Source organism: Engystomops pustulosus, chromosome 3 (assembly GCF_040894005.1).
Source record: "Engystomops pustulosus chromosome 3, aEngPut4.maternal, whole genome shotgun sequence".
Classification (NCBI taxonomy): Eukaryota; Metazoa; Chordata; class Amphibia; order Anura; family Leptodactylidae; genus Engystomops; species Engystomops pustulosus.
This window is the reverse complement of record NC_092413.1, coordinates 182,832,573-182,976,751: the sequence shown is the minus strand read 5'-3', so window position 1 is coordinate 182,976,751 and position 144,179 is coordinate 182,832,573. Positions and strand designations below refer to the sequence as shown.

Below are 144,179 nucleotides of genomic sequence, written 5' to 3'. Positions count from 1 at the left end.
CTCTAATGATGCAAAGAAATATACTTGGTGATTCATTTAGTGCAGTTTACGTCACAGGCTCCCAATGCAAAATCTAGAACAGGTTTTCTACAGTTGCTATATCCCATTTATATGTTTGGACCTCATAAGGCAGTGATTGGGAACATTTTAGACAGCGAGTGCCCAAATTACAAAATCTCACTTGTTTAATTTAAAGTGCCAACATGGCAATTTTAGCAATAATTTATTGCTCCCTGCTTTTTCAAGGCTTTCAATCGCATTGGCATCCTGAGGACATCAATACAGTAGAAAGGGGAAAAAATCAGATTATTATTGTAGCTACTCTCCATGTTCCCCTGTACTGGAAGAATTGCAGGTTCCATGGCAGGAGCCCAATTTATAATCCAGCCTTGCCCACATCTTTAAAACTTTAAAACAGTACACAATGTCCTGTGTGGCCTGGGCCTGCAGGAGGAGGCCAAGGGTCCTGTCTTATGAACTCTATGCTGAGGACCTTAGTGCCCACAGAGAGGGCTCTGAGTGCCACGTCTGGCACTCGTGCCATAGGTTCGCCACCACTGCTGCCCCCTACTGAAGTAGCATACGTGCTGTATATTAGCCATAAATAACAATATACACTCATAGGTAAAAAAAAAAAAACCTCCAGATAGAAGTGTCAGAAGGCTCTAAAAGTTTTTTGGGGGTAGTGTACCTTTGGGTGCAATATTGTTGACTGTTAGAACTGCCTCTAAAATATAAAATACTTCCCCTTGCAGTTGTGTTTTTGGGATCATTGATTTAGGTTGAGGGAGGGAGCCTGCCAGGTCATACTAGACTGTCCTCTGACAGTTCTTGACCCTCCAAACAATTTTGTTCCCATCTATTTAATCATTAAATCACAGGAAATCATTAGAACACAAGAAGGCTATTAATAAAGTATTATTAAAAGCTATTATTAAAAATTGAATTTTAATATAAAAAGGACAGCACTTACAAAGGGGTTATCATAAAAAGGTAATATACATACATACAGACATGTACATACAATACAAAAATCACAGCTTGGTAAAATACAAGGGATAAAAAAAGAACTTTGTACATTACATGAAAATTGATAAAGTGAACCTTTCACCAGGAATGTAATTTTTAGGTGGTGACAGGTTACAATAGGGAGAAACTTACACTATCATCCTCTCCCTCCATTTTTTTGAACATACCACCTGCTGAAGACCTGCCAGGCTATATATGAGGCCTCGGCTCCTGATATCCCGTGATCATCACCGTGCGCTGGGCCTCACTATCCAGCCACTCTAATATTCAGGATCCCGGCTTCCTCCAGCCACCAAAATAGTTCTGGCCCCGTTGGGGGATGTTGCACTTGCAGTAGTCATTCACCTCTAGCAGAGATACACTGGACACTAACATGTTAGCAATATGTGCAGGACATCCTACGGCCAAATGTGTTAATTCTCATGGAAGGACTTCAAGATTCCCAGGAATATCTCTTCTAGATTCCAACACTTCCTCAACCTGTCAGATCACCAGATTTATCACTAATTGAAAATTTTATTTGTTATAAGTGCTGCTCCCATCCCACACACATGTACACACAGAACCATGTATACAAATATAAATCAAACATATAAATCAAACGTATAAATGTACAAATATACCTACACCCAATGATAAATGCTGCCAAATATTTCCCAACAATGAAAATACCAAACACATAAATATATACCAGCTAATAATGAGCTGCACATCACTGTATAGTGGCAAAAAAGGTACTAACACCAGGGCTGCAATTAGAGATAGACATCACTTATCTGCCTTATCTCCCGATATGCTGGCCTGTTCTTCATCCTGGTGGAGTCCTCACTGGTGACAATTCTTCTTCATCTTGTACAGAACATCATGATAACTTCTCTCAGCCATGACATATCACTGCAGTCACTTACAGTATAATGACACCTGGATAGAAACAATGAACCACAGCAACATTAATGTAAAGCACAATCACCAGCTCATCAATTTCAAGCAGCACAAGTACCCTTTCACTAATATTTAGTACAGTACAGCACTTCCCCCATTGATTAATATTTAGCACAGAAACCCCCATTAATTAAAAAAGCAGAGCAGCCCCCATCTTAATTCATATACTTTACAGTAGCCCTGCCTTATTTATTAAAATACAGTTCATCAAAGTTAATTAATAAGGAAGGGGGTTCAGAACTCTGTATTAATAAGGAGGGCTGCTATAATCTAGATCAGGGTTCCCCAAACTACGGCCCGCGGGCCACATGCGTCCGGACAGGAAGCTCCTGCCCATCACTGTATAGTGCTCGATGCAGCCGCAAACGGCCACTCAAGCACTATTACTGGAGCGATGTGGCCGGAAGACAACCCGGCGCACATCGCTCCATGAACTAGAATGCGCGGCCGCGTGATGACATCATCACGCGTCCGCGCACCATTTCCTGGCCGGACGCGGCAAGAAGATAGAAGACGCGCCGTGGGAGACTTAGGTGAGTACAGGATTTTTATTTTTTATTATAAAAGGGCAGTAAAAAGATTGTGGTGGCCGGGGGCCAATAGTTAGTTATGAGGGGCAGTATAGGAAATAATTAATTATGAGGGGCAGCATAGGAAATAATTAATTATATGGGGCAGCATAGGAAATAATTAATTATGAGGGGCAGCATAAGAAATAATTAATTATGAGGGGCAGCATAGGAAATAATTAATTATGAGGGGCAGTTTAGGAAATAATTAATTATGAGGGGCAGCATAGGAAATAATTAATTATATGGGGCAGCATAGGAAATAATTAATGGTGGGGGGTAGCACAGGAAATAATTAATGGTGAGGGGCAGCATAGGAAATAATTAATTATGAGGGGCAGCATAGGAAATAATTAATTATGAGGGGCAGCATAGGAAATAATTAATTATGAGGGGCAGCATAGGAAATAATTAATGGTGAAGGGGCAGCATAGGAAATAATTAATGGTGGAGGGGCAGCATAGGAAATAATTAATGGTGGGGGTATAGGAAATAATTAATTATGAGAGGCAGTCTAGTAATTAATGGGACGAGGCATATTCAATAATTAATGGAGAGGGGTCCCAGTATATTTAATAATTAATTGGCCCAATTAATTCATTAATTTGGCCAATATATAAAATAGTTCACAAGGGGGTGCAGTTTATTAAATAATTAATTGAGGGGGGTATCAGTGTATTATGGATGCGGTCACATGTACCGCTATTTTTAAACTTTAGTCCGGCCCTCCAACGGTCTGAGAGGGACAGTGTATTAATTTAAATAATATTGAGTAATGTCCTGTCCAGTAGCCCCCATATTAAAATTCTGTCCAGCCGGTCTCCATATTAAGATACTGTCCAGCAACTAGACCCCAATATTAAGATACTGTCCAGCAGCAGCCCCCCATATTTATATACTGTCCAGCAGCCAGACCCTTTTTATGAAGGTGCTACCCAGCAGCCTTCCCTTACTTAATACTGCCCAGCACCCCCCCTTATTAAATTTATGTGCTGCAGTAGCCCCCCTTAATTAATTGATGTCCTGCAGCCGTCCCTCCTATTCATTAATAAAACAGGGCCCCTTGCCATATTAAAAAAACCTCAGGACTCCTCTCTTGACAATCCTGCGCCTCTTTCTCCTCCGCCTGGGTGCAGGTGTGATGACTTTACACCCCGCCTGGTCATAGAGTGTGCACATGGAGAGTGCACAGATGCACCTCTTCCAGAGTAGCTTTCATAAGCAATTGGATAAGCATCTTAAAGAGGCACATGCAATTCATTTGCTTCCCTTTGCATGCACCAGCAGTCTTCTGGCTGGCAGGTGTGGACCCCCTCCATTCCCGCGAGCGCACCCTCTGCCACTGCAATAGTTACGCCCTGGTACCAAGGGATATGTATCTGTAAGCTTCCATGCCTCTTTCACATTGTATCCAGGTTAGAAGTGCCTGACAGGGTACTAACCAGAGTCTCTATTGCACAATTTTCCCCGAAATACATACTATTTAGCTCTGATATTATAGTCACTATTGTAAAATATCATAGTATTCACACATAAAGTTGGGCTTGATTCCAACAACTCCACCCTGGTCCATTATTTGGTCTTGTCAGTAAATGTATTTGTGCCTCATAAGAGTGTTTGTGATCTGTTTGTGATCTGTTTGTGAGGAGCGATGGTTGCAGGCAGTAATTAGCTATTGGTTTGACTATTTCCTGTAAACCCTCCTGGGGCCTGAAGAATTCTTACAATTATTATATTTCTGAGGGACCAGGAGAAATCTTTGAATAATAGATCAAGCTTTTAACTGCTGAGAAAATGATGCCTAATTTCCTCAATTTAATGCAAACATTACATATTCCATCCCTTGGTCATTGTATCATGGAAAATGACTCTCTAGTATTAAAGTGGACGTGTCATTTGCGACACAACGGGGCACATTTACTTACACTTTCCCGCGATATCCCGCGAGGTCCGTCGGAGTTCACCTTCTTCTTCTTGGTGCATGTAAGTGCAATGTCTTGCGACACAATTTGAATATTAAATCCCGCACTCGGTCCTAATCAGTTGGAATGTCCGAAGGCACACCTCCCCCCTTAATTTCTGTCGCATGAAAGCTAGCGCAGCCGCACCACAATCCGATCACGTGTGACACAATCCCAGCGCATACCCCTGTTAAATACCTGTCAAATCTGCGCAAATCCCGTAAAACCGTGAACAGTCCGACGAAAATGTGATCTGCGACCCTTAGTAAATAAGCCCCAACATGTCTTTGTGTATCAGCATAATACGGCTGCCTTAAAGGGATTGTCCACTTTCAGCAAATAATTGATATGGTTTGTGTACATAAAAGTTATACAATTTTCCAATATACTTTCTGTATTAATTCCTCACTGTTTTCAAGATCTCTGCTTGCTGTGATGCTATAGAAAACTTCTGTGTTAACTTACAGTGGATAGAAATCTGTCCATGGTCATGTGATGGACACACAGGTGCATGATCACAGATTGTAATCAGAGCTGTGTGATAATAACGGCTCGTGCACCTGCACGTCCATCACACACCATGGGTAGACTTCTATCCACTGTAATTAAACATGGAAGCTTTCTATAGAAATATAGCAAGCAGAGATCTTGGCAATGGTGAGGAATTGATACAGAAAGTATATTGGAAAATTGCACATCTTTTCCTCAGACAAAACATATCAATTATTTGTTAAAAGTGGACAACCCCTTTAATATGACCTATTGTGCATGTGCAGGAGTGTTCTTCTTGGACTCCTTGAACAACTCAAGGGTAGTAGCAGACCCAGGTAATTATAAGTGGGTTTCTTTGTTTGTTGACCCAACCACAGATCATTTAGGACAATAAACCAAAGGTTTGTTGGGTTGTTTGGTGTTTAGTGTCCCAAATCGTCCTGACAGGTCCCTGAGTGGTCATTGTGGACATACTACATATAATACGCTAAGAAATACTGTAGATACAGGTGACAAATAATTGATGCCAATGTTACTTTTAAGTAAAGTAAGGTCTTGTTCTTGAATATCAGGGATTATTAATGAGTTAGGGCCTGAATTCTCAGGTTGGTCAACAATGAGAAGTGACCATTTAAGGGTACATTTAGATGGCTGTCTGATAGAGCCTGCTCTAACCTTCCCCGTGTGTGCGGGTGGTCACGTCCTTCTCCTCTCCAGTGCACAGCGGTATGCCTGCCCGACTTGCAGTTTTGTAAGCTACGCAGTTCAGTATTGCTACAATGGTTTTCACTTGTTCTGTATAAAGGTGTTAAAGGGGTTGGTCCTCATGTATTTTTGTAATGTGTATGTAAGTGTGGGGGCAGGATATTGAGTAATTTACCTAATACACTCCTATTAATAATTTTGTTCTGCTTTCTTGATATGTAAAGTGGATCCTCCTGTCTTTTACCTCATCAGCCAGAGATTCCTGTCCATAAAATGGCCTCAGATGGAGGGTCATGCGATCTCTATCTGTCCATGAACAAATCGCCCTGCCAGGACCTTGATTTTATATGCATGAATATTCTCATAAGGTCCTGGCAGGGCGATTGTTCATGGACAGATAGTGATCACATGACCCTCCATCTGCGGCCATTTTATGGACAGGAATGTCTGACTGAGGGGGTAAAAGACAGGAGGCTTCACTTCACATATCAAGAAAGTGGACACTGACCAGCCCTGCTCTTCACTGCGTCCCTTTTATTAAATGTCCTCTATGGTATTCTTTACTGTCTCACCTCTTGCTCCTCTCATCTTCTTTTATCCAATTGTGGGGGCATACACATGTAACATTTGCACAAGGCTTCTATTGTTATCTGCTGTGTGGTTCTGAATTTTTGAAAAAATAATGACAGAAAATTTAGTACAAAACAAAGAACAAAACAGCGGAAATCATTTGTAAAAATGTCCCAGACAAGTGCTGGTAAGAACTAAGCTTACGATTATGTTATGTACACTAGATCCTGTTAAAAGCTCAGCAATAGGTAAAACACATGGCAAGAGATTACACAGCACTGTATTGTGTATGCCAGCAGTATGTAACATCTTAAAAAAAGAACACTGCCTATTTTTGCCACCAGGAGGCAGTAAGAGACTAAATCCCGCACAATATTATCGCTATAAAATAAATGGGGCTTTATGTCAGCTGTAGATTATTAATATTATGGAGATTTCATGTCACTTCTGTAACTCTTGCTTTTGTTCTTTAACCTTAAGGACGTAGCCAGTTTATAGCTTAAAGCTCAGCCCCATTTTTTTGTAATCTGACATGTATCGCTTTATATGGTTATAACAAGACTGTAATGGACCCCATTTACCAAAACATTGAGGTCAGCATCTAACACATTAAACTTGAGAATATACTATATATACACGTTACATATGCATACACTTAAATATGTACCTGTAATGAATACAAATATACCAGAAATTAACCCCTTAACGCTCTGCGCCGTAGCTCTATGGCGCAGAGGTATAAGGGATGTATGAAGAGGGCTCACGGGTTGAGTCCTCTTCATACAGAGGTGGGGGTTGTTGCATATCGCCACTGGCAAAGTCGCCGGCGGCGTTTAAAAGACGGCGGTGCGCGAGCGCGCCATCTTTATTGCGATCGCCGCGCCCCCGAACGTCATCGGGGAGGCGGCGATCGGTTGCCATGGTAGCCTCGGGTCTTCGTTTGACCCGAGACTATCTGGCATCTGCAGATTCGTTACAATGAGCCAGTGGCTCATTGTAATGAATGTGCTGCAAAAATGCCATATATTGCAGTACAGAAGTATTGCAGTATATGGTAGGAGCGATCTGACTATCTAGGGTTAATGTACCCTAGATGGTCTAAAAAATAGTGAAAGAAAAAAAAAAATAAAAAAAAATAAGAAAAATTAATAAAATATTAAAAATTCAAATCACCCCCCTTTCCCTAGAACAGATACAAAACATAATAAACAGTAAAAATCACAAACATATTAGGTATCGCCGCGTCCCAAAATGCCCGATCTATCAAAATATAAAAACGGTTACGGGCGGCGGTGACCTCCGAGGCGGGAAATGGCGCCCAAATGTCCGAAATGCGACTTTTACATCTTTTTACATAACATAAAAATGATCAAAATGTCGCACAGACCTCAAAATGGTAGCAATGAAAACGTTGCCTAATTTCGCAAAAAAAATGACCCCTCACACATCTCCGTGCGCCAAAGTATGAAAAAGTTATTAGCGTCAGAAGATGGCAAAAAAAATTTTTTCAGCTTCGCAGTACACGGCATGTTAAAATAAATAACATTACGGGAAAGTAAAATTTGTTACGCACAAAATAAGCCGTCACACAGGTCTGTACACGTAAAAATGAAAAAGTTATCGATTTTTGAAGTTGGAGAGCGAGAAATGAGCCGAAAAACCCTGCGTCCTTAAGGGGTTAATGTACTGCACACATTACATCTTTTTACATAACATAAAAAATGAAATAAAAATGATCAAAATGTCGCACAGACCTCAAAATGGTAGCAATGAAAACGTTGCCTAATTTCGCAAAAAAAATGACCCCTCACACATCTCCGTGCGCCAAAGTATGAAAAAGTTATTAGCGTCAGAAGATGGCAAAAAATGTTTTTTCTTTTTTGTACACATTCGTTTAATTTTTGAAAATGTATTAAAACACAATAAAACCTATATAAATTTGGTATCACCGCGATCGCACCAAACCAAAGAATAAAGTAGGCGTGTTATTTGGAGCGAAGAGTGAAAGTGACGCACGTGCTTTTTTTTTTTCAATTTTTCCACATTTGGAATTTTTTTTCAGCTTCGCAGTACACGGCATGTTAAAATAAATAACATCACGGGAAAGTAAAATTTGTTACGCACAAAATAAGCCATCACACAGGTCTGTACACGTAAAAATGAAAAAGTTATCGATTTTTGAAGTTGGAGAGCGAGAAATGAGCCGAAAAACCCTGCGTCCTTAAGGGGTTAATGTACTGCACACATTATATATATATATACCAGAATATAATATGCTGTGTATAAAAATATAGCGGCAGTGAATGTACTACACAAAAAGGCTGAGAGCAGAGATAGACATCACTTATGGATTAAATCAGTCACAGTTGCTGCCTTCTCCCTCTGTGTTGGCCTGGTCCATCCTAGTCCATATTTTGGTGGGATCCTCACAGCTGAAAATTCTCCTTACAACCTCACAATGACTTTTCCCATCTGTCTCTGCAGGATTTGCCAGACAGTTCCTTGCCACACATCTCCACACTGTGCCACTAAAGGTATATCACAATTATTACAGTATAGTATCCCCTGGATAACTACTATGTCGCACACCCTACTGCTAAATAACACTCCATACAACTGAGCCACCTATAGATACTAAATAATACACAGGGAGCCCCAGTCATATATAAAATTAATAACAACCCTCACCATGTCCTATAAAATTTATAACAGCCCCTCCCCATGTGATATAAAATACATAATAGCCCCCCAGACATCAGAAATTCCCAATAGACCCCCATGTCATCTAAAATTCATAACAGCCTCCAGTGGCGTAACTTGAAGCTGATGGGCCCAGGGCAAAGTCTGTGCAAAGCCCCTGACTATAATGTATGGTTTATAGTACTAGTCTTATCATATAGGAAAGTGACACCTTATGGGCCCCCTATACCTCTTGGGCCTAGTTGCGACCGCACCCTTCGGCACCCCCTAAAGTTACGCCCCTGACAGCCCCCCCCCCATTCAGAACAGCCCCCGTCATATAAAATTCATAATCCCCGAATCAGTACCAAAAAAATAATTAAATCAGTACTTACCTAGCTGCTTCCTCTTCTCATCCCGCTGCTCCTCTTCTTCCACAGGTATTTGCATGGCATCAAGCACACCTGGATCATGGAGCTCTCTACTGGCGGCCTCTGTAAGATGGAGGCCTTTTTTGAGGCGGCCGGTACAGTTCGGATGATGACGCTGACATCGGCACCACTGCCTCCCTTAGTGCTGGAGAGGACCCACACCTACTTCAGGCAGATGCCCAGCACTCTGCCTCCTTGATCGTTATGTCCCTGGTTATAACTTTTGAACACTTTAAATAACCAAAGCAATTTTGATTGTTTTTTAAATTTTTTTACTTGTCCCACTTTGGTTTACTTGTTTATTATAATGTGAGTTTGCCCACACACGAAAATGCTAAGTTGTATGCAGTTGCTTTCATTTTTAGTACATATTTGGGCACATTTACTTACCTGTCCGGAGGAGTCCCCGAAAGTGCATTGTCCGACGATAAAGCACTGTGGAGTTCACCTTCTTCTTCCTGGTGTATGTATTTTAAAGTCAAATCCTGCGCTCAGTCAGATTGTCCGACGACCCGCACCCCGATTTGGGTCACATGAAAGCTGCGCCAAAATCCGATCGCGTGCGACACAATCCCTTTCTAAATAGCTGTCCCAGCTGTGCAAAGCCCCAAAAACGTTGGAATATCTGACGAAAGTGCGGTCCGTGGACCCTTAGTAAATGAGCCCCATTATGTTCTATATACATGAAAGCACATCATGGCCCTTGTATAGCAGCCACCATGATGCACCATATTATCCACTAGAGCCATAATGGTTCAGCTGTTATGTGAAATCTTACCCAGTTCTATATTATATTAAGAACTGCTCCTATTTCAGACAATGGGGCAGATTTATCAAGCTGTCTGAAAGTCAGAATATTCCTAGTTGCTTATGGCAACCAATCACAGCTCAGCTTTCATTTTACCAGTGCTCATGAATATTTTAAAGGGGAGCTGTGATTGGTTGCCATGAGCAACTAGGAATATTCTGACTTTCAGACAGCTTGATAAATCTGCCCCAATGTATTTAACTACCTGCATCTCCGGTTTGGTAGCTCACAAAACCACAAGCCTGATGTGATCTGAAAGATGAAATTCTTATCTGTAATATGACACCAAAAGGGTTCTGAAAGTTTAATGGGGTGAGATCTGGTGACAGGTTCCCTTTAAAGCTTTTTTCTCCCCAATAATGGTACAAACATTGTTATTGGGCCCTGCATCTGGCGCTGCCACACATGTTATCTGAGCAGTGGATGGTACTCTTGGATTCACATAGCTGGCACCGCATTGAATAGGTTCATCATTAGGCTGACAGTTTGGAGCAATGTGTTCTAGCTGTCAGCACACACTCCAGCAAAGGTTCACAGTTCTCATGATTACATACAAAACCTTATTTCATTAACTCTACCATCTCTTTGTACCCTTTAATAGGATTTCACAATTCTGTCCTAGCTGTATAACTCTAGCCCTCACTGTTCCTAAGTAAAGGTATTTTTGTTAATAAGGTAGTCAAGTGGGCGGTCCTGCATTGGTAGACAGAGTAGCTAAAAGCTGAGAGCTTAATAATTAGCATATTGTGGGATTGTCCTTTTTTCTATATATTGTCAAAAAGAAATCTACATGACCATAAGTATACAGTCTAGAGGCTGAGCTATAATTTTGTACATTGTAACTGTATGACAGGAGTAATTGTAATAACTTCCAGAAAATGTGGTGACTGAGATGGTGCCTCAACCTCAAGAACGTTTCTCTCATCTGACCCTTACTTAGCCTGGAGTCTACAAAATCACTAGTCTATGCCTTCATCATCTCCTACTTGGACTACTGCAATATTCTTCTCTGTGGTCTCCAACCTAACTCTCTAATGCCCCTCCACTCCATTCTCTCCTCTCTGCCAGTGCCCCCTCTGATTGCCCATTGCACAGCAAATTCAGTTTAAAATACTAACCATGACTTACAAAGCCATCCATAACCTGTCCCCTCCGTATATCTGTGATCTTATCAGCCAATACCGTCCCACACATAATTTCCGTTCTTCACAGGTCCTTCAGCTTCACACTATTACCATCCACTCTTCTCCAGAACTTCTCCTATGCATCCCCCATACTCTGGAACACTCTACCAAAATGTATCAGACCAGTGGTGATACTAGACGCTGATGGGCCCCAGTGCAAAGTCTGTGCCGGGTCCCGACTATAATGTATGGTTTATAGTAATAGTCTTTTCATATGGGAAAGTGACACCTTCAGGGCCCCCTAAACCTCTTGGGCCCTGGCGCGACTGCAACCTCTGCACCCCCTCAAGTTGCGCCCCTGTATCAGACTGTTTCCTGCCTTTCAACCCTTCAAATGTAACCTGAAAACCCACTGTCAGCACCCGTCCAGCAAATGCACAACCACAACCAGACTTGGCGCTAGCTGTCAGACTAGGTAAGTGGTGGCGAACTCACCCTGCGACGTCCCTGTGGGCTAAGGCCCTGCCTAAAGCAGATAAACCGCCCTGATAAGGGCGAACCCACTATCAGGAACCTAACTGATGGTCCCTGAGTGACCCTACAACAGGACATGGGACACTTACTTCGTCTGGCAGCTGCTGGATGGTGGAGCGGACAGGTAACGGAAATACAGGTATAGACCAGTGTTCACACTGGCGCACAGAAACCAACACAAGACTGAACAGGTAACTGGAATGCAGGAATAGACCAGTGTTCACACTGGTGCACAGAATACAAACACAGGACTGAGACAGAGACAAAACAACAGATATACATACCTCCCAACCGTCCCGCTTTCAGCGTGACAGTCCCATTTTTTGGGCTCTGTCACGCTGCCACGGAAGGGGGAGAGAATGTCCCGGGCCCCGCCCACTTTCCCGCTTTGACCCGCCTCCTCCAGCCCCCGTAGTTTAGAGCTGCAGAGCAGCCAAGGCATGGGGGCCGGGAGGAGGCGGGACCAGACCCTGCTACCTCCTCACATGATGTCTGCACCAATCATGTGAGGCCCCCTCTGCGAGTCAGTCGGACTCCAGGGGAGAAGATGGAATGACAGCAGGTAAGAGACTGAGGGGACAGGGGGGACACAGGGAGAGGAGCCAGTAGGAGGATGGAGGCTACAGAAAGGACAGGGGGGGCTGGGGCACAGGAGCAGGACAGGGGGGGGGGTGCTGGAGGCTAAAGGGGGGGCTGGAGGCTACTGGAGGAGGAAAGGGGGCTGGGGCACAGGAAGAGGACAGGTGGGGGGGAGGCTGGAGGCTACTGGAGGAGGAAAGGGGGTCTGGGGCACAGGAAGAGGACAGGGGGGTGCTGGAGGCTACAGGGGGGGCTGGAGGCTACTGGAGGAGGAAAGGGGGGGTTGGGGCACAGGAAGAGGACAGGGGGGTGCTGGAAGCTACAGTGGGGGCTGGGGCACAGGAGGAGGACAAGGGGTGCTGGAAGCTACAGGAGGACAGGGGGGCTGGAGGCTACTGGAGGAGGAAAGGGGGGGCTGGGGCACAGAAAGAGGACAGGGGGGGGTGCTGGAAGCTACAGTGGGGGCTGGGGCACAGGAGGAGGACAGGGGGGCTGGAGGCTGCTGGTGGGCAGGAGGAGGCTGCTGGTGGGCAGGAGGAGGCTGCTGGGGGACAGGAGGAGGCTGCTGGGGAACAGGAGGAGGCTGCTGCGGGACAGGAGGAGGCTGGGGGCAGGAGGAGGCTGCAGGGGGACAGGAGGAGGCTGCTGGGGGACAGGAGGAGGCTGCAGGGGGACAGGAGGAGGCTGCTGGGGAACAGGAGGAGGCTGCTGGGGAACAGGAGGAGGCTGCTGCGGGACAGGTGAAGGCTGGGGACAGGAGGAGGATGCTGGAGGACAGGAGGAGGAGGCTGGGAACAGGAGGAAGCTGGAGGACAGGTGGAGGCTGGGGACAGGAGGAGGATGCTGGAGGACAGCTGCATTTGCGCCATTTTCTTGTGGGCTTGGATATTACGTCTTTCACTGAGCGCCCCAAATGACATGTCTACGTTATTCTTTGGGTCGGTACGATTACGTGGATACCAAATTTGTATAGGTTTTATAATATTTTCATACATTTACAAAAATGAAAACCTCCTGTACAAAAATTATTTTTTTTATTTTTCCAACTTCTGGCACTAATAACTTTTTTATACTTTGGTGTACGGAGCTGTGGGTGGTGTCATTTTTTGCGAAATTTGTCATTTGTCATTTTTGACTTTGGGCGCTATTTTCCGTTACGGGTTAAACGCATTGAAAAACCGTTAACATATTTTGATAGATCAGGCATTTTCGGACGCGTCGATACCTGATGTGTTTATGATTTTTACTGTTTATTTATATGTATGTCAGTTCTAGGGAAAGGGGTTGATTTGAAATTTTAGGTTTTTTTATTATAACTTTTTTTTATTTTTATTTATACTATTTTTCAGACTCCCTAGGGTACTTTAACCCTAGGTTGTCTGATCGATCCTATCATATACTGCCATACTACAGTATGGCAGTATATGGGGATTTTCCTCCTCATTCATTACAATGTGCCGAGGCTACCATGGAGACGGATCGCCGCCCCTGATGACGTCACGGGGAGCGGCGATCCCAGGTAAGATGGCGATTTTTCTGTCTTCAAAAGTCGTCTTATACGCCGGAATGTACGGTATATAGCTCCATCAAATTCCGTAGCTCTTTACAAATCATTCAATACCATGAAATTAAAGGTGCTCTATAAATAATAATAATAATGGTAGCCCCATGATGCAACAGATAGTATGGGTTTTCATAATGGGAAATCACCAGTGAATTACATGATCCAATTGAAGAAGAGGAGAATGTTTGCATAGCAACAAATTAAACAAAGTAATAATGGCTGAATCTTATATACAGGCAGTCCCCGGGTTATGTACAAGATCGGTTCCATAGGTTTGTTCTTAAGTTGAATTTGTATGTAAGTTGAAACTGTATATTTTATAATTGTAGATCCAAGAAAAAAAAAATTTTTTGCCCCAGTGACCATTGGAGTTTCAAATTTTTTTGCTGCAATGGGACCAAGGATTATCAATAAACTTCATTACAGACACTTTACAACTGATTATTGCAGTCTGGGACTATAGTAACATCCAGAGAGCTTCACCAGAGGTCACAGTGGCCAGAGGGGTCTGTCTGTAACTAGGAGTCGTCTGTAAGTTGGGTGTCCTTAAGTAGGGGACCGCCTGTACAAGGATATATAGGATATAATGGGGCAGGTTTATCTAGCTGTCTGAAAGTCAGAATATTCTTAGTTGCCCATGGCAACCAATTACAGCTCAGCTGTTTTACCAGTGCTCATGAATATTTTAAAGGGGAGCTGTGATTGATTACCATGGGCAACTAAGAATACTCTGACTTTTAGACAGCTTGATAAATCTGCCCCAATGGGTTAAAGGAACATAATGAACAATACCAGAGTGCTTATTTTGAAGGGTTTGTACCAAGCTCAAGCTGTTATTCTCTGTCCACAGGATTTGGGATAACAATATAAATTTTGTGGATCTGACTGTTGGGGCTCCCACCAATCACAAAAAAACCCCACTGCCGAACACGAGGAGAGGAGTACCAGGCTCACTAATCCATTCAATACTATGGGAGAGTCGGAAGTTGCAGAGCACAGCACTGAGTGATATGCTCCACAATTTGTGATGCTCCCATAGTACCGCTCTTATTCACTAAGTGAGAATGGTACCCCCCTCTAATGATTGGTGGGGATCTGATCTCAAGACCAGTGTTTTCCCAGAATCTGGATGCTGAGGACAGGGGATAACAATTGAACTTGGTACAATGGGGCAGATTTACTTACCCGGTCCATTCGCGATCCAGCAGCGAGTTCTGTGCGGTGGATTCCGGTCTTCCGGCAATTCACTATGCTGCGCTGAAGTTCCCCTAGGTCCGCCGGAATGCACCATCCTATACCTGGTGAAGGTAAGCGACACTTTTTTTTTTTTAAATGCGGCGGTTTTTCCGAATCCATCGGGTTATCGTTAGGCCACGCCCCCGATTTCCGTCGCGTGCATGCCAGCGCCGATGCGCCACAATCCGATCACGTGCGCCAAAAACCCGGGGCAATACAGGGAAAATCAACGCAAATCGGAAATATTAGGGTAACACGTCGGGAAAACGCGAATCGGGCCCTTAGTAAATGACCCCCAATATCTTTAACAGGGGTTTACTTTAGGACATAATCCCCATAATGGCTATACGCTTTATTATGCTGCTGACGCACCACAGCCTGAAACAAAGACTCGGCTACATTTTCAATTTTCTGAAAATCTTCTTTTTCAGTACATCCTTTATGTCCAATACAGCTGCAGAAATAAAGTGTGGACAATATGTTCCCAGGAAATTGGAGAAGCAATTTCATAGCTGTGCACATACCTTCCATTGTAGAATACTATATGTGATCTAAGAATAGAAACTATTGGTGTTAAATAAACAGACAGATTACACTGACAGATGTGTCAGCGCTTGTGTTTATACAGAGCACCTTACTGGCAGCGATCCCGCTGTGTCTGAATGGTGACTTACCTGGGCCCCTATGGACGATAATGTCATGTGCTAAAATATGAGCATCTTTATCCTTACAAAATTGACCTTTACATGTCCAGATGAGAACCTCTGTTTAATGTCCGCTATAGGAAACTGGAACACAGCGTATGATATATGCAGAGAGACACAAAGGACCTTATAAGGGGAATACAACACAGACTGGCATTGGCATAGCACTGAGTAAGGCTGGTGGTACGTGATTCTATTTACTATATTGGGGCACATTTACTTACCCCGTCCCGCGGAGTTCATGAAAGTGCATTGTCCGGCGATAATGCACTGTGCCGTGATTCACTAAGATCGTGCGCCTGATATCCTTCGTGTGTCGCTTCCCCACTCAGGTCCGCCGGAGTTCACCTTCTTCTTCCTGGTGCATGTAAGTGCATTGTCTTGCAACACAATTTGAATCTTAAGTCCCGCACTCACCCAATTCCTGTCGCATGGAAGCCAGCGCAGCCAAGCCAAAATCAGATTGCGCGTGACACAATCCCAGCGCAAACCCCGGTTATATACCTGTCAAAGCTGTGCAAAACCCGAAAACCGTGAAAGTGGCGAAAATGCGATTCGTAACCCTCAGTAAATAAGCCCCATTATGTTGCAAAACTAATGTCACGATTGTTCAAAACGGAGGTGGCTAAATAAAAATGGCAGCTGTGCTAAAATCAATAGAGCAGAGCCTAATAAAGGATACCAGAAATTTTGTTGGCGAAAATGTAAATAAAATATTAAAAAACTGTAAAAATTTGGCACATCACTTTTATTGGCGCATCCGTAAAGACCTGAGCTTAACAATTGTTGTGGTATTTACCCTGCACAGTGAACACTGTAATAAAAACTCAATGCCAGAATTACTGTTTTATTTCCATCCTAGAAATAATATATTAAACACAATCAAAAAGCCATGCCATATGCATCGTAAAATGGCACCACTAAAAACGACAGGTCTTCCCAAACAAAGTTTTTTACCTAAATAAAGGTCTTTATCATGAAAAGTAGTAGAACATACATTTACTAATTGCTGTAATTGTCTAAACAGAAATAATGTATTTATTATGTTACATGTCATATGGTAAGTCATTACATATTCATAGCAAAAAATAAAGTCGGAATGCAGAAACTCGGGTGCACGAGCTACGTGAATCGCGCTGGACTTCATCTTCGTCGGACCGCCCAAATCGGGGATCCCAACAGGACCAGGTAAGTAAATTTGCCCCGATGTGTCAGTGTGTCACCGCAACATCACCGAGACGGGCGGCTGCCAGTCTGCCTATGAATGAGGAGGGATGAAGAGCGCTCACCCCTCCCTCCTCCTCCTCCCTGCCTGAATCCTGGGCTAGCTAAATGAGCCCTAAAGGCTGTAAAAGATGCAGCAATGGCCATGATGTCAATGTGGTGCCCCTGTATACAAATCGAGAGCGGTGGTTAAAGGTGAATATAAGTTCTTTCTCATTTTTACATGTGTACAGCATTGCAGACTACAGGCAGTCCCCGACTTACGGCGAGTTACGGACAACCCGTAGATACGAACGGGGCACTCGGAACGCCGCGCATGCGCAGTCCACTTCCTGGTTTCTTAGCGCTGCTTGACATACTGCGCGTCCTCATTGGGTGGGCGGGTCCACCTCCTGGTTTCATAGCGCTGCTTGACGTGCTGCGCGTCCTCATTGGGGGGGGGGCTGATGACGGGGTTCCTTGGGCGGAGCTAAAGACTGGCGCCGCCATGGAGGTGACGGGGAGCACAAGGAGGTGACAGGGATCCGCTGCCGATGTATACAGTAAGTAATTGCCGGCAGTATCGCGGGGTACAGGTAACTAAGGAAGCATTAGCTGGTGCGATCTCATGCTTCCTTAGTTACCAGCCAGTGCACTAAAAGAACTGAAAGCCGGAGATTGCAGGTAACTAAGGAAGCGTGAGATTGCACCAGCTAATGCTTCCTTAGTTACCAGCCATCCGTGGGCTGTACTAAATTGTCAGGAGTTAGTGTACATCTACAAAACATACCAGTTCCGACTTACATACAAATTCAACTTAAGTACAACCCTCCAGTCCCTATCTTGTACGTAACCCGGGGACTGCCTGTACTATTATTTGGGATTGTGCACATAACACTGAATGACAGTTGTCTCACAGCTGCCATAGAGGTCTATTGTGCACGGTCATGGTGTTGTTTGCACACGGTGTCTCACCACATTCTGACCAAGCCGGACAACAGAGCAGCAAAAAATAGAGGAAGTCCTATTCCTGGCCTTCTTTATGGCCACCGGCTACTTATGGAGATGGGACGGGTGAGAAGCACTCAACCCCCATCTCCACCCAGCCAAAAACGGTTGCATACCTGACGTTCGTGTGCATGTGGACTTAAAAGCGGAGACCCCTGACAACCTGGGAGTGAGTGTTATCTGGAAAGCGCCAGGTAAGCAAACAGCTCAATCGGCCAAAATGATGCCCAATGTATAAGGGTACATTCACACGCGGTATGCCCGCCGTGCGGGCATACCGCCGTGTGCTGGAGGTGAGGAGGGGGTGACCCCTCCTCCCTCCATAGGAAATAGCGGCACACGGCCGCACATCCGCCGAAAGATAGAGCTTGCTCTATCTTTTTGCGGTGTGCGGCCCGGATCGGTGCCACACATGTGTGGCACCGGATCCCCGCCGTGCCGCTATTGCCGTCTATGGGGACGTACATGCGGCCGCAAATTTGCGGCCGCATGTACGGCCCCGCAGACGGCAGTGTGAATGAGCCCTAAGAGACAGACATCCACATCAGCAATTGTTCCTCTATTCTGCTATAGCCGGTAAAAACGCCCTTAAAAGTGGTGGATATGAGCAATTGTCAGCCAACGTTAACGATACTTGTCCATGTAATGGACCATTAGAAATAGACCATTATACAGTGAAAGTAGAAATTCCTGAATAATGATGCTGTTGTTCCAGTGCCACAAATCCTTCTATGAGTAACAGAAATGAGAATTCCATTTTATTTCTATAAATATGGAAAAAATGAAGTTATTTGTAAAAAAAAACTCCGTCCGGTGCAAAATGAAGCTGACGTCCGGTCTCAATCATTGTACTTGGATGAAATGTGTATAATATACAGACAGTCTAACCTTAACAATATGTATTTTTCATAAATATAGACCTAAAAATACTCTGGAATATTAGGGCCAGAAGTACACAGTTTAAATGCAGTATAAAACGCTGGAAGCCTGAATCATTCCCCATATAAATATTGTGATGTTGTAGATGGGATTTTTGTAGACTATCTAAACTAATGTCTGGCTCATTCCTTTTTTTATTTTCAAGTTAGCCGTTTTTAGCTCTTTTTCACATAGCAAAGGAAAGAGGCTGACATCTCACTAGATCACACTACATAGTGAGGTAAAGGGTTGTAGTGAAATACTTTATAGTCTAGTAACTTGAGTATCCCTTGTTTTGCTTTAGGACTCAGCGTAACTACAGTGGTAGCAGCCATAGTAGCTGCTATAGGGCCCACAAAGTCAGGGGCCCCATCATCTGACCTGACAAACTAAAAAGTGGAGGATGTTCACTATTATATACATATTATGCTGCACATTGTACATATATGTGATGTATATATGCTGTATGTGTATGTATACAATGTATGGTGTGTAAGTCACACAAGTGAGTATAGGAATAAGTATATTTTTGAAGTGGGAAGGGGGGCCCCATTCAGAAGCCTGCTATGGGGCCCTGCCTCTCCTAGTTACGCCACTGTCCTGAACCCTAATAGGGACACCATTGTTATACTTACTGTACCCTGATATGATTTACCATTCACTACCAGGAGCACGAGGTCATTTGACCATGTTCGTGTCCTGCTGACTTCTGCTGGATGGAGGACGCTGTGCAGTCATTACCGAAGAAGCTATTAGGTCCTAATACAAATTTATTAAGGGGACCTCACTTATTATTTGCCATTTATATTAGTGGGAAATTCTCATGTTGCAGAGTAGCCTTTGGACCTCCTAATGCCTTAGGGCCAGTAAGTGACTGCTACCTCTGCACCTCCTATAGCTACCCCCCTGCAACTTCACAAGCAAAAACTATATAAATAGGTAGATCAATGTATAGCCTATGACTGTGAGGCTTTATCAGTGCCTTAGAAACTAACTTCCTGTGTGAAATTCCAATTGTGAGACATTTTGAAGACAGAAAACTAACATAACAGCAATGATACATCAACCCCTGAAGAATACAATTATTTAGGGTACAACCAGCCTGGTGGGAAACTTTGCACATAGTCCATGATTATCCATTATGGACACTGAATGAAAAAGTGATCAATGTATTGTTTGTATCCATCCATGTTCAGTATATTGAAACCGTGCTGTGACATGTTGTGCACCACCCCGTCCATATATAATGTAGTGTATATTGTAACACTGTAATGTCATAAAGGTAGTGTAGATCCCAGATGCAAAGATACATAAACTACATAAGGGCGAAGTGACTGTAATATTTGGCTGTTGAAGTTAATGGTCCATAGTCATGGTAGGTTCTGTAGGTTTGTTCTTAAATTGAATTTGTATGTAAGTCGGGACTGTATATTTTAGAATTGTAACCCCAGTCAAAAAAATGTTTGGTCTCAATAGGATTTTAATAATATTGGATTGTCATAAGAACCAGGGTTAACAATAAAGCTTAATTACAGACACATGTGATAACTGTTATAGCTGATTATTGTTACCTAAGGCTAAAGTACAGTAAATTATCAACATCCAGAGGTCCATTTTTAACTAGGGGTTGTCTATAAGTAGGGTGTTTTTAAGTAGGGGACCCCCAGTATACCGTTTCGGACTGTGGTTCCCTGGACCCAACAAATAAAATTATTTTGATTCCCATCACCCCTACCAACCTCCAAATTAGGTTGTCTTCTATGTCTTCATAGGTTGTCTTCTGCTGTATCTATGGGGTTAGGAATTTGGTTAGAGCTCACGCCCACTAGAGCAGTGGTCCCCATCCACTGGGCCATGGTCCAGGACCGGGACCGGGCCGTGGCCAAAACAATTTATAAAGAAAAACTGACTTACCTCTGATGCTTCTCTTCTCCCTGTGGCTCCAGGTTCTTCTTCACCTCTCGTGGCTTTCCAGCAGACAGGCAGAGGCGCTTCTATGTATAGTGTGTGCGTACTGGCAGTGCACATAGAAGTGCCTCTGCCCATCTGCCGGGAAGCAACGGGGCAAAAAAGAAACTGGAGCCGCGGGCGGATGAGGAGCGTCGAAGGTGAGTATGCAGGTTTTTATTTTTAAGGGGGCATGGCTATTGGGGGCTGTGCATGGGACTTTTGGGGGCTGCGCAGGGGACATTAATATGGGTGTTGGCCAGGGTACATTACTATGGGGGTGTGCTTTTGTGAGGGGGAAATTTTATCAATGAGAGAAGGCTGCTGGACATTTCGTTAATGAGTAGCGGCTGCATTTCCCACACTAGGCTTATACTCAAGCCAATAAGTTTCCCAGTTTATTTTGTGGTAATAATAGGTGCCTTGGCTTATACTCGTCTATATGTGATATACTATATGTAGTATAAAAAGGGGGCTACAGAAAAAGGAGCACTATCAGGGGGGGCTACATAAAAGGGGGTACTATAAAAGGGAGATACATAAAAGGGAGACGCTACAGAAAGGGGCACTATAAAGGGACTAGAGTAAGGGGAGGGGGTTGCATAAAAGAAAGCACTTTAAAGGGGAACTACAGAAAAGGGGGCGTTTTAGATTGGGGCTACAGATAATTAAATTTTTTATGTGTTGGGGTTACATATGGGGTATTTGATGGGTACGCTATTTCTTTCCAGGGACCATAGTTCCAGTCCCTGGAAAAAAAATTTTGTGTGCAGCCAGTCCCAGAATACAAAAAGGTTGGGGACCACTGCACTAGAGGATAATCTGGTACTTTGATGGCTCACATCAACACTGGAGCTTGCCCCAGTGATACCTAATTCAGTATTATACACAATCCCTCTATCCCATTAATAGAGTGCACTCAAAATAGAGAAAAATATAAATTGATTCACTTCAACCATTCAGCGACAAATGTAATCTGTCCCAAACTCTAGTGACCTCCAACCTTTGCCTGTCAAAAAACCAAGCTGCCTCACAGTAACCTTTTCGTTGCTATACCCCTTGCGGCTAGCAGCGTTCCCTCGTAGATGCTCTCTGCTATGTCTATTTATTTTGCTTTGTAAAGGCTGGAAAATGTTACTCAATCCAGAGGTCGGTAATAATGTGTATAGTTCAAAGCCCACACACTCACAATTGTTCACTTAGTTCAAACTCATTTGTTCCCACAGTTTGGAAACAACATTTGCTTTTGCTCTTTTTTTCTGAAACTGTTTTTAATTCAAATTTTTACTAGTTATTTAATATTTGTACAAGATACCAGAATTCTGACATTGGCATTTTCGGCTACAGTCACTCCATATTTATTGTACATGCTCAGTGTATACGTCAGCATAGCTCCAGACTTATGCACTAATCGTATCTATAGACATGGTGGCCTCCTTTTTGCCTCTGTCTGCCCAGTATATGTTGTATTTTGGATGAGAAAGACATATACGCTGAGCGGAGGCTTTTGGAGCCTAAGGGAGAGAGGAGCAATGTATTGGATCCAGTCAGTGTCGAACTGGATTTCCTTAGGCCCACCAGAGAAAATCAATCCAGGGGCCTACTCTTCATTATCCCCCAGGAAATATACTCTAGCAACCTTCAAATTGTGTTGTTTTCTGATGGACCTCTGGGGTTCTGTATTGGGTTGAGGTGGGTTGAGGCACCCACGGAGGATCCAGGTGGGCCAGTCTGACACTGGATACAGCCCCTGGCCATCTTTGTGTCCCCAGTGATTTTAGTAGAGGATAGTGACATAAATGTGGGCAGGCTAAAAGATCCATGGCCCGGGCCCCAGATCTTTTGGCCAGAGCCCTGAATGTCCCGGGTGAGCAGGACAGTCGTCCCACTGCATGGACATCTCTCCCACTTTCATCACTATCTGCATCCTCAGGGTGTAGAAGGGGATGAGTACTTTAGTGGAGAACTAAGCCGTCAGCACTGTTCTCCACTACAGAGAGAAGGAGACACCGACATAAACTCACACCATCTCCTGCCACAAGTAGCGACGACAGTGCCCGGAGCAGGAGACGCGAGGTGATGACAATGAAAGAAATTTAAAAAAGGGAACAGAGAGGTGAGTAGATGTGTTTTTTCTAATTATGCAGTGTGAAGGGAAAGCACATTGAGGGGGCTGTGGGGAAATTACCGGAGGCTGTAGGCACATTACTGTAAGGTGTGGGGGATATTACTGGGGACTATGGGCACAATACCGGGGCGATGTGGGGAAATTACCGGGTGCTATAGGCACATTACTGGGGCTGTGGTAACAAAAAATACATACTAGTAATAGATACTTAGTAATTTGTGCTACTAGAAGAAAGCAGAACTATAGTAATAGAGTCAGGAATGCTTTATATGGTTCCAAATGATCCATCTAAGGCCATTTATCCTAAAGGGACTACCACAGATAACACCTTTGTTCTGGTTCCTGAGACCCCAGTAAGAGGTGGTTTCACCCAGAAGACGCTGTGACCAGACCACTGTCAGCACCACACGGGCCCTGTAGTGTTACATGGTGGTCATTCAGATTATGCGAGTCCGGTACAGCAGAAGCCACCCTAACAGACCTCTACAGATGAAGTAAATGGGTGGAATTCATCCATCCAGCACTTTAATCCTTGCATTAATTGTCTTCCCCCTGATCTACATCCTGTTAGGAGAGAAGGGACTCGATTTATTCCTGCAGAGAGAAGTTGTGTTCCAGTACATACAATGTGTGACAAGTAGAGATCTGTGCTTTCTGACCTTGGCTCCTTTCTATTTAAGGACTCTATTACGGTTACATTGACACCCATTGAAGTTTTAGAAGCACTCCTGGAATTTCTTCTGGACTTACAATGCTAACCCATCAGCAGGATTCTAGCTGCCTAACCTATTACAAGCAGGAGGCTCCTACAGATATTCTCCAGTGTATACAAGTGGACAAGGCTAAGACCCCGCACTGTGATTTAGGGACCAACAGTTCTATGCGCCTGGTCTTTCATGACCTCCATCTCTATCAATACACAAAGGCAAGGACAGGGGCATGTTAGATCATTGCTTAGACATGTGTCTAAACCCTACTATTTTTAGGATAGGTTGTAACTTGTAACATTTCGGCTGTCACCCTTTTCTCCTTAGAGTTATTGTTTATTATATTGGAATTTATACTCATTTTTACATAAGGCTACATTCACATCCATTCAGAGGCTTCCTTTATTCTCCTCCTGTATCTCGATATAGCTTGCAAGGTTATCGATAACAGGCACCACTAGCGCCACAAAAACTATTTACTACAATGCGTCCAGCGGAGTTTACGTTGTTTTATTTGACAAAATTCTCCTGAATGCAGAGGTTTTTCTGGTTTAATAAGATTTATTTATGAAGCTTGTAACAACATAAACAGGCATAACAATGGCATGATAAGTATTGAGAATAAGGAAGACATAAGAGGCTCGAGAATAGAAGCCATTGGTTAACATGTCTTACGTTTCATTTAAATAGTTAAGTAGAGAAATTGAGAAAACAGCCCAGCAACAGGGGAGCATAAACAATTGTACATCAAATATTTAAATCATAGTACAGACAGTACTGTTCTTAGTAAATGTGCCCCATTAAGGCCATTCGCCGCAATATATAATCAAAGTGAAAACACCACTAAAATCGGGCATCAAAACACAACACCTAGCGCCAAAAATAATGAATGCCCACCACAGACTCACCACACATGGGGGGTGAATCGGGCCCTTAGTAAATGACCCCCAATGTCCTAAAAAAAATCTGGAGAGTGTAATGTAGATTTCAGGCAAGATTCAGGCTTTTACCGATCTATTTAAACAGTTTTTAAAGTTTCTTGTAATTTTTCATTCTGAAAGATTAGCTAAAAAGTTGCTGATCACTGTCACGGGGACTCCCGTGACCCACCTCTTGGGCCCTGGCTCACTCGTGCCCCTCTCCGTGCTCCAGCACTCCCATGGCACCACTTACCTGTCCCTGTTCTTGTTCCAGTGTTCGTGTTCATGCACACCGTTGATTGGTGCTGGCCATTCCCAGAATCCCTTATAACCCAGCCTCTTCCTGCACACCCCACTGGATCTTTGTGCCTTTGAGAAAGCTTTGTTCCTGATGCCTTGTGCTCGTGTTCTGAATTGTGACCCGATTCTGTCCCTGACTAGGCTCCTTTGCTGCATGTCTTGACCTTTCACTCTATCCCTGACTCCGATCCTGTGCTGCCTGTCCTGGCCTCCTGCCTGTCCCCGAGGTGCCTGACAATCATCTGAGACAAAATTGTCACAGTACAAGAAAAACTGTTCTGTGTTGTAACGTCTCTGCTTGTATTTTACTCATACTAAGATATAACAGTATGCATTACCTCTTTACTGTGTTCCAATGGGAGTTTTTCAAAATATACTATCTATCTATTTATTTATCCATCTATCGATCTATCTAATAAATTTGAAAAAAATCAGCACAGTCCTTCAGATATAAAGTGAAAAAGGGTGCTATCCAGTATACTCTTACCCACAGAGTACGGTAAATAATGGTAGATAAACGGCAGCAGTCCAAAATTTGTGAAGAAACGGGGTGTTTATTCCATCTCTAGCAACGTTTCAGCTGTAAACCAGCCTTGGTCAAGCCTTAGTTTTTTTAAAATTTTTAGAATGATCTAACTTTCTATCTAGTTATCTGTCTATCACTATCATCTATAAATATCTATCTACCATATACCTATCATCCATCTTTATGCCTCATGACTCTATTTACAGATTAGACAAGTCACTCTATGATTATTTAATACAATATGATAATGTTGTTTTTCAGCGACATTCTTGGCTGATACAAGTACATTTTCTTTGTTTTTCTTTCTTGAAGCCTTAGGAATCTGATCTTTCTATGATTTATCACAAAGCCATTTTTTCGGCTTTGCTGTCAATGTTGTCCACTCACTGGAAGTATAAACTCCAAAAACACTTCACATGTTATGGAAAATAGAATTTTCCATATTCTGTTTTATATAAAGTTAATACGGTTTTCCAATCCCTAGCACATGTATCATAGTTTTTCGGCTGCAACTTTTTCAAGTTTCCTAAAGTTGGGCTACTTAATCATTCTGATAAATGTGATGACTGCCTGTTTTGTCTCACTTTTGAGACTTTTTGTGATGTGCGACAGTTTAGTCCCAAATAGTAGTTTACCAAAAGTAAGTCTGGGTCTAGCATGCTCTGTTTTGGGACTTATTAGGTGCAAATATGGGGCAATTCCAAGCCCAAAAGTCGCACAAGTTGAACAAACATCTGGGCTACAAAGATAAATACGGCCGCTTCATTACATCCTGGAGGCAGCTAACTTTGGTGCGGTGCTTGATTCTGCACCTAAAAAGTCGCAAACCGCAAAAAGTCGCACAAAAAGTCATACAAAAAAAGAAAGAGGAAGCAATAGGAGTGATACATGTCCCCTATAGATGATTTCTTCTAAGATCTTCTCAAATAGGACCTCATAAGGTCAATGTGCAAAACCAGACAAATCTAATACATTGCTGAAAAAAACAGCCATGTGCCTCTAATCACGTACAACAGCTGTAAGAAAGGAACGTACTCATATACATTTAAAGAGGACCTGTCACCCTGAAAAAGTGCACTAGGAGCTGCTTACTTTAGTGATAAAACAAACGCAGCAGTGTTATACTGTTAGCGTTATCCGAAACCTCCAATAACACTAACTAACATCGCTGCCATATACACTAGAAATGCTGCACTACTCTCAAAGCAAAAGGTCCGGTGTATTCATGAGGAGGTGGTCCGAGGCACTGCCTCTTCCCCGGACCACTCGCTCCATAGGCCAGTGGTGACTGCCACATGTTATGCTGCAGTCACCGCCCCCAAACCCGCCCCTAAACCCACCCCCTCATGAATACGCAGAACCGCTTTAAGAGCGATCCGGCATTAGTACTGTACATTGCAGCGGTGTTAGTTAGCGTTATCGGAGGTTTCCAATAACTCTAACAGTATAACACTGCTGCGTTTGTTTTAGCACTAGGAGCTGCTTACTTTAGTAAGCAGCTCCTAGTGCACTTTTTCAGGGTGACAGGTCCTCTTTAAAATGTGTCACTTTCCTAATGGTGATTGTTACTAAGCTTCCTAGAACTCTTGCTGTCTCTCTTGACCTCGTGATGTTTTACGTGACCCTGGCTAGCAGAATCTATAGTGCCACATGTCATTAGACTCATCCATTGATAAAATCATTGGATCATTAATACCACATTGAGCAGAGACGTGACCACAGAACACGACAAGCAGCATTTATATGTACATAAACTGTACTAGGGACGTTTCCTGAACACTTCCCTTCATGCATCATTCCTGCAGCCTCTTTATGTCCAATATAAAATGATTTAGTGCACAGCGGATTCCTGTCCATGTATAGTCCTGTATCTTATCCGTCTGTATAATAATGCCGCTACACCTCAATAGGTTAAAAGCAATGTCTTCCTGTTTGATCATATCATTGTTTGGAATTCACTCAATAATCCCCGAAGCTGGAATGCAAGGGAGTCATTTTTGACTATAAAGGGAAATTTTGCAATGTTATAACATTATTTTTTGGAACTTAGGGTTTATAATGGTACATTCTGTAAAAAGGCCAAAGTATTGTTGCTTTTCCAGAAATGTTCACAATAAGTAACATTTTTCTTTTATTGTACAGGTCATTACAATGGCACTAATGCCAAATATGTATGTTAGTGCTGTTGTACACACACACAAAATAGTTTTTATGTTACCACATTAACTTTTTGCATCAACAGAGCCATGAAAGTCATCAGTTTTTAGGACAAACTGTACTTTTTGTGGATTTGTATCTTAGGCACAAACAACTTTTTTGATCATTTTTGTATTTATTTTTTTTTTGGAGGCAAATGTTTTACAACTTTTTATTTACAACTTTCAATATCACTGGATCCAGCAATCATTTTATAGCTCTTATTCTCAGTTAGTGGATGTCATATGCATCACTGAAAATACTGGCAAAATACTGGGTCAGCCATATTATGAGAGGAAATCTATCATGAAAATCAAGCATGGATAAACCAGGGGCCCTTCCTCATAGACCCAGGCACTATCACTGTGGTAATCTTCTTATATTTATTACCAATGGCCTCCTTCCTTCTAAATCAACTTTTAAAATTATGCAAATGAACCCCCCTCTCTCTGCCTGATGTAATCTCAATGCAGCACAGATAGTTTCAGCACACAGTGGGAGGAGCCAGTGCTACTGCACACTGTAACAGCCTGTGAATGTGCAGCACAAAGGGGCTCTGGGAACCACACTATAGACTTTCAAACTCTTTAGCGTAATTTTAAAAGTTGATTATAGAAGGAGGAAGGCCAAGAATAATACATGTATGAAGGTTACCACAGTCCCGGTGCCTGGATCTATGAGCACGTGTCCCTGGTTTATCTTGATGGATTTTGATGGTAGGTTTCCTTTAAGTACTGACTTCCTTCTATGTCAGCTCATGTTAACAGGTCACCTCCCTATTATTTCATAGAGCATTAAGTGGTTAAAGTAGCTCTATTACCTTTCTTGACATAGTAAATACTTGTAATTCCCATGAAATAAAAATTCTGAAAAATATTTCTTAAGAACTTTTTGTTTATTCTTTCCTTCCAAATGTAATAAATTGACAACTTGTATTTTCCTATTTCTATTTGGCATGTCATAACGCAGTGCGGTGCTGTGCGCTCAGGTAACACCCTGTTGTCTGTTTATTCAAACATTTCTACAAAGTACTCGAGAGGAACTGTACAATGGAGAGATGTACACACAAAATGAAGTCTCTGAATTGTTTTCATGATGGGGAATGCACAGACTTTATAAAGCAGACATGTCTGCAGAGGCGGCAGATCTTCCTTAATAGCGCTAAACAATGCATTAACCAGTCATGTAGCCAGCCAAGGTGTGTGTCTGCTGAGAGTCTAGTAATAAATGTGGAAGACTGAAATTCAGATTCTCCAGCTCCATATAAAGCAAGGACCATATAAATGACCCTTAGTTGTTACTAAATATACCTCTTTATCTCTCTGGCACTCTTTATACCATCTTGTTACATGTTTCTTTCTGTTGCCTTGGGAAACAATACAGTTTGGTCTTTCTATCTTCTCTGGATATAGTTTTATCTAAAAATCACGGTATCACCCTGGAACAGAAGTAAACATCTTTATCTGTTTATATGACATCAGTAGAAATCGTGGATGAAGGATGGCAGGGCATGTTCAATCCAATAAATGTGATCCGTGGGAAGTTTTTATGAGAGGGAACCATGTGTGCTCTAGGATTCATTTCATAGTACGGGCTGTGTGCACCCTTGTTCTTAATAGAGTCGTCCTATTGTTCATTCTTTAATGACCAGAAAATAGTTGAAAGAACCAAAAAAGATATCAAAAACTCCTCCAAAAAATATATATATTTTGGGCACATTTATATGCATTCTTAAGTTGCCCATTTGTTACCAATCTCCACATATGGTTCAGGTCAAGGGCAAATTAAGACTGCTGTGGGCCCTGGGCTGTATCACTATCATAGCCCATACAAGTCTGGAAATCTCTTCCTACATACGGTACTAGAATTAGCTTCTTGGGGAATGGAGGATGTGTCTCTTCTGCCTGCTTTTAATATGTGGTTTCAGTCCCTTTGGAGGACCTTCAAAGGTCCAGAAATGGCTCTTCGGTACATCTGTATTGTGCTCAGAAACAGATGTATGAGAATTTTATGGGTGAAGGTCCTTCTCAGTATTAAATTTGGTGGGTGGTCATAGGCCCCCTAGAAAGCTCGGGCCCCAGGCTACCGCTCTCACATGTGGCAGTTTGAGAGACCGCCATTAATGAGCTGCATGGTGCTGTTTCTCTTTTCATGGGAAATCTTCATAGCTGTGCCACCAGGTCAAACCAGTTATCTTTTACTCAAGAATAAACCAAAATGATATAAAAGATTGTTCAACTACCAGGAGCAAAATAGCAATAATGCAGTTACATGAAAATAAATTGTATATGTATACGTTCAATAGTTGTATATCAAATTTATTATCATTATTATTTATGTGTGCAATAGCCTTGATGATTGTCTATAAGATGATAGCAGCCTCCTGTTTAAAGCTGTAGTGGATGGTGAGATATGGAGCCTGAAAGCCAAAAAGGTTAAAACATTGTTACACTTTTTCATCACTGTATCTCTTCTTATGCACCAGGATGTGATAGCAATCTCAACATTGAATGGAATGACATACAGAAGACTCCATGGCTTACTTTTGGAGGACATATCTAGATTTAAGGGTGCTTTAAACATCAGTTGCATAGAGGGAAAGCTAGGATCACATTACCTCTACATACCAGGATCTGTCTCTGTTAGGATTAGGCATAGAAGTAACAAAAGAGGAAAAGAAGGAAGATGTAACAACCAATCTTACCAGGACAGAATGGATGCTACAATACATCTTCACTTATACAATCAAGAAAAGATAAAATATATAAAATGTATATATGGTCAGTAATAATGTAAAAGTATGAAGCTATTTCTGTCCCCAATACCCTGCTTATCACTAAAGTAAATGTAAACTGTGTGTGAGGTCTCTCTGGAGCTCTTTAATCCAGCACATTAAAATAGTATAATTCAATAGTGCAGATGACAACAGTAAACTTCATAATATATTTCATTAAAATAAATATGTTCCTGTGTAACTCTTCCTCAGCCTTTATTCCTTATTTAATGGGAACCTGTCACCTAATATTAGGCTGTAAAACTAGTAGACAATCTCGTGGTCAGGTTCAGGCACAGGGTCAGGGCAAGCGGCAGAGATGCAAGGTCAAGTCCAATCCGGGGTCAGCAACGGGATGTCCAGGCAGATGGGAACAGGAACAGAGGAACGGACTGGAACACACAGGAGCCCGGACCCAGGAACGCAGAAACACTGGAATGCAAGAACACAGGAACGCAGGAACACGGGAACGCAGGAACAAAGGAACTCACAGGAACCACAGGAATATCGCAGGGGAACTTTCTCTAAGGCGTAGGCACAAAGATCCGGCAGGGTTTTATTCGCAGCTCACATTTCCAACTATGACTATAACTGCCAGTATATCTGATTCTATAGAACACAAAACAATAAGAATCATGCCAAGTTAATGCTTCTAATGTAATGCTTCCCCTCACAATGCAGGCAAAAAAAAGACTCTTCTCTGCTCATTTTCACACAACTTTATAGGAGATTTTACATAAAATAGGGAATTCTATAAAGGATATTTCATACCCTACCTGAGGGGGAGAGTAGTTTAATGGGGAAAAATCTGGTGACAGATTCCCTTTAAAGAGAACCTACCACCACAACTCTACCTATAAAGGTAGGAGGAGAAAAGAGGCTACTGGGGCGTGGAGTAGGCACGACGTGTAGCCTCATGTCCGGCTATTCCACGCCACAGTAGACGCTTAAGAACATTTACATATTTGGATATTAAAGTTTTAAAAAGATAGCGGGGACGTGAGGATTAGCTCTAAAAAGGGCTATCCTCACGTCCCATACATCCACCTACCACCCGTTCTACCTTTATAGGTAGAATCGTGGTGGTAGGTTCCCTTTAAGCAGTTTATATAAATCAGCATTCTCTCCTTTTTACCACTCGCAGCTGAGAGATGAAGGAACCTGATAAACAGTCCCTTACAGAGCAGAATCATCAAATGCAATATTCTCTAGAGTAAATAGTAGCTTCTTGTCATTTTTAGGTTCAAGGTGTAAAAACTTGAGAAGGCTTGCTCACGACAGGAGAAAGAAGAAGCAGAGGAAAGATGCTCTACTAAGTGAAGAATATTACAAAGTTTACTATTATGATCTGCTCTGTTCATTTCTGAAATTTATCACATCACAGATCCTTTAGCCTCTTAACATTAGCCACATTGACCACATAAAAAAATCACAGCAGCATGCGTGGACTTCTACTCCTCTCCATACAGGCTACTGTGATTTCATGTGATATGATATACTGTGATTTCATGAGATATCTGATTGGTGTACAGTTTTCTAATGTTAGAAGGCTAAAGGACCTGCGATGATGTCATCCTGGTCACATGACATTACTGCTGCATGCAGAGATAGCAAGGGGAGTAGCTGCTGGATTTAGCCTGAAGAGGCCAAGTCCACTTCGATTTGCTCTAGACATGGTTTGACACCAGGTAAAATTATAAAGTTGAATATATGGGGGGAACAATTTTTAGCTAAAAGAAGGATGTCAGTTAGTTACTAGGGCTCTATGGGCTTGCCACTAGCTGTATTTGTGAATAATGTGGTGGCAGGTTCCCTTGAATGGTTTACATGGCATGCTTAAAATGGAAAGATTTATTGTCCAGGGTTGTGAGTTCCACAGAATGGGTGCAGCACAGAAGAAGACCTGCACAGTGGAGTAAGAAGATGCAGTTAGGGAGAATTGGAGCTATGAGCCATTAGCTGAGGGAGCAGTATAAATATATTAGTATATGGGGATGAGCACAAAGATAAGCTGAGGTGTTTATCATTACCGCTAGCCAGAAATACAGTAGCTGTATAATCATCACCATATGTTATGTGCTAGCTAGACTGTATAAAGAAAGTCTGTTATGCAATATATCACCTTGAATGTGTGTGGGTCACCTTTTTCGATCTAAATTTTACCCAAAGATACTACTTTTTTGGGTGATGTTTTCAGTGTCTTATAGTCTAGGTCAGTGATGGCGAACCTTTTAGAGACCGAGTGCCCAAACTACAACAAAGACCCGATAATTTATCGCAAAGTGCCATCACATAAATGTAATTTGTGATTTATACTTCCTTCTCTGTCACAGTTTTCATTGATACCAGCACCTGAGGACACCAATAAAGCAGAAAATAGTCCCAGGTAGAGCTGTCACTTTAAAATACCTCTGTGCACAGCAAGTCCTGTGCTGTCTGGGACTGCAGGCAGATACCGGGAGTCATCTCTGGTGATGGCCTGAGCGCCCACAGAAAGGGCTCTGAGTGCCACCTCTGGCACCCGTGCCATAGGTTAGCCATCACTGGTCTAGGTTGTCGGAAGCCTGCATGTAACTCGCCTAGCTAGATGCGGTATGGTTTGGAATGATGAAGTGGGATGACTTGAACACTCTATACCAGTGGTGGCGAATCTATGGCACGGGTGCCAGGGGCGGCACACGGAGCCCTCTATGTGGGCACCGAGCCATAACGCCAGAATACAGTGCACCAGACAGGGCTCAGAGAATGCTGACGCGAAGATTCTTCCTGTACACAGAAGCTGCAATAGTCCAAATTTGCTCTCCTCTTTTCTACTGCGTTGCTGTCCACAGCAATAAATTACTGCCTAAATTGCTGTGCTGGCACTTTGCCATAAATAAGTGGCCTTTGGTTGAAGTTTGGGCACTCATAGTCTAAAAGGTTTGCCATCACTGCTCTATACCATAGATGAGGCCATTTCTTCAAGATGAAATATGTTTTGGAAAATGATTGGGCACTTGATTTACATTTAGCTGGCAGGATGTGATGATGCCCGTGCTGCATGTTTGACTTTAAGAGCTCCAAATTTGCTGGCAAAACAAAATAAGGTTTTATGTTGCGTCTGCATGTTCTCATAGTTATTGTGTGTCTCCTTTTATACTCACAAATATTTCTCTAGATAACTATCGCAACCTTGACTGTTTTGTTACAGCAAATATGACCGATCAGATTCTTGTTACACATTTAACATCTTGTATCAAGAATCTGAAGCATGTATTTTATCCAGAAGCAGGACATATCGGGAGAAAATAGATGTAACCTCTACAGTAAGAAGAGGGTTTTTGTTGTGTGTTTAATTTTTTTATAAAAGTTACATTCCAAGAGTATGGAGGCAAATGTTCTGAGTAGAGTAGGAGGAGGTATCATTAGGGTACTCTACAGTCAGGCCTTGCGCACACTACCATCTTGCGTCCGTACATACACTCACCGGCCACTTTATTAGGTACACCATGCTAGTAACGGGTTGGACCCTCTTTTGCCTTCAGAACTGCCTCAATTCTTCGTGGCATAGATTCAACAAGGTGCTGGAAGCACTCCTCAGAGATTTTGGTCGTTATTGACATGATGGCATCACACAGTTGGCGCAGATTTGTTGGCTGCACATCCATGATGCGAATCTCCCGTTCCACCACATCCCAAAGATGCTCTATTGGATTGAGATCTGGTGACTGTGGAGGCCATTTGAGTACAGTGACCTCATTGTCATGTTCAAGAAACCAGTCTGAGATGATTCCAGCTTTATGACATGGCGCATTATCCTGCTGAAAGTAGCCATCAGATGTTGGGTACATTGTGGTCATAAAGGGATGGACATGGTCAGCAACAATACTCAGGTAGGCTGTGGCGTTGCAACGATGCTCAATTGGTACCAAGGGGCCCAAAGAGTGCCAAGAAAATATTACTCATACCATGACACCAGCCTGAACCGTTGATACAAGGCAGGATGGATCCATGCTTTCATGTTGTTGACGCCAAATTCTGACCCCACCATCCGAATGTCGCAGCAGAAATCAGACCAGGCAACGTTTTTCCAATCTTCTACTGTCCAATTTCGATGAGCTTGTGCAAATTGTAGCCTCAGTTTCCTGTTCTTAGCTGAAAGTACTTTGCGTTCAGAGATGCTCTTCTGCCTACCTTGGTTGTAACAGGTGGCGATTTGAGTCACTGTTGCCTTTCTAGCAGCTCGAACCAGTCTGCCCATTCTCCTCTGACCTCTGGCATCAACAAGGCATTTCCGCCCACAGAACTGCCGCTATCTGGATGTTTTTTCTTTTTCGGACCATTCTCTGTAAACCCTAGGGATGGTTGTGCGTGAAAATCCCAGTAGATCAGCAGTTTCTGAAATACTCAGACCAGCCCTTCTGGCACCAACAACCATGCCACGTTCAAAGGCACTCATATCCCCTTTCTTCCCCATACTGATGCTCGGTTTGAACTGCAGGAGATTGTCTTGACCATGTCTACATGCCTAAATGCACTGAGTTGCCGCCATGTGATTGGCTGATTAGAAATTAAGTGTTAACGAGCAGTTGGACAGGTGTACCTAATAAAGTGGCCGGTGAGTGTATGCCCCCTTAGATGGCTATGGTGCCCGGGCTTGGTACGGTGATCACAACAAGTGTTCACCGTTCCGAGCCGTACCTACAAAAACATAGAGCATTAGGGTTGCATGGTGGTTAGTGGTTAGTATTACAGCCTTGCAGCGCTGGTGGGGACCTGGGTTCAAGTCCCAGAGTCAAAATCTGCAGAGTTTGTATGTTCTCTATGTGTTTGTGTGGGTTTCCTCCGGGTTCCCAGTTTCATCCCACACTCCAAAACATACTGGTAGGTTGATTAGATTGTGAGCCCCATGGGTACAGGGAATGATTGGAAAGCTTTGTGCAGCACTGCATTATCTGTGTGCGCTATATAAATAAAATAATAATAATTATTATTATTATTAGAGCACGCATATGCAGCCACTGACACATGCATGAGGCCTTAGACTAGAGTTATGTGTGCCCAACAGATAAAAGGGTTTCCATTGTGCTCCCAAATGAATAGAGCTGCTGGTCGCACATCAGCTGCATTATTCATCTCTATGCACTAATAGAGATAACCAAACACTGTACATGGCTACATCTTTCAGTGCCGTTGCCATAGACAATGAATGCAGCAGGAGTGCCCATACTCATCCTGCCACTCCATTTATTTGGGGTACTGTTCTCTTGATCTGTGGAGATCCCACTACTGGGATTCCCACAGTTCAGCAAGTTATTTCCCATCCTGTCAGTAGGGGATAGCTGTTGTGATTGTACTATCCTTTTAACCAATAGGAAACAGAATCGAGTAGCCTACAGGTCATGTGTACATCAGGGCCTGTACCTTCTATCATGACATGTGCCTTGCTATATGTTACAGATTGAGAATAAACTGATGGAAAAGATTCCCCTTTGTGTTCTTCCTCTTCTTTTATTGTCATTTAACTGTTGTATATCAGAATTTTCACCAAATGTTCCTATACTCTACCCTGTGACTGTCCTGTATGTGTCTCCCTAAGAAAAACAGTATGGGGGTCATTTATCTTATTTCCCCCTTCTCTTTTTGCACCTTACTAAGCGTAATTATTTTGTGCAAATCGCACCATTGTCTTTCCTAAGCATGGTCAGGACTGGCGTGTTATTGTGCAATTATTTGCGCCCATATAGGCACAGACAGTTATAGGTATCGCATGGGCTAATAAAAGGTCAATAAACCCCCATTCTCAGGATAGATGCAAGTCCCAGAAGTGAGGCGTACACCTACAAAGTAGTAGGATACTCGCAGCGGGGGCTTCCACCTATTGATGTATTGGGCAGGTTACCGCACAGAGTTTATTCTACGCCAGGCCACATGTGAAAAGTCACCGGCGGCAGCAAGTGCCCTGGCGTTGGGACAGTAATGCCACTGGCGTGAAGGTGGTGGATTGGGGCAAATATTCGCAAGTGCAAGCAATAAGCTAGAATTTGCAATTATTTCAGGGCGCTGGCGTGGTGCAGAGGTCCTGATAAATTTTAGGCACAAACCAGGAAACTGCTTCACGATGAACTCTGGCGAACTGGTGCATCAGACTGAGATAAATGAGCCCCTATATGTCCTCGGCTCCAATGCCTCCTTTCTCCTTGCACTTTCCATATTCCAAGCTTTGGATTTGGCTCTCACATTGTGGCCGGTTGTTTACAGGCAAGTTTGTTCTGCTGTGCTATATGTGAACCCACCTTACATGGATAACAAACCTGTGGTACAATAAAAGAATAAGCTGCAACAAATGAGTTGCTTCGTTTAGTACTTGTCTTGCCATATTTTTGTTTTTATAAAGTTTTGCCAATTTCAGAAGATAAGAAGCAGCAGTAAGTAAAAATGACTGTGAATGCCCACAACTCATTCTTGTGCCAGCTCAGAATACTTATTCTGTACTATATCAGCCGTAAAAACTGACAAGATTTTTATTATTGCTTCAGATCACATTTTAGTATTGTCGTTCGTGTGAAATTGCTGCAAACCTAGGAATTGGTATGCAATCTTCAAAGCAAACAACAGACTCAAACTCTTCTGCAGTAAATCCAAAGAATATTGTGAAATAAACGCACTGTGCAGCATGTGACGACATGCCAGTCTAACCACGTAATGCACGTAAAGCCAAGGTACCAGCGATGTACCAGCCGCGTATACATGGTGACGGGTGGACGTGCCCGGCCGGCCAGAAGTAGTCAGGGCCGAGTTTCTGAGCCCCTGTAAATGTACAGGGGTACGGCTCCGACAGACCATGGCGATGGACACCTCGATCACCAGACGAGACACTTTTATTTTTTAACAAACTCTCCCCAGACCGGCTCCGAGTTTTTTTCTAACACTTGTACAACCCCTTTAACACCACTTGCCCTCTAATTTTTGACACTTTCACTGACTGGAACGGAGAAATGCAGAAAGCTCAAATACTGCTCCATTTAGAAAACCGAGTGAGATGGAGGTCAATAAACATAAGAAAAGAATATATGTGCGGGCACCGCATTAGACTGGTGCAAAGCAAGGAAGGGAGTGCCACTCAAAGTTGTGAAGAACAACAACTTACATATATATTTATATATATATATATATATATATATATATATATATATATATATATATATATATAACACAACATCAAACGGAGTGCACATCCAAAGTAAAAGAACCATGCTACAACTATGCTTTTATAAATACATTATAGTACCAAAACAAAACAAAGACCAAACGGCCAGAATGCCAAAAAGAGTAAAAAAAAAGTTAAAAATGCTTAAAATGATCCCCCACGACATGACCTAGTCCAAAAATGAGTCTGAAAATATGTGCCCCTTTTCAGTCTGTGCTATGCAGATAAAAATTAACAAAATAGGGAATAAAAGGTGCGTACAAGTCCACTATAGACAAAACATATATGTAATGAGCAGTGATAAAACACTATAAGAAGCAATACATAATTAAATAATGACATCACATATGTCAATACAAAGACAGTTATAGCTATCGCAGGGGCCGATAAAGGATCAATAAACCCCCCATTCTCAGGATAGATGCACGTCCCAGAAGTGGGGCCCACACCAATAAAGTAATAGGATACAGGCAGTCCCCGGGTTACATACAAGATAGGGACTGTAGGTTTGTTCTTAAGTTGAATTTGTATGTAAGTCGAAACTGTATATTTTATCATTGTAGTTCCCGACAATTTTTTTTTTTGCCCCAGTGACAATTGGAGTTTCAAATTTTTTTGCTGTAATAGGACCAAGAATTATCAATAAAGCTTCATTGCAGACAGTTTTAAGCTGATTATTGCAATCTGGGACTATTTTAAAGCATCCAGAGAGCTTCACCAGAGGTCACAGTGGGCAGAGGGGTCCGTCTGTAACTATGGGTTGTCTGTAAGTCGGGTGTCCTTAAGTAGGGGACCGCCTGTATATCATAAATTCCTCAGATAGGAATAACCCTTTCGACTTCATTTACATTTATTCCTAACATCCTAACGAGGCGAAGAGTCTAATAAGCTGCTTAGATAGGGAACAGAGGGGAAGTTTGGCCGTATTCCCAGTAATATTCCATTGTAAATCTACAAAATGTAGATCCTACTCCCTGGTATGTGGGGGAATGAAATATCTACATGTAAAAACAACCTGTTTTATTTCAGTTAGTGAGACAGGACCTGAATCTATTGTTTCGATTATTCCACCCTGGACCATCTTTGGGCAAAGTATCAATATCATTGTTTTAAAAAATGGGGGCTCTAGGGCCCAATTCCCTTGAATTGGCAGACATTCATAAAGGGGTACAGGACAGAGGACTGGAACAGCCCCAGACTAGAGACAGGTGGTAGGAAGTAATAGGTGATCTTCTGTGGTAAGACAGTGGGTCCACACATGGAAATGTTTTGGGAAATAAAAATGTCTCTTTTTCTGGGTGACAGAGCCTCAGTGGGCCCCTTTGCAGTAAACTCATGTGGTGGCATTAGAAATTCCAAAACTAGAATAGTCTTCTGTTCCCTAAAATATTTCCTCGCTTATCATAGCAAACAGCCCCCTCCTGGGTATTTAATATAAGCCCCCCTTACACCCTATGGATTTATTAGATACAGCCCCCCTCACCCCTATGGATTCCTTATGTAGAGCATTATGTGGACCCCCCAAGCAGCTCTGGGCCCCGGCAGTTGCCCGTTATGCCCAGGGCAAACAATGCCTCATTGTAAATACATCTGTGACCATCAAGTTGTGCCATAGTTTTGAAGCCACCAAGCGACTTTGCATCTGAAGAAGTTAAGTCAACTTTTTCCCAGAAACCCACATGCCTGACTGAACTATCTCTGCAGACCTTTCCACCAAGATATAACTCTTGGATTATACTTCCACGCCTAATAACCTTTAACACTTTTTTTCTTTAGCTTTATTTGATTCTAGCACACTATGAAAATTAGGGAGGCTCCTGAATTCATTTTGCCTGTAGACCCCACAAGAAGAACGTGTGTGTATCTTCTAGTTCAGCCGGCACTTCTGTCTATGAACATGACATGGCCGAGAGACGTTCCAGACAAATGTTTTCTTTGGCTCCACCGGACAGTGTTCTAGATGCTTTGTGATCTGTGTTATGGGGGAAGGGAGACTTTCCATTCCTTGAGTTGAAACAGCAGTTTTTCAGCTTCATAAGGAGCTTGGACTGGGTCAGAAGATTGTGTATTTGAATATTTAAATTTTTTCCATTTTAGGCTGTATTCACGCGACCGTTGGGGGGACATATGTCCGGCCACAAGCTCATACATCCCCCATAGACAATGGGCGCACAGAGCGATACGGTTCAGCACACGTGTGGCACCATACCGCTCTGTACACGGGGAAAAGATAGGACATGTCCTATCCTTCCTCGTTTTACGGCACTGTGTGCCGTGCATCACAATGGAAAGGGGGAGAGGTCCCCACTCCTCCTCGTTTGTGTGAATGTAGCCTTAAACATTTTTTGATGCAAATTGTATGATTTATACATATAACACGCTTTCTCACATGACTTTTGGTGCATATGAAGGCCTCTATTCCACTTACCAAAAAAGTGGGCTCATCAAAGTGGGGTATTATAAGTGGCCGATCAGGTTTGTTAATTTTCTAGCCAGAAAGTGGCTTAAAGGGTTTTTCTGGTCCTTTACCACTATACTAAGTATAAAAGTATAAAATGAGGGGAACAGGGCTCTTGCCCCAACACCGATCATCTGTAACCTATCCTATTCGTAAGTCATTAATAGTTTGGGGCCAAAATATCCCTTTAAATACGAGCTCCACTTAGCATCATCCACTAACAGGTGTAGATTTGAGAATCTCGTGACACTTTGTACTTTATGTTAGTTAAAAAATGTTGGTGATATGTTTTCTACTTCTGCTGTTTTTTACATCAAAATAACTTGATAAGTAACATTTACCGAATGCCTACGTTATGCTGGCATGGATTTTTCTGCGTCCTTTCATTTTTGTTGGATGTTATGAAGCTTAGAATTTTAGGTGTCAAGAAAGAGAGATGTCTCTAACTATAGCTAGTCACCCTCTAATAGATATTATTAGCTTCACAGACGGCGCTAAAGGTTATATATCTATGGTGTATAACATACTCTAGTCCTTTCATCAGGATAAGTACCCTCTCTCTATCCGTTCCAAATGGGAAGAAGATCCCTCTGCCATGCAATGGTCGGAGACGTTATCCATGCCCCCTACATTGTCCCTATGTGAAGCTGTCACGGGTGGACCCGCGACCCACCTCGCGAGTCGCGGGCTCACCCGTGCCTCTCGCTCCCCGCAGGCGCCGCGCCAGCGCTTCTCACCTTCCCCCGCCCCCGAGTCCCGGCCTCGCTCCGTGTGCGCGCGGTACCGCGCCTCAGGGCGCGCGCGACACTTCTAGGAAATTTAAAGGGCCAGCGCGCCATTAATTGGCGCTGGCCACATTGCCTAAATCTATTTAAGCCTGCCTCTTCCTGCAAGCCCTGCCGGATCTTTGTGCCCCACAGCCTTAGAGAAAGCTCTGTTGCGATTTGCCTGCGTTCCAGTGTTTCCTGCGTTCTAGTGTCTCCTGCGTGCCTGACTCCCTCTGTGTTCCTGCGTTGCCTGACTACCTCCGTGTTCCCGTGTTCCAGTGTCTCTCCGTGTTGCTGTCGTAGTTCTGTGTTCCCGTACCCTTCTGCTTGGACCTCCAGTTGCTGACCTCGGTTTGGATTCTGACGTTGCATCTCTGCCGCCTGCCCTGACCCTGTGCCTGGACTGTGACCCCGAGCTTGACTGCTGTTTCTGTACTTCAACCTTGGCCGCCACTGCAGACAAGTCACGCCTGAGGAACGACCTGGTGGTACCACGCCGCAGCTTGTCTAACCCGCTTTGCGGCGGGCTCTGGTGAAAACCGGGTACCACTTAGACTCCGGTCCCAGGTAGTGGCTCGAGTCATCGTCTGCAGTGGTCCAGCGGATCCACATCCCGCAAGCCTGACAGTAGCACACCATCTCTCACAGCTGTATCTAATTCATAGAGTGTATCCGACCCCACTTTGTCTGCACAAGAGAGGGTTAGACGATAAATGTCCTAAGTGTGGGGTGGTGGGAGTCAATTTAATGCATTAATTGTGGGAATGCTGGACGTTTCTGGAAAGGAGTGCTAGCTCTGATTTCAAGAGTATTTGGTGTAGTACTACCGGCTGTTCCCACAACGTGCATATTAGGTTTAGTGGAGTCGGGGGATATGGATGAGGGCATGACCATGGGGATTTGTAGAATGATTTATCAGGCCAGGAAATTGTTGTTTGGTTATGTATTGGTTAAACCCCACAGCACCTACAGAAGAAATGTATGTAAATAAAATGAACAATATCATCCGTTTAGAAAAATCTGTTTATTGTAAGAGAAAACCTAGTGCTAAGTTCAAAAGAATGTGGGGACCATGGCTGGACACTGCTGGACTTTCCTCAGTCCATGTTTGTTATAATCCCTTATCGCTGTCTTTGTAATCTACTGCTGTCTGTTATTAATGTGTCATTACCGAATGTGTACGGTCAAATGGACAGGTGGAAATACATGCTGTACATTTGCTGCAATTCTGGTCTGTTTGGGGGATGGGTTGTATGTTTAAGCAGGGGTAGGAAAGGGGTTTTGTCTGTACCTGTAATGATAAAAATTGTTCAATAAAAAGGATTTGATTTAAAAGAAAGGACGTTACGTGCAATTTTTCACATTTTCATAAAAACCTCAAAATCAGATTTTTGAGGGACCTGCTCAGATTTCAAGTTTCTTTGAGAGGCCTAAATTATAGAAATACTCCATAAATTACCCCATTATAGAAACTCGACATGTCACTGCCGACCGTGACGTACTACTACATCAAATGTCGGAAAAGGGTTAACTTCAGAGCTCAAATTCTCATGTACATGTGACTTTGTGCAACCAATATACATCCCACTTCAAAGATGATGCCTGGATGATGCGACCACAATTTCTGTTGACGGGTTCCCTTTGGTCACCATAGGCAGCTGTTTATCCTGCCTAACTCTTAAACCCAGCCCTCATTGAGTTAGCAGTGTCTGAATAAGATTGTGCATTTATCATCATGGTCACGTTTACCAGGTCCACATGACTATTCACAGGAGCCAACTAGCCACGGCACTAGTGTATAAAGTATCTGGATGCTGTCACATGGGTATTGAGAAACACAGATTTTATTTGGCTTATACAATGTAGAGGTCACCATCACTTTTAAAGGACCATCACTGTGATAACCTCCATAGGGTCGCCCATGTTTATGGAAATTGAGGAAATAAAAACCACAGTCAATGTATTATCTTATAATTACCATCTTTAATTAACACTCCACCAAAACAGAAATTAGGATTGTTTTACAAATCAGTGTCACCAAGCGTAACATTATAGAAGCACAGGAGACAGTGAGTGACACAGAGAGGAGCCCGCTCTCTACAATATACCTTCCTATATAAATATATTAAATACTTCACATGAAGTCACATCACGTGGCTCTTGTAGATCACACTTCTTTATTTCACACATCGTCCTACCTATTAGTAATTATGGGACTTTGGAGTATTACAACTCTTCAAGGGGTGGTTCATATTTAGATACAGAAACAGCATCTCTCCTGTCCATTGGATATCTAAATCTTTCCCAACATTGTATCTATGGAGAGGACTGGTGCCATTTTAGGATGAGGTGTTAAAACATGGTTCAGTTTATATTGTCAATACTAGAGGTTAGAGGCTTCTAAACAATCTGACTACGTATAGCTCAATATGGCTGTTGTAGATTTTATATTTATCCATGGTACATTTTAAAAGCTTTAGATCATTGGTGCCCAAATCCGGTCCCTCTATCCCTTAGCATACAGGTTCTCCACTCTATCCGGGAGGTGTCCCATGAGCTAAAGATCATGGCAATCCATCCATCTCAAAGACCACATGTGGCCATCATTGCCGTAGAGTGACACAATAGAAATTAGTGTTTCCCGGGGGATTTTTCTCTTCTTCCTTCATTTATTTCACTGTGGATATTTTGGTCAGGTCAATATCCTACAGATCACTAGAAAAATGTATTAAATAAGAATAAATGAATAAAAATCGACATCGTTCAAGTATAGTTCCTAGATAGTACAGTACTCAATGTTATGTGAAATGAACCCTTCCTACGTCAAGGATTGACATTAATGAATTATCTTAGTACTAGGTGATGTGTTAATGTTATGGGGTCCAGTTATCAAAACCCTTAAAAACAGGAGGACTTTACTACAACACTGAAGTGGTCAGAAATATTCAGATACTAGCAAATATAGAAACATTTACCAAAAAGTGCTGTACATGAGAATATATTTAGGATCCTTACAGATGTATCAGTAAAAGTGAATTGAATTTATATAACACTAGTGAATATACAACCCTGTATCTTCATTTAGAGTCATGGAATATAATGGTTATCCTTTAATACCCTGACATCTAATCTACAGTCTATAGCAATGTCTGGTCTCTTGTAGCAACATCATATACTAGCACATGGGGGTAATACCATCACTTGGTTATGCTTGTCATCACCATCAGTTTTCATCATTGCAAACTATAGACTGTCAACCTACAGGACCAGCTCTTTCTTTGCTTTTAGGGCCAATGGCAATGCTAAGGCCTACGATACCTTTTGAAAGGAAGACACAGCAGTCCATCAATACTTGCCCCATCTATAACATATATTCTGCCTTCCCCTATATGGGGCTTGTCAGGTAACTGGACCCTAAGTACAAGATCCCATAAGCAGAGATCCTCTAGATTCCTGAGCTTACATTGTCTCTTCAGTTCAGCGCTAGGAAATCTGTGTTGTGTCAGGTTTTCCTTCATCTTCCTTTTCTTGGACAAGTCCTTCAGTGGCTTCTTCTTGGATGGTGAAGTGTATCTCAGAGGAGGAAGATTCAGAGCTCAGGCTGCTGTCTACTATATTGTAGTCAGTACAGAAACGGCTTGGCACAAAACTGTCCTGCAGGATGGTGAGCATGGTGCTCTGCTGGGGAGGCTTGGCTACAGAGAGGGAAGAGGTACTTTTTCTAATCTCTGTCCACAGCTTCTCCTCATCCTGATAGAGCAGAAGTAGTTTGGATTCTTTCTCCCTCTTTTTTGATCGCATGTAGACCAGCATGATGCCCGTCAGGAATATTCCATAGAAGGACATGACAATCAGAATGTAGAGATACTCATTGTTATCCTTCCCATTGTTTACTTGGCTTGGTGGTTCCTGATACGAGCTGAAGTCTTGGCTCGTCATGGTCCCATTAGCCATTTCTTCCATCCTCAACATTGAAGCAGAGGTTCAGTCTATCTGCTAGATCTGCAAAAAGATAAAAATATCTTGTTAACAAAACAACATGCAACGCAAGAAACCTCAAATGTATAACAAACTTATATCCACTGTAAAATGGAAGGACTTTCCAATGAAGTCATAGAATGAACTAGAAAGTTGCCTCCTTCTCTAGATAACCAAAAACTGAATGGGTTTTATCCCAGACTATAAATGGCATAGATACAGTGTTGCTCATTTACTAAGTGTCCGAACGCCGCATTTTCTTTAGGTTTCCTGAATATTTCCGTTTTGCGCCGAATTGCCCCTGGATTATGGCACACATGATCGTATTTTGGCGCATCGGCGCCGATTTGCACACGACAGAAATCAAGGGGCATGGCCGTCGGACAACCCGACAGATTTGGTCAAACCGCAGAATTTATAAAAGGAATTGTGTCGCAAGACCAAGCACTCACATGCACCAGGAAGAAGCAAGTGAACTCCGGCAGACCTCGGCGCAGCAACGACACATGCAGGAACCCGGACGCACAATGTTAGTGAATCGGGTAAGTAAATTTGCCCCTGTATCTAACTTGTTATGAGAATACAAGTGAATCATAATGGACATTGTCATCTTTGCACAGGTTTTTTTTCACTTGGTTTATGTTCCCTATGTATTGTTTCTGAAATATTATACAAGATGACAAGTTAAAGTCCTACAATTATAGGGTTAAAATATTACTCCTTGTATGGGAGAGGATCAAAATGCACTAAAATACAAAGGGTGATAGAAAATGGCAGCTCTAAAATTTTGCATTGTTCATAGTCTATAAATAACAGCCACCTCATGAGAAGACCCATATAGCAACAGTATCAATGTAAGATTCTTTATGACTGAATACTCTGCACATAGTTCAGGTTTGCCCTTTGTTTAATACTTCATGTCCTGTACATCCCAATTTGCAGAATAAATTGTTCCCATTGATGTTCCTGGAATTTTTTCCCCATAGGAAGTGGTGAATGTGGTTAGTAAGCAGTACAGTGACTCCCCAGTGTATGAGCCGCTGCATCAAGCTGGGACAATTTTAATAAAATACAGTAAGTAGAACTAATCTGGCATGTTCTAAGATCATCTTTATACTAAATAAAAAAAGATCTGGATGCTGAGCTTGAATATAATGTGAATAGGATAGGATGATCTCTAACCCCATAATGAAGTATAATTTCTAAAAGTGCAGAAAAGTTCAACAAATAAACCATTTTCCCTTACACAAAAAAGAATGTTGCCATTTCTACAATGCACCATATTGTTGTCCAGCTCATCCTAAGGTGTCCCTGAGTACTGTATTGTTCCTAAGCCCGATAAGAAAGTGTCACACTGGATCACTTTATACTGATCAGAAGGCAAGACATGAAAGCCCCGGTGCCCCATTATTGCCCCCATATGAGGACCACAATTTAGAATTCTGATATGGAAAACTAGTTTTTGATATGATGCAATAGTGAACTTCAAATGATCTGATATGTTTTATAAATCACATTCTGTGCTTTCTATCATTATGAGATTGCTATAGTAAATCAACCCTGAGATGGCCTCTCTTAACATTGCCTGTATTCTGGCAGTCCCCAGGTTACATTCAAGATAGGTTTGTGCTTAAAGCACATCTACCACCAGGATGAAGGATTATAAACCAAGCACACTGACATACTGGTGTGCGCCCCCTCTGGCAGGATCTGCTCCTCTTGTAGATTCTTAAAAAAGGTTTTTAAAATGATGCAAATGATAGGTGTTAATGGACCCTGGAGCCCCTCTGGCCTATTTGCATAATGTTTAAAACCTTTAAAAAAAAAAAAGGCATAGAAAACTCAATGAAGAGTGGATCCTGCTCGAGGGGGCACACACGAGTATGTCAGTGACCTTGGTTTATAATCCTTGATCCTAGTGGTAGATGTCCTTTAAGCTGAATAAGAATGTAAGTCGGAACAGGTATATTTTATAATTGTAACTTCAGACCTTTTTTTGTCCCCTTGACTATTGGATTTTCCAAATTTTGTGCTGTCATGGGAACAAGGATAATCAATAAAGCTTCATTACAGACACCTTACAGCTGATCATTGCAGCCGGGGACTAAAGTAAAGCATCCAGAGATCTTTCCCAGAGGTCACAATGGTCACGTCTGTAAGTTGGTTGTCCTTAAGTCGGGGACCGCCTGAAATGGTGTATTATACGGCAGAACACTTGTCACTTGTCAATCCTTAGTCAGTAAGCAGTCCGAATTACTAAATTATATGCACTTATAATCTTTCTATTACTGTGTACATATTCTTATAAAAAAATTAGTTTAATAAAGATGTTTAGAAGTGATTTATCTAGAGTGTTTAAGAGTAAAACTCTTCTAGTTCTTCATGGCAACCAATCAGAGTTCCGTTATTATTTTCCAACAGCATTTTATAAAATGAAATCTGAGCTCTGATTGGTCTAGAACAATTTGACCTCAGACGCTTCTTGTACTATGGTATATGGCGCTACGTGCATAAAAGTTTGAGACCTAGATAATGATTGTGACTTCATATACAATGTGATGTCTCATTGTTACAGCTTCTGGTGTACTATAATTTAGTATCGTTCAAAATGACACAAAACTTACTTCTGGTGAGGCTACTAGTAAGATAGATACATTGTAAGGGATATTGTTTGATGTAGACTTACGTGTAAGAAGCACTTGGCGGTAAATTCAGTAAGATCTGCAGTTCTTGTTCTCTAAAGCTGAAATTGGTGTCCAACTGATGTTCTGGCAACTCTGTGCACGGCAGGGTCATATATAGGCAGCCGTGGACGTCTGCGTGACATGATGTAGGAGGGGGAGGGTGGAGGCTTGAAGACATGCAGAACATCCTACTGAACTTATGACAGCCACAAGGGGGGAGAATCCAGGAGAAGGAGATGGATGGAAGACTTCTAGCTCTGATTAAAATTAGCAAAGTAAATGAAGCCAAAAACAAATGACGAAGGGTTATCCTCACATCTACGGCTGCTGACAGTAACGACTTCAATCATGGAACACTTTCGGATTGAGTCACGGGTCACGAGTAGACTATAAACTGGACATGCTTTACTGACGCTGCGATATTAACTCTCCTGTACCCTAAACCACCAAATATAAACAATAAAAACTCTGACATAAAAGTTGTTTCTTGCCTAAAAGTAAAAAAAAAAGCAGCAATGCACAGAAGCTTAAGGGGCAGCCTAATGCAAGCATCTCCCTCTAGTGGGGGTCTTATGGAGGTTGTAGTTAGTATAAGTTGTATATACAACCTAATATTGGGATGGTGAGTGTATTTTATGGGGTGTATTTTACATATTTGTGTGAAAATTTGTTTCGGCAACCTACTTGTCAAACTGGAATTTTTTTATTGAAGAAGATTGCATTTAAACCTATTCAAGAATATGAAGTACAAAATCCTAAAAAATGTGTGACTTTATCATAACCAGCAAATTTTTGCAATTTAATACATTTGGGAAGAGGCCCCTATTCATAAGAGCTTACAGTCTTGGTCCTGGGTCAACATCTGCAAAGAGTTTGTATGTTCTCTCCGTGTTTGCGTGGGTTTCCTCTGGGTAGTCTGGTTTCCTCCCACAATCCAAAACATACTGTTAGTTTGTTTAGATTGTGAGCCCCATGGGGACAGGGACCAATTTGTCATGCTTTGTGCAGCGCTGCGTAATCTGTGTGCCCTATATAAATAAAGAGTTATTATTATTATTAATTCATGGCACTGGTCATGTTATCACCTATTGTCCAATCCCCTTTAAAGCGAGTCTACTACCTCCATGAAGCGTTACAATCTGTTGGCAGCATTTTGTTGAGACATTCCCAGTTGATTTCCAAAAACACAGAGCAAGTCTTTCAATCATACCTTATCTCTATGTGGCCTCCACATATGGTTTTGGCTCACAATCACTAATGCAAAGGACACTGTGACAGAAAGCCCAGGCGCAGGTGTGAACTGGGCCTAAGAGTGTGCATGGCCATGTCCTTACTGGTACTTACCCAAGCAATTTATTCATAAATTTATAGGAGAAATAACAAAGGCAGAACTTAAAGTAGTTCTAGAAAAGATGATTCATTATTAATTTTTAATTGGAAATATAATCTCGGCATATGTAATAGGCCAAAGTTCAACAGTAACAATTCCAACGTATTTTTTTTTTTCACTAAAAGACAGTTTTACCATAAAAACACTTTGGTAATATGTACACTATTCTCTATGGGGACAGGGGGGAGCCAGAAAAAGGGTTCTGAATGACAGGTTCCCTTTAAGGAATTATTTCTGAAATTCTAGGACGATATGCTGTCTTGCTTGCCCGGTGTGTGTTCTCCCTATCAAGTTGGGTATGCTTTTACTAAGTGATAGGTAAAGGAACATTGTTTTTAATGAAATGTTATACCCTATCGTAGTCAGACTTTTTCCTATTCAACTCACATTTGCACACGTCTGGACCCGGGGTTGTCGGGGCTATTTTTATATACAGGTGGTCCCCTACTTAAGGATACCTGACTTACAGACAACCCCTAGTAACAGATGGACCCCTCTGCCCACTGTGACCTCTGGTGAAGCTCTCTGGATGTTACTATAGTCCCAGACTGCAATGATCAGCTGTAAGGTGTCTGTAATGAAGCTTTATTGATAAGTCTTGGTCCAATTACAGCAAAAATTTTGAAACTCCAATTGTCACTGGGGCAAAAGAAAAAAAGTTTTGATTTACATACAAATTCAACTTAAGAACAAACCTCCGGACCCTATCTTTTATGTAACCCGGGGACTGCCTGTAATAAGAAATAGTATTGGGTGCCTAGAATTAAATATTAGACATTTTGGGACCAATTTTGTGCCAGAAATTTGAGTCTACGAGGAAGAAAAGTTACAACTGTAATGTCCATTACTAAACAGCAGCTCTGTGTAGATTACTGTGGACTCCAGCTTCAGAGAAGAGAAGGGACATTCTGCTGTAATATATACTGTATATATAACATTACAGATAAGGATCACAGAATAATGTCTTGCTCAGGGTAACAACTTAAAGTAGCTTTTCTGAATTTAAAAAACAACTTGCACTTTATGATCCATAAATGCCAAACATGTTACTATATGGAAAATCAATTCATCAACTTAATTAATTAAACAAGGTCTACATACATTCATGGTTAGAACATGGTTAATTAAATAGAAGACTTTACTCAAACAGTGAGAAAATCACATAAAGCAAGTCTATAATGAATGAGAATAAGAAAACCCAATGTGAGCCATCTGTATTTCTGATGATTATTGAACAGGAACTGCAAATACACAGAACTTGACTATCGGGTTCAGCAGTTGTTATGCAGGTTTATGGAACAGTCTAGAAGGACAGACAATGACAGTGAGCCCTAAGACTAAAACCCCTGACTAAATTCCCAGTCTACCATAAACAGCAGGTGACAACTGGTTGACATTCCCTTCCTACACCAAAGTGCAAACACGGAGACAAAGACCAGAAAATAGAAACAACAAGGAGAAGTCAACAAGATACGAAAAAACGAAAAGTCAGTAAACAAGGCAGAGTCAAATATACCAAAATACAGAAGTCAAGATGAACACACCAGCTCAGAATAAATCTACAGCAAGCAGGAGCAATAGTCTGAATCGTTCCAGATGACACCAGGCTCAGTTCAGTGAAAGGGTAGAATGTGAGTGGAAGGAGATTCTAACCATCACAGCAGATTGCAAACCAAAGCAAACTCCACAGAAGACAGAGGGATATGTTGGACATCATTTAAGGCTGTTAGGAAAGGAATACACAGGTGTTCAGACTAGCAAGGACAGAATGAAACAAAATACACTCATTAGGGAATGCGCAGCCACAATTCCCGGACAGGATTGCGATGAAGTCTGAACAGGCACAGATGTTACAGCAGTACATCCGTGCACTCACTGATTGTCAGCCATGCTACCGAGGAGATAAGTGAATTTTAATTTATTTTTTAAAAAGTGAACATTTTGGTCCCTGTGCTTTTTAAGATGGAGTTGGAGGCGTTTAGAGACTTTATCATTTTTTTCCCACGCCCGTGTAATAGTTCTGCTAATAGTTCTGTTTATCAGAATTTTAGCATTTCAGCGTACAGAAGACCATGAAAACTAGAGGTGGATGGATTAGTGGTTGAGCCTCCACATCAGAAAGATCATTGGTGTAGATGCTGACAGAACCATACACACTCAAGGACAAGGCAACATTTTAAACAGGCAACTTCTCAGATGATGGTGGTGTCTCATCATCAAAAGATATAGGAACCCCTTTAAACTGATATTTTTAATTTTATATCTTTTTGAAGGAAGACGTTTTGATGGTACACGTTTGTGAAACCTTATCTACTAAGGCATGCTTCCCAGCATAATCATCATCTTTATGGATTCTGTCCAACTAACACATTATAGCTGGACCTTATCCATCTGCTCAAGTGAAATGAATCAGCACGTACCATTTGTGTTCACAGGTCACGATTCTTAAGTACATAGTATAAGTTTCCCACCAAGTTTTCTCTAACTTTGCTTTCCTTCCTTCAGATTTCAACACTATGGTGTTTTGCTACTACAACCTGGTAACAGTGAGGATGTCTGCTGAGAACTCCCCAATGATCTCATGTATTTTTCAGTTATTCAATTTTCAAACATTGAATGTGGACAATCAGCCAACCATTGTTACTCATCAATTAATATTTTCATCCAGAGCTTAAAGTAGACATACAGTGCAGAAGTATTCATACCCCTTGAACTTTTCCTAATTTTTAAATGTGACAGCCACAACCTTATAATAATTGTACAGGTGGTCCCCTACTTAAGAACACCCAACTTACAGACAACCCCTAGTTACAAACGGACCTCTGGTAATTGGTAATTTACTGTACTTTAGCCTTACTACAATGATCAGCCATAACATCTATCACAGGTGTCTGTCATGAAGCTTATTGTTAATCCTGGTTCTGATGACATACAACATTTTGAAAATCCAATTGTCACGGAGACCAAAAAAAAATTTGGCTGGGGTTACAATGATAAAGTATACAGTTCCGACTTACATACAAACTCAACTTAAGAACAAAGCTACAGAACCCATCTTGTATGTAACCAGGGGACTGCCTGTAGTAATATTTTATGTAAAAGAGCAACACAAAGTATCTGTGAAGTGTAAAGAAAATTATAGTATGACACGCTTTTGCAAATTAAAAAAATAAAAGAGTGGCGTGCATTTGTATTCAGCCTGTCAGTCAAAACTTTGTAGGACCACCTTTAGTTGCAATGATAGCTACAGGTAAGTGGGGGTATGTCTCTACCAGCTTTGCACATCCAGAGGCTGGATTTTTTTCCCATTCTTCTTTATAGCTTATGTCTAGCTCAGTTCAAAGATGATGAATTTTCAAGTCAAGCCACACATTTATTTTTGACTTTCACCGGGTGAAAGCCTCTAACAGGTTTTCCTCCAGAATCATCCTGTATTTAGTTCTTTCCATCTTCCAATCAGTCAAAGCAGTCCCCCAGCATGATGCCCCCCACCCTGCTTAACGGTGGAGATGGTGTGGTCAGGGTGATGTGCTATGTTGGCTTTCCAGCACACATTGGGGGGACCGATGTTTTAAACACCAGTCTGGTGGTGTTCCGGTAATTGTATCGCAATGGTAATAATCTTTATATAGCGTCATCACATTCCATATTGCTTTACAAATCAAAGGCTCTGGCCTCTTAGTGGAAAAGGGCACAAACTCCGACAGTTCTGACCTGTAGATCAGATCAGAACTAGAGGAGTTTTTTTCCAGTGGAGGCTAAAGTAAATGTGGGGGGCTAGGCGTTCATGCCCCTGCCCTCCCTTTGCCCTCCACACTCCCTGCCCCGACGTGCTCAAAGTGGCATGCATTTGAAGAAGCTCGAAAACTGAGGAAGTGGATATTCTTGTGCTTTCAGAAAACAAGCATAATGAATGTCCTATATACTGTTTGGAATGAAAGGGGTATTCCAGGAATCAGCATAATTCATATACTAATGGGTACTAATATATTTAAAATTTTGCTCCCCTTAACAGTAATATGCTGTAGACATACAGTGTAATGAAGACTTAAAATGCTACTGGCCCTTTAATCAGTCTGTTGATTTTCTCTGCGTGGAGCAGACACAGGACAGAAGGTGGCCGCTGGTCACATGTCCACATCACATGTCCTGCACATGGCCTTATTTTCACCACTATAATTGGCTGTAGTTGGTGGTTGGTTGCAGTGTTGTGGTGAGACGTCTTCTCAGTGAGGTAATGTGCAGTGATGGTGTCACAGGTGCTCCTGCGACCCTTGTCTCGAGTCACCAACGCACATATGTGCCTCAGCAGCCCAGCCGCAGGCTCACTCACCTTCCCTTGCTCCAGAGACGGCCCCAGTGCTCCGGCGCGTGCGTCCCCGCCTCCTAGGGCATGCACACAGGCTCTGTAAAATTGCCAGCCCACTGATGATTGGCGCTGGCCTAATAAATAGCTGGCCTTTTCTTGTGCCCCCTGACAAATCTTTGTGCCTCTGAGAATGCTGTACCTTGTGTTTATAGTGACCTCTGTTTCCGTTCCTGACCTATCTTGACCTTCTGCTTTGTCCCCGACTCCGATCCTGTGCCGCCTGTCCTGACCATCTGCCTGACGATGTTGTACCTTGGCCACCACCGAGAGCAAAGTCGCGCCTGTTGAGCAACCTAGTGGTATCCCGCCACAGCAAGTCCAACCCGCTGTTTTGCAGCAGGCTCTGGTGAATACCAGGTGGCACTTAGACTCCGCTCCCAGGTGTCGGCTTAGGTCATCATTTATGGTGGTTCAGTGGGTCCATCTACCTCTGACCCTGACAGATGGCAGTTACACATCAATACTATGGTAACAGAGCAAGAAGGTCTGTTAGATCATCACTGGGAGCAGAGCATAAGGGGGAGGAGCTTTAAAAGAGAATTGTGGAACATGGGACTTGTAGTTTCCAGTGGCAGCCATCTTGGTGATAACTCTACCTACTTTGAAAAGCCAATAACATTTTGTTAATCATGAAATCAAACAACATAAGCTCCATTTTATGACTAATGACATTGCGTTTTGTTATATTCATTTATTTATAGCATTATGGGTTTTTGTATCAGATGTTCACAGTCCCAGAATACCCCTTTAAAGGGGTTATCCGGGTTTAAAAAATTTCTTCTGGCCGGGCTGGGGAGGGCTATTTAAACACAATAAACATGTACTTACCTCCTCCGGTGCTGCCGATGTCCCGCGCTGCGGCCGGTCTTCTCTGTGCGCAGGTTTCATTACACCGGCGCACAGGGAGCTTCCGGCCGGCCGGGAGCTCCCATGCGCACCATCTCCCAGCGCTTACAACGCTGAGAGATAGGGACGGATGGGAGGAGCCGTCCACATCGCGGACCGTAAGCTCCCTGTGCGCGGCTTCCGTGCCCCTGTAAACAAACAGGGGCACGGATCGAAGGGACCGCGGCGCGGGACATCAGCGGCGCCGGAGGAGGTAAGTCCATGTTTATTATGTTTAACTAGCCCACCCCAGCCATAAAAAATTTTTAAACCCGGATAACCCCTTTAAGGACAAAAAAAATAAATTTTGGTCTCTTTCATAAGTTTGATGTGTACTCTACAAACTCCAAATAGGACTTCTCATGGCTTGCTTTCTTCTTGCCAATCTCCCATAAAGGCCAGAATAGCAAAGTAAAAAACGAATAGTTTTTTCTAATAGTAGCCTGTCTTCGGATGAAATGTTCAGAGCTTGGAATATTTTTTTAAATACAGATTCTACAGTAAAATATGCCAAAATTTTATCCCTCAGCTGTCTAGTGTGTTTCTTGGTTTTTATGCTGCAATTTGTTCACTAATGTTCTCTAACGAACCTATGGGCCTTTACAAAATAAGTTATTTCTAAAGCCAATTTGACTCACTGTATGTTATCTAAGGGTATCAGAGTAAAGGGGATGAATACATCTGCACATCGCATTTTTTAAATTAACATTTAAGTTTGTGGCTGTAAATTTTAACAATGAGGAAACGTTGAAAGGGTTTTCATACTTTTGCAATCCACTGTATAGGAAAGCTAGAAAGGCATCAATTCTTTTCCTCTATTTTATCCTACTTCAATAAAGGATTAAGGTTCATTCAATGAACACTGTACTGTAAGATCTTTCATTTTGTTCGAAAGAATGGAAGTCACATATTATTTGGGAACCTGTCAGTTATGTGAAAATAAAGAATATCTGCATTACCTAAGTAATGTCCAAAATTGCAACAGTATTGAGCGTGGCCAGGAGCTGACACGTCTTGGCCCTGGCAGAAGTATTTTGTGTAGCTCTATGAGTACATTTCACCAGCTGCTGGGTTTTTGACGTAATAATATTATAAATGATAAGCAAAAGTTTGTTTAATTTTTGCTAAATTTCCAGTAATTTGGCGGTTTGGAAATCTGACGCTTCACACTAGAGTATTATAGCTGTGGAACAGACCCAGGCTCCCTCTTTATTTATATCTGGCTATATCTTAAGGAATACAACCGCTGTCATGGAAAATGTGAGCTGTTTTCAACACAAAAGAACAGATGAGTCCAGACAAGAGGCAGCTAGAACAATACACACTTCTCCTTATCGTGCTGATGTTAAGGTGCCGGATGACTGATCCTCCAAGTATACACAGACGTCTTCTTGAGTCACAAATATTTAATGTCTAATTAAGCGGCAGTAAGGAAGACGGGATAATATCCCTGTATATTGGGCCAGTGCCGCTTCTCATATATTTGCTGAAGCCTAACCATGCATAAACAGGGTTCTTCTATATAACTAGAATTGACATGTTTCCACATATCACTTTAAGATCTCAAAAATCTCACAAGGAATAAGTGACAGTACTAAAAGTTTCTGGTTCTCAATGAAAGGTTCGAAACAGAGCCATCAAAAAGACATGGCAAAACCTACTGTATATACTCGAGTATAAGCTGACCCAAGTATAAGCCGAGGCCCCTAAGTTTACCACAAAAAACTGGTAAAACATATATATTTTTTACCAGAGTATTAGCCGAGTTTGGGTTATACTCGAGTTTATATGGTATTTCTTTTGGAGATTTCTCTACGAGTATATTGAAAAACGCCTATTTACACTTTTCCATACACAAAAGTAAAGATGTTTAAAGGACATCTTCCTCCAGATTACTGGTGGTAGAGTGTCCTAAATAGGCTGCTTGTTACGTCTAGGGGATGGGGGGACTGTGTTTTACATGATGCATTATGGTGTTTTTATTGCCGAAATAATAACTTTGTAAAGGTGCCAGAGGTGCTCAGGCAGACAGAGCCCAAACGTCTCTTGGCTTCCACAGACTTTAATTTATGCACGCTCCTGCTGCAAGCCTCACCGGCTGGGGAACTGTAAGAGACCACACACCCGCTCTCTCCATGCCCGACACTCTGACTTCACTGACCGTACCCTAGTTCCCCGGCCGGTGGCAGGAGGTTAGCAGCACAGGGAGGAGGGGTTGGGCATGAATATATTAAAGTCTGTGGAAGCACTCGGGTGCCCTCTTCCCTTCGGCAATGAAAACCGTAAATGCTTGTAAAACACAGCCCCCATCCCTTAATGAGCACGTAATGAGCAGCCTATGTAGGACACTAGTAATCTTTAAAGCTATGCAAGTACACACCACCCAAGTACAGCCAAAAGGACTCTCTGAAGAGACAGGTTGGCATATGTGCTGCGATTGTTCTTGCAGATATTGACAGACCATTCATATTATACATCAAGACTCCACAGGCTTTGGGGCTGCTGCTTTCTCCTGCCCACTATGTATGCCACATAATATGTTAGGGACAAGTTATTTTGTGGTCCTGTATAGCAGGGATATAGCTACAGATGCAGGAGCAACCAGGGCAAGCACTCCAGGAGCTGGTCACCATAGGACAGTGGTGGCGAACCTATGGCACGGGTGCCAGAGGTGGCACTCTGGGGCCTTTCTGTGGGCACCCAGCACAGAATTTACAAGATAAGACTCAAGGCTTCCTCCTGCAGTCCAAGACAGCGTAGGACACGCCACGCTCAGTGCTATTTTAAAGTGACCTCTACTTGGCTGCCAGGCCTACAGGAGGATGCGAGAAGGTGTGAACAGAGATGGATCGTTGGAGCTACTGCTTTGGGTCCCCTGATTCTTCCTATTCAGGGGACCCTGGAGGGAAGCTACAATTCAAATGTCTCCTGCTTTCTATTGTATTGGTGTCCTCAGGACACCAATATGATTGAAACTTGTGATACAGCAGAGATCAATAGGTTACTACTCAAATTGTCATGTTGGCACTTTGCGACATAAAAGTGGGTTTTGGTTATAGTTTGGGCACTCTCTATCTAAAAGGTTCGCCATCACTGCCATAGGAGGTGCCAACATTTGCCTCTGTGTGGGACACAGTATTTAGGATGAGGACAGTAAAGTGGGTCTTTGTCCTAGGTGACAGAAAACCAAGCAATAGCTTCTTACAATATACACAATGGGGCAGTGGCTTAACTAGAAGCTGATGGGCCCCAGTGCAAAGTCTGTGCCAGGCCCCCGACTATAATGTACGGTTTACAGTAATAGTCTTCTCATATGGGAAAGTGACACCATAAGGGCCCCCTAAACCTCTTGGGCCCGGGTGCGACCGCAACCCTTGCACCCCCTCAAGATATGCCCCTGCAACGGGGCAAATATACTTAGGGCATTCCCAATTCTTGGAAGCAGTGCCCTTTACCAGTAGCAAAAATGGCTAATATCCATAGTATTATCTATGCCTCGGTCATCCTCTGTCTGTAAGTTACAGCAGGGGATACAATGATATGTACTGTTTTTTGGTTAGAGTGCAATATGGCATATTTTATTCTCTGACAGTCTGATTAAATTTGAACCACACCCGTCAGTCTCCTACAGCTATGCAACGGTTGATCAATAGATAACCCGCTGTTATTGATTTTCCACTCAAATTATTCCCTTGCTGTTATGTCTTCTCTTGATTTCAGAGTTCTGGTGCAATCACTTCATGATATCCTGTTTTTTTGTACTATCCTTCTTCTTGGTTCTGACCTGGCTCGGGAGACTAGTCTTCTCTGTTTGTATTGTCTTGTCTTCTTCACATTTACCACTTTGGCGCAGAAATACAACGTCAACTAGTTGTCCCCTACCTAATTGTGTTAAAAGTCTTCTATGCCTTCATCAATACTAAAACGCACCTCAGCTAGAAACCTCAGGAATAGGGAGCAGACAACACAAATCTATAGTATACTGATAGTATACAGTTAATCAAAAATTAAGGTTCAAAGCTTAGACATGCCTTTACAATTAAGATAGGATGACCCATTTAGAGAGAATCAATTGGATTAGAGCAAGCATTCTTCTAAAAAAGATTTTTTTATTGATGTCCTCTGTTCCAGTCATGCAGTATCCAGTCTATATACCCCACCTCCTCCCTTCATATAGCCCGGTCCCTCCCAGTCTCCCCTTTTCTGAGGGTGTTGTTAACCCCTTCCCGACATGTGACGTAATAGTACGTCACATGTCAGGTTCCGGTCACATGGAGAGGGCTCAGCCCGTAAATCTCTGCTGCATATTGCAGCAAAGGCTTACCGGTAACACCCGCGATCGGTGCCGGCACCGATCGCGGGTGTATTACTGCTGATCGCCGCCGGCAAAGGTGCCGGTGGCTTCAAAAAGACAGCGGCGCGCGGGCGCCGCCAACTTTCCGTGGATCGTCGCTCCCCGTGACGTCATCGGGGAGCGGGGATCCGTCGCCATGGTAGCTTCGGGTTTTACGAAGACGGGTTAACCCATTCATTACAATGTGCTATCAGCACATTGTAATGTATGAGTAGTAAAATCCCCATATACTGCCATACTGTCATCAAAATCCGCAAAAAACGGCACCACCCACAGCTCTGTACACCAAAGTATGAAAAAGTTATTAGAGCCAGAAGGCAAAATCCCCCAAAAAAATTTTGTACAGGAGGTTTTTTTTTTAAATGTATGAAAACATTATAAAACCTATATAAATTTGGTATCCCCGTAATCGTACCAACCCAAAGAATAAAGTAGACATGTCATTTGGGGTACACAGTGAAATCCGTAAAAATCCAAGCCCACAAGAATACGGCACAAATGCGTTTTTTTACCAATTTCACTGCATTTCCCGCTTCCCAGTACACGGCATGGAATTTTAAATACGACCATTTTGAAGTGTAATTTGTTACGCAGAAAATAAGCCATCACACAGCTCTGTACATGGAAAAATAAAAAAGTTACAGATTTTTGAATGTGGGGAGTGAAAAATGAAAACGCAAAAACGAAAAAGGGCTGCGGCGGGAAGGGGTTAATGATGTAGCAGTGCTGTGTCACACACAACCCTTTACTGTCTGTCTCTCTCTCAAAGTTCCAGCAAGGGATTGTGTAAACCCTGCAAAGGAAAGTAAAGAGAGCTATACACCCACCGGCCACTTTATTAGGTACACCATGCTAGTAACGGGTTGGACCCCCTTTTGCCTTCAGAATTGCCTCAATTCTTCGTGGCATAGATTCAACAAGGTGCTGGAAGCATTCCTCAGATATTTTGGTCCATATTGACATGATGGCATCACACAGTTGCCGTAGATTTGTCGGCTGCACATCCATGATGCGAATCTCCTGTTCCACCACATCCCAAAGATGCTCTATTGGATTGAGATCTGGTGACTGTGGAGGCCATTTGAGTCCAGTGAACTCATTGTCATGTTCAAGAAACCAGTCTGAGATGATTCCAGCTTTATGACATGGCGCATTATCCTGCTGAAAGTAGCCATCAGATGTTGGGTACATTGTGGTCATAAAGGGATGGACATGGTCAGCAACAATACTCAGGTAGGCTGTGGCGTTGCAACGATGCTCAATTGGTACCAAGGGGCCCAAAGAGTGGCAAGAAAATATTCCCCACACCATGACACCACCACCACCAGCCTGAACCGTTGATACAAGGCAGGATGGATCCATGCTTTCATGTTGTTGACGCCAAATTCTGACCCTACCATCCGAAAGTCGCAGCAGAAATGGAGACTCATCAGACCAGGCAACGTTTTTCCAATCTTCTACTGTCCAATTTCGATGAGATTGTGCAAATTGTAGCCTCAGTTTCCTGTTCTTAGCTGAAAGGAGTGGCACCCAGTGTGGTCTTCTGCTGCTGTAGCCCATCTGCCTCAAAGTTCGACGTACTGTGCATTCAGAGATGCTCTTCTGCCTACCTTGGTTGTAACGGGTGGCGATTTGAGTCACTGTTGCCTTTCTATCAGCTCGAACCAGTCTGCCTATTCTCCTCTGACCTCTGGCATCAACAAGGCATTTCCGCCCACAGAACTGCCGCTCACTGGATGTTTTTTCTTTTTCGGACCATTCTGTGTAAACCCTAGATATGGTTGTGCGTGAAAATCCCAGTAGATCAGCAGTTTCTGAAATACTCAGACCAGCCCTTCTGGCACCAACAACCATGCCACGTTCAAAGGCACTCAAATCACCTTTCTTCCCCATACTGATGCTCGGTTTGAACTGCAGGAGATTGTCTTGACCATGTCTACATGCCTAAATGCACTGAGTTGCCGCCATGTGATTGGCTGATTAGAAATTAAGTGTTAACGAGCAGTTGGACAGGTGTACCTAATAAAGTGGCCGGTGAGTGTACATGTCTGTAGTTGAATATTGGCAGATTGTCGATAAACACTAGTTCCATACTGGCAGCATGCTGTAGCAGTGAGACCTGTCAATCAGGAACATGGAGGCAGGTCAATGCAGGGAATAATGCATATGTAGGACTCACATTAAGATGACTGGACTCACATCAGGTGAGTTGGATATAAGTTTACAAACTGATTTTTAACATTACAGTCACAGGAAAGAACCATTTAGGAATAAGAGGAATATTTTCTAATCATAGTTTTTAATGAAGTATTTATTTTTGGTGGGTTCATTTGAATGGCAGTTTTGCTTTAACCCCTTAAGGACGCAGCAATTTTGTAGCTTAAGGCTCAGCCCGATTTTTTTGGATTCTGACTTGCGTTGCTTTATATGGTTATAACTTTTGAACACTGTTACTTATCTAAACGATTCTGAGATTGTTTTTTCCTCACATGTTGTACTTCATTTTAGTGGTAAATTTTGGCTGATAAGTTTTGCGTTTATTTACAAAAAAAAAAATAATGAATTTCTTGAAAAATTTGCCATTTTCGAAATTCGAAATCATTGGGGGTCATTTACTAAGTGCCCGATTCACGTTTTCCCGACGTGTTACCCGAATATTTCCGATTTGCGCCGATTTTCCCTGTATTGCCCCGGTTTTTTGGCGCACGCGATCGGATTGTGGCGCATCGGCACCGGGATGCATGCGACGGAAATCGGGGGCGTGGCCGAACGATAACCTGATGGATTCGGAGAAACCGCCACATTTTTTTAAAAAAATTTGCGGGACTCGCACTTAGCTTCCCCAAGTATAGGATGGTGCACTCCGGCGGACCTCGGGGAACTTCAGCACAGCAGCAACATCTGGTGGACATCGGAGGAACTGCCTTAGTGAATCGCCAGAAGACCCGAATCCACCGCACAGAACGCACCGCTGGATCGCGAATGGGCCGGGTAAGTTTATCTGCCCCATTGTGTTTTCAGGCAGATAGATTTACCAAATAAGTTGCTGAATAACTTTTCCCATACGTCTACTTTACACTTTCATCATTTTTGAAATGTGTGGATAATTTATTTTGATGTCACGCGGCTTACAAATAGAATAGCGATTTTCCAGATTTTCAGAATTGACTATTTTGGGGATAAATACAGTTTTGAATTAAATTTTACATATTTAGCATCAAAACCCCCTATATAATCAACCCATATTCAAATCTGCACCCCTCAAGCTATCAGAAACAGCATTTACAAAGATTGTTAACCCCTTGAGATCTTCATAGTAACTGAATCAAAATGGAGGTGGAATTTAGAATGGTCAAATTTTGTCGGTTATACGTTCATTTTATCCAAAAGATAAAAAGAGAAAACCCATCTTACAATTTGTTCTATAATTTCTCACGAGTACAAAGCCCCCCACATGTGGCCGTTTACTTGTTTTATGGGCGCACAGCGAGACGCAGAAGGGAAGGAGGGCGCTGCAGCGGCCAGGATTTTAGTTTCCTCATTGGCCCCTTTTGAAGGCTATAACATTTTCGCTTTTGCGTTATTGGGGCCATGTGACGGCATTTTTTTTGTGGGACGAGATGCTTTTTCCAGTGTTACCATTTTAGGGTTGGTATCACCTATTGTTGAAAATTTAGGAACTTTTTTTGAGGGCAGGAGTAGAAAAGCATCAATTCTGTACTGGATTTTTAACTCTTTTTTTTTTTAGTGTTCACCGTATAGCCTAATAATCATGTTATCTTTTTTTACGGGTCGATGCGATTACGGGGATACCAGACATGAATATTTTTTCTTACGTTTTACTAAATTTGTCAAATAAAACCCTAATGTGGGGAAAAATCTATCATTTTTGTATTGCCGTCTTCAAAGTGGCATAACATTTTTACTTTTTAGGCTACAGAGCTGGTTGATGGCTTGTTTTTTTGCGGGACATGTTGTACTTTGCACCAGTATCATTCTGGAGTACATATGATGCTTTTTTGATCACTTTTCATAGCATAATTTATGGGATTGCATAGGTAAAAATCATAATTCTATGAGGTTGGGGTCCACTATTAACCATTATAAAATTATGTATTATCCCTGGTGATGAATATTATATATATATATATTTCCCTCCCCCCACAAACACAGAATAAAAATATTATAATATATAAAGGGGGTATAAATAGTATAAAGGGGGTCATTTATCTTCCGTGAACTCTTTTTGTGTCTTTTGTGAGTGTTTTTGGGACCTGATTTGTCTTTGTCAAATACAGTTTTTTTGTGCCTTATTAGACACAAATTTTAAAGAAGGCGCAATTTTGTTGCGCAAATCATACCATTGCCTTTATTAAGCATGGTCTGGACTGGCGCGTTATTGCAAAATTATCTGCACCCATATAGGCGCAAATCAATGTTAAATAAGCCGCAAGATGGAGAAATACAAAGACAAATTAGGCGCAAACCAAGAAACAGCTACACGATGAACTCTGGTAAACTTTTGCATAAGGGCGCAAAAAATTGCGCAAATACCCCAATGCACTCAAAAAGTAATTCAATTACAAACAAACAGGCGCATCGGACCCCCAATGACCCCCAAATGGTCCTTGATAATGCATTATAATACGTATATTGCTCCCCACCACAATGTTTAATATATTATATATATCATAATATGTAAGATTAAAATTATATGGTGTTATAGTTAATGAATTATATGTAGAGTGCACCCCCCTTGTGCACAATTAATTAATTTATATATATATTGCCCCTATAATAATAAACTGAGGCCCCATAATGATTCATAATATAGTTCCCCCCATAAGTATAGGAGCTAAATAGAGATGAGCGAACATGCTCGTCCGAGCTTGATGCTCGGTCGAGCATTAGGGTACTCGAAACTGCTCGTTACTCGGACGAATACTTCGCCCGCTCGAGAAAATGGCAGCTCCCGCCGTTTTGCTTTTTGGCGGCCAGAAACAGAGCCAATCACAAGCCAGGAGACTCTGCACTCCACCCAGCATGACGTGGTACCCTTACACGTCGATAGCAGTGGTTGGCTGGCCAGATCAGGTGACCCTGGGATAGACTAGCCGCTGGCCGCGCTGCTCGGATCATTCTGTCTCTGGATGCCGCTAGGGAGAGAGCTGCTGCTGCTCAGGGAAAGCGTTAGGGTGTTCTATTAGCTTACTGTTAGGCAGGAGTGATTCTCAAAGAACCCAACAGCCCTTCTTAGGGCTACAATAACGTTCTACTTTTTTTATTTTAATTTGCATCTTTTACCATTTTGTGAGGAATTAGCAGGGGGACTTGCTACCGTTGTGTTTAGCTCTTAGTGGCACACATATCCATAGCAAAGACCGAAGTGGGAAAATTCAGTAGGGGTTGGATTTCTATTAGGCAATAACTCAGTGTCATCTCATCTGGCATAGTAGTGTGCTTCCTTTGATACTTGGCTAGAAAATAGCCATAGGAGAATACAAACAGCTTCTTGAAGCCTACAGTAGCGTTCTATATATTTGATTTCTGGTTGATCTGCTGGTGGCTGTAGTTTCTGCAGTGCATGTACTTGCCAATTCTGAGCAATTTGTAGTGAGACTTGCGACCGCTGTGTTCTGCGCTTAGTGGCGCACATATCCATAGCAAAGGCTGAAGTGGCAAAATTCAGTAGGGGTTGGATTTCTATTAGGCAATAACTCAGTGTCATCTCATCTGGCATAGTACTGTGCTTCCTTTGATACTTGGCTAGAAAATAGCCATAGGAGAATACAAACAGCTTCTTGAAGCCTACAGTAGCGTTCTATATATTTGATTTCTGGTTGATCTGCTGGTGGCTGTAGTTTCTGCAGTGCATGTACTTGCCAATTCTGAGCAATTTGTAGTGAGACTTGCGACCGCTGTGTTCTGCGCTTAGTGGCGCACATATCCATAGCAAAGGCTGAAGTGGCAAAATTAAGTAGGGGTTGGATTTCTATTAGGCAATAACTCAGTGTCATCTCATCTGGCATAGTACTGTGCTTCCTTTGATACTTGGCTAGAAAATAGCCATAGGAGAATACAAACAGCTTCTTGAAGCCTACAGTAGCGTTCTATATATTTGATTTCTGGTTGATCTGCTGGTGGCTGTAGTTTCTGCAGTGCATGTACTTGCCAATTCTGAGCAATTTGTAGTGAGACTTGCGACCGCTGTGTTCTGCGCTTAGTGGCGCACATATCCATAGCAAAGGCTGAAGTGGCAAAATTAAGTAGGGGTTGGATTTCTATTAGGCAATAACTCAGTGTCATCTCATCTGGCATAGTACTGTGCTTCCTTTGATACTTGGCTAGAAAATAGCCATAGGAGAATACAAACAGCTTCTTGAAGCCTACAGTAGCGTTCTATATATTTGATTTCTGGTTGATCTGCTGGTGGCTGTAGTTTCTGCAGTGCATGTACTTGCCAATTCTGAGCAATTTGTAGTGAGACTTGCGACCGCTGTGTTCTGCGCTTAGTGGCGCACATATCCATAGCAAAGGCTGAAGTGGCAAAATTAAGTAGGGGTTGGATTTCTATTAGGCAATAACTCAGTGTCATCTCATCTGGCATAGTACTGTGCTTCCTTTGATACTTGGCTAGAAAATAGCCATAGGAGAATACAAACAGCTTCTTGAAGCCTACAGTAGCGTTCTATATATTTGATTTCTGGTTGATCTGCTGGTGGCTGTAGTTTCTGCAGTGCATGTACTTGCCAATTCTGAGCAATTTGTAGTGGGACTTGCGACCGCTGTGTTCTGCGCTTAGTGGCGCACATATCCATAGCAAAGGCCGAAGTGGCAAAATTCAGTAGGGGTTGGATTTCTATTAGGCAATAACTCAGTGTCATCTCATCCGGCATAGTACTGTGCTTCCTTTGATACTTGGCTAGAAAATAGCCATAGGAGAATACAAACAGCTTCTTGATCTTGAAGCCTACAGTAGCGTTCTATATATTTGATTTCTGGTTGATCTGCTGGTGGCTGTAGTTTCTGCAGTGCATGTACTTGCCAATTCTGAGCAATTTGTAGTGGGACTTGCGACCGCTGTGTTCTGCGCTTAGTGGCGCACATATCCATAGCAAAGGCCGAAGTGGCAAAATTCAGTAGGGGTTGGATTTCTATTAGGCAATAACTCAGTGTCATCTCATCCGGCATAGTACTGTGCTTCCTTTGATACTTGGCTAGAAAATAGCCATAGGAGAATACAAACAGCTTCTTGATCTTGAAGCCTACAGTAGCGTTCTATATATTTGATTTCTGGTTGATCTGCTGGTGGCTGTAGTTTCTGCAGTGCATGTACTTGCCAATTCTGAGCAATTTGTAGTGGGACTTGCGACCGCTGTGTTCTGCGCTTAGTGGCGCACATATCCATAGCAAAGGCCGAAGTGGCAAAATTCAGTAGGGGTTGGATTTCTATTAGGCAATAACTCAGTGTCATCTCATCCGGCATAGTACTGTGCTTCCTTTGATACTTGGCTAGAAAATAGCCATAGGAGAATACAAACAGCTTCTTGATCTTGAAGCCTACAGTAGCGTTCTATATATTTGATTTCTGGTTGATCTGCTGGTGGCTGTAGTTTCTGCAGTGCATGTACTTGCCAATTCTGAGCAATTTGTAGTGGGACTTGCGACCGCTGTGTTCTGCGCTTAGTGGCGCACATATCCATAGCAAAGGCCGAAGTGGCAAAATTCAGTAGGGGTTGGATTTCTATTAGGCAATAACTCAGTGTCATCTCATCCGGCATAGTACTGTGCTTCCTTTGATACTTGGCTAGAAAATAGCCATAGGAGAATACAAACAGCTTCTTGATCTTGAAGCCTACAGTAGCGTTCTATATATTTGATTTCTGGTTGATCTGCTGGTGGCTGTAGTTTCTGCAGTGCATGTACTTGCCAATTCTGAGCAATTTGTAGTGGGACTTGCGACCGCTGTGTTCTGCGCTTAGTGGCGCACATATCCATAGCAAAGGCCGAAGTGGCAAAATTCAGTAGGGGTTGGATTTCTATTAGGCAATAACTCAGTGTCATCTCATCCGGCATAGTACTGTGCTTCCTTTGATACTTGGCTAGAAAATAGCCATAGGAGAATACAAACAGCTTCTTGATCTTGAAGCCTACAGTAGCGTTCTATATATTTGATTTCTGGTTGATCTGCTGGTGGCTGTAGTTTCTGCAGTGCATGTACTTGCCAATTCTGAGCAATTTGTAGTGGGACTTGCGACCGCTGTGTTCTGCGCTTAGTGGCGCACATATCCATAGCAAAGGCCGAAGTGGCAAAATTCAGTAGGGGTTGGATTTCTATTAGGCAATAACTCAGTGTCATCTCATCCGGCATAGTACTGTGCTTCCTTTGATACTTGGCTAGAAAATAGCCATAGGAGAATACAAACAGCTTCTTGATCTTGAAGCCTACAGTAGCGTTCTATATATTTGATTTCTGGTTGATCTGCTGGTGGCTGTAGTTTCTGCAGTGCATGTACTTGCCAATTCTGAGCAATTTGTAGTGGGACTTGCGACCGCTGTGTTCTGCGCTTAGTGGCGCACATATCCATAGCAAAGGCCGAAGTGGCAAAATTCAGTAGGGGTTGGATTTCTATTAGGCAATAACTCAGTGTCATCTCATCTGGCATAGTACTGTGCTTCCTTTGATACTTGGCTAGAAAATAGCCATAGGAGAATACAAACAGCTTCTTGATCTTGAAGCCTACAGTAGCGTTCTATATATTTGATTTCTGGTTGATCTGCTGGTGGCTGTAGTTTCTGCAGTGCATGTACTTGCCAATTCTGAGCAATTTGTAGTGGGACTTGCGACCGCTGTGTTCTGCGCTTAGTGGCGCACATATCCATAGCAAAGGCCGAAGTGGCAAAATTCAGTAGGGGTTGGATTTCTATTAGGCAATAACTCAGTGTCATCTCATCCGGCATAGTACTGTGCTTCCTTTGATACTTGGCTAGAAAATAGCCATAGGAGAATACAAACAGCTTCTTGATCTTGAAGCCTACAGTAGCGTTCTATATATTTGATTTCTGGTTGATCTGCTGGTGGCTGTAGTTTCTGCAGTGCATGTACTTGCCAATTCTGAGCAATTTGTAGTGGGACTTGCGACCGCTGTGTTCTGCGCTTAGTGGCGCACATATCCATAGCAAAGGCCGAAGTGGCAAAATTCAGTAGGGGTTGGATTTCTATTAGGCAATAACTCAGTGTCATCTCATCCGGCATAGTACTGTGCTTCCTTTGATACTTGGCTAGAAAATAGCCATAGGAGAATACAAACAGCTTCTTGATCTTGAAGCCTACAGTAGCGTTCTATATATTTGATTTCTGGTTGATCTGCTGGTGGCTGTAGTTTCTGCAGTGCATGTACTTGCCAATTCTGAGCAATTTGTAGTGGGACTTGCGACCGCTGTGTTCTGCGCTTAGTGGCGCACATATCCATAGCAAAGGCCGAAGTGGCAAAATTCAGTAGGGGTTGGATTTCTATTAGGCAATAACTCAGTGTCATCTCATCTGGCATAGTACTGTGCTTCCTTTGATACTTGGCTAGAAAATAGCCATAGCAATAGGATAGCATTGTTTGGTTTTAAAAACTCAAAAAAAAAAAAAAAACACAAAAAAAAAAAAAAAAACACAAAAAAAAACAAAAAAAAGTAAAAAAAAAAATAAAGTTATAACTCTCATTTTAAAAATGTTTAACCCGAGGGCTAGGGGTAGAGGACGAGGGCGGGGACGTGGGCGTCCAACTACTGCAGGGGTCAGAGGCCGTGGTCCTGGGCGGGGTGAGACACCACCTGCTGATGAGGGAGCAGGGGAACGCCGCAGAGCTACACTCCCTAGGTTCATGTCTGAAGTTACTGGGACTCGTGGTAGAGCACTGTTGAGGCCAGAACAGTGCGAACAGGTGATGTCGTGGATTGCTGACAATGCTTCGAGCAATTTGTCCACCACCAGTCAGTCTTCCACGCAGTCCACCCATGTCACCGAAATCGCCACTCCTCCAGCTCCTGCACCTCAGCCTCCTCCCCCCCAGTCTGCCCCCTCCCAGGAAAATTTGGCATTTGAACCGGCATACTCTGAGGAACTGTTTTCTGGACCCTTCCCACAGTCACAAACCACTTGTCCGGTTGCTGCTGAGCAATTTTCCGATGCCCAGGTTTTCCACCAGTCACAGTCTGTGGGTGATGATGACCTTCTTGACGTAGTGGAAGTGTGTAAAGAGGTGTCCGACGATGAGGAGACACGGTTGTCAGACAGTGGGGAAGTTGTTGTCAGGGCAGGAAGTCCGAGGGGGGAGCAGACTGAGGGATCGGAGGATGATGAGGTGACAGACCCAAGCTGGGTTGAGAGGCCGGGTGAACACAGTGCTTCTGAGACGGAGGAGAGTCCTCGACCTGAACAGGTTGGAAGAGGCAGTGGTGGGGCCAGACGGAGAGGCAGGGCCAGAGCTGGTGCATCAGCGCCACTGTCAACTAGTGAAGCTCCCGTGGTGAGGGCTCTTGCGGCGAGGGCTAGATCTTCAGAAGTGTGGAGGTTCTTTAAGGAAACACCGGATGACCGACGGACTGTGGTGTGCAACATTTGCCAAACCAGGCTCAGCAGGGGTTCCACCACTACTAGCTTAACTACCACCAGTATGCGCAGGCATATGAATGCTAAGCACCCCACTCAGTGGCAACAAGCCCGTTCACCTCCGGCCGTGCACACCACTGCTCCTTCCCCTGTGTCAGCTGCTAGTCAGCCCCCTGCCCAGGACCCTGCCACAAAAACCCCATCGTCGCCTCCACGATCCTCCACAACATCCACCAGCGTTCAGCTCTCCATACCCCAGACGCTGGAGCGGAAACGCAAATATAGTGCAACCCACCCGCACGCCCAAGCCCTTAATGTGCACATCTCCAGATTGCTTAGCCTGGAGATGCTGCCCTATAGGCTAGTAGAGACCGAGGCCTTTCGCAACCTCATGGCGGCGGCCGCCCCTCGGTATTCGGTCCCCAGCCGCCACTACTTTTCCCGATGTGCCGTCCCAGCCCTGCACCAGCACGTGTCAGACAACATCATCCGTGCCCTGACCAACGCCGTTTCTGACAAGGTCCACCTGACCACGGACACGTGGACGAGTGCTGCCGGGCAGGGCCACTATATATCGCTGACGGCACATTGGGTTAACTTGGTGGAGGCTGGGACCGAGTCTGACCCTGGGGCTGCTCATATACTGCCGACGCCGAGGATTGCGGGGCCTACCTCGGTCCAGGTGTTTCAGGCCTACTATGCCTCCTCCTCCTCCCACCCCTCCTCCACCTCCTCCTCCGAACTACCATCCGTGGGCACGGCGCCATCAGTCGGTAGCTCTAGGCACAGCAGCAGTGCCGTCGCTAAGCGACAGCAGGCGGTGCTCAAACTGCTGAGCCTAGGCGACAAAAGGCACACCGCCCAAGAGCTATTACAGGGCATCACGGCGCAGACTGATCTGTGGCTGGCACCGCTGAACCTCAAGCCGGGAATGGTTGTGTGTGACAACGGCCGTAACCTGGTGGCGGCTCTGCAACTCGGCAGACTGACACATGTGCCATGCCTGGCCCATGTGTTAAATCTGATAGTGCAGCGTTTCCTCAAGACATACCCCAATCTGTCTGATTTGCTCACGAAGGTGCGCCGCATCTGTGCGCATTTCAGGAAGTCCAGCCCAGATGCTGCCACTCTCAGGGCAGCGCAGCGCCGCCTCCAACTGCCCGCTCACCGACTGTTGTGCGACGTGCCCACGAGGTGGAATTCAACACTGACCATGTTATCCAGAGTTTACCAGCAGCGCAGAGCGATTGTAGACTGCCAGATGTCAACTTCCACCAGAACTGGTAGTCAGGTCAGTCAGCTTCCTCAAGTCTACAATGAGGAGTGGACGTGGATGTCTGATATCTGTCAGGTGCTGAGTAACTTTGAGGAGTCAACACAGATGGTCAGTGGCGATGCCGCCATCATCAGCCTCACCATCCCGCTGCTTGGCCTGTTGAAAAACTCTCTGGTCAGCATGAAGTCGGAAGCTTTGCGCTCGTCACAAGAGACGGGGGAAGAATATTCCCTTGTTGATAGCCAAAGCACCCTGAGGTCTGTTTCTCAGCGCATATCGGAGGAGGTGGAGGTGGAGGAGGATGAGGAGGAAGAGGAGGAGAATGTTGGCGAGACACAAGAGGGGACCATTGTTGAGTCCTTCACTGTTCAGCGTGTATGGGCAGAAGAAGAGGAGTTGGAGGAGTTGGAGGAGGAGGAAATGGACAGTCAGGCCAGTGAGGGGAGTGAATTCTTACGCGTTGGTACTCTGGCGCATATGGCAGATTTCATGCTAGGCTGCCTATCCCGTGACCCTCGCGTTCAAAGAATTTATTCCAGCACCGATTACTGGGTGTTCACTCTCCTGGACCCACGGTACAAGCAAAATCTTCCCACTCTCATCCCTGGAGAGGAAAGGAGTGTGAGAATGCATGAATACCAGCAGGCCCTGGTGCACAAGCTGAAACAGTATTTCCCTTCTGACAGCGCTAGCGGCAGAGTGCGTAGTTCTGCGGGACAAGTAGCGAGGGAGAGTAGGCGAGCAGGCAGCTTGTCCAGCACTGGCAAGGGTACGCTTTACAAGGCTTTTGCCAGCTTTATGTCACCCCAGCAAGACACTGTCACCTGTCCCCAGTCTCGGCAGAGTAGGGCTGATCTTTACAGAAAGATGGTGAGGGAGTACGTAGCTGACCATACCATCGTCCTAAATGATCACACAGCTCCCTACAACTACTGGGTTTCAAAGCTGGACATGTGGCACGAACTGGCGCTGTACGCCTTGGAGGTTCTTGCCTGCCCTGCCGCTAGCGTCTTGTCCGAGCGGGTTTTCAGTGCAGCTGGTGGCATCATCACCGATAAGCGTACACGCCTGTCGACTGACAGCGCTGACAGGCTGACGCTTATTAAAATGAATAAAGGCTGGATTTCTCAGAATTTCCAATCTCCACCAGGTGAAGGAAGCTCAACCTGAATAATTGATCCACTCCTCCTCCTCCTCCTCATTTTCCTCCTTCTCCTCCTCTTTGTACAGTAAAGCAGAGGAAACTGGCTATTTTTTGACAGGGCCCACTGGCTCTTGCTATAGTACTTCATGCATTTAATTTTTCTGGAGGGCCACCTACCCGGTCCTCTGTTTGAAACAATTTTTGTGAGTGCCACATACAGGCACTCAATCTATTCCATTTTACTGCAGGGCCACCTACCTGCTCCTCTGGTTTGAACAATTTTTGGGACTGCCACATACAGGCACTCAATCTATTCCATTTTACTGGAGGGCCACCTACCTGCTCCTCTGGTTTGAAACATTTTTGGGACTGCCACATACAGGCACTCAATCTATCCCATTTTACTGGAGGGCCACCTACCTGCTCCTCTGGTTTGAAACATTTTTGGGACTGCCACATACAGGCACTCAATCTATTCCATTTTACTGCAGGGCCACCTACCTGCACCTCTGGTTTGAACAATTTTTGGGACTGCCACATACAGGCACTCAATCTATTCCATTTTACTGCAGGGCCACCTACCTGCTCCTCTGGTTTGAACAATTTTTGGGACTGCCACATACAGGCACTCAATCTATTCCATTTTACTGGAGGGCCACCTACCTGCTCCTCTGGTTTGAAACATTTTTGGGACTGCCACATACAGGCACTCAATCTATCCCATTTTACTGGAGGGCCACCTACCTGCTCCTCTGGTTTGAAAAATGTTTGGGACTGCCACATACAGGCACTATCCAAATTAAATTGTCTCCATAGCAGCCTCCACACGTTGTCTCCATTGCTACCTCCAAAAGTCGTCCATATAGCTGCCTCCATACATCGTCCCTTTATCAAACGAGGTGTGTCAGGCAGAAATTTGGGTTGTTTTCATGGATTCCACATCAAAGTTGTTAACTTTGTCGCCACCCTGCTGTGTTATCCACAAAATATACTGGCAAACTTTTACCATTTAGGGATATTATTTCAGCGCTTCTTGCGCATCTGTTTACATTCCCCTCACCCGGCATATCCTAAACTTATAAGAACGCTACTACACTTGATCTTATACAAAAGGTTCTTAGAAGTGCTGTTTGGGGAGTAGCCTAGAGACAGGGGCTTGGATTGGCGAAAGCTCGCCTGGCAGCGGAACGCCAGCTCCATGCGCATCATGCGCTTCTTGCGCATCTGTTTACATTCCCCTCACCCGCCATATCCCAAACTTATGAGAACGCTACTACACTTAACTTGGTGCAGGCTGGGACCGAGTCTGACCCTGGGGCTGGTCATATACTGCCGACGCAGAGAATTGCGGGGCCTACCTCGGTCCAGGTCTCAAAGGCCTACTATACCTCCTCCCACCCCTCCTCCACCTCCTCCTCCTCCGAATTACCATCCGTGGGCATGGCGCCATCAGTCGGTAGCTCTAGGCACAGCAGCAGTGCCGTCACTAAGCGACAGCAGGCGGTGCTGAAACTGCTGAGCCTAGGCGATAAAAGGCACACCGCCCAAGAGCTATTACAGGGCATTCCACATCAAACTTGTTAACTTTGTCGCCACCCTGCTGTGTAATCCCCAAAATATACTTGCAAACTTTTACCATTTAGGGATATTATTTCAGCGCTTCTTGCGCATCTGTTTACATTCCCCTCACCCGGCATATCCTAAACTTATAAGAACGCTACTACACTTGATCTTATACAAAAGGTTCTTAGAAGTGCTGTTTGGGGAGTAGCCTAGAGACAGGGGCTTGGATTGGCGAAAGCTCGCCTGGCAGCGGAGCGCCAGCTCCATGCCAAGATCCAACTAACATAGTTTTAACTGCAGCACCTTTAATCTACTACTAGTTCACTGCCTCCATACATCGTCCCCTTATCAAACGAGCTGTGTCAGGCAGAATTTTGGGTTGTTTTCATGGCTTCCATGTTAACTTTGTCGCCACCCTGCTGTGTAATCCACAAAATATACTGGCAAACTTTTATCATGTACCGATATTATTTGAGCGCTTCTTGCTCACCTCCTTTGGTTCCTCTCTGCCACCCATTGGTTTGAAGCCTGAGTCCATTTAGGGTATGTCGCCATGACACTCTCTAGCCTGCTGCCGCTGCCTCTGCATGCCGTCCCCTATAGTGTCAGGGTCAATTATTGGATGTTTTAGATGCTATCTAGCTTCATTCTGTCACTCTGTCATGGCCATGCTGTTGCCCATAATTTTGGCATAATGGTGCGATTATGCAGCCTCAGAGGCATCCATGCATGCTGCCCCTGCTGTTTCCTGTCCATTTCCGTGGTGTTTCCATCCTTTTCTGAGGTTCCCAGGTGTTTGGCCAAGCTTCCCTGTGCAGAGCCTTGGTCCCCTTGAAAAATGCTCGAGTCTCCCATTGACTTCAATGGGGTTCGTTATTCGAGACGAGCACTCGAGCATCGGGAAAAGTTCGTCTCGAATAACGAGTACCCGAGCATTTTAGTGTTCGCTCATCTCTAGAGCTAAACTTTCCATAACAAATTCAAATGTACATTTCCTCCTATATAAAATGAATGGTACCCCCTGACAGATTATAGTTATACTTTTATAGTTCAGAACACTAATAATAGTAACAATAATAAAAATGACAAATACATTTAAACATTTTCTGGACCATGACTGTATTTTGCAAAACTGCATACGCAGAACCGAGCCGAGGACGCGGAAATGTAATTGAAGGTACAAGGGGAAGGGGCGAATAAAGGCACATTTGAGTGTTTTTTGTTTTGCAGAAATTTTGGTGATCTTCAGAACTATTTGTATCTTTTGTTTTAGTTGTTATGGAGAGGGACAAGATGTAGAAGAATAGACCACCGAAAATAACGTTGGATTTTACATATTGTATTAATTTGACTAAATACAAATTGCTATTAGAAAGTCACAGCTATATATGGTAATCTTCCAGTATTGTGTGAGAACATTAGAGGGACACTTTCTGGCCAGGGAAATATTAATAAATCCCATTTTCATTGTTTCTTTATGAATCTGCAAGTTCTCAGATCTTATTGTAAGAAAGATGACAGAAAGTTTTCATATTGATGCAAGTTAGAATAAATGGCTTCATAAATATAGATGTTTGGTGCAAAAACCATGGAAAATTCAGAAACAGCCCCGTACTGTATGCCACATGTAACTTGTATTAGAGCAATGGCTTCATTCTTCTCACTTTTTGCACTACAACTCCCAGCATGTAGTCAGAGCTTCATCATAGACTAAAGGGGCTTTAGTCAGTGGCGTAACTACAAGCTGAAGGGCCCCGGTGCAAAGTCTGTGCCAGGCCCCCGACTACAATGTATGGTTTATAGTAATAGTCTTCTCATATGGGAAAGTGATTCCTTATGGGCCCCTAATCCTCCTGGGCCCGGTTGTGACCGTGCACACTGCACCCCCTCAAGTTACTCCTTTGGTTTTAGATATATGTTTTGCACCTTTGAAAGACTGTCTGTGATTTTATACAGCACAGATCTGACAATTTGTACATGTTTAGCATCGTCCAGGTATAGAATAGTATTTTAGAATCACTTTTTTCAGAATTTTTTGAAGGATTACAGGTTGCAGGATTTGGGGAAATTCTTTCCTAATTTTGCTGGAAGTAGTAACTTTTGCTGTATGTTCTCTCCCACAGTTTCTTGGATTGGATTCTAAAGATTTGTTACTGGAAGAATGAGCTGTCTAGAGTGACACATTGTTACAGACCTCCTGCTCTAGCACAACTGATAAAGTGCAATACAAGACATCTGTTGCCATTGCTGCACGCGCTATGGATACAAGCGCTGAATGACCTGCCACAACATCGTGCTATCTCCCAAATGTCTAAATCTTTTGTGGAAACAGCTCTAGTAATTGATAAACAAATTCAGTGCAGTGGTACGAGGAACAGACAAGGTCAGAAGTCTCTCAAAACCTTGCAAGAGGGGATTATGTATATTTGGTTGATATAGGGTCATATCTGTAGACAGCAATCTACCATTTGATTTGATGCATTATGAAGCAAACATACCTTGAGAATGCTGTAGCTACACTGATGCAGAAACATATCTTGTTTAATCCCTGAGCTGAGTGGTTTTGCTGAAAAAACAATCATAACATTATGATAATGAGGCTCTGTAGCTCCTGTGCCGGGGCTCAGAGCTTCTCCTCTCACATTAGTTGTGCACTGCACCAGAGAATGATGTAATCACTGTGTTGTGCCTGACAGGCTGAAGTAATCAATCTCTGCACCATCCCCCAGCTGCTGTGTATTAGTGATCCAGCTCAGGTTGATTAGTTCTGTTAGACGGTTCAGGAAGCTCCACTTGTAATGTGTTTCTGTATGGCAGCCAGCAGCACCCAGCTCTCCAAAGTCCTGAGTGTTATAATTGTTTTTTCAGCAAAACCCCTCAGCTCAGGGAATAAACAAGATATGCTTCGGCATCAGTGTAGCTACAGCATTCTCAGGGTATGTTTGGTTCATAATGCATCAAATCAAATGATATATTTCCTTTAAATGGGTATTCCCACTAAGACAAGAATCTTAAATATACTTAGGAATAAGGTATTTTGTTATCCTAATTCACTGTTATTAACAAATATACAGTATTTCACAGACATAATTCCATCCTTTCTCTATCAGTCCTGGTGTTTACAATTTTGGCTGTCCCTGGATACGACCGTAAATCTACTGACTACGGTCGGATTCTTCTACTGAATAGCTTCTCTTGTCTGCACACTGCAGTGCTCTCTGTATTCTGCCCCTCCATTACAAGACCAGCTCAAGCAAAGGCACTTCCTGCCGACAAGCAGAGACTCACTCTATAAGCTACAGACACAAGTTCTTTATCCCGGAGGATATTTTTTGTTTCCATGTGAAAAACAACAAAACTCCTTGAATTTACTAAATAATTTAACAAGCTCCATTTAAGTGTAAGTATTTTAGTGGGGAAACATGTCCATCCTTGTGTCAGCCATATTTGCCAATTTTTTTTTACGTTTTCAAAAGTATTACAGAAACATAGAACGAAAAACCTGCAATAAGGTATACAAAAGAAGGGTATAGAACAATAAGAAACAGAATACTTATCAAAGCAAAATAATATTCTGTTATCAACAGTAAGCCAATGACGGATCTCCTCCAGTGACAAAATCCACCACTCCCAAGGCAAAGAGAACAACAACAGGCCTACACACAACAAAGAAACAGAAAAGGTTTGGAGGAGACCTATCATCTAAACCAGGCCCGGCGCCAGCACTCGGCTTACCCGGGCAAGTGCCAGGGCCCCAGGATGCTGGAGGGGTCTGCCAATCGCTTTAAGACACTGGTACAAATGATCCCCTTCTGGCTGGTGTAGTTTTCTGCCTCTATGGGGCGATCATCAGGAGCGCAGCATAGAAGCAGAATCTGAAACTCACCTGTCCTCGTTCCCCCAAAGCGGCACTCCCCACTGTATGCGACGGCTCTGAAGCTGGCGCACATGATGATGTCATCAGATCACATGTATGCCGAAGAAAGATGGTGGCTGTTCCTGCGCTGCTTCGGGGGAACGAGGAAAGGTGAGTTTTTTTACTTTCCCGAAAGGGGGGCAGTGTAGCTGGAGGAGGGAGGAGGGAGGGGGGGGGGCAGTGTAGCTCGAGGGGGGGGATACAGTGTTTGTACAGGGAGGGGGTTACAGTGTATCTGGAGGGGGAGGTGGGCAGTGTAGCTCCCAAAAGTAAGTCTGGGTCTAGCATGCTCTGTTTTGGGACTGATTAGGCGCAAGAATGGGACAATTTCAGAGCCCAAAAGTTGCACAAGTTGAACAAACATCTGGGCTACAAAGATAAATAAGGAAACTGCATTACATCCTGGAGACTGCTAACTTTGGTACGATGCTTGATTCTGCACCTAAAATATTAATTCCTTTATTTATATAGCGCACACAGATTACACAGCGCTGCACAGAGCTTGCCAAATCAGTCCCTGTCCCCAATGGGGCTCACAATCTAATCAACCTCCCAGTATGTTTTGGAGTGTGGGAGGAAACCGCAGGACCTGGAGAAGTCTCAAACTGCAAAAAGTCTCGAAAAAAAAAAGGAATGCCTACGGCTCCGGTTGTAGAGATGGATTTCTGTCAGCCCCACAAGGAGGTTATGTTGTCTGCTATGAGGAAACAGCCAGCTAAGCCACGTGTAATCCTCCCCAGCACTACCGCTCCATGCTACAGCTGGATCAAAAACCAAGTTGTTCCAGGTTATGTTGTACCTCTATAGAGAAACAGGGCTCAGTTATAATGTACATCCATTGTTCCTGGATTTGGAAAGCATCAGGTACTGGTGACTGTACCCCTTCACACTGGGTGTTACATACCACCTTGGGTTTGGCAGACCTGGCACTTGCTTATTTTCTGCTTGTGACCATGTTTTGTAAAAACTGTAAATTATATGGTGTAACCCTTATATGAAAACCTCTCTGCATTGTTGAGACACAAAGAGTTAATGTTTCTATTGGATTGTGAGCCTGTCCTCGCGGGCTATTCACCAGGGAGCGTTTCTGAAAGCAGTACGATTCATAGCGCTTTGTGATGTCATCTGGAGAGCTGGAGACCCAAGACTCCCAGCCAATTATAGGATAATTAGCCATTCCCCAGTAACGAAAAATATTATGTTAAGATTCAGGGGAAAAGAAAAAAATCCATCTTTTTATGTAACAGCACAATAAATACATCTAGGAATTAGGTAAAACTGTAAGCTATTGTCAATGGCGGAAACATAGCTGGAAGCTTCTGCATCTACTGATAAAGGGACTGAGCACATGGACAACGTTGTCACACGCGCATACAACAAGGTGAATATACACTACATTATAAAACATGTGAGTGGCGATAAATTGGGTGACAGGTCCTCTTTAGGATTCACCCAAGTCCTTATATTTTGCTAAATTTCTTATACCATGACCTGAAATGATCACAAAATTATCATCCTCTACACCTAGAGGAAAGACTACTTCACCATAGGCTTCACCAAAGCCTATAAGCCTATAAAACTCCCGGCTAAAGCTACATTCACACGGACGTATAAAAACGGCCGTATACGTACCGTTTTTTTAAAGGTTACATACGGCCACATTCATTTCAATGGACAATACGTCCAACCATTTATATTGCAGTTTTTGACACTGGAGTGTACATACCGTATACTGGCCGTATAAAAATATAGAGCATGTCCTATTTTCTCCCGTATTTCAGTTCTGTATGCCCTAAAAGTCTATGGGCATGTATAAAATACGGGTTAAATACGTGCTGCATACGGATGAAAAGCATCATGTATATACGGGCTCATACGGCCCGTAAATACAGGACTGGAGAAATCATACGGTCGTGTGAATGTAGCCTAACAGGATGTTTTGATTTTTCTCTGGATCGACACTGTAGGATTATAAACCATAATAATAAATAAATCTTTATTTATATGGCGCACACAGATACCGCAGCGCTGCACAGAGCTTGCCAAATCACTACAGATCAATCAATATCACTACAAAATATCTCTCCACCCGCCAGAGAACTTATGAACTTGGTTTTGGACACCAATGGCCATAAATTAAATAATCGACCCATAGCCAAAAAAAATCTAAAACATAATGTTTCGTAATGGATGGTTGAAAACATGAGCGGGAATTGGGCTGGCGACAGGCCATTGACTTTAGACCGTGTATCCCACAGAGTTTGCCAAGATCTGCTGACAACATCATTGGGAGAGCCCAACATGTTTCATTGGGAAAACAGGAATAGGACAAATTGGATTACTACTTGTCTGGTAATTTATCTCACCCTTTGAGGAGATTCCCCATAAAAAGATGTCCCCTATTTGTAGAGGAAAAAAAAAAAACTAAACACGGAAAACTCTTCTCTTGGAAGAAGGGAGCAATGATCATCCGCTTTCTTTAGTTCTATGGAATAGATTGAGTAAGGTCATTTCACGGACCACATACAGTGCAGTTATGTGTGATGCAAGGATTCCCTTCATTCCTACAAAAAGAGCAGCACTGTTCACTATTCACGATTACAATTCTGTTACGCGAAGACAAACTCCTTGCATCAACAGCGGTGGTAAGGAATGGCTCCGAAGTATAGAAGATTGATGGCGTATCTTCATATAGGGCCCTGGTTTGGGCGGCCATGGGCCAAACGGGAGCCAAAGGCCCAGGGGACCTCCTATATGGTGATCTGATATTGACCCCTGTAGCCCCTCAGGCTAATTAGTTTTAGTTGATTTTAGAAGGAAGGAGGTCATGTAAGATTACCACAATCACAACCTTTGAATCTATGAGTAAGTGTCCCTGGTTTATCCATGTTTGATTTTGATGGTAGATTTCCTATAAGTGTTTTATCTCACCTCAGAGTTGAAATTATTGTGGTGCTCCACAATACTGCTTTATGATGTCTTCCATGCTGCTGCTTTGTCCTTATGTGCAGTGTATGGAAGAAACCATGGCAGTGTACATCCAGTCCAGTCTCTTATGTGAAAAAATTATAACGATGATGAGAAAATGGATGATGGATAAAGGATGCAAGTCTTAAAGGGGTTTTCCCACGAAAGAGAATTCTCACATTTCTATCCCCTAGTGAGGTTTCATAGTTTAAACGGTTGAAAAAAGACATGTCCATCAAGACAACAAAGGAAGGGAAGGGATTGGGTGAGGAAGGGATTTAGGGGAAACAATTCTATATAAAACATAGCCATCACTTATTTAGGTGTAAAAAGACATCTAGACCCTTCTTCAAGCTCTCTGCTGTCCCTGCTGTGACCAGCGCCTGAGGCAGGCTATTCCACAGATTGACCATTCTCATAGTAAAAAAGCCCTGTCGCCTCCGGTGATTAAACCTTGATTTCTCCAGATGGAGACAGTGCCCCCTCGTCTTTTGATTTGATTTAATCTGAAACAACTTGCCACCATATTTTTGTACGGACCATCTATACAAATTAATCATGTCCCTTCGTAGTCGTCACTTTTCCAGACTAAATAAATCTAGTTGTTTTAATGTTTCCTCATAACTGAGACCTTCCATATAATTTTTGTGGCTCTTTTGTACCCTCTCCAGGTCCAGGGCATCCTTTTTATGGACCGGTGCCCAGAACTGGACGGCATATTCCAGGTGTGGCCGAACCAGTGCCTTGTATAGTGGTAATATTACATGCCTATCACGAGAGTCCATACCACTTGATACATGACAAGATTCTACTGGCTTTAGAGGCGGCTGATTGACATTGCATGCGGTTATTCAATTTATGATCTACTAGTACCCCCAGGTCCTTCTCAACAAGGGACTCTCCCACGGACATATTTTGCCTATGGATTATTAGCCCCCAGGTGCATAACCTTACATTTATCCACATTAAAACTAATTTGCCAAATGGATGACCAAACACTCTTCGTGTGAATACCCCTTTAAGATGCTGCAATGTAGTAAAAATAGTGCTGGCTGGAGCAATATATTGCAGGGCTATAAACTTCCATTTCAACGTGAAGAGAAAACCAGGACACAAATCGTGTTAAGTCACATAGTTTATTTTGAAAACCGCAAACCATTTAGATTAACCAATAAATAAACAACTTAATCCATAAGTGACAATGTCCTCTATTCCTAGCGGAGCCATCGCCTTCATATCCTTACACTGTATCCAAAGCTCCGGTCTCAGGCAGCCCCTGGGCTCCGCTATAAAACATGAGGCTCTATACAATTCATAGATCAAAGGGTTGAAACCGATCACATTTAAGTCGTACACAAATTTTAAGAAGGTGTTTTATATAAAAAGATTTATTGGTTTCATAGAAAGACACCAGACCATAACCCTTGTCTTATAAAAACGCCACCCTGAATGTCATTTATCAGCCAGGATAATGGACCTGCTTCATAGAAGCATAAGATAATTAGAATATACAGAACCAAGAATATATATATATTTATACAGGTGCACTGGCAAAATAGTAATCTCTAGAGAGGAGAGAGGCACTGAAGAGAAGGGAAGTTCTGATCCAAGGAGAGGTAGGGAGATCAGGGAACCCATATTAGGGCCAGGTCAAACCATCGTGGGGTTCAGTCACAGTGCACCAAACACAGGTCCACAATCTGCTACGGTTTATATTGATTTAATGGGTTAAATATTTAAAGGACTTATTTTAACATATGGTGCGCCACTGTGGTGTATAGGCTCTGTCTGGTAATACAGCTCATCCTCCATTCAATAGGGACTGAGCTGCAATACCAGATGCAGACTATAGACTGGAGTGGCGCTGTGTTATATTATTGCAGCTGTCCGCTTGCGACTTCCCTGAATACTTCCACTTGGCTTACAATCTATAGCGAGGGGTGTGATAAGTAATATCTTTCTATATCCATGATATACCTGGACTGTAGTGGCTGGACATTCACATTTGGCATCAAAGGTTTCTGTAAACTATTCTATTTTCATCATGGATGTCCCTTGGATTGCTTTTAAGACACGACATACAATAGCAAAAATACACTAATAACACATAAAAAGGAAAAAAAGCGCAAGCTCCTAGCATTCACAGCATAGGACTAGTCACGCTGCTAGCGCCCTATAACCTGGAACCTACTCATAGAACTAAAGAGATCTACAGGATCGGGGAGAAGTTCTAAAAAGCTGCTAAAGCAAAAGCCATCATGCCAGAAAGGGCTACCTACCACAGGACACTTACTGCTTAAGGACAATAGGTATATAAGGAGTATCAATCATTAGGGGAGTACTCAGCTCTCATAAGCACATACATTCACAGCCCAGGGAAAAGCCACTGCATACGATCAGACGTTACAGGATGATTTTAGATTCAAGTTTCTATTCTGCAAAACTTTTTGCCATCATGTGCAATGGACCCGAAAACCTTCATTGGAAATAATTTGACTTGAGCAACAAGTTGTCTCTAACACCATATGTAATTCATACTACTATGTTCACCTGAGAAGGTATAGTAGTAAAGCGCCTGCATATATGGAAGCGATGCTCAGTGTATCAGGGTGCTCCTACTGCTCAACACCATTAGGGGGACTGCTAAAAGGGTATGTCCATACAGGATGGAGCTAAAGAGATATATAATACATACTTATATGGTATGTTTATAATATATGCAGAAAATGGATTTCTATACCAAATAGCCATTTTTTTTGGTTAAAAACAAAATCTGATTAAAATTTTTATTGCCCAAAAGAATTTAGTGACGAGTCTCGTCAGTTATCCTAGTCCTGACTGTCCCCCTAAAGCCCACCATGTCACCATTGATTTCATCCTTTGCACAGAATAGAGTAAATAGACAAATGGATACAAAAACTCCACAACTTTGATGTTTAGTTGCAAATCACATCCTGTGTGGACATACCCAAGGCGGTAGCAGTGCTGGGAAAAAGATGAATTGTGCCCTATAGAAAGTCTTAAATCTACTCCCATCATAATGAAGCATGAAATAACCAGGGACACCGTGAGTGTGGTAATCTACTTATATGTGTTATCCATGGTCTCCATCCTTCTAAAATCAACTTTGGAAATTATGCTAATGAGCCCAATGTGCTACATTATCGCCTTTGTGATTGGGCTTTACAAACTGTTGCCCTCTCTCCTCTCATCCCCCCCCCCCCCTCAACATTTTAATAAAAGTTGATTGTAGAAGCAAAAAGGCCATGGTTAACAAATATAAGATTACCACAGTCACGGAGCCTGGATCTAAGTAAGGGTCCCAGGTTTATCATGATGGATTTTGACAGTATATTTCCTTTAAATGGCTGGGGTGTCATTGTTTTAATGTCAAATCGAGGAACAAATAAGAAAATCATGCATTAAAAAAATAAAAATAAAAATCAATAGTAGCATGTGATAAAGGTAGGCATATGGGTGGGGTAGGTGTTGGGTTCAGGAAAACCTACATTCTGGTTAGGACTTCATATCATATAATCTATTTATATTCCCATAGCTTATCACAACCATTTTCTGGACTAATACTATAAAGACTGGATACGTAGGAGGCAGTAGTAAAGCAGGAGTAATCTCTGAGCCAAGAAGCAGTGTCTCCAAGGGGAATGATACAGCTGTAGCTACAAGCCCAGTGCTCAGGTCACCTCCTGACCCGTACATTTCAGCTCTACATTCTGGTGGATCATTTTGGTATAAATCTGCATTGCCCCTTTATTGATGCCATTCTAGGTGGATTTTAATACAGCTGGAGGCCTGGCCTATGCACACACAATATCTGTGCTGCCAGAGTCTCCCTGTATGTGGCACTGCCTCCGACCAGGGAAATAGGCAATTTATACAAAGTTGTCCATGTATAGGCTTGAATAGTCACATCAGGAGAGGAGACGGGTCCTCTATAAGATGACAAGAGACTGTTCTTGGCTCTGGATTTCTCAAATTCTGCCTGCTATGAAGACGTTGGGCACGACACACCGTACAACAATCTAGTAAATAGTGACACCAGCGTGGCATAGAGCTATTAGTGCATTATAACGGTTTAGTCTATATACACAAGTCCTCATACACTCATCCAGTAGCACAGACAATACAGGGTACAAGGCAGCAGTCTCCATGAAGAGAAGATTAGGTAAAGGGACGTCACCTGACAATAGACACACTCACTTACACACTACACAGTACTCAACCCTTGTTCACACAGGCCAGGAGGATAGTGACCTCGAACACCCTTAGCGGGTGTAATAAATTAGACGTCTCTAGGAATAGTTTTTTTTCTTCCAATGATTCGGGTACAAAGTTCACTTTACAAGACATGTACAAAGAAAGTTTAGACTACGACATTAAAGCAGATTATTTAAAGCGGAAGCCCACGTTATAGAGGCCCGATGTGTATTACATGTAGTGTAACTATGGAAGCACAAGGGGAATAACACTGGGTCACTAGTATGTCTGGATGGTCCTTCCAGCCTGCTGTTATACACCTGCTGCTAGAAGTCAGAGGAATGAAACAACACTACACTCATAATGGACATTAAAGGCGCAGTATAACCCTCAGTCCTCCCCTCATATTCAGCATGTGAGACCTTTCCCTTCTATAGGTGGTCATTAGCACTGCACAGACTGGGGACTTTCCTGGATGCTACAGATTTCCCTCCGTAGTAAATATATTCATGTTATTTTATCTGTTTGACTGCAGTACTAGATATGTTTCAGACACCCAACTATAATGTATAGTTTTATAGTGCTGGTCTCCTACTATGGGAAAGAGACGCTTGAAGGGTGCATTCACTCTAACGTATGCCCATCCATCCGAAGCTGGACGGGCATACGGGACATGAGCTGGAGGAGCGCTGAGCACCCCACACCTCTTCATTGGGATGCATGGGGAAATATAGGACATGCTCTAATTTTTCCCTTATATGGGGCGTTCTGCCCGGAGCCTATTGCAGTCTATGGGAACGTATATATGCGGTCACAAGCGTGCAGCCATATATATGTCACCTTGGTGGTCCAGTGAATGCACCCTAGGGTTATATCCCTATGTTATCCAACTCTATTCTATCCTGTATGCAAATGGAGCTAATAAAATAACAGAATTTACATTCCTTAAATGAAATCTTCCATCAAAACCATGATAAAGGACACTTACTCATATATCCAGGCCCTGTGACTGTGGTAATCTTCTTATATTTGTTATCCAATACCTGCTTCCTTCTAAAATCAACTGTTGAAATTATGTTTAAGAGCCAGCAGGGCTCTGGGAGTGTTAAAAGAGCCCCTCCAAGATTGTTTTCTAGGCTTTTACACTGTGCATGAGCCCCCCCCCCCCTCCAACTGTGAGATATTACAGAAGGAGGGAGAAGTGCTGAGGGAGCAGGGGAAGGGAGAGCAGTAACAGCATGTGAAGCAAGAGCATGTAGGACTCAGGTAACACCCCCATATCCCTTCTAGCTCATTAGCATAATTTTTAATGTGTCTGTAGGAGGCAGGAGGCTATGGATAACAAAGAAGATTTCCACAGTCCCAGTGAGTAAGTGTCTCCATTTATCATGATGGATTTTGATGATTGATTTCCTTTAAAAACTTAATCTCACATACTAATAGTGACTACTACTCTCAGGATCACTAGACAGAGTATAAGTGTACGGTCTGCTGCCGGTGAGCGGAGCAAAAAATTACTAATGCACAGACTGATTATATATATTGAGACTACATGTCAGCCAACCACTTACACACAAACTTTCAACAAAAAGTTATCTGGCCAAAAAGATATTGCACAAAACAATCTGTTAGGTCTGAGTTTAAAATGAATAAGTTATATAAATATTTTAAAACCAGTCCTCATGTTTTTTTTCTCTTTTTACACAACATAGGTTCTCCTTGTTTCTGATTGGCTCAGAGAAGCAACCATCCTTTAAGCACCCTGTCCCTCCATGTCAGCTTCAAGTACCTTGTGCAAACAAGTAAAGCGCAACTACTGACCTGAAAACCCATAGCAAATACTTTACAGAAAATTAGATAAACTGTATTGAACTGCCGCTTTAAATAATCCACCTAAAAAACACAAAAAACAATACTATACCATATCAATATATAGTATATACAGTGTCACATATACCTAGGACATCCCCCACACCATGTTACATATGCATGGGCATATCATAAAAGCTTTACAGCATGGAGATATTCAGCCCAAATGTATGGAGCGACATGTGTTATACACCCTACCCACTACAAGAGATGAATGGGGGTTTTGTCTTGTAGATACATTTTGATATAGGGGATATTCAAGCTTTTCCATTGATCCCAGGTCTTGTTGCAGACAGGCTCTTAGTTCAATCTACTGCAGCAAGGTCTAGAAGTAACTGTTTGTTCCAAAGAAAGAAAGGACAACACAATAAGTAGGAGGATGAGAGACTTCATTTCCCCCCATACATCCTCTCAATATCATCCTGGTAATGACTTTTCAGCTCCTTGCGTTTCAGTTTAAAGGCATCTGTCACCAATCCAGTCTCGGGAGTCCAAGGCTCAGAAACAAGGCGGAGCTTAGCAGGGACCTCAAACCTTTCAAGGGTGCCTAGAAAAAAAAATACAATGAGTACAGATTCCAATCAATGTTGGCGCATGCAATGGATAAAAGAACAAACCTCCAAATCCACTTTAAAGGGAACCTCTCATTAGGTGCTATTTTTTAATATATATGTGCAGCTATATTGGAGTTTTACTAGGTATAAAAGCAGTTTTCCCTCAAAACAAGTTAGGCCCTATTCATAGGATGGGGCCTAAATTTCTGATCGGTAGAGGTCACCTTGATGTGAGTCCACATATCATGAGAACAGGGAGAACTGTCTGAACTCTTGTCGCCCCCAGAGATGAGCGGAGCAGCAGACTGTGCATGTCCATTCTGCTCCATTTATCTCTATGGAGCTGACGGAGATTGCCTAGTGCATGTAAAGTGACTAGTGGGCAATCCCCTATGCTCCAGTGAGGCTTTTACAATCATGTAACTAGCAAGACAATCTACAATGCATTTTGTCCGCTTTACATATCAGTGTCTGGTGCCGTCAGACTTCCTTTGACATGGAACAAGACCAAGCAACACTTTACATCCCATGTACAGATTTATAAAAACCATGCTTTCTGACATCTATAAACTTAGCATGTAGTCCCATAACCTGCAGTCTATGAACTAGGTACATTATAGTAGCGTGCGGTTGTTTTCTAGGCTGGAGTAAGTAGTTGCCAGTCACCTACCTGCAGCCGGAGATTCTGCTAGAACTCTCAGCACTTCCTTCTCCATTAGTGGATTATTGCACAGAGACTCGAAGCTTCCTTGCACTCCTTTCTTCTCTGCCAGCTTCACCAGCTCCTTTTGGTTTGGCACCACAAAGCCAATGACATATGACTGATCACTGAAAAAGAACACATTTTTAAAAAGTTAGTAAATAGTTGCATTAATATGCAAGTGTAGCTAACAAGTTATACTGCGAGTTAACATCTGCTGCACCAATAGGTACCAATAAGCATCTAAAGTGTGAACTGCAATGTGTGAACAGGTCATCAACTGAACAACTTCTGCAGGAAAAATAACTATGTCCAAAAAATAAAAATCGTGCACCAACTAGGACTAAAAAGCATGAAAACTTTGCATTAGTGAGGCTTTTATAGTCCACCTGCTATACATTCTAGCATTTGCTGTAGTGTTTGGCCCTAGACAAAGAGTAGCCGCCTTTGGATCACTTCTACATTCCTGGTATAAAGAGGCTTTTTAGTTTTTTTTTTTTTTTTAAGAGGATTGGAGGACACCAATAAACATTCTCTTAAAAAACAAGCTGCTGGAAGAAATCTGGATTAGAAAAAGTAACGCGTCTACACGCTGCAAGTGAATACTGACTTCAGAAAACTAAAATGGAGGAGATTGGGGACAGTGACTGATTTGGCAAGCTCTGTGCAGCGCTGTGTAATCAGAGGATTCCTCTATTTTTATATAGCGCAGACAGTGCTGCAGATTCACATGTTGTTAATAATAATTCCTTTATTTATATAGCACACACAGATTCCGCAGCGCTGCACAGAGCATGTCAAATCAGTTCTTGTCCCCAATCTAATCATACTGCCAGTATGTTTTGGAGTGTGGGAGGAAAACAGAGGACCCAGAGGAAACCAACGCTAACACGGATAGAGCATACAAACTCTCTGCAGATGTTGACCGTGGGACCTGAATCCAGGTTCCCAGTGCTGCAAGGCTGTAATGCCAACCACTAAGCCACCATGCTGCCCGGATCTCACGCATGGGAAGCAAACAATGGACGGCAGATCTGTGGTCTTATATGCATAAAAACTACTAAGGGCTCGGATAAACCTACAAAGCTATAGGAATAGAATAAAAAGCCAAGTCCGAGCAGGAGTTCTTGTAGTTGTATAATGCAGAGTTCTTCGTCACAAGGCGCACAGCATAGATCTCTGCAGACGTAAACCCACACAGCGGAGGTCTATTGTATTGGAAAGAAATTACTCATCCGCATGCAGGAGAGAAAGCATGACGCGATACTAGCACGAGGGCAGCATTCACAACACCACGCTACATCGTTACTACAGGGAGACATTCCAGACGTTATTAAATCAATGGAAAACATTACTCTTCTATTGGGGGATGGGGAGGAGAAAACAGACAACGAGACAAAGACCCAATACTGCCCGAGATGCAACATGTCCAAATGTTACAAATAGAAAATACAGGGGGAGATTTATCACAAGTCTCTTAAAGCAGAAATGTTGTAGTTGCCCATGACAACCAACCAGAGCTCAGCTTTCACTTTCCCAAAGCTGTTTACAAAATGAAAGCTGAGTTCTGATTGGTTTCCAAGGGCAACTAGAACAAACTTGATGATAAATCTTCCTCATCTGCTACAACACTTGTTATTCACCCCCTTCCATCAGTAAGTTTCGCACATTTCTGTGAGGTGTGGTCCCTATACCGTTAGTCTGTACAATTGCTCTTACCTATTAGCATAAGCACAGATGTTGTCCACGATGGGGAGGTTCTTCAGAGCCGCCTCCACTTTACCGAGGGAAACATATTCTCCGGCTTGGAGCTTCACCAGGTCTTTCTTCCTGTCTGGGGAACACATTAGAGAACATGAAACCACATGTACAAAGTCTCGCTCTTGGAGCAGCTCTATTCAGGCTTTGTTCACACTTGGGCTGTGGTATCTGGCATAGAAAAATCGTTACACTGGACACCAATGACAATGCTTCTGGTCACTTCAGAATCAGAACCATAGGCATCAAACAGTCTCCGAAGCAAACAGAGCCCAAGAAAGGCTAATCATACAACAAGTTATGAGCGCCATTCTGAAACACACAGACCCCAGCATTTTCTCTAAAGCTACAAAATAGTCAAAGCGAATCTGACAAATCATTAAGTAGCTACCCTGGAAATATGTGTAACCATACCTTTTTATATGTTGGTAGCAGCAGGACTGTGAAAATACATTCATGTTCCAGGATTGTAGCTGGATTTGAAGCACTGTAATGCACTGGTGTGAAAGATCTCTCCTCTGTACTGCACAGGCCCTCCCCCTGATGCTTAAATACTATGGCAGGGGATGGGGCTAAGCAGTAGAACAGTTAAGAGATCTCACACGAATGCAACAAAGTCCAGCGACAAACCTGGAATATAAAAATGTGTTTCATACATCAGATACAAAAGGTATGCAGATCTCATAGGCTATTGCCCAATACGGTCTGCAGCTTTCTATGGTCAAAACTGCTGACAGATTCCCATTAATATGTAAAAATATGGCAAATTAAAATAAGAATCTATCAATAAGAAGCAGTTCCTCAAGAAAATCACCAGCTCCTATATAAACCTGTACTTTTGTATTGTATTGCTCATTACATTCATACCCTTCCAACAGGAAAATGAATAGGTATCTGATGTCAGGGGGGATCTGCTGGGACCTCCAGTGCTCTGGAGCATTGGGGTCCACATATTCCCTTTCTGAACGGAGCAGCAGTGCACATGCGTTCCCACTCCATGGGACTGATGGGGAACACCAAATACAAGGCACCATCAGTACAAAAGAGGTATATGGAGCGCCAATGATGTATAGACACTACTGCTCAGTAATTTAGGAGACCACCATTTAGTCACTGGGGGTCTCAGTGGTTGGACCTTCAATATATCAGACTTCTGTCCCCGGACATGGGGCAAGTGTTGGGAATATCCCTTCCAATGACATTGTACAAGCAAAGGGCCTCCGGATTTATAGAACAGGATGCAGAGTTTGGTGACGGGTCAGTGTGTTTGATGGTCGTCTCTGTTAGTAGTTACCGGTCAGACTATCAATTACAGAGCGACTACAATTATAAGGGTGAAGACACACATGGCGTTTTTGGGCCGTTTTTACTAAGTGCGTTTTCAGATCGTTAAAAACGCATGCGTTAAAAAACGCATCCGTTTTTTAAAAACGCATGCGTTTTTTGAAACCGCATGCGTTTTTGTCCGTTTTTCCGAAATTGCGCAATGAAAAACGCATGCGTTTTTAACGATCTGAAAACGCACTTAGTAAAAACGGCCCAAAAACGGCCCAAAAATGCCATGTGTGTCTTCACCCTAAGAGAACTAGAAGGAGATTACAGGAAATCTACGATTGGCTTCTTTGGTAGTAAAACTAACTACTGGAAAACTTAGGCAGTGTTAAAAGGCATCGGATAGCAACTACGGAAACAGGTACCTTAAAAAGTGTCACCGTACATTCGTATACATATAAATATGGGCTTAACTTTTCATGCTAAAAACAAGAGAAAATTAACTTATTGCAGTTAACTATATGGTGAGGATTGTAAATTATATGCAACACAAAACTACAATAAAAAGAAAACAAGGGTTCAGCAATGTACAAAGTAGGGTTGAACAGTTCATCGAAATATTGGTACTTGGCGATACTTTCAAAGTAAGAACGGTTCAACACTGGGTTTGTGTTACTTGCGGTACTAAAATACTTCTACTGTTGTACAGACTCCTTTGTGTAGAGGTGTCAGGATAGTGACAGGGACCACGTCATCAGGGAGATATCCCAATCTCCATATATGGAGTCTCTACATCTCCCAGGGCTTGCCCAGACAAGACTCTAAATTAAGCAATTAAATAATTTTTTACCCAGCCTGGGATTTGCACCCACAACCTCCACCTGCCATAGAGATACAGGACAGAGCCTCTATCCACTAGGTTACTGACTGTCAATAGGCTTAAAACACTAGTACATAGATGGATCTTCTAAGAGATCTCCCTTTATACCATCACATTTAATTTTTTTTATAAGCATACAATAGAATAAAATTACAATAATAAAAACATACAAGACAAAAAATAAGGGGTCATTCAGATGGGCCTTTCTGCTGCACATCTGCAAAAAATGCGGATGCCATGCCTGTGTTTAAAGGACTTTATTTCCTTTTCTTGAAATTATCGTATCGGTATTGTGACACTTTTCTGGGTATCGCATCACACTCAAAATTCCGGTATCAGTGCAACCCTAGTAACAAGACTCATTTACAAACCAGTGAACCAACACCAAAAACTGGGAGCACCTGCTCTACAGGCAACATTGAAAGGATTTTACTCACTAATAATATGAGTTCCCAAGTCCCTCGTATGACCCCCTGTGGCAATGACATCTAGGGGATAGACCGAAAAAGTAGAGATGGCACCATAGAAATAAATTAAGCAATGCATGGTGCATTACCACTTCATTTACCCAAGGGACACATGAAACACATGTGGCCTATGTATGACTCTGCATTTCTTTAAAAGACATCTATATAATGGTGATAGAATGTCTTAATTAGGACTCCATGGCAGATAGTCTCCACCCTCTAGGTTTTGGCATCAGGGAAACTGCTTAAAGAAAATCTAAATCAACAGTAGTGTCTGGGACTCCAAGGAAGATACCTGGAGTCATCTCTGGTGATGGCCTGAATGCCCACAGAAAGGGCTCTGAGTGCCACCTCTGGCACCAGTGCCATAGGTTAGCCATCACTGCCCTAGACCAATGATGTCGAACCTTTTGGAGACAGAGTGCCCAAGCTACAACCAAAACCCACTTGTATGTCGCAAAGTGCCAACATGACAATTTAAGTAGTAACTTATTGATCCCAGCTGTATCACAGGTTTTAATCATATTGGTGTCCTGAGTTCACCAATACAATAGAAGGTTGATGGAGAAATTTGGATTGTAGCTTCCCTCCAGGATCCCCTGAAGAGGAAGAATTACGCGACCCAAAGCAGGAGCTCAAATGACAATGCATCTCTATCCACACCTTCTTGCTCCTGCTGTAGTCCTGGCACCCAAGGATGTCGCTTTAAAATGGCGCTGAGCATGGCATGTCCTGAGCGGCATTGGACCACAGGAGAAAGCCTCGAGTCATATCTGGCAAACTCTGTGTTGGGGTGAAGTCCTGGGTGCCCACAAAGGGCTATGAGTGCCACCTCTGGCACCACTGCCCTAGACTGAACAAGCAGTACAATTAGGACACTACCACCAGTAAAACTGGTGATTTATGTCCTTTAAGCAGTTTCCCTGATGCCAAAACCTAGAGGGTGGAGACAAGCTGCAATGAAGTCTCCCATACACCGCACACATACACAAAGCATAGGAGACTCTGCTAATCCTTCTCTTACAAACTGAGAATTTCCAATAAGTATTCATGTGATTCATGCCCTAGGAGTGAAGAGGGAATTGAAGAGAGTCTGATGAATGGAAAATCAGTGTTTTTATTTCATAAGATTATATTATAAAATTTCTTATATTTTCCCGCATTGTTGAAATGTTAGATGAAGCGTGAAGATTAAGTGTCTTAGGTTAAGGTAGAGAAGGATGCATAAAAAAAAAAAAAAACAACCACATTTGGCACCCAGCACTACTCACCAATTATCTTCAGGCAGCCATCAGGGTGAAATTCCCCAATATCTCCAGTACAGAACCAGCGTTGGCCATTCCCATCGACTAAAAAGTCCTCTTTGGTCTTCTGTGCATTTTTGTAGTATCCCATGGTCACATTGGGGCCACCAATCAGAATCTCTCCCCGGGGACAGGGCTCGTCAGTATTGAAGTAACCGCCTAAACAATGAGTTAAGTTATTAGTATAGAAATGAAAGCAGAAACTAATTACTAGAGATGACCTTTGTCCTCAATGTATAGCGGAGCAAGAAAAACGGCACAAATGGGAATAAGCCTTTAATGGCTTCCAACGAGATTAATCATTCCAAGCTTACACTAAACAGATCATGGGAATCTACATTACAAGTAACAAGCTTCAAGCCACATAGAAACTAGTCACAGCAATAGTAATAATTATGTAAAGAATTATGCAGAATTTTTTATGTTTTTTGTAGTAGGTAACTGCATTTCACTTGACATGCAGGAGGAGAGGGCGTCCTCTTTAAAATCTGCACAAATTTATTCTGCAGGTTGTAGATGAGATTGAGTCACAGTAAAATACTGCAGATTATTCACCCACTTAGGGTTCAACCTAACGACCTTGCAGACCCGTTTCTAAGAGCAACCGCATTGCAGAGGACGAGAATAAGTAATTTGAGAAGTCATGAAAGGAGAGGAAAAAAAGTGCAAACAAAAGGTTAGATAATGAAACATCAAGGAATTCCAGGAAAAATTTAAATATCTGCAGAATTTGATGCATAAATTACCTTCTTCCCAGTTCTTAAGTTTTATCTCACAACAGACCAAAGGTGCCCCCACTCTCCCCGTGCTATAGTCCCACACTGAAAAAGAAGAAAAATGTAGGTCAGTTACACAATTTATTATGTATTATTTATTTCTATTATTTATTATTAATAAATACAGTATAACTTGACAAAGTCAAACACTCACTCTCTGTGATGGTACCAGCACCACAGGTTTCAGTAAGACCGTACCCTTGACCGACAGGGCAACAGAAGCAGATGTTCATGAAGCGTTGGGTGGCAGCCGAAAGAGGTGCCCCACCAGAAAGCAGGACTCTCATCTTCCCCCCTAGTAACTTTCTCACTTTCCGAAACACAATCCTGGAAAGACAAGTTAATAAAACGAACAAAAACCGAGAAAGGTTTTGTTATCTTAGATGGAAATGCATAGTAACCACAACTACTTATTACACCAGGTAATATTCATACAGCAGGTAAAGAAGTATAGAATAATGGAAATGACCAAAATGTTTGCCTACATAGAGATATAACAAATAGCCATGGATTTAGCAGCCCCAATACTCGACAAGGTTTATTTACCCTGTGGGGTCACAAGTAAGTGCCAGATGACAGCTGGAGGAGGCCATCACATAGTAAAGAGGAGGAGGACACATGACAACGTCTACACATGCTCCATCTTGTGATCCCGACACTAAGAGATCCAGGCTGAGACATCCCACTTCCTACAACGCATCTCATGACTTTTAGACTGAGGTCTTTGCTTACAGTTTCAGTCACGCTACAATGCACTTCCCGGTTTTCTGGACTTAATCAGTATGGACATGTAAAGCAATATACTACAGCTCATTACAGAATAATCTCTTAATTCACAGCATATAAACATTGTCTGGGATCTAGATTGGCAGCAAAGATCAACCCGCAGGTTTGCATTAAGCAATTGACTATTTTCCAACAAGGTCCATCCATGTGCTGTCCCATTTTTACAGACCTAATGCCAAGTCTTACAATTGACCTGAGTTTTTTATGTCCACGAAAAAAAATGGAAGTGAAATATACTGGGGGAAGGTGAGCCCCAAAGCAAATAGACTTGTTTTACCTGTCACACAGTGGTGTGCTGTAGCCTCTGGATATCTGCTTCATTTTGTAGTTGTATGCAAGGGAGAAAAGACCTTTCTGAACGGGGCTCATAGCGGCTACTTTACTCATGACGTTCTTATAGATGCGATCCATAATTTCCTAAAGAAAAAACAAAACATGTCAAAAAACGCATTAGAAGTAAATATACAACGCGGCCGCGAGCCCTGCGCCACGCGGCCACGCGGCCGCGAGCCCTGCGCCACGCGGCCACGAGCCCTGCACCACGCGGCCGCGTGCCCTGCACAGACCTGTACAATTCTCAAGCATTATACTACATGCACTTTAATTCAGCTTTTTAGTACAGGGTCTGCATCAAGTCAGCCCCAGCTAAAGATGGCCTAGACGCACATAAAAACGATCTCACAGCCTACGTCTTAAGCCAAATGCATAAGCTGACCTTAATTTTTATTATGATATATATAAAAAATAACCAGATGTGACAATAAATAAGAGCTGGGAACTACACACCCGCATGGCACTGGCAGAATTATAGACCGGTTAGAGGGGACTGTGACTAGTTGGGAGTTTTGGGTTGTGGGAACAGGCTGTCCATAACATGTTGTTCTGTCACCCAGTAATTATACATCCTCTATGTACTCATAAGATTTCACACTGTGTAACGTGGAAAGGTCACAAGACACCTCTGATGTGTTTGCCTCAGATCCATCACTATTATCAGACGCTTGCAGAAAATGAGTGTAAATATTTGTACCTGGACGTCCTCACACGCCGTCCTGTAACTCTGAGTCAGCCCCACGTCAGGGCGGTTAGTTTATTTACAGTAACAAGGGGGTTACACGTTTTTCAGTACTTACAGGGACAGCGGCCATCAGAGTTGGTTGTAGTTCTGATGCATCCCCCTTACTTCCTTTCTTGATTTTGGTGGACTGTGGAACATAAAAAGGTTCATTTTTAACATCTTCTTAGGGGTTAAGTCAAATGTATACACAAGTCTGACAGGTGCAGAGAATTAAGAAAATATACACTGAGAACAGGACATGTTTTGCGTCATTCCAGTGTTCTCTTTAGCTGAATTATAAATGCCTTGTACGTCGCTTATGTCAATAGACCCCCTCCCCTTTTCACGATCTATTATCACAATCCTATATTATGTACAATGGCAGATTCCCGAGTCACTCTACTGCTGTATCAGAATTTAGAAAATTTTCCAAATTGACTAAACTGAGTAAAATATGAAGAGATGAGCCGAGAAGTCTAAAACGTTATGTTGTAGAGCTATAGTAAAGGGAAAAGATTAATACAAATGAGTGCCTGCCACGTATGTTCAACCGTGTATAACCGTGGCAGATTAACTGCTGTAAATTTGTCATTGGCCAATAAAGTAGCAAATTGCCTGGGATTTCATCCAACACTATTGATAAGCTTCATAAATAACCTTCAGTGAGACGGGACTTTACAGAATGCAGAATTCACCTAGAGAAACGGAAAGGTCTGGGGGAGAGGTATAGTCTACCGAGAAGCTGTACAAGCCAAGTGTCTATCCAGTTCTATAGACCCCAATAGGACTCTTCTTTTAGGACCACCCTCTATCACTCGCAGGATAAGAGCGTTGAAATCGATTTGCCATTTAAGGACTTTGCTGGAGAATCTACAATGTGAACCCCCTTCTTCCACTACTCACCTGATCAGAGAGCGTCTGTGGTGATGAGTAGCCGACGCGGCAGCCACGTGACACGCAAACCAACTCTGCACTCAGCTCTAGCACATGGGCCAGAGGTAGGTAGCCAATGTACGTATCAGTCTCTCTGCAATAGAGGATATTGGAATGAGTGAACAAACTTTTTAATACTAAAAATTATAGCAAATAAGATTTCTTAAACTTCTTAGAAATCAGGAACAGGTGCAAAGAAAAAAAACAAAAGCAGCTGAGTAGAGGCTGGTGATCAGTCACAAATTCATTTTGACGACTGCTACAATGGACTAAACTCCAATTACACTCTGTCCACAAGTTACGTATAAGACAGGTTCTGTAGGTTTGTTCTTAAGTTGAATTTGTATGCCAGTCGGGAAATACAAAATTTGTTTTTGTTTCTGTGACAATTGGATTTTCAAAATTTTGAGTTGTCACTGAAACAAGGGATAAGTATAAATCTTAATTTGAATATCCATGATAAATCTCAGTTGACAATTGCAGCCTGGGTCTTAAGTTCTAGGGCTAAATTACCAGCATCCAAAGTGTTTCCACAGAGGTCCCTTTGTAACTAGGGGTCTTCTGCATGTTTGAGTGTTCTTAATTAGGAGACCATCTGTATTGCCATCTTGTGCACTTACCCCAGATTTGGTATCCTTTGTGCCATGCCAGTGATGCCAGCTATGATGTTACTGTGAGAGATCATCACTCCCTTGGGGAGTCCAGTGGATCCACTTGTGTACATGATGACTGCAATATCATGTGGTAGTGGGGATGGTGGTTGCTTCTTGGCTGTGAAAAAAAAAGTCACAAGATAAAGTTACTTAGGCCTGTAATGATTATGTGCCAAATTCTACGGAATACGTCCTATACTTTGGGCAAGAACAACAGAAATATCCAAACATTAACCAAGAACATCCCTCCTGCTTAGAAAACAATGAATTACTCTTACCGGTAATGTTGTTTCCTCAAGTCACGACGGCACCACCAGAGAGAGATAGGGATCCGCCCTCCAAGGACAGGAAACCTGAGCATAAAAAGAGGCTCCTCCTACTCCACCTCAGTTAGGTTACAGAGAATTTCTTGGAAGAGCCGTTTAGTTAGTAGACAAAACATATACACATATTCATCCGGCATATATATATATATCTTCTTCATGTCTCTTTTTTTTTTTTTTTTTTTTTTGCGACACCCGTGAATCAAACCACATAAAAAAGTAACACCCGGGTGGGAATACCAGGTGCCGTCGTGACTTGAGGAAACAACATTACCGGTAAGAGTAATTCATTGTTTTCCCCTTCATCACGACGGCACCACCAGAGAGAATTGCAGAGAAAATACAAACAATTAGGGGGGGATAACAGAGGATAAGACTTTTCTTCCAAATGAAAGAGAGGAAGAACCCATCACATCCACCCTATAGTGTTTTAGGAAAGTGTGCGGGGTAGACCAAGTGGCCGCCTGGCAGATCTGTTCCAGCGTAGCATCCCTACACTCGGCCCATGATGTAGCTAATGATCTAGTTGAATGGGCACGGATGCCGACCGGAACAGGAATTTCCGCAATCTCATAGGCCATCTGAATAGTCACTTTAATCCATCTAGCGATGGCTGTGGAAGATGCTTTATTCCCCTTATTCTTTCCTGAAAAGAAAATGAACAAGCTATCTGATTTCCTCCAACTAGAAGTGGAATCCAAATACTGTACAATACTCCGTCTAACATCAAGACAATGAAAAGCACTCTCTTTCTCTGTCTTAGGATTACTACAGAATGATGGAAGGATGATGTCTTGAGATCTATGGAAATCAGAAACTACCTTAGGCAGGAACCCTGGGTCTGGTCTAAGGATAACCCTGTCATCCAAGACTCTACAATATGGCTGTTTATAGGACAGAGCTGCCATTTCGCCTACCCTTCTGGCTGAGGTAATGGCTGTAAGAAAAACCGTCTTAAAAGTGAGAAGCTTAATAGAAATATTATCTAATGGCTCAAAGGGAGGGCCTGACAAAGCCTTGAGGACCATAGACAAATCCCAGGGAGGCAACTTACTCCTAATTGTGGGCCGAATTCTACCTGCTGCCCTAATAAATCTGGAAATCCAGGGATGTTTGGCTAACTCCTGATCAAATAAGGCTCCTAGAGCTGACACCTGAACCTTAAGAGTAGCCGGCTTGAGACCCTTCTCTAATCCTTTCTGCAGGAACTCAAGAATCTTACTAACATTAGGCTGAGCCAACCGCTCTGGGTCCTGACCAGAGAAGGAAAAGTAAGCCTTCCAGATCCTATGATAGATCCTATATGTAACTGGTTTCCTACACTTCTTTAGAGTGGAAATCACCTCACGAGACAAACCTTGCTTTTGGAGGATCATCCTCTCAATAGCCAGGCCGTCAGATGCAGGGCTTTTATCTCTGGATGGAGGATCGGGCCCTGCGACAATAATTTCCTGGATTCCGGAAGCACCCAGGGATCGGCTACTGACAGCTCCCTTAGACTTGAGAACCATGCCCGACGAGGCCAAAAGGGAGCTATCAAAATTACTTTTGCCCTGTCCTGTCTTATCTTTCTGATAATCCTGGGCAGGAGGATCATGGGGGGGGAAGGCATAAAGAAGAGGACTGTCCCACTTTTGAGAAAAGGCGTCCACAGCTAAGGGAAGGTCTGCTCTGTTGAGGGGAAAAAAATCTTTCTACCTTGCGATTTTTCCTTGTGGCGAAAAGATCTATCAGAGGCATCCCCCAGAGCCTGACTATCTTTTGGAATACTGACTGATTCAGCTCCCATTCCCCTTGATATAGGGTCTCTCGACTTAAAAAATCTGCCGAAACATTTTCTACACCTCTTATGTGAATTCCTTTTAGAGATGTAAAAAAAAGGTCTCTGCCAAGGTTAGGATCTGAGTGGCTATGAGCATGAGGCCTGAACTTCTTGTGCCGCCCTGTCTGTTGATATAGGCAATGGTAGTAGTGTTGTCTGACATCACGGCCACCCCATGTCCCTGTAACAGAGGAAGTGCTTGCGTCAGGGCTTTTAAGACAGCTAATAGTTCTTTTTTTGTTTGATGACAGGTCCCTTTCTGTCACCTCCCAAATGCCTTGAAAATACTGATTCTCCATGTGGGCCCCCCACCCCCACGGACTGGCATCCGTAGTGATTAACCTGTCCTGACTGGGGTTCCAGGGAAGACCAACCTCTAGATTTGTTACGTCTAACCACCAATCTAGGGAGTTTAAGATTCTTTGGGGGAGGAGAATTTTTACTTCTAAGGAGGCCCGATCCCTGTCCCACTTCTCTAGAAGAAAATTCTGTAGACTCCTTGAGTGGAACTGATCCCAAGGAACAGCAGGGATGGCGGCTGAAAAGAGACATACCCTTTCTTAAGGAAATCAGGGGATTTTGCTTTACCTCTAGCACTAGCAGTCTTATCTTCTCTACCTTTTCTACTGGAAGAAAAGTCCTCTGTCTCTGTGAATCTAACCATGTCCCTAAAAAGAGCTTTCTTGTTGTGGGAACCATAGATGATTTTTCTTTGTTTATCAGCTACCCTAATTTCTTTAATATCTGAAGAACCCTGGACAGTTGAGTTTGTACTTCCTGACTTGATGACCCTACTAGTAGGAAATCGTCCAGATATGGAATGAACAACCCCTGTGTTTCTCGTATGTGGGCTGCCATTTCTGACACTATTTTCGTAAAGATTCTTGGGGCAATAGCAATCCCGAATGGTAGTGCTCTGTATTGATAATGATGAACCTCCGAGTCTACCTGAATAGCCACCCTTAAGTATTTCTGAAAGTCCTGATGTATGGGGATGTGGTAATACGCATCGGCTAGATCTATTGAGGCCATGAAACAACCGGGGAACAACAGGTTACCGCTGATTTCAGGGTTTCCATCTTGAATTTTGGGACCATCAGGAATCGGTTTAGGGGCTTTAGATTTAAAATGACTCTTAATGAACCCCCCGGTTTCTTTACCAGAAACAGATTTGAATAAAATCCCTGGCCCTGTTCGGCAAGCGGAACTTGACACAGTACCTTTTTCTGGATCAGGGTCCGGACTTCTGTAAACATCGCTTCTCTGTTTTCTCTGGAAGCGGGATACGTGATGGCTAATCGAGAGGGAGGAAGAGATAGAAAATCCATCTTGACGCCCTTTTGAACTGTCTGAAGCACCCACTTGCTGCCTGATATCTCCGACCAGGCTTCGAAAAAGTGGGCTAGTCTTCCCCCTACGGGGAGCCTGGCGTCATAAAGCATTTGGTCTCTGACGCTTTGGGTCTCTGGACTGATTGAACAGGAGTCCTCTGTTTTTTTGAAAGGGTCTGAAATTCTGATTCCTTTCTGTCCCCCTTTGAGATCTCGGCCTCCGAAAGGGACGAAAGGAACTACCCTGGGTAGAGGGAAAAGATTTTACCCTACTCCCTGCATTCTCCAATAATTCCTCTAACACCTTCCCGAATAACAATTTTCCGTCACAAGGGATTCCACATAGTCTGTTCCTCGACCCTATATCCCCTGGCCAATTTTTTAGCCAGAGGGCTCTCCTAGCAGAATTGGACAATGCCGATGACCGAGCAGTAAGTCTAAGGGCATCGACAGAGGCATCTGCTAAAAAGGCGGCCCCCTTCTGCACATTAGAAATTGACAAGGCTAAAGCATCCCTTGGCACCTTATTTTGAATATCTGTTTCTAGCTGATCTAACCAAAACATCATAGAACGGGAAACACAAGCGGCTGCAATATTAGGCTTAAAGGCTGAGGTAGCCGAATCCCAAGACCTTTTAAGAAAACTTTCAATTTTCTTATCCATAGGATCTCTTAGGGAACCTAAATCTTCAAACGGGAGAGAAGACCTGCGACTGACCTTTGCTACAGACGCATCCACTTTAGGAGCAGAGCCCCATGTATTGGATACCTCTGAGTCAAAGGGATACTTCCTCTTCACTGATCTGGGAATATACGATTTCCTATCTGGCTTCTCCCATTCCTTCTGTATTAGGGATGACACTGTCTCATGAAGGGGAAAAGATAATTTATGTCTTTCTTTAAGCCCTTCGAACATAATATCCTGAACGGATTTAGGTTGCTTCTTGTCCTCAATGTCCATAGTCATCCTGACCAATTTAAGAAGACGATCCGAGTCGTCAATATTAAACAGAGGACGCCCTGCATGTTCTACTTCAGAGGCCAGGGAACCTGAATCGCTGACTGAGGCTACACTTTCTTCCTCCGATCCTGACCCTTCTGCAACATATACCGCGGAGGTGCCTGGCTGATCCTGAGTCAGTGGGGGTGGGTTTGACAACTCTCTGGCCTTTTGGACTTCCTCTCTAACCACGCTCCTTAATGATTCCATCCAAACGGCAGATTCCTCAGTTACGATTTTGCCAATACAGGTGTTACAGGTGGCTTTTTCATAACTGGAAGGGAGTTTATGGGCGCAAATTTTACACTCTCTATGGTGCGTCTTACGGGTAGCCTTTTTAGGCCCCTCTTCTCCCCAAGATAGACAAACAATAACACCTGTTATAAGATCAGCACAAAGAAGGAAAAACACTCACCGCCCTGCAGTATAGTTACCGGGGCTGGAGTCCTGGGTGTATCTGCAAGATCACGTTTGTCTGCCATGCTGCACTACTGACTTGTAACCAGCACTCAGCAGTTTCCACTTATCCTATTTAAACCTCCCGCCAAGTAGGCGTGGCCTCTGACCTACTTCCTGGCCAGGCTGCCAGCGGCGAGAAAAAATATCAAAAGATGATGAAACACAAAAAGAACACACTTTCCTTTTGATTGACTAAAAATTGTGCGCCTCACCGCTCTTGAAGACATGCGGCGCGCTTTACTGTTTGTTCCGAGCGCCACTTCGGGCGCTCGTAGCTGAAACCGGAAGTGACTATGCGTCACTTCCGGTGCGCGCTTAATCACTCACCCCCGTTGCCGGCAGCCGCAGGTTCCTATCAGCTCCGTTCAGACCGCGGTCCTGCACAGCCGGAGGGAGGAAAAAACGGCACAACCTCATCCCCACACCGGAGGATAGAACTGCCGGCGTCCCACACTCCTTTCATGGAGAAGGGTAAGTGAGACACCGCAGGGACACCTTCATCACGGCGTGCTCAGGTCTCCTTCCAAGGACAGGAAACCAAACTGAGGTGGAGTAGGAGGAGCCTCTTTTTATGCTCAGGTTTCCTGTCCTTGGAGGGCGGATCCCTATCTCTCTCTGGTGGTGCCGTCGTGATGAAGGGGAAAACATGTTTCATGTTCCCATTCTTTATTAGTCCTAAAACCACAACCTTCGCTGAATGATGGGCGCATACACTTTCTAAAGCCTCAAGGTGTCCAGATATGTTAGATTAATGCAGTTTTCTGTTCAACTAATGTGTAGAAGAGGTTTATGTAAAGTCATGCACATTAAGTCCAGCATGTAGTAATGACGGGCGTATGACTGCTGTACCCGCTGGTGTCTACACTGTCCTAAGGATACCAGCTACAATGCCGACCTATAACCCCAGCCACAGAAAAGTTACAGCATAGAGATAAACATCCTAGCAGATATTATGCCGACAGATCAGAATCCAAAAGCTCTGCCCCACAAAAGTCCACATGTGCTGTAAGTGTGTCAGGCACCAGTTGGTGCTGGGAACGAAAGCCGTGGAGGACTTGATCATGTTTATATAATCTGCACCAGATGTTTGGGCCCTGAGACTGCAGCATCTGTTCACATGGAAAGAGAATCCTCCATCGCCATAACTTAGTGGGGGATGGGTGGGATGTACCCTCTGAATCATACATAGGAGGGTTCTCCATTTCCTGCTGTGTGAGAGGAAGCCCAGCGCTGGGAAGTCCTTGTATATGACCATTACTGACAGAGAACACACAGAGACCGAACACTCAGCTTGTGGTATCTATCTGCTACTGCTCAGGAAACATACACAGACATGAAACAGAGCAGTGCACAATCCCTACAGGACATGACTTCTATGGAGGATATGGGATCAGTACTAAGGCCTTGTTCACACTGGAGATCTGCCCCACACAAACCAGTGCTGTCAGGTTCCCTACTAGTCTCCCCTTCCTAGGGGCTACTTACACACAGCAAATGATGTGTGTCACCCCTGCCGGCAGTGGACATTATAGGTAGTGGTCGGGCACAGGAGTATTCCCCACTTACCCTGCTGGGCTCCCATGTCCTGCACTGAGGTCATGGTGTGCACGGTGATATTGTTGGGGTAAGCAGTCTGCTGGCTGCTGCTTCCATCCACTAGGATAATATGCTGCAACAATGGCACCTGAGGAAGGATATTCTGGAGAAGAAAACAATCGCATTAGTGGTTACAGCCAATACATTAGCTCCTGCACAATAACATCCCATTAGTCTGGTGCCCGCTGGTCAGACCGCTAAATGCTTTATTTCTACAAGCACTGAGCAGAGTGCTCCTGCTATCCAAAATAAGCAATGCCCCCAAGCACAGAACAAGACTTATATACTATGAGCATCTCCTACAAGTATGGGAAATACTTTTATTCCTAGTAAAATATTAAATCTGGGGGATTAATTCTTAAAAGGGGAATTCCCACGAAGACAAGTTTCTTATATGCACTCAGGATAACAAAATAACATGTTTTCTTATTCAATGTTATTAACAAAAATACAGCATTTCACAGATATAAGCCTATCCTGTCTCTATCAGTCCTGCTGTACACAAATTCAGTTGCCTCTGGTTCGCAACCCTGTATCTTCTGATTTTAGGGTTGGTGGCCATCTTGGTTTTCTTTCTGATGCTACAGAGCTGTCATTGTGTGTAATAGGCATCTAATGGATCTTAGATCAATCTCAACTCTCTTTTTCTATGCGTCAGATATTAGTAAATGCTCTGAAGCTAAATAAAAAGAGTAGATAAACCTGGACCCCGATAAAGCAACCAGATTGTCAGCACAGAGGGATCATAATGTATCTGCTTAGAGAGCCCACACCCTGGAATTTTGCACTGACCATCACTGAGTGATCATTTTATTGCTGTTTTAGTTGCATTTTGTAAAGTAAAAGGGTTAAAAATGATCTTTACAGTGTGAACATCAAGCAAGGTTCAAGGAATAAAGTGTAAATGCGCCCTGAACCTTGTATTATTCAATGAATTGGCTGTGACTGGAGAGTTCCTTTAAGGCAGTTTCCAGGTAATTTCCTCTACAGGATGATCTCAAAGTGAGGCCCCCCCACCCACTCACCCTTAGGAGCACCCAATGTCAATATATAAAACAAAAAGTTCCCTCACATTAATTCTAGTGTACTTAAATGAATAATTAAAGTATACTGTGCCCCTCACATTATAATATAACAATTCATGGCAGGCACTATAACTCGGTACCTAAATACAGCACCAGAACCTAGCTTTGTACATAGATGCAGCAGCAGAACCAAGATCAGTATCAAGATAAAGCACTAAGCTCAGTAAATAATTACAGCATCAGTACCAGGCTTGATACAGAAATAAGGAACCAGAACAACCACAGTAAACCACAAACGGGGCACTGAAGGGAACTATTAGAAGAGGCTCCAGAATGATTATACCACGGGAAACTACAGATGTCAGGAGAGGTGACGGCTGAGTAGAACACTTCAGGCCCTGTCATTTAAAAGTTATCTACTTGTTCTTACACACAAATTCTGTTTGCACTGGTAATCTGCCAAAATATACATACAATATACAAAGCGGGAGGCAGAGAATATCCTGGCCAGAGAAGGATGCATCAGAGGAAGATGGGAGTTGTATATATGGACTGCCAGAGCTGGCACAGGGACAAGGATACACAAAGCAGCACCTTCAGGTTACAGATAATGCCTATGTTTACTTCTATTAAAATAAAGTCATACTGAGCAAATTCTAAATATGGAGAATTCAACTTGAGGTCGAATAACTGAGTCAGCAAATAATGACAGATTAAACTAAAAATAAATCCACCAGCAAAATCCATCATGATAAACCAGGGACACCTACTCATAGACCCAGACACAGCGACTGTGGTAATCTGTTATCCATGGCCTCCTCCCTTCTAAAACAAACTTTTACAATTGCGCTAATGAGCCATAACTGCTCTTGGGGGAGTTAGCAGGGTCCCTCTGTGCTGTAGCTTCACTGGCTGTTACAGTGCGCAATGATCACTTCCTCCACCCTACCACTATGTACTGAACCTTCCTCTGCTCTCCTCCGTGAGATTTCAGGAAAGGTGTGAGGGAGAAGCGTGCCGAGAGGGAGATATTGTAAGAGCATGGAAAGATGCATTGTGAAGGAAGATTACAACAGTCACAGCCTGGATTTATGAGTAAGTGTCCCTGGTTTATTATGCTGGATTTTGATGGTAGATGTCACTTAAAGGAAACCTACCACTTCTGAAGGTAGGTACGAGATGTAAACACCGGGCGCAACACCGAAGCTACCTCGGGGCTGTAAATCAAAATGTGTTTAAACCGCGATATAGTGGTTTAAAACACTAGCTAAGGTAAGCTCCAGCACCAGCTCACCCTGAGCTGGTGCCCGGTGTTTACATCTCATACCTACCTTCAGAAGTGGTAGGTTTCCTTTAAGGGTATATTCACACTGCAGTTGCTTCATATGATTGCCGCAAACGTGAAACACACCCAACAGGTACCTACTAGTCTGTCAAGTGGTTACAGAATAGAGCAGTCTACACCATAATAATACAGTGTGCCACAACCACCTTTTTATGCCATAGTCTATGGTGCTGTGTGCGCTGGAGGAGCAATATATGTCTGATGACGTCGCTTTGTGGCCCATGTGATCTGCATGAGGTGCGCTCACGTGCTGGTGACTGTCCAAGATGCAAAAATGATCATAAATAGGACCTGCTCTCAGTTTTGCAGCTTGTGCAGTGGAATATATAGAAATACATAGGGATGTGTGCCAACAATGGAAAAACAATGGTATATTTATCAGAAGTGCAACAGCAGAACTCTTCTTGTTGCTCTTGGGAACCAGAGTTGGTTGGAGAAGTCTGATAAATCTCCCTTGTAACGTTCCTGTGCTGAGGACTTATTGGCATCATAAACAAGTACAATCCTCACCATTAGCTTTGTTTGCAGGAGTTCCTTGCTGGTTATTATGTGGGTGACTTCGGTTTCGTTAAGTCCATGGGCGATGGCCGGACCTCCAAGTGTTGCGTATAATGTTACGACTGAAAAAGAAAGTTCAAATTAAAAACACCAACGTCACAGAAGTGGGTTATATGCTCCTCAAACCCAAAAATTATTCATACCACATGAGACAATACAGAATATTCCCATGGCCCATTTCAACCCATTTACAGTTCAGCTTTCATATCCTAAGCTACTGCTTGTGGTGATCGGACTTTCCTTTAATGCAGGTTTGGTAGAAAAGAGATTTCTTATTTCCGTATGTCCGTCCAAGTCACCAATTTCTTTCATACAAAATGATCTTCTCCCCCACACACGCACCATCTCGGAACTATTTCTATGACCATTTTTGGGGGTGTACCTAAAACCCGTCATGGTGCCCGCTGCCTAGTGCGGAAGATATTAAGGGGAATGGACAAACATTTTCACCCAATGACAGTATTAAAAAGTCTATGGGAACCTATTTCCCAATCTGCTTTATCATTAATACTGCAATCCTGTGTTGCTCGTTCTACAAAACTTCCAAAATGTCCAACTTTTATTGTAAAACAAGTGTATAATTAAAAGGCGAATAGAGAGGAAAAAAAAAGGTGACCAGAAAGCCTTGTGATTCAGTGGTTCACAGATCTCCAAACCAGTCAACCCCATCGGAACGTGTTCTATTTTAACCTTGTCTTGTAAAACCTTGGGAATGGGGCGTCAGGCCATGGTCTAAGCGCCGTATTGGAACATATTTAAGCTAATGCAGACCAGCTGCTAGAATTTCCTACATGGAGGAAAAGCTGAAGGCCTTCTATGCGCCCTTTCACCAATTGAATGCAGAGCAAGTCCCGAGTCTGTTCTTTGTCCCCCGCTGAGAGGAAGAGGCGAGGGGACAGCAGCTGCACTCCTGCCTGGGAGCTATGGACTGCTGTGGGAGAGGATGGAACAGCACAAGTACATACAGTCCTTTTCCTGCTGGATACTATAGGGTGAGGCCCAAGCTTCCCACAGCTACAGGTAATCAGTGGGGCTAATGATGGAGATCCTACCTAGGGATGTCCCTGCTCCTACACCAAGACAAAAATCTCCTTAAACTACAGTTTGACAGCCTGGTACATGGGAATAATGAGAGGCCACAAAAACTGTGCCCAATTCTAAACAAGAATCACTTGGGTCTACAGATAAGCTGTTCGTAATATACTGATGAGTCCCAAACTAAATAAAAAAAATAATAAAAAAAGCTGACGAGACAAAGGCCTCCTGGGAAAACATATGCAAATTAGCTCTCATTAGACTGCATTCATCAAAGTAATTGAGATTTGACTAACTATATTGCTGTCAACACTGCGTTTACAAAACGCACGCGTTAATGCAACTTTGGGGCATGCATGCAAGCAAACCCTCTAGTACGAACTACAGGTAACTACTAATACCTAACCCATTACCCAGGACAAGTCATACACACCATGGATGGGAGGAGCCTCACTAGTCAGATTTCAAGGCTCTTTATTGAGTCAGGCAACTTACAAGGTAGCTACCATCCAAAAGAAGGAGGAAGGAGGAGGGGGGGGGGGGTGCAACTGAAAAAAGCACCAAGTGTTTTATAAAATGTATAGCAAAATTGTGGTGGCCAACCAGAGGGTCGCTTTAAGGAAAAGTGATGGAGCTTTACAAGTTGGCAACTAACTCAAAGCAAGAAGTAACCGGCCATGGGAAAACGGATTATGGATGACCTCGCACCCTTTTATTTTTTGCTTCTATGCTTCCCAAATACTGATTAATAAAAGCTTTTTGACATTGGGAGATGTGCCATTATTTCATCAGGAAAAAAAAATAAATAAAGACTCGCAAAGCAACCGTGTTTAAAAAAAAAAAAAAAACACTGTAGTATGACCGGGGGCTACAGTTACTTTTTTAAGGGAACAACAAAAATCTCATTGGTGGAAAAAGTCAAACTTTGAACTTCTAGGTGAGGAAAAAAAAAAAAATAAAACAAGATTTTAAAGTTACGACACTGCCAGAAGTCCCAATCCTGGAGCTCTGGCCAGTAATATTGAAAGAACCAGGACTCCTATTACTGACATACAGAATGACATTCTTGTATTGAGATACAGGCCATTATTTATTGTGTTGCCCGGTTCCATTATTATTCCTTTTAGTCATTTATGAGTAGTAAGCCAAGTGGGTGTTGCCATTGTCAGACTGCAAAGACACACCCCTGTGACAAACTACTGTCAACTTATCTCAGGTGACACACCTATGTACCCCATGAGGGGTCCTTCCTTTAGTAGAACTAGATGTAGACTGAGTAGACTTGAGTGCAGTAGCTTGTACATAACATTTGATGCTATGACCCCTCCAGCCTACAAGTAGTGGCCACACACACATAAATCACTCATACGCCCCATGCACACACACACACTCTTCACTTCTATTTATTTTTGTGTCCATTAAACGTAAAGAAAATGTAACAAGATGAGATCCCAGGCCGAGCAAACGATGTATGGAGCTTTTCCTGCCTCTTCCATCTGAGCCGGTAGGACCAGCGAGTGGCCGGGCTGGTTCCCACAAGCTGTCTTATCTCACACCAGTGACCCCAGTCACATAAACATCCAATGTGCTGTGTGCGTCTCCCACCCTTTACTCACTGGACTCTTCTCAGAATTCTAGAAGTCTATTTGCCTGTGCATCTACCAGGCGGCCTTCATGGCTCATCCCCCGAGCCACATGCTGATGTGATGTTAGTTTAGTAGAGACAATGTAGCAGGGAAGTAATGTGATGTGACTTCAGGACACTCATTCTGTATGCTGTATGAAATCCACAAGGTATTCCCTTCATTTTATATAAGCTTTTATGCAGAGTAAGGTCTTGGCAGTAGTCATGCTAAAGGCACATCACTTTAGGTCTTTTAATATATGTTTCAGAGTCTCAAACTTTTTTCTTTTGTTTTTTTCCATTACGCGTTGGCCTATAACCCATTTATGTGAATTGTAGGTAGACTGTCCATTGGCCACATCCTAATGTGACCTAAACTGAAGTGTACACTATTAAATAGCCATATGCTGGAGCTTTCTACAGGTCACACTCACCAGACAGAGCAAATAATCTCCTTATGGCTCATCTTAACATAGTATATTGTCTCCATCTGGTTGGTATACATTGGCATCATACGTGAACACAGATAGAAGGCAGTAGTGTACAGGCCTCAAAACCTTTAGAAGCCCATTCCAGAAGTCTCTGGGACAGCAGTTCAGCAACAGCCTGATGGCTTCAGCATTAGAGACACGCTGGCCGTGAGGCCTACTCCTGACTGATTAGAGAAGTCTGTCCTGGTCCGGGGAGGTTAAATCTTATGAGAATCCTGTAGAGCTGCCAAAATCCCCAGACTGACGTCACATGGAAACAAGAGGAAGCAGCTGGAAGGAGCCGGAGCTGTGCTCTGAAGAGCCCTCACTTCTCCATCCAAGTGCAGAGGCTTTCATACACTCAGAGATGACAGCCGAGTTCATGGAGACTGTGTCACACACCATGTCACAGAGTCAAGATAACTCCAACCAGAACAGGGTCTTCTTGTCCTGCTGCTGGTCCAGGTAATGAGCGGAACATGTGCCGCTCCACACGTTGCCCACAGGAAGGTTTATGGAGGATCTATAAACAATTCATGAGACTCTCCTCTTATAAAAGGATTAGGGGGCCATTAGTAAACAAACTTTTCCCCCATAAATCACAGCATAAAGGATTCTCATTCTCTTTATTAAAAACTCCCCAAATTGTTATATCTTTATATATGAAGTAGTCATAAGACATTTTAATTTAATTTATGAGCGAATCTATATGGAAGAGATTTGAGATTTTATTTATTTGTAAATTAGATGAAATTTAGAGACCTCCAATAGAGGTTAAGAGGTGTGCCATTTATACCAAACATTAACAGGTTATGTATAAGACTACTAGTGTGGGGTCTGTCAGTCATGTAACACCATGGGGCATATTTATCAAGCGGTCTGAAAGTCAGAAAATTCTCGGTTGCCCATGGTAATCAATCACAGCTCCCCTTTTAAATATTCATGAGCACTGGTAAAATGAAAGCCGTGCTGTAATTGGTTGCCATGGGCAGCAAGGAATATTCTGACTTTCAGACAGCTTGATGGATCTGCCCCCCATGTGTCCTGCTGATTTCTGGTGGATGAAGGAGACCTCGCAGTCATTACTGCCTGCACCCTCCCTGTAAAAATAGATGGAGGGGTGAGCCATAGACATCTACATTCCCCTCATACCACTTAGTCCATGAGCTAAGATCAGCCGACCAAAATACCCAAAGGTTCTTCTATTAGCAAATGTAATGCCAAGCAAGACATTGGGGGAGATTTATCACAAGTGTCTGAGGTAAAACTGTTCTAGTTGCCCATGGAAACCAATCAGAAGTCAGCTTTAATTTCATAAACAGCTGCTGGAAAGTGAATGATGTGCTCTGATTGGTTGTCATAGGCAACTAGAACAGTTTTGCTGTCAGACACTTCTGATAAATCTCCCTCCGTGTTTCTTGTAATTCTAGTTGGGAAACTGTTTAAAGGGGTTTTCCAGTTCAAGTTTTTAATGACCTCTCTCCCTTTCAGATCCATCACATTAGCTGTAAAAGTATGATTTAACTTTTATTTCCACTTATACTTCTCTGCTGTGAGCTTGTGAATGCTGTAAGTGAAGACACCTATAAAACTGCAGCTTTAGACCATGTTTTAAGCAGACGGTTTCCGTGTTGAGGGAAGAAGCCAGGAGTGAGAGATCGCACGTTTCATGAGTTCAGTGCAGACGTAAAGACCTCCTGCCCTGAACACTGAGCGCTCGCTCCCCCTCACATCCTGCTGCAAGGCCCTGCTTATACTGTCCAACATGGTGGGAAAGCCTGAGCCGGGTGACAAGGGGACTACGGTTATTTACGTTATAGGAAAAGCCGAGAGGGGGATGGGATACACTGGGTGCCTACAGTAGTGGAATGAATACAGAATAAAGGAAACTGAATAATACTTATGCGATAAGGAAAGAGGGAAGGAAAATGATATGACCAGATGTCCCCATCCATCAGTCTGTTTAGTGTATACAACATCAGAATCAAGGGAAAGTACCAGACTGCAGGGAAAAACACATAGGGAATGAAATGACCGAAAAGATCTTACCCAACTGCACTAGTCATAGATTGCGGCCTATAAAAATGTTATTCTAGGACATTGATTTGTGGAAAATCATAAAAATGGATCGGAAATTCCATCAACAAGGCCAAAGCTTACTGAAAATGACGCTAGGTACAGCCGCATGGAAAAATGGATTCTTATCCCAGTATTGTCATTACATCAACAGCGAGGAGCTGCATGTAACACAAAGCAATTTGTTATGTACAATGTGAACAGTGACAGAAACCACCTGACATCTGGGGTCTGTTCCAAGCACTGTCCATAGAAGGTGCCAACCTGGGAGCCCAGAGGCTGCCATCTCCAGTACACAATATAAGAGCATGCCGAGGCCTGGGATGTGTACAAGATGTCAGTGATATATTGTATTACTCTCCTGTCCGCCATATGCCAACAACTTAATGACTGACGTAGACCGCGCGGACGCTTACGTGGAAATCATGGAAAGATGCCCTGCGAGAGGTCAGGGGCCAGGGAAATGGCTCTCCTGATGGGGAAATAGAGCATTAAGGTTAGAGCCACATTGATAGGGGGAGATTCATCATAAGCCTCTTAGAGCAGAAGTGTTCTAGTTGCCACCAATCAGAGCTCAGCTTTTATTTTCCCACAAGCTGTTTATAAAATGAAAGTTGAGCTCTGATTGGTTGCCATGGGCAACTAGACCAGTTTTACCTCAGAAACTTTATGATACATCTCCCCCATAATGTGTATGACAAAAGGTAAGCCATAAACAAAGGGACAGTCACAAGAGCTTAGAAGTTATTGGATAACAATGTGATTGGCGTGGGCACTCCCACCGGCACTCCCACAATAGAATGGAGGGCGCTTCATTGCCAAATACTCAGAAAGGATTACACATTTCATGGTTATCCCTTTCAATATGAAAGCGGATAACAATCTCATCCGTAAGGGTTCAACTACAGATCTGGAGAATGTGGGTCCAGCTCGCACTGATTGAATTTGGCTATGGTGGCTTGCAGAATTCGCTGTGTGCTACTTGAGAGCCAGCATTCATCCATCATGAAGCATCTGATCATTGTGGTCAATGGTCTGTCATAGGGAAGTGTTCTCTTTATGCATAATATCTGCATTTTCCCCATAAGTTGCATAAAGCCAGGTCACTTAAAATCCACGCGTTCTGGGTCCCTAAACCATAGATGATCTACTGTCCATGTCAGTAGAGACTGAAGCTGGGGTATTTGGTGAAGTTTGTGTTGTTTTTTTGTTTTTTTTTAAAGTGAAATGTATCTACCAGCAACACACACAAAAAAAAAAAAAGAGACATTTCTGCTTACAGTCAAAACCACAGAACAGGGGCTCCACTGATGGAGGGGTGCAGTCTACTGCTATGACAAGCTGCAGATAACATTGCGCAGGGTATTACTCACGTGGGAAGTTGTACATGAAGCACGCCTGTGCCGAGATGATCCACTCCGCGCGGGTCTCACAAAATATGGCGATGTTAGATCTTGGTTTCTGACCGAGTGCAGAGAGTCCACTACCAAAGTTAGATGCTGCTGAATAGGCCTCTTCATACGACATCCAGTTGTACTGTCCCAAGATTACCTGATGGTGCAAGATACCACATAGGCCATTAAAGGTAACGCAATGTTTAGTAGAAAACTCTTAGCCCGGCTTCTCTCTCAATTGCGCTTTCCTTTAGTGTGCAAAGGACCCTGCCCTACACAGCTTAACACATATTGCCTAAATCTCATAGCCGGGTTGTAAGTAACCAGCATACTGTACCCTATACACATCAACTTCACATTGATAAAAATCGCTCATGTGCTATATGACGCTATAACCCGATCACCAGCAAGTCCCAGAATACCTATTGTCACACAAATTTGCGCAAGCACCAACCAGTCTGAAAATGGTCTTAATAGCTAGGCCGCACAGCAATGTCCCTGCATAGTGAGCTGGGTGCATATGTCTAAGTGTGAAGGAATACAAAAATGTATCAGCTGCAAAACACATCGGGCAAAGGGGAATAGAGACTATGTAAACCATAATATGTATTAATTCTATGACCACATAAAAGCACTGAAGTTCAGTTTTTGTTGTGACCATAGTACTGCTCCTTAAAGGGAACCTCTCACCACATTTTCACAAATACAGCTAGTGGCAGGTTCCCATAAAGTCCTATCAACTAACGAACATCCTTCTTATAGCTAAAAATGGTTTCTATCACATCCCCATAAATCACCTTTATTTTATATTACATGTCATCAGCGGTTGCGTGTCCTGCTCATCCAGCCCCTCCCATCTACTCATCCCCATGCTTCTTCTCAGTATGTCATGTGACCAGGCGGACATTATCACAGGTCCTTTAGCCTCCTAACGTTAGCAAACTATACAACATGCTTATATCGGATCACATGGCCAATGATGTAACAGAGCTGTAACTCAATGTCCAACATAGCAGCATGTTCTGTAACACCGAGACCTGTCAATCAGGAACTAGGAGGCAGGGCAGTGCAAGTAACTCATGAATATGGAGGGACTCATTGGCCTGATCTCAAGTGAGTTGCCTACAAGTTTACAAAATGATTATTTTAAATTGCAGTCAAGGAAAGGAACCATTTAGGGAGGGCAATGCTTTATAATCATAGCTTTTAATAAAGTATTTATTTTGGGTGGGTTCATTTGCATGACAGGTTCTCTTTAATCGCTCCAAGTGCATGATAAGCAGTGACGTTTGTGGTGTGAGTGAGCGGCACGTGCACAGAATTCCTCATGCGGAATTATTTATTTAGTGAGAAGTCCTGTCCCTCCATGTACTATAAAGCACATAGCGGGAGGATCCCTGATGACCAGAGCAGTGGATGAGCTCAGTCCCCAGCGCCCTCTATTCCTGGAGGTACTGTCCCAGTGCACGTCAGCTGCGAGGCCTGTGCTCCATCACATAAGGACCTCTGTAGCTGGAGTACAAAACCGCCAAGTTCTCTGCTCTCCCACTGTTTGAGAACTAAAACTCACAGCATGCCCAAACCACTTCTGGATGTCTACTTTCCTGGGTATTAGACCATAGTGGCCCAAAAAGTGCTGGTTTATGGTGGCCGCTTTTGTAGGTTCTAGAGGCATGAATATAACTATATGTTTTTCATTGGCCATGTCCTTTAAAAAAAAAAAAAAAAACACATCACTTTGAAGATGCTCCAAAATGGAAACATTGCCATCTACTGGCAATATATGAAACTGCTGCACTAGCTCTGTGCATTCCTACATTTAAAGAGGAAATCAACCACCTAAAGAACATTTTAAAAATCTATTAAATACTCACTCCCGCTCCTCTTCACCTTGCTCGTGCAAAGCTTGACGCGCCAGGATCACCTAGAAAATAAACTTATAGTTAGCAGCACGGAGCACGGGGACAAGATGTCCCTCCAATGGTGCTCCGAGCTGCTAATAATGCACTCCCCGCACCTCCCTCTTCCATGCTGGGAGAGGGAGGCGAATTCAGGGCCCTCACGTGACATCACCTCCCTCTGCCATGCTCCCAGCGGGGGAGAGGGACGTGCGGGGGCGTGCATAATTATCAGCACAGAGTGCGGGGACAAGATGTCCAGTGCTCCAGGTTGCTAACTATAAGTTAGTCAAGCTTTGCGATGGACAGCGTCTGGATCAAGGTCCAGAGGAGCGGAGCGAGTGTTACTTTTTTTTTTTCTTTTCATGTTTTTAAGGTGGTTTTAACATTTGCGTAAAGCAACCAGAGCCCCCTCCTCACACAGAGCATGTGCACCACCTGATACACACTGCTCAGAGAATATTCACCATGGAATTCCTGTATGTGGTGAAATCCTCAACATATTTTGAGCAGAAGAAAAATACTACAAATTTATAGCTCCGAATTCCTGCTAAACGGGGACGGGATTTGGAGAGCTTCATGCAACTGTAATTTGTCTAAGATCTGTAACATGTAAATTCCCCCTTAAAGGACATCTTCCTCCGGAATTGAAGACTGTATGTAAATGAGCCTGAGGGGCTCTATGCCCCATTAACATCTATGGAGCCCCTCAGGCTTATTTGCATACAGTCCTTGATCCTGGTGGTAGATGCCATTTAAAGGTTTTTTTGTGACCCATGGGGTGCAACCAAAACAAACAGTCTTAGAGCAATTTCATATGGAGCAGCAACGCATGCCTTTACAAGTGCATCAGAACAGCTGAGAAGAGGAGATTTGCCCAATTATATATCTGATAACACTGCGTTTCCAAAACAAATGCAATGTTAACAGCTATGTAATCGGGCAAATCTCCTCTTCTCAGCTGTTCTGATGGGTTTGAAAATGCAGCCGTTACTGGCACGTGTACATCACATCACATGACCAGGATCCATTTTATCCACAGGAAGTAAACAATGAAGTTTCCTGTAGAAGAACAGCAAGCAGAGATTCAAAGAACCATAAGGAATTGATACAGAAACTATATTGGAAAATTGTCATTATGTAAAAAAAAAACCCTTTAAGTGCCCAATATTAAGTTTGTGGTGTGGTGCACACGTGTGATCATCACTCCAGTTACTTCTACTACCATAAATGTAAATGAATTGGTGGTGTCTGCATCTCTACACTACAGCAGTGCCACAAAAGTCAATGCAGTGGGGGAGAGCAATGTGCACCACTGCTCCATTCACATGGGCTACTTGTGGGTCCCCAGTATATGTGCTTGGTACTGCTGAACCCCAGTAATCAAATACTTTAACCCTATTCTTTAGATAGGGGGTGTCTCTTTAAAGGGACAACCACCAAACTTCAAATTATACACATAAGGAAAACCCAACCTGTATTGTTGTGATGCTTTGTCCACAGTTTTGGCATGTTGATCAGTCTCATTCAATTTGGAAACACTGGTTAATGAGCAGCCTTATCCCAGCCCTCAATGCAAGGCTCAGAGTGATGCTGCCCTCTGCTGACAGAAAGATAAAACTATGCACATCTGCCGCCCTGGTATAGGATGTTTTAAAAGGAACACTCCAGGCAAAGCAAATACATTGAATAATACCTGAAATTTTTTTTTATATGTTGCAAAATGGCGGGAAAAAAAAAGTTATTATATTTTGATAGATTTTGGACACGACAATACCCAACATTTTTACTATTTTCCTGTTTATTTTATATCAGTTCTAGGGGTGTGTGTGTGTGTGTATTTTTTACTATTTACCAGATCCTGTAGGGCACTTTAACCCCTAAAGGACGCAGGGTTTTTCCGCTCATTTCTTGCTCTCCAACTTCAAAAATCCATAACTTTTTAATTTTTCCATGTACAGACCTGTGTGAGGGCTTATTTTGTGCGTAACAAATTTTACTTTCCCGTAATGTTATTTATTTTAACATGCCGTGTACTGCGAAGCTGAAAAAAGTTTCCAAATGTGGAAAAATTGAAAAAAAAAACGTCACGTTCTTGTGGGCTCAGTTTTTACGTCTTTCACTCTTCGCTCCAAATAACACGCCTACTTTATTCTTCGGTTCGGTGCGATCGCGGTGATACCAAATTTATATAGGCTTTATTGTGTTTTAATACATTTTCAAAAATTAAACGAATGTGTACAAAAAAGCTAATAACTTTTTCATACTTTGGCGCATGGAGATGTGTGAGGGGTCATTTTTTGCGAAATGAGACGACGTTTTCATTGCTACCATTTTGCGGTCTGTGCGACATTTCGATCATTTTTTATGTGATATAAAAAGGTGTAAAAGTCGCATTTCGGACATTTGGGCGCCATTTCCCGTCTCGGAGGTCACCGCCGGCCGTAACCGTTTTTATATTTTGATAGATTGGGCATTTTGGGACGCGGCGATACCCAATGTGCTTGTGATTTTTACTGTTTATTATATTTTATATCAGTTATAGGGAAAGGGGGGTGATTACAATTTTTAATATTTTATTAATTTTTTTTATTTTTTAAACTTTTTTTTCCACTATTTCTTAGACCATCTAGGGTACATTAACCATAGATGCTCAGATCGCTCCTACCATATACTGCAATACTTCTGTACTGCAATATATGGCATTTTTGCAGGTCATTCATTACAATGAGCCACTGGCTCATTGTAACGAATCTCCAGAAGCCATGTAGCCTCGTGTCAAAAGAAGACCCGAGGCTACCATGGCAACCAATCGCCGCCCCCCGATGACGTTCGGGGGCGCGGCGATCAAAATGCAGCCGGCGACTTTGCCGGTGGCGTTGAGAGGGTTAATAGCCGCGAGCGGTGCAAGCACCGACCGCGGTTATTAGCGGTGGGGGTTTTCTGCAAAATGCAAAAACCCCCACCTTTGTATGAAGAGGACTCAGCACGTGAGCCCTCTTCATACTCCTTATACCTCTGCGCCATAGAGCTACGGCGCAGAGCGTTAAGGGGTTAAATCTAGGTTGTCTGATTGATCATACCATATACTACAGTATGGCAGTAGATGGGGATATTACTGATCATGTATTAGAATATGTCAGCATGGCTGTGAACTAAAACTTATATTTTTATTAGATATACCTTAAAATATACAAAGGTCACAGGTTGTGAATTCTAAAAACAACAACAACAATCCGTAATATAGACGCCGACCTAGGCGACTATACTGATCACCACAACCCCAAACGGTTGTGGATCAAACAATGGGGATACCACGTACCTGCAAATCACAGTGCCATGCACCATACCATCCAGAAAATACCTTGCAAAGAGGAAATAAAAGATGGTTCTTACCACAACTGGTAATGGTCTGTAGTTGTGTCCAGTGGTCAGCTGTGCTGTTTCCAAAGTACGTGTATTGACGGGAGCATTAAGATGGTAAAGGACATACCTGTATATGTTAGAACCAAAAACGTCACGAACTGTAACAAGGCTACAACTGTCCCTGTCCCCAGGTGTGATTAGCTCCCGCCCTGACAAGGGCAGTCCCAATAACTTGCCCTAGTTTAGAAAAAAAAAAAAAAAAAAAAAAAAAAAAAAGAACCCCTGCATTCCCCTTCCCTGACGCGTTTCTTCCTGCTGTAGGTTCTTCAGAGGGATTGCGGTGGAATCAATAAAACATGGGGTCTCCAATGTAGAGGAGCATCCCTTGGGGTGTAGTAAATAGTCTGATAAACCCAAGTGTAGGGTCATCTACTGGGTCCCTGGTGTGGAGCCCCAGGCGTTGATCCCTATCTGATGGTGTACACCATCAGATAGGGATCAACGCCTGGGGCTCCACACCAGGGACCCAGTAGATGACCCTACACTTGGGTTTATCAGACTATTTACTACACCCCAAGGGATGCTCCTCTACATTGGAGACCCCATGTTTTATTGATTCCACCGCAATCCCTCTGAAGAACCTACAGCAGGAAGAAACGCGTCAGGGAAGGGGAATGCAGGGGTTCTTTTTTTTTTTTTTTTTTTTTTTTTTTTTTTTTTTTTTTCTAAACTAGGGCAAGTTATTGGGACTGCCCTTGTCAGGGCGGGAGCTAATCACACCTGGGGACAGGGACAGTTGTAGCCTTGTTACAGTTCGTGACGTTTTTGGTTCTAACATATACAGGTATGTCCTTTACCATCTTAATGCTCCCGTCAATACACGTACTTTGGAAACAGCACAGCTGACCACTGGACACAACTACAGACCATTACCAGTTGTGGTAAGAACCATCTTTTATTTCCTCTTTGCAAGGTATTTTCTGGATGGTATGGTGCATGGCACTGTGATTTGCAGGTACGTGGTATCCCCATTGTTTGATCCACAACCGTTTGGGGTTGTGGTGATCAGTATAGTCGCCTAGGTCGGCGTCTATATTACGGATTGTTGTTGTTGTTTTTAGAATTCACAACCTGTGACCTTTGTATATTTTAAGGTATATCTAATAAAAATATAAGTTTTAGTTCACAGCCATGCTGATAAATTTTGAATATTGAGTGAACCAGAGGCAAAAACGTCCTTGATTTTGGGCCATAATAATACATGCTTTGTGTTATGTATTAGAATATGCCACAAAACAAAGCCTCAGGTTTTACAATGACCAGAGGTTGTTTTCTGATGACGTCATTAGAGGGTCAATCCAAGTCATACTAGCAGCTTTGTTGGCGGCTATCGAAGTGGTTAACACTTGCGATCAATGCCAGGTGTTACCAGTGGGTGTTTGCTGCAATACGCAGCAAACGCTCACCTTGTATGGAGAGGGCTCAGCTTCATAGCACTGCAGCTGTCACACGTCGGTAAGGGATTGAGGGAGGAGCATGACTCATTGTCACTGTATTCCTAAAACCTTGCTAGAACCTAGGGTATGGTCACCGGCCCTGTACAAGGTATAATTCAATGAATCGGCTGTGACTGGAGAGTTTCTTTTAAGGTGCGGTCACACCTGGCGCTACCATTGCATTTCCAAGGTAACGCTAGCTTCACATGTGACCGCACTCATACAGATATTTAATTGCTTAAAAAAAAAAAACTTGAAAATTCCTGACCTTTTTGAAGATTTTTCCATTGGGCTGGACCTCATCCTCCTCGCTGAGTACTTCTCTAGTGCCCAGACATCCCTTAGTGCTGAACAGCTCTGTTGCGTGTTTAAAGACCTTGTCCAGGGTATCACAGCCGGGGTATAGAGAGGAGGCCAGGCTGCCGGAGGTGTCCACTGAACGGTATGGGCCACTTGGATCAGCAGTCACAGGCATAGCCTTTACCCGTGTCGCTTTCCTCTGTCGATCTCTTGCACCAGAAAGTAGAAACCACGGCACAAACGTGACCACCCCATATAACCACATGAAAAAGTGGAGGATGTAGCGCAGCACAGGATTTATGTCCTCTTTGATCTGCATTATTGAATGAAGGAAAGGATCCCACTTAGAGAGAAAAGCTAAAATTACCTGCAAAAGACAAGAAAACAAACACACAGTTAGAAACAGCAAAAAAGGGGCGAAAAAAATCCTTCCAGAGCAGATACATCAAGAAAACCTGCAAATTAACAAATGTCTGAAACAAATAAATGAGAATGTCTTCTCTGCTCCTGTCCACAAATTATTATCACAGAGCAATTCACACACTGGTGTGATGTACCTCACTCCTGGCAGAGGTATTTCACACGACTTCTTTCAAGTTGTGAAATATCTTCAGTGAAGCACTGGTACTATGGGGGCGTCACAGACCTCATAGCATACTTAAAGGAAATCTACCATTTGATTTGCTGCAGCTACACAGGTGCAGGCACATATCTTGTTTAATCCCTGAACTGAGTGGTTTTGCTGAAGTAACAATTATAACATTCAGGACCTTGGGAAAGCTTCAGCCTGCCGTTGATAAACACATTACACAGAGTTTTCTGAGATGTCCAGACAGGACTAATCAACCTGAGCTGGACCACTCATACACAGCAGCTGAGGGATTGTGCAGAGATTTTTTACTTCTGCCTGTCAGACACAACACAGTGATTACAGCATTCTCAGGAGCCGTGCACAACTAATGAGAGAGAAAAAGGAGTGAGAGCTTTATTATCATAATAAATGTCATTATAATTTAACAAAACCTCTCAAACAAGATATGTACCTGCATCAGTGTAGCTACAACATTCTCAAGGTATACGTTTGGTTCATAATGCATGAAACCAAATTGTAGAGGGTCTTTAAAATTGATCAGTGCCTGTTGAGCTTTACAAGTGAGGAGGCAGACCATGGTGAAGCTCCAGAGATGGGCAAGAGTGCCCTCGATGTATTTCAGCCTCATTTACAGTACATTTTTAAAACTATCCTTTTGCTTTCTTTTCTTTCCATTGAAAAATGAAGACATGCAAAAATCAGGAAACAGAGCAATGAGCGAGTGATGCGGCTTTATTATGTCTAAATGGGATGTCAGACTTCCTTTAACCCCTTCACGCTCCGTGGCGGATATATCCGCCACGGAGCGCAGTGACTTAGCGCTCAGTGGCGGATATATCCGCCACGGCGCTTATGCCGGCTCGGCTCTGGATCAGAGCCGAACCGGCATCGGGAAACACGGGGTGCCGGCTGTAACTAATAGCCGGCACCCCAGTGTAACACCCGCGGTCGGAGTCGGCTCTGATCGCGGGTGTGTAACCCGTTAAATGCCGCGGTCAGCACGACCGCGGCATCTAACATGTCTCTGGGGTGTCTTTCCCCCACGATCGGCCCCCCCCGAACCGTTTTCGGGGGGCACCGATCGCTGCTATGGAAGTGCTGGGGTCCGATCTGGTCCCCAGCACTGCCTGCAGGCACTGCCAGTAAGATGGCGTCTGTGACGTCATCTTACTGGCATAGTGCCAGCCTATGCAAGTGCATAGGCTAACACTGATAATACTCTGCAATACATGATTATTGCAGAGTATTATCATATACAAGCAATCAGATGATTGCTTGGTCATTTCCCATGGTGGAAAAGTGAAAAAAAAAATGTTATTCAATAAAAAATAAAGTAATAAAATCAATAAAAATGCCCATAAGCCCCATAACATATAAAGAGACATATAACCCCAAAAAAGTCTAAATCATAACAAAAACCCCACATATATAGTATCACCGCGTCCGTAACAACCAGTAGAATACAAGTAAATCATTATTGAACCCCCACGATAAACGCCGTAAAAAAAACAGCTATAAACCTTCCAAAAATTATGATTTTTAGCTATTCAATCCCACAAAAAAATGCTATAAAATGTGATCAAAAAACCATGTGTACTCCGACATGATACTGGTGCAAAGTACAACATGTCCCGCAAAAAATAAGCCATCAACCAGCTCCGTAGCCAAAAAAGTAACAATGTTATGCCACTTGGAAGACGGCAATACATAAATGATAGATTTTTCCCCACATTAGGGTTTTGTTTGACAAATTTAGTAAAACGTAAGAAAATATATTCAAGTCTGGTATCCCCGTAATCGTATCGACCCATAGAATAAAGATAACATGAATATTAGTCTATACGGTGAACACCAGGAGGTGGCGGTAAAGTACCAGATAATAAGGATGAATCAGCAGAGGTTTGTTTGTGCCTAATGTAAAATGTATCTATAGTCTACATCCTATAGACCTAGGTGAAAACATTTTTTATATTTTGTCTGGCAATTTCTAATAGTCACTGAAAGGAGACAATATTCTTTGCTGCAGGTTGTAGAATAGGTCATATATAATGTATGTGAGATGGGAAACCTCAGACTACCCGCGTTGTGTTCCTATTGTCAGTGCAGATACGAGAGGAAACAATATGTCACTGCATGGGGATCAAGTGTGGGCCAAATGTGGATAGTGGGGGATTTTCATTCCAATAGGTTTATGTAAAGTGGTGAGAGAAATGACTTCATGAGATGGACTCGCTCCTCTTATAAATTGGAAGGAGTGCAGCATTCTGCATGTAAGGCGGTCTGCGGCGCTGTGTACGTGGCAGACTTAACCCACAAAGCAGAAAGAGAAATTATGATAATTTACTGTAACAGATCATTTTAAGTCACATGAAAATAGGGGGAGGGAGCACAGAGCATAGAACAGGAGGACCCGGCCTCTTGGATCAGGACCAAGGAGAGAAGTGGTAATGTGGTTAGTGGTGGAGCAGCTGATGTAACCTTGGAGTTTCACACATTTTGTAAGAAACATAGAAGATCACAATTAGGTGGAAATGTGACATTATGGGAAGAAACTGGGATTTTACAGCAGAAATTTTATTTTGCCATTACCTCGCCCAACATAGACAGGAATTTATCCCAGCATTTAGGTGTGTTCCCTTATTCCCTGTGCTGGAATCTCTTCCCAGATCTGCCAAACAACAGAGGAAGGATCTTCAGTGAATAGTGAAATATACAGGCTGCCGTCAACCGCACAAGCCAGGCTGATATCTCCTATTGTTATGGGCTCACTGCTGGTGATAACACTATATGACAATCCATACTTGTTAGACAGAAAACATGCTGGGGGGGGGGGGGGACGCCCCCTCCACCCCCGTATGTATGATGCAGGATTGGACAGACCCTCCACATCTGCAGACTCTTTGTAAAAGAGAGCAGGACATATAGATGGCAGAGATCCTGACTACACCATATATTAATATAGAATCCATTATAAAAATGAAACATTATACAGAGTGGGAATTAGCCCATAGACCCAGTTCACATTGGGACTGCAGCATCTTTATAACAACAGAGCCATAAAGGCTTTGCCGGACCATAACCCTCCATAATGCAATCCCATTGACAATCTAAGGTTTGTTATTTTCTGACTGCAGGATCAGGGTGGCGTTCTGTACACACAGATACATACAGTTCATGATACACAATACACAATAATGTTACATTTACCATTAAGAAAATAGTAGAATAGTAGAATTCTAAAAACTACAAGGGGGTGGCAGTAGCCGACTGACACGGAGAAATCCATAAAAGATCGAAGCTACTAATAACTGGTCTGCTACCAACACTGACATAAGTGTAGAGGTAGGTTTTACTCCAGCGATGTGTACAAGGCTGAGTACAGGATTTTAAAGCAACCACAAAGCACTCAAAATAGCCAAATCTGTGCACCCCACCATCTTTAGATCACAGACCTGCATACTGTTCCACGGATGGTCCTTTTAACACAGCAGCGACCTTAAGTGACCTCAAGCAGATTACAGTCTTGCATGCTGCATGTGCTTCTATAGATCAGCAGTCACCTCTCCTGACTGCATATACATTTCTGAAACATCCATTCTAAAGGGTTGAATAGATCGCTCTGTCAGGTTATTAATCTCTTATTTTGTTGATACATCATGGGGTAAACATGCAAAGTGCAGCACAGGATGAAGGCGCTATAGATTTATTATTTACAGTATGAGATGCTAACTAGATGCCAGCTATAGATCAGAATGGTCTATATACACCGGTAAATCTCACAGGTATGATATCTATAAATAGGAATGGACCTTGCTAGATATAAGTTCAATATAAAAGCAATTAAAATGAACCTTTTGGATGTTATAACCCCTTGTGGTCTGCAAAAAAAACATTGCACAAAGCACTTATACTGTACATGCCTCTACCGTAAATGCAAAATTGTAGCCGTTAATGAATAATAATGAATACAATTATAACATCTTGTAATTATGCTTAGGGCAGGGTTTAATTAATCTCAACAGGTAAACGCCCGGCCCTGCCTACATGTCACATGTACCTAGAGATTAAAGATTTTCTCACCTTACTATAATCCTACTGAAAGTCAACCACATGCCAAGGTTTCAAGGCAGCACATAACTATCACAATAGAGAAGAAAAAAAAAACAAGCGCTTCCTGGTGCAATAAATTTGGGGTATCCCCGTTGAGTTTTTACTGGTAAGATAACGCGCTCACCTTAAATAGTTGTGCATGCAGGCACAACACTATTGAAGCATACATCGGGTGCTGCCTAGTCCACGCCGGCAAAGGATTACCGGGTACCAAAGTGCATCAAAAGTTTTGGATCGGAGAGCGCCTTCAAAAAGTCCCATTTTCTTCTAAACCCGCGAGGACGGAGGAGAGTCCCTGCCTCTTGGAGATCTGATGCACATAACTATCGCAGATTGCCTCCTGCTTGTGATCAATGGGTTTCTCCCAGCCAGCTCTTCCAGAGGGGAGAACAGGGGTTTAAATGAGAATCTTCTAAAAATACACTAGACATTCTGCAAACACCAGTAGTAAGGACAAGATCATCAATTATGTCCCTGTTCTCTGATAAAGCAGAAATGATCTTGTGGACAGCACTCTATATGGGGAAGGACATAAGAAGTAGAAAGGGTGGGATTTTGGAGAGAGGGATCTAAAAGCTTCCTGGAGAGTTTTGATAGAGGGAGGGGGGAAATGCAATTGCGTAGTATGCAAGACACAGTCAGTAGGATGTTGGACTACGTGTAAATAAGTACAGATTAACACTTGGATCTGACTACTGACAGTATATGCCCAATAAAAGAGCTACTTTGGGTTCGAAGATAACCATTACAAAATTGATTTAAAATGAGTTAATCCAATGTGATGTCACTTTCCATGATAATAGTTACATACAGCAGATCAGTTATAGATATTTTTGCAGCTGAAAACTAGTTTTATACATACGAATTTGGAGGTGCTGCAGCAGGTGCATGGATAGCCGCATATCTAGTCAGATATATATGTAGCATGTACAGCGGCCCCCTACCTGCAACCCGCAAGAAGCCATGATGTGTTCTTAACAGAGCAGAACTATAGCTAAGCAGAAAGAAAAATCTATTACTTCCATGTCATCAAATAGGGAAAAGGGAGTGCCTGACATCACATGGATTATGCAATTCCTCAAATCCCACGTGAGAGGTTACAACAAAACATTCCCTAAGATTTACAGCAACCGCCACCTAGATAAGCCTGGGGCCGCACCACCCACTTCAACAAGTGTGCGTGAGCCAAAGCTGCAGATGTATTGAGAAAGACAGAAAGAGCCCAAAGCTTATAACATGCACATGACAACGTTGCTAGTGTAAACCCAAGCTGAGAGTTACCACATTCTATACTACACAATCTGACACAGGCAGCACTGACCGGACAGTAAGTTTGATGGGACAAACCCATAACCAGTACCACCCAATCCATTTCTAGAAAGAATAAAAGAGGAACAGCACAACATAGAACAGTGACGCGCTCCTATGACATGGGTGCAGAGGTGTCACTCAAGCCACTGACCAGCACAAGAGTTCACCAGACAAGTCTCAGGGGCGACTCGAGAGATGCTGCTTCCTTGGCAGCTTGGGACTGCAGGAAGAGTGAGAATGTGTAGAAAGTCTTTGATTATCTTTGGTCCTCCTGCTGGACCCACATTCTTACTGTGCAGAGGGAACTAGGATAGAAGCTACAATGATGGGCCAAATCTAGCACTTTTTCAATTCTATATCTGTCTCCAATGGCCGATAAAATTGAAAGTTGAGGCAGAACATGCAGCAATAAGTGACTGCTTAAACTGCTGAGTCCGCACTTTCCGATAAGTGGGTTTTGATTATAGTTTGGACACTCAGAGGGAGATGGATAGAATGCCGGCGTATGATGGCACCCACGCTCCGTGCGTCCGGCCAGATACATCAAGAGGCCTAGATGTATCTGGTAGGCAGCGCGGCCGCTGGGCAAAACTATACCAGAACAAAAGTTCAGAGAACTGGCATAGAAAAAGTGATCAACCCCTAGGTCTTTATAAAGGTCGCCATCAGTAAACAAAATAGTTTTAAAAAGTTGCTCCAGGATTTTACAGTAGATACAAGAACTTACTACAGTAGACATTTCAGAGGAGGATTTTACACATTCGTCATTCTAATAACCTTAAGAGACGGTATCGTTATAGTAGTAGAACTGAAAGCGAGTAATTGTGGGAAGAAAAGCAGACACTATTTTTAGCCTCCTTTAATCTGTGCTTCAAGTACCAGCAGGCTCCAATTTGGGACAGATGGCAAAATAAAACCCATTTAATTCTAAAACCAGCAGAAAATGTAGGCAAGTGCTTGCTGACCGAAAGTCCTGTTTATGCGTGAGCTGCGTACTGTAGCCGAGCCAATGACACCAAGTCTGACAGGTCTAAGACTTATACCACGAGAAGGCAGACAAAGTAAACAAGCAGTGAATTAAATTACAGCTAGAGATGTAATGATAGGATTGGCTCATCTCTGCTGGTAGTACTGCCACAGGGGGGAATGTGTGCCAACACTGGAGAATTAGGAGACCCCTTAAAGTTTTCCCCTGTACAGCAGCAGGACCAGCTGTCCATTGTACAGGGGACGAGGACAAAGCTCTTATAAAGTAGATGGACGTTGGCTCCATACTTTTAAGTTTGGTTATTAAAACCAACACTATATTTGATAAACATGGTTTATATTAATATTCGGTTTGTTCTTGAATCAAATATATATATATATATATATATATATATATTACACAAACACTTTTTTCTCCCCAATTTACTACTATTTTTAATACTAGGACTCGGATCAGCCTGAATGTCTCTTTGTGCTCTCTGCAGTCTGCATACATGGTTCAGTGGTCAGAATTATCTAATAAAATATTGAAATGGAAGCCAAAATTAGTTTACAAAGTTGCTTCTATTTGCAGCAGGCCATTACTCTAGGTCAGGGGTAGGGAACCTATGGCTCGGGAGCCATATGTGGCTCTTTTGATGGCAGCATCTGGCTCTCAGACAAATCTAAGACACACACAGCGATGATCACTGGATGCAGGGAGGGATGTTACCACTGCCAGCGTCCTTTGTCTGACCAAGGTGCCATCGCCACCCCATTGCTTAGATGACAGCACTTGTATCATAGAGTAGAGAATCATCCACTCTTCCCTATGACCAAGGCGCCATTGCCGAAGCAATGATGGCAGCGGTGCCTGGGTCAAAGAGAAGAGCGCAGGAGTGATGAGAAGCCACTGAAGGGAGAGCAGATATGTGAGTATTCCCTTTTTTTCTCTGACTAACTATCTACTTTGGGCATGTGCTAGAGCTACCTATCTACTGGGACCTGGGGGCATGTGATGGGGCTACCGATCTACTGGGGGCATTTGCTATGATTACCTATCTACCTTAGGCATGTGCTGTGACTACCTAACTAATGGGGAGCTTGTGCTGTGACTACCTATGTACTGGGGAGCATGTGCTGTGACTATCTAAGTACTGGGGTAATGTGCTATGACTACTATCTAATGGGGGCATGTGGCTACCTATTCACTAGCAGGCATGTGATGATGCTACCTATCTACTGGGGGGCATGTGCTGTGATTACCAATATACTGGGGGGGGGGGGGGGGGCTGTTCTGTGGCTTCCTATCTACTTGGGGGCATGTGCTGGGGATAGTTGTCTATTTGGGTGCATGTGCTGTGGCTACCTATTTACTGGGTGTCATGTGAAGTGGCTACCTATCTACTGGGGGCGTGTACTGGGGCTACCTATCTACTGGGGGTATGTGCGGTGGCTACCTAGTTACTGGGAGCCATGTGATGTGGCTAGCCATCTACTGGGGTACCTACTGGGGCTACCTATTTACTTGGGTCCATGTACTGGGGCTACCTATCTACTGGGGGACATGTGCTGTGGCTACTTATCTACTGGAAGGCATGTGCATATGGTACGGCTCTCACAGAATTACATTTTAAAATATGTGGTGTTCATGGCTCTCTCAGCCAAAAAGGTTCCTGACCCCTGCTCTAGGTAATATCTATCTACAGGAGAAAAGAAGAATAATTCGGCACAATCCACATACCAACACAGGATATGGAGACTGCGGATTTGGAGAAAAAGCTGCAATTTAATTAACAGATAAATTGATGTTTAATCTACACCAAAAAAAAGTCCCAACTGCAGCCTAGAAGACGGATCACAGAGTAATGAACTGACATGGAGCTAGAAAATGTAATATGTGCTGCGCCCGGGCCAAGAATTCATCATGTGTAACAGATGGCTGTCTGTGAGAGCAGAGATCAGCGCATAAAGCCCTGCGCAGACACATGCCACACATCATACAGTGACCCAGCAAGTACCATGGTGTGTTATGTCACTATGGATGAGATGTCAGTAACCAAGGCCTCATGAAGACCCACAAGGACCTGACTAAATGCAGAACCTCCATTTCTTATACATAAAACAATTCTGGAATTCATAGAACTTCATTATGCCATCCCTCAATTATTCCTCTCATACATTCATAAAACATATCACTGGGAGTTACCATTCGGGAAGAAGGAGAGGAGTGTCCATACCCACTTACACAGACTAACTGATGCAGACATTTACAGAGTTTAAAGGAAATCTACAACCAGGATGAAGTATTGTAAACCTAGCGCACTGATATACTGGTGCGTGTCCCCTGTGGAAGGATCTGCTCTTTTAGCTTCTTATTCCCTAGTTTTTACAGAGAAAAAGCTTTTTGAAATAATGCAAATGAGCTAGAAAGGCTCTGCCCCTCTGACTAATTTGCCTACTTTTTTGCATTTTTTTAATAAAAACAAGGGAAGAGGCTTAAAGAAGAGTGGATCCTGTCAGAGGAGGCACACACTGGTATGTCAGTGTGCTTGGTTTATAATCCTTCATCCTGGAAGTAGATGTCCTTTAAGATTTCACCCCTTTGACAAGAAGGGCAGTAAAGCCCAGTTGATAATTTATTCAGAAATTTGTAGGAGGAATAACAGAGGAATCACACAATGGAGAGTTATGAGAAAGGATTCTCTGGACATGCCAGGACAGCTGACAACTACATGAGAACAGTGGGTTTATCCCTCTGCAGGGCATCTTTAAGATCACCAACAGGAAGGTGTAGCGTGCACTTATTTTACACGAGTGTAGATTAAGATACGGCTTTTTTCATTTTTATTATAAAGAGAGTTTCATTGATCTATATTAATGCTGAATTTCATGATGAAACTGCATTACTGACAGATTCCTGTTACAATATGGGGGCATATGTGCAAAATAACCACTATGTGTGGTATGGGGAATGTGATGTACGTGACTTTCTGGGTACATGGGACATCTCCATAACAATGCTGCAGAAAACAGGGATCACCGCAGGCCAAGCTGGAATTAGAGTCCTATGTAGCGTTAGCCATACTATCTACAATCTCACTGTACTCATTATAGTTGGTAGTCTCCTTTAAGACTTTATATGGCCAGAAACAGTATAACACTTTTGGTGACTGTAGGATCAGTATAGTTGTTCTTAGAGTTCCGATCAGAACTGCTTCTAGTTTAAGTCAATACACATGGACTGTGTGAACACAGCCTGAACAAAAAGTTCTATAGAGCAAAATCTACTTAGATGTATTGAAGAGTTCAATCAAAGGCAGAAAGAAGGACTAGAAGGTGTGTGTGTGGGGGGGGGTGCACAGTAATTAATACATCCTGCCTGGAGGTGACCAAGCAATCATCATGCTAATAAAAGTTACCAATAGAGTAGTGCCACCTAGCATTAACAAAAAAAAATGACAAACTGACAATGACAATTTGAGGTGTGCCCCAAACAATTGTAGGCATCATAAACTTAGTCTCAAGGTGCCTAGAAGCATTCGGCAGTTTGGACCCACACTCTCCTTACAGCAATGCTTCTAGCTTCACAATAAAGCAGTGTGATTTTAGGTTTACAATACTTGTTTTGCAACTTCGACTATCATAATATATATATATATATATATATATATATATATATATATATATATTCCATCTCATGGCTATTATGCTAACGTGTTTGTTACTGTAAATGAAAAACTATTAATGATCTTTGGATGTTCCCATGTTTGAATTGCTCTCGTGTTCCCCTTCTGGGGACAGCATCTTTAACTGATGCAATTGATTGTTATTAAATAATTTTTATATTTTTGCATAAGATACTTATTGTTATCCTGTTTATTATGAAGTACAATAGGGGTTGTGCCATCCCTCCATTATTCCATCTAGAAATGCATGGCTTTATTGTAAACTGCCCATTTCCAGTGACTGGGACAGTCCTTCACTCGATAACACCCAGCTGTCAAGGAGTCCGTATCTTTCTAGGAGGAATAACAGACGCTTGCAAATTGTAAAGCTGAAGATGTTAGGAGAGATCTCATTTAGTGCATTATTATCCTATCCTGGAATAAGATCCTTACAGATAACGCACAGCACGACAGGGCATGTGACTCATGATATGCAGGATGGCTGCTTATAGCCATAGTATAGGTGTCCGTCCTGTGCATCCACATATTAGGGCTATGTTTCCATTACATCTGACATGTGCACAGCGCCTCTATTTATAGGACTGGTCCTGCTTATGGTGGCATCATATGACTAGTGCTTACAGATAATAGACAGACACTTTCATCAAACAGTTTGAAGAGTATCAGTAAAAGAACAGGAAGCATGGAGATTTCCCCAGCGAAGATCACCATGGTAATTGTAGTGATGTAACCTCACGCCAGGCTATGCTGTATGACCCAGGCATGGATTTTTAAGGGCTTCCAATAGCGTCAGTCTGCACCACGTGCGTTATTTGAGTATAAAATATTTTATTATTAATATTTTTCCTCCCACAAACAGCAGAAGAGGTGCAAACGGACACTGATTGAAGCCATTAAGAGTTAATTACATTTAATGGACATTATAATGGATCCGTTAAACATCTATTGAGTGACGGATGATAATAACGGAGCTCCCTGCGCAGGAAGGAAGAACCAGTTATGAAAAACAATAACAGGTCCAACTTAACCCGAGGAGATGTGCGGCCAGCCTGATGCCCAATACCAGCGCATTCTGCCAAGAGCTGAGGTCCTTGTACCCCTTACACACATGCATGCTGAGCCTGGCCAAGGGTGCAGGTGCTCTCATTACACACATGCATGCTGAGCCTGGCCAAGGGTGCAGGTGCTCTCATTACACACATGCATGCTGAGCCTGGCCGAGGGTGCAGGTGCTCTCATTACACACATGCATGCTGAGCCTGGCCGAGGGTGCAGGTGCTATCATTACACACATGCATGCTGAGCCTGGCCGAGGGTGCAGGTGCTATCATTACACACATGCATGCTGAGCCTGGCCGAGGGTGCAGCTGCTCTCATTACACACATGCATGCTGAGCCTGGCCGAGGGTGCAGCTGCTCTCATTACACACATGCATGCTGAGCCTGGCCGAGGGTGCAGGTGCTCTCATTACACACAAGGGAGTACATGGTCCATCTCTTGGAACACAATACACAGCCTGGCCCTTGCTGCGGGAGGTGGCCCCTGCACATATACATGGATGTGACGCTTATACTTGGGGTTCTGTGCACTGGGCACCACATGATAGGACACTGCCCGTGTATGTGATACGTAGAGCGGCTGTATACAGCGCTATCCGGTGTATACTACACATGTGACGCAGCTATATACAGGCGGGAGCAGGACAATGCGGCCCGGCATGAATGTGACCGCCAGTTACCTCCCTGTGTGATGGGTTCCCATGGTGACAGAGCAGCGGCTACGTACAATCACTCACCCCGGTGACGGGAGCCCGGGCTCTCCCGGCCGTTGATAGACGTCGCTCTACGTAGGAGCCTCACGCGCCAGGTGCTCGCCGTAGCCGGTGTCACCGCCGTGAACACGCACGAGCAGCCAGCGACGCCGAAACCACGTCTCCAACAGCCAATCAGCGGCCGGGGGTTCGACCAACACGACCCGACCCCGCCCACTCACATCCTTCCTCTGGAGTCATTGAGGACGGAGAGAGGCGCGCGCTGATTGGCCGCCGGAGAGTGGCGCGTTGTAGGGTGCTGGTGCGCGTGACGTCACCCCCGGGGAGGGGGCGGGACTGAGGTTATTACAGGTCAGAAATGAAGCTTGGAATTCAGTGAAGTCATAGACATGTGTAATAATATTAACATAGAGGCGTCTGCGCATGTCACACCGCTCCGGGGCACGTGACCACATGTCCGGCACATGTACAATACAAATGTGCTGTGACTGGTGCCGGGGCTGAGAGGAGACTCCAGGCATTAGGCTGAGGCCCTGCATGTGGCAGAACAAAGCTCAGGCTCATCTCACACTACTGTGCCTTCCTTCCATTAAAAAATAAAGAATGGAGGTTTAACCTATCACATAAACATCCCATTGACATCAATGTAAATTTTATGGTTTTAAATATTTATGGTTTTTTTTGTACAGAAAAATGACAAATCTGGCTTTTTCGGGTAAAAATTTCGTGTGTGGTTTTGGTGGCCATGGGCCCCAGGCTACTGCTCACACCGCCCTTTTAATAACCCACTGCTGTGACCCCCCCTCACAGTATATTTCCAGTATAATATAGTCAGTGGCCCCCAGACCTTACACTGCTCCCTTATTAGGGCCCCCACATAGTATACAGCTTCTACACTGTACAGAATACCCCTTGATTACAGCCGCACAGTTATATATCCACCTCTCTATATTATGTCCTTTTAATGAGGCCTTCACACTATAAATTTGCACCATTGCTCCATTCACAAGGTGCAGCCACACGTTCAGTTTTACAGATGCAGTTTTTGATGCTCAAACCAGGAGTGGAGTAAAAATAGAAGAGTAGGCGCACTTCTTAGTGATAAGTCCTCACCCATTATGATCCACACCTGCTTTTGGCTTCAAAAACTGCATCTGAAAAGCTGAACAGATGGCTGCACTGAGGGCGCGTTCACACGTTACATTTTGGTTGCGTTTGAAATGCATAACAGCTGATGAGGTGATTTGCCTAATTACATTACTGTTTACATTTGTTAACACATACGTTTGTTAACAGTGGTGTAATTAAGCAAATCACCTCTCCTCAGATGTTGTAATGCGTTTCAATGTTAATGCATTTGATAATGCTTTGTTAACGCTTGAGTTTTGTAAATGCAATGTTGACAACAATATAATTAGGCAATTCTCTTCAGCTGTTTAACCCATTAGTGACCAAGCTCATTTGCACCTTTATGAACGTAAGGTCGCATTCACACGATGCGTTTTTGATGCATTCCACTGGCTTCAGGCTTGATTACATGCTAAGGATACATTGCATTTGAGCAGATGCAGTGGAAACGCAATGTAACCCTCAGCATGTAATCAAGGCTGAAGCCAGTGGATGCGCCAAAAACGCATCATGTCAGGCTGGCAATGGGTGCCACCTTTTGTCGCATTTCCCATCGAATTTACCTTCACCTGCCATATCCGGCCATGCACAAGCTCCCTTAGGGCGTGGGGGGTGCCTCTCTCTTTCTTAAAGGTGCAAGGCGTTTCCCAACTAGGCTGTCCCAGCCTATCAGCATGCACCTCCAGCCATATACCCCAGCATGCCCTGCTCCTCACTCCTAGTAAAGGTGCCTAGCCCTGCTGTATGGGATCTGATTCTGCTGGTCTTCTCATGATTGACTCCAGCTTGTTCTTGAACACTGTTCCTGTTCTGTGCTGTCTGGTATCTGACCCCGGCTAGTTTACTATACCTGTGCTGTCTGCCTTGGCTCTGGACTGACTTTGATTACCCACCTTGCCTGACCCCTTGGTATTATGTGCCAGCTGTTATCTATACTGGGACCACCACAAGAGGTAACAGGGGGTAAAAGGGTGAATACCAGAGTGGTTCAGGAATAACGCCCTTAGGCTGGTGCCACATGTACCGTGGCCTGATCGCATTGGCGTTTCTATCGAAACGCCTGCGATCCGGAATGAGCCGCCGGTGTTTTTGCGTTCATTTAATACAAAACACCAGTGGCTTGTTCCTGATCGCAGGCGTTTCCATAGAAACACCAATGCGACCGGGCCGCAGCGTGCCCCGGTGGATGCGGCTATGTTTGCAGATAAAGCGGTATGTGTGGCACCAGTCTACGTGTGTGGCCCAAAGTCAAACCAGTTAGATAACACAGTGGGGATTAAGAATCCTACTTTTGCACCAACCACGTAAAGAGAGTGCAGTACCTCTGCTTTGTCTACTATTATCTATATTTGTGTCCTGCTGTGGACCGAGTAGTAGAGAAGGATTCTGCTCCAGCCAGTTGTCTTGTGGCCAGATACAGATTAATGAGCTTCTGGAGCACATAGATTTATTTACATATTTTTAATATAATACAAAAATAATATCAAATGAGGTGATGAAGGGAGAGAGATTGGATATTTGTTATTCTCTGTGCACATTTTCAGTTTCTTAATCCTTTAAAACGAACAGGAAGAAAACGATCAGTGTCCACATCTCCGGAATACTATAAGTAATGTTGCTCATCTTCCTTATAAAAATGCAAATCCACCCTCTTCCTCCTATGGATGAGCTGAGTCCTTTAGGTTTTCAGTGAATCACCCTTAATGTTACATAATTTTGCTCATTATATTGAGTGAAGCTATGACACTTCATAATGCTGATGCTCGATTTCCACAGATTTTTAGCAGATTGGAAGATGGCTCATTCAGAGGAGCAGGTCAGTTGCGTGCCCACATAAAATGCAGACGTGTGATATCCATGTTCACTCCATATCATACCCGCATCAGTTTTTTCCATATTTATGTTATCCGGGTTTTTTATGTCCTCAAAAAAGTGTATGCTTTTTTTACTGTATTTTCTGTCCCTCCAAGCCGGTTGTCTAGCAACATTTGACAAAAAAAACACGCGGACCGCATACTGATGTCATCTGTGTGCAGTTAGTTTTTTGTGGTTTCATAGACTTCCATGGAGGTCCGTGGGCCGCATGTGAGAAAAAATTGTTCATACTGCAATTTATTTTGTGAACAGACCCATAGAAAACAATGAGTCAATGCCATCTGCAAAAAAAAAAAAAAAAAAAAAAAAAAAAAAGCATACTGATGTCAAAAAATACTGATCTGAATGAGCCCTAAATGATAGTTTTTATATTGTGGTCACAGAGCAATATGAATTAGGGCGATTTCTGACAGTAAACCACAGGTTTAGTTGTGTGTAGTTGGTTCAGTTGGTCCCAAATCGCCCCAACAGGTTCCCTTCAGCCCTTTCCTCTTTTTATTGGCATACAAAACCGTTTTTCAGTTATAGTAATTACTGTATCTTATTTGCTTTGTGGGTGTTACTGTTGTGTTATGCAGAATCAATACAACTCAAACCACAAACTGTTTTATTGGTAGCGGCGCTCAAACAGCCATTTACCGCTCTTTGACTATGTACTACATTGCTGGCAATAGGGTTAATGGTTTAGATAAGCGAAAGTGCAATTGTTATGATATAATATTACAAAGATGTTGTTCCTATGGAAATTATGAATATCTTTTATGTTAAGGTGGATGGCATGTTATTATTCTTATTACTACTTTTAGCGCCGCATTAATCCCACGATGCTGTATATTCAATAAAGTACATTCAATTACAGACAAGATTATTAAGACTAGAACAAATACGTACAAAAGACTAAATTGAACTGGAACAAGTGAAACTAGGACTTTACCCAGGAGAGATATAAAACGGACACACAAGGTGAGAAAGCATTGCAGTGTGGTAATTTATGGGTTTTCCTGCTATGTTTGAGGGTGCGGTCACACAGTAAGTTTAACGTATGCGTTTAAAAATGCATTGCAACAGCTGAAGACAGATTTGCCTAATTAAACAGCTGTTAAAACTTGCGTTTACAAAGCGCAAATGTTAATGTCTGCGTTTAAGCAGTTGTTAACAATGTGCTAACACATGCGTTGACAAATTGTTAATGCATGCATTTTGTAAACGCAAGTGTTAACAGCTGTTTAGGCAAATCTGTCTTCAGCTGTTGCAATAAACATGCGTTAAACATTATGTGTGACTGCACTCTAAGGGCGCATTCACATGCTGCGTTTTGGTCAAGTTTTCATTGCGTTTGAAACGCATATACAACAGCTGATGAGAGGTTATTTGCCTAATTACATTACCATTTACGTTTGTAAACGCGATGCGTTTTGTAAACGGAAATGTTAGCAGTGATGTAATTAGGCAAATCGCCCCTCCTCAGCTGTTGTATATGCGTGTGAACACACCCTGAGGGTGAAGACACACGTGGCGTTTTGAGGCCGTTTTTGGGCCGTTTTTAGTTCGTTTAAAACGCATGCGTTCAAAAATGTGTCCGTTTTTTTAAAAACGCATCCGTTTTTGTCGGTTTTTTTAATTGCACAATTTTGGAAAAATGGACAAAAAACGGATGCGTTTTCAAAACGGCCTAAAAACGCCACCTGTGTCTTCACCCTTAGGCTGGTGCCACACGTGGCGCTTTTGTCTGCGTTTGCAAACGCAGACAAAGTCGCGCCCACCGGGGCGGGCCTCGGCCCGATCGCATCGGCGTTTCTATGGAAACGCCTGCGATCGGGAACGAGACGCCGGTGTTTCGCGTTAAATTAACACGAAACACCGGCGGCTCGTTCCCGATCGCAGGCGTTTCCATAGAAACGCCGATGCGATCGGGCCGAGGCCCTCCCCGGTGGGCGCGACTTTGTCTGCGTTTGCGTTCGCAAACGCAGACAAAAGCGCCACGTGTGGCACCAGCCTTAGGCCAGGGGCACGCTTGGCGTTTTGAACCTGTTTTTGGGCCGTTTTTAAGCAGTTCGTTAAAAAAACTCATGGGTTTTTGACCGGTTTTACCAATTATCTTAATTAAAATGGGTCAAACCCCTGCTTTTTCAAAACCAGTCATAAACTGGTTCAAAATGCCACGTGTGCTGCCGGCCTAAGGGTGGTGTCACACATAGAATTTTTAGGTCGTTTTAGTGCGTTTTCAGATCGTTAAAAAACGTTTTTTGAAAACTCATGCGTTTTTGTACGGTTTTCCAAATTTGCACAATTAAAACAGACAAATGCGGCCCAAAAACGCCATATGTGACATCACCCTAAAGGTTTGAGAAGGATCGGCAGCCTTCAGAGTGTGAGAGAAACACCTGAGAAGTCTGGGAGATAGTTGTGACAAGAGCAGATGGTAGGAGAGTGAAGCAGAAGGTCTAGTAGGTCAAGTTTGAAAATAGGGGGGAAAGGTTGTGGATGGCTTTGTTAATATTTAAACTGAATTTGTTGTGCAATGGGCAACCAGAGGGGAGACTGGCAGAGAGGAGAGGCGGAGGAGAGGCAGAGAAGAAACATGGAGAATTAGGAGGGCGGTAGATTTAATTATGGATTGAAGGATCACTAGAGAGTTAGCTGGAAGACCACAGGGTACAATATAGCAGTAGTTCAAGTGAGAAATGATGACTACATTTACCAGCTATTTTTTTTAGACATTTGGTTGATGAAGGATCGGATGTGAGAGATGTTCTTGATGTAGATTTAGCCGGTTGTAGTGAGGGTCTTGACGTGGGGCTTAAAGTATGAGAGTCAAAGGTTTCTCCATGGTTACTCCATTGTTCAATACCAGCCTCTGTTGTGTATACAATGACTGTTTACACCCAAACAGACAAGTCAAACCGGAAACCTTCACTACATACAGATTTCCCTGTGAGGTCGATCCCTGTCAGGAGTTCAGCTCTTACATCACCACCTACAATCACTATCCCCCCACCTCAATAGAAATGAGTCAAGTGCTGGTCATGGAATCTGCATTATTGTGGAAGAATCAGGGAGAGTTTTATTCCCCATTCCTAGCGTGTGGATAGGGGATAAATGTGTTGGGTGCAACAATCCATAAGCTAGACAATGTCATTGGAACTTTATAAGGCGCACGTTCCTGACAACCTGCCTGATGACAGAATAGCATAGTTAACAACCTTTCAATTGGTTATGCTCAATATTCCTGGATTGTTGGAACAGTGTGAGCTGTACAGAGTCATCATCCTGTCTGAAGTAATACTGGATAACTCGGGAATGGGTCACTGGGTGCAGACATGTAGGGCATCTCTCCTTGCTCAATGCAGAAGACCTGTACCCCTTGTGACATCGCTGCCTGCCAAAAACACCTGCATAGTATCACAGTTTGCTTTTGGGACCTAAAAGCGTCAAAATAAACAGTGTCACTGAAATTGGCTACTAAAACTCTGCCATCCGTGTGATGCACTGGTAGAAAACAATAAACGTTTGCTGCCCCCGTACCAAAAATCTGTAATAATCTTTATAATATTTCATTGCATGAAAAATTGTTGTCTCCTGAAGGAGACAGTTTCCTTCTGGTCGGTATATAACAAGTCATTCTCCACACCGTTCTGGACTTTTTCCATCTACAATAGACATATCCTTTATTCCCAATCCAGTGTCACTCCATGTACATTCCACAAACAGTTTCCAACCTCTAGATCAACAAAGACTTATTATTCGTGGTATTTTTTTTTACTTGAGAAATATTTGTAGTCCAATCAACTTCTTTATACGATCCACTTGAAACAAGGAAACCACAATTTATTTTTCATTAAACATTGTTCTTAGTGCTACAGTTGTCTTAGACGTTATATGCAATGTAAGCAGTGTTTTAGTTTTATATTCCTAGGAAGCTCAGGTTACATTTTCTTTATATATTTGTCCAGGGAGAGCGAGAACATGGTTGGCTTTATATGATTAGCCCTCTATAATTTATCCAGAGGTAAGGTAAATAAAAATGATACAATCTAATGTCCTCGCCCCTGCCAGTGACACAGTGCCAATCAAAAGTGGATGAACAAGATTGGCCAGTGGATAGGGAGACAAAGGAGCACAGTAAAAGTTAAACCTTTCACCTTTTTTTTTTTTTTTAATATACCAAACAAGTTAGACCCGATCCACAGGATGAGGCCTAACTTGCTGATGTGGGGGGATCTCTGTGATAAAACCCCCACAAATCATGAGAACGGGGGTCCAATTGGGGAGGTGCTCGGCAATCTCCATCAGCTCCATATAGATGACTGGAGCAGAATGGACTAGCGTGACTGTCTGCTCGACTCATCTCAGGGAGCGACGAGGGGTCTGACGGAGGTACCTCAAACCCCCCATTGGTAATCTTCTCATTTTTTTTATCCATGGCCCCGTTCCTTCTAAATTAATCCTGCTATCTCACCGCCCAGAATAGGAGATACTGAAGAGATGAAATAGTTCCCTATAATGGTGTAATATTACATTTTTGCAAATCATGTAAGTTAGCACGAAGATTGATAAACATCTTATATTTGTTATCCATGGTCTCCTTCCTTCTAAAGTCAACTTTTAAAATTATGCTGAAGGGCTAACCTAGCCATCCAGTGATCTGGCTTTACGGTCTGTTACACTGTCTCGACCTCCCCCTGCAGCATGGGCAAGTTGAGACACTATAACAGCCCGTAAAGCAAGATCACAGAATGGCTGGGTTATCCCTTCAGGCTTATTAGCATAATTTTAAAGACTTTAGAAGGAAGGAGGCCATGGATAACAAATATAAGAAGTTTACTGAGTGAACCGGCACTACCACAGCGGGGCTCCACCACCCGAAGTGCAGCTCTCACCCAGATCACGGGCTGCACGCAGCGGGTGCTCTGCTCCACATCCAGAGAGTGTATGTATGTATGTATGTATATATATATATATATATATATATATATATATATATATATATATATATATATATATATATATATATATATATATATATATTTATTTATTTATTTCTCCAATTCTGGCCTTTGTAATCTTATTAAAATGATAGTTTTTCAAAGGCTTTTATATTGTTTGATGATATCAGCTTTGCTTAAGATTTCTGATGAGAAGGGCTTGTTTAAACAGTTTTGTAAATTTATTTAGGGGGATGGTAAAGTTAGAAGAATAAGAATACTCAACTTACTACAATATCAAGCTGACGGGGGACTACCTGATTTACGTTTATTCTTTGGTGTCCCAGTTTTGTTACACTGCAGACTGGTTTAGGGGGTTGTCACATTTTACTAATATTCTTCAGGATAGAGATTGCAGTCTATAGTTTGGAGTCATTGCACCTGCCCACTGAACGCTTGCCACAGGAGGTCCAATCTAAACCCATGGCTTCTTTCCTCTATTCAGGCCTGATGAGCAGTTAAAAAATTTATAAAATTTTCTGTTTGGATTTCTTTTACTGGCAATCCTTATTCTTAGATTCTATAGTCTAATCTTTTTTGGTCCATGCTCTCTGCATCCAGGATATGTGTACATCCACTTTTCAAGAAATATACCGGTAGATATAATTGCAAATGCACAAATTATCATTGGTAAGATTTAACAGGAAGTTTATTTATGGGATCATACTTGCTTTATATATACCGTAAATAAAAGTTCCCCATTTTAATGTCCATATCACAACACTTTTACTAGTTTACTATCACGCTGACATATAGGTTTGCCATTTCCTAGCTATCACTGAGGATATAATTATCTTACTATGGAATTCTTATGGTAATTTAGTCTTTCACATAACAACATGAAAGAGAAAAATCTCTTTGCGTGCCAGAGTAAATAGTTTTCAGCTTTATGCTCACGTGTATCAGAATTACGTACTCTGTATGTAACATTACGCATTGGAAATGAGGATTACCTTTGTTTTTTTGCGGATGTGCTGGTTGTAGTACCCCCAAGCAGACTAGACTTCTTCCTTGTCATACATACTTATATACAGAGAAGATCTTACAGCAAGTCTTACCAGCAGTGTTGGACTGGTCCACTGGTGTGTTGGTGAAAACTCTGGTAGGCCCTGATGCCTTTTAGCTCCGCCCCCTGCTGCATGCTGACTCTGTCCCCGAAGCCGCTGACCCCACCGTCCATCGGGGCTTCAATTCTATCTGTTTCTGGGGAGGCCACAGATAGTGTTGAACAACAGGATGGTGCATAGAGCTACTAGCTATCTGCCTCAGCACTGTTCCCCTGCAGCTGTGATGCCGGCAGGAGCGGAGTGATGATGTCATCATCTGACGGCATCAAAGCACAGAGGAAGATAAGAAGAGGAGAGCTGCTGGGGAACAGGGACATGTGTGTATGTGGTTATTTTTTTTTTTCAAGGGGTTCCACATTATGGGGGTATGAGAAGGGGCCAAAATATGGGGGAGGGTTATGAGAGGGAAAAATATGGGGCACATGAGAGGAGGGCCACAATTTCGGCAGTATGAGAGAGGGCTGCAATATAGGGGAGAGGCCACAATATCATGAGATGAGGGGTGATTGGAGAAGCCTCAATATGAAAGGAAGATGAGGATCCACAATATGATGGGGGGATGAGAGGAGGACACAATATTAAGAGGAAATGAGAGGATACAATATGAGGGGGAGAGAAGGCCACAATATTATATGGAGATAAGAGGAGGCTACAATGTCAGGCGGAAATGACACAATATGAGAGGGAGATGAGGGGCCACAATATGAGGAGGAAATGAGAGGACACAATATGAATGGGAGATGAGAGAAACCACAATATGAGGGGGAGATGAGAGGTCACTATATGAGGAGGATGTGAAAGGTCATTTGTGGTGGGAAGGTAAGAGGAGGCCACAATTTGACGAGGAGTTAAGATGGGCCACAATATGAGGAGGAGGTGAGAGGCCACAATATGAGGGGGAAATGAGAGAAGCAGAGCATGTTGTTCACAGTTTCCTATGTTCAGGCAGCATGTTAAAAAGCAGCAGATGAGCAGATTGTAAAAATTGTCCATTCTGCAGAAAGCATGTTATAGCACCGGAGGAGCTAAGCAGATTGTACATAGTGTCCTATTTGAAGGCAGGTTATTATAACAGACAACTAAATCAACAAGTTTCCTTTAAGTTTTCTTTTTTGCCACATTGCAAAATTTTTCCCAATAATCCAGAGAAACATCTGTGTGTTCGTCCTTGCTGTTACTATAAAGATGAGAAGTTTATATACTAAATTTCTGTTCACTACGAGCATGAATTCCATCCACAAATTTTTTAAGGAATTGTATAAAGTTTAAAATGTGTCGACTCCCCACAAAAAGGTGCAAAAAGGTCCATGAAGGTGCAGGGGCATGCATAATTAGCAGGCCAGAGCTCCGGACATATTGTCCCTGTGCTCAGGGCTGCTAATTTATAAGTTTCTTTTCTAGGTGATCCTACCGTGTCAAGCTTAGAGAATACTGTATGAAGAGAAGTGTAGGTGAGTATCTTTAGATGTTTTTGACTTTTTTTTTAAATGGTTGATTTCCTTTAAACTCTGAGATTGACAAGGAACATTTAGAAGATATTTTTTGTTCCTCCCATGTGATATACAATGCTCCATTTAAGGTGCAGCCTATTCAATATAGTGTCTTATTTTTATAGTAGATAGTCATAACTTGTTTATTTTCTGTTAAAGTTGTTTTGTGAGGTCTTGTTTTTTTCTGGTTTGAGTTATATTTCTTAATGCACCATTTTTGAATCCATATTTGTTATTGATGCTTTTATGATTTTGTTTAGGAGGGTTAATGGGGGAAAAAAATGTAACGCCAGCTTAGTCTAAAGCATCTTAATGACACGGACACAATAGAATTCAAGAGAGACCAGCTATGAGGCACAGGGAACCATTTGTCCTCTCCTGGCTTTTGGCCTGTGCAGCTGCACAAGTGTCACATAGCAAATGCTTGCTATGCCCTTGTCTAAAGACTTTTGTTCCTTTCTTGTAAGTTATGGAAGGGGGCCAAAAGAACACTTTAGTAAAATAAACTGTATGGCAGAAATAAACAATGAAATGCTTCAAGGTGTGTGTGGTTTTTTGGATCTCTTCAAGATTGATGTGATGTGTCTTTCGCATTTTATACAAGACTTCCTTACAGAAGCCACTAAATGCTTAATAGAAGCGGCTGATGTAATCATCATGTGTATAGATACCAAGCTTTTCCATAGTGAGAAAGCAAGGATGAGTCAATTACTAAATCGTGATCAGAGATAACTTAGGAATGATATAGCAAATATT

General features: G+C 43.0%; 2 protein-coding genes across 5 annotated transcripts; both read right to left on the bottom strand.

The window, feature by feature from the left end:
- Positions 1-42,930: 42,930 nt before the first annotated feature.
- On the bottom strand, positions 42,931-47,790 carry KCNE4 (potassium voltage-gated channel subfamily E regulatory subunit 4). 2 transcript variants are annotated; one of them, XM_072143147.1, is made up of 3 exons: positions 47,632-47,790; positions 44,431-44,969; positions 42,931-43,682 (listed from the first exon to the last, which is right to left on the bottom strand). In XM_072143147.1, the coding sequence occupies exon 2, from the start codon at positions 44,937-44,939 to the stop codon at positions 44,451-44,453; it is 489 nt and encodes a 162-aa protein (XP_071999248.1). In that variant the 5' UTR covers positions 44,940-44,969; positions 47,632-47,790; the 3' UTR covers positions 42,931-43,682; positions 44,431-44,450. The 2 variants fall into 2 exon arrangements, with proteins under 2 accessions (XP_071999248.1, XP_071999247.1); XM_072143146.1 differs by having other exon boundaries at positions 42,931-44,969.
- A 33,428-nt stretch (positions 47,791-81,218) lies between these two features.
- On the bottom strand, positions 81,219-133,189 carry ACSL3 (acyl-CoA synthetase long chain family member 3). Of its 3 annotated transcripts, none has more exons than XM_072143149.1 (15): positions 132,846-133,189; positions 120,407-120,805; positions 113,358-113,535; positions 106,732-106,841; positions 103,822-103,954; positions 97,288-97,438; positions 96,638-96,761; positions 95,811-95,882; positions 94,955-95,094; positions 94,046-94,218; positions 93,862-93,936; positions 93,083-93,274; positions 89,154-89,268; positions 87,405-87,562; positions 81,219-86,727 (listed from the first exon to the last, which is right to left on the bottom strand). In XM_072143149.1, the coding sequence occupies exons 2-15, from the start codon at positions 120,755-120,757 to the stop codon at positions 86,570-86,572; spliced, it is 2,130 nt and encodes a 709-aa protein (XP_071999250.1). In that variant the 5' UTR covers positions 120,758-120,805; positions 132,846-133,189; the 3' UTR covers positions 81,219-86,569. The 3 variants fall into 3 exon arrangements, with proteins under 3 accessions (XP_071999250.1, XP_071999251.1, XP_071999249.1); XM_072143150.1 differs by having other exon boundaries at positions 132,893-133,189; XM_072143148.1 differs by having other exon boundaries at positions 132,903-133,189.
- Positions 133,190-144,179: the final 10,990 nt, after the last annotated feature.

Excerpts from the sequence above, each read along its gene's own strand:
- KCNE4 (XM_072143146.1), bottom strand. The coding sequence starts at position 44,939 with ATGTTGAGGATGGAAGAAATGGCTAATGGGACCATGACGAGCCAAGAC.
- ACSL3 (XM_072143149.1), bottom strand. The coding sequence starts at position 120,757 with ATGCAGATCAAAGAGGACATAAATCCTGTGCTGCGCTACATCCTCCAC. Across the intron at positions 95,883-96,637 it reads CACAGACGCTCTCTGATCAG|TCCACCAAAATCAAGAAAGG; the intron begins GTGAGTAGTGGA and ends TATGTTCCACAG. Across the intron at positions 93,937-94,045 it reads TGCTGGTACCATCACAGAGA|TGTGGGACTATAGCACGGGG; the intron begins GTGAGTGTTTGA and ends CTTCTTTTTCAG.